Raw genomic sequence first — 129,468 nt, forward strand, 5'->3', positions numbered from 1 at the left:
TTTCTCGCCCTCTGTTTCAGCCCCTCTGTTTCAGCCCCTCTGTTTCAGCCCCTCTGTTTCTCGGCCTCTGTTTCAGCCCCTCTGTTTCAGCCCCTCTGTTTCTCGCCCTCTGTTTCTCGCCCTCTGTTTCTCGACTTCTGTTTCAGCCCCTCTGTTTCAGCGCCTCTGTTTCCCGCCCTCTGTTTCAGCCCCTCTGTTTCTCGTCGTCTGTTTCAGCCCCTCTGTTTCAGCCCCCTGTTTCTCGCCCTCTGTTTCAGCCCCTCTGTTTCAGCCCCTCTGTTTCAGCCACTCTGTTTCTCGCCCTCTGTTTCAGCCCCTCTGTTTCTCGCCCTCTGTTTCAGCCCCTCTGTTTCTCACCCTCTGTTTCAGCCCCTCTGTTTCAGCACCTCTGTTTCAGCCCTCTGTTTCTCGCCCTCTGTTTCAGCCCCTCTGTTTCAGCCCCTCTGTTTCTCGCCCTCTGTTTCAGCCCCTCAGTTTCAGCCCCTCTGTTTCTCGCCCTCTGTTTCAGCCCCTCTGTTTCTCGCCCTCTGTTTCACCCCTCGGTCTCAGCCCCTCTGTTTCAGCACCTCTGTTTCAGCCCCTCTGTTTCTCGCCCTCTGTTTCAGCCCCTCTGTTTCAGCCCCTCTGTTTCAGCCCCACTGTTTCTCGCCCTCTGTTTCAGACCCTCTGTTTCTCGCCCTCTGTTTCAGCCCCTCTGTTTCAGGCCCTCTGTTTCTCGCCCTCTGTTTCAGCCCCTCTGTTTCTCGCCCTCTGTTTCAGCCCCTCTGTTTCTCGCCCACTGTTTCAGCCCCTCGGTTTCTCGCCCTCTGTTTCAGCCCCTCGGTTTCTCGCCCTCTGTTTCAGCCCCTCTGTTTCAGCCCCTCCGATTCTCGCCCTCTGTTTCAGCCCCTCTGATTCAGCTCCTCTGTTTCAGCCCCTCTTTTTCTGACGCACTGTTTCAGCCCCTCTACTTCTCGCCCTCTGTTTCAGCCCCTCTGTTCCAGCCCCTCTGTTTCTCACCCTCTGTTTCTCGCCCTCTGTTTCAGCCCCTCTGTTTCAGCCCCTCTGTTTCTCGCCCTCTGTTTCAGCCCCTCTGTTTCTCGCCCTCTGTTTCTCGCCCTCTGTTTCAGCCCCTCTGTTTCTCGCCCTCTGTTTCAGACCCTCTGTTTCAGCCCCTCTATTTCAGCCCCTCTGTTTTTCGCCCTCTGTTTCAGCCCCTCGGTTTCTCGCCCTCTGTTTCCGCCCCTCTGTTTCTCGCCCTCTGTTTCAGCGCCTCTGTTTCAGCTCCTCTGTTTCAGCCCCTCTTTCTCTCACACACTGTTTCAGCCCCTCTGCTTCTCGCCCTCTGTTTCAGCCCCTCTGTTTCAGCCCCTCTGTTTCTCACCCTCTGTTTCAGCCCCTCTGTTTCAGCCCCTCTGTTTCAGCCCCTCGGTTTCTCGCCCTCTGTTTCAGCCCCTCTGTTTCAGCTCCTCTGTTTCGGCCCCTCTGTTTCTCGCCCTCTAATTCAGCCCCTCTGTTTCTCCCCCTCATTTCAGCCCCACTGTTTGAGCCCCTCTATTTCAGCCCCTCTGTTTCTCGCCCACTGTTTCAGCCCCTCGGTTTCTCGCCCTCTGTTTCAGCCCCTCTGTTTCAGCCCCTCTGTTTCAGCCCCTCTCTTTCTTGCCCTCTGTTTCAGCCCCTCTGTTTCTCGCCCTCTGTTTCAGCCCCTCTGTTTCTCGCCCTCTGTTTCAGCCCCTCTGTTTCAGCCCCTCTGTTTCCCGCCCTCTGTTTCAACCCCTCGGTTTCTCGCCATCTGTTTTAGCCCCTCTGTTTCAGCACCTCTGTTTCAGCCCCTCTGTTTCAGCCCCTCTGTTTCTCACCCTCTGTTTCAGCCCCTCGGTTTCTCGCCCTCTGTTTCAGCCCCTCTGTTTCTCGCCATCTGTTTCTAGCCCTCTGTTTCAGCCCCTCTGTTTCAGCCCCTCTGTTTCTCACCCTCTGTTTCAGCCCCTCTGTTTCAGCCCCTCTGTTTCAGCCCCTCGGTTTCTCGCCCTCTGTTTCAGCCCCTCTGTTTCAGCTCCTCTGTTTCGGCCCCTCTGTTTCTCGCCCTCTAATTCAGCCCCTCTGTTTCTCGCCCTCATTTCAGCCCCTCTGTTTGAGCCCCTCTGTTTCAGCCCCTCTGTTTCTCGCCCTCTGTTTCAGCCCCTCGGTTTCTCGCCCTCTGTTTCAGCCCCTCTGTTTCAGCCCCTCTGTTTCAGCCCCTCTGTTTCTTGCCCTCTGTTTCAGCCCCTCTGTTTCTCGCCCTCTGTTTCAGCCCCTCTGTTTCTCGCCCTCTGTTTCAGCCCCTCTGTTTCAGCCCCTCTGTTTCCCGCCCTCTGTTTCAACCCCTCGGTTTCTCGCCCACTGTTTTAGCCCCTCTGTTTCAGCACCTCTGTTTCAGCCCCTCTGTTTCAGCCCCTCTGTTTCTCACCCTCTGTTTCAGCCCCTCGGTTTCTCGCCCTCTGTTTCAGCCCATCTGTTTCAGCCCCTCTGTTTCAGCCCCTCGGTTTCTCGCCCTCTGTTTCAGCTCCTCTGTTTCAGCCCTTCTGTTTCTCGCCCTCTGTTTCAGCCCCTCTGTTTCAGCCCCTCTGTTTCAGCCCGTCTGTTTCAGCCCCTCTGTTTCTTGCCCCCTGTTTCAGCCCCTCTGTTTCTCCCCTCTGTTTCTCGCCCTCTGTTTCAGCCCCTCTGTTTCAGCCCCTCTGTTTCAGCCCGTCTGTTTCAGCCCCTCTGTTTCTTGCCCCCTGTTTCAGCCCCTCTGTTTCTCGCCCTATGTTTCTTGCCCTCTGTTTCAGCCCCTCTGTTTCTCGCCCTCTGTTTCAGCCCCTCTGTTTCAGCCCCTCTGTTTCTAGCCTTCTGTTTCTCGCCCTCTGTTTCAGCCCCTCTGTTTCAGCCCCTCTGTTTCAGCCCTTCTGTTTCTCGCCCTCTGTTTCAGCCCCTCGGTTTCTCGCCCTCTGTTTCAGCCCCTCTGTTTCGGCCCCTCTGTTTCAGCCCCACTGTTTCTCGCCCTCTGTTTCAGCCCACCTGTTTCTCGCCCTCTGTTTCAGCCCCGCTGTTTCTCGCCCTCTGTTTCTGCCCCTCTGTTTGAGCCCCTCTGTTTCTCGCCCTCTGTTTCAGCCCCTCGGTTTCTCGCCCTCTGTTTCTGCCCCTCTGCTTCTCGCCCTCTGCTTCAGCCCCTCTGTTTCAGCCCCTCTGTTTCAGTTCCTCTGTTTCTCGCCCTCTGTTTCAGCCCCTCGGTTTCTCGCCCTCTGTTTCAGCCCCTCTGTTTCAGCCCCTCTGTTTCAGCCCCTCTGTTTCTCGCCCTCTGTTTCAGCCCCTCTGTTTCTCGCCCTCTGTTTCAGCCCCTCTGTTTCAGCCCCTCTGTTTCAGCCCCTCTGTTTCTCGCCCTCTGTTTCAGCCCCTCTGTTTCAGCCCCTCTGTTTCAGCCCCTCTGTTTCTCGCCCCCTGTTTCAGCCCCTCTGTTTCAGCCCCTTGGTTTCTCGCCCACTGTTTCAGCCCATCTGTTTCAGCCCCTCTGTTTCAGCCCCTCTGTTTCTTGCCCTCTGTTTCAGCCCCTCTGTTTCTCGCCCTCTGTTTCAGCCCCTCTGTTTCAGCCCCTCTGTTTCTAGCCCTCTGTTTCTCGCCCTCTGTTTCAGCCCCTCTGTTTCAGCCCCTCTGTTTCAGCCCCTCTGTTTCAGCCCCTCTGTTTCTCGCCCTCTGTTTCAGCCCCTTGGTTTCTCGCCCTCTGTTTCAGCCCTTCTGTTTCAGCCCCACTGTTTCAGCTCCACTGTTTCTCGCCCTCTGTTTCAGCCCCTCTGTTTCTCGCCCTCTGTTTCAGCCCCTCTATTTCAGCCCCTCTGTTTCTCGCCCTCTGTTTCAGCCCCTCTGTTTCTCGCCCTCTGTTTCAGACCCTCTGTTTCAGCCCCTCTGTTTCTCGCCCTCTGTTTCAGCCCCTCGGTTTCTCGCCCTCTGTTTCCGCCCCTCTGTTTCTCGCCCTCTGTTTCAGCCCCTCTGTTTCAGCTCCTCTGTTTCAGCCCCTCTTTTTCTCACCCACTGTTTCAGCCCCTCTGCTTCTCGCCCTCTGTTTCAGCCCCTCTGTTTCAGCCCCTCTGTTTCTCACCCTCTGTTTCAGCCCCTCTGTTTCAGCCCCTCTGTTTCAGCCCCTCTGTTTCAGCCCCTCGGTTTCTCGCCCTCTGTTTCAGCCCCTCTGTTTCAGCTCCTCTGTTTCAGCCCCTCTGTTTCTCGCCCTCTTATTCCGCCCCTCTGTTTCTCGCCCTCTGTTTTAGCCCCTCTGTTTGAGCCCCTCTGTTTCAGCCCCTCTGTTTCTCGCCCTCTGTTTCAGCCCCTCGGTTTCTCGCCCTCTGTTTCAGCCCCTCTGTTTCAGCCCCTCTGTTTCAGCCCCTCTGTTTCTTGCCCTCTGTTTCAGCCCCTCTGTTTCCCGCCCTCTGTTTCAGCCCCTCTGTTTCTCGCCCTCTGTTTCAGCCCCTCTGTTTCCCGCCCTCTGTTTCAACCCCTCGGTTTCTCGCTCTCTGTTTTAGCCCCTCTGTTTCAGCACCTCTGTTTCAGCCCCGCTGTTTCAGCCCCTCTATTTCTCACCCTCTGTTTCAGCCCCTCGGTTTCTCGCCCTCTGTTTCAGCCCCTCTGATTCAGCCCCTCTGTTTCAGCCCCTCGGTTTCTCGCCCCTCTGTTTCAGCCCCTCTGTTTCAGCCCTTCTGTTTCTCGCCCTCTGTTTCAGCCCCTCTGTTTCAGCCCCTCTGTTTCAGCCCCTCTGTTTCTCGCCCCCTGTTTCAGCCCCTCTGTTTCAGCCCCTCTGTTTCTCGCACTCTGTTTCAGCCCCTCTGTTTCAGCCCCTCTGTTTCTCGCCCTCTGTTTCTTGCCCTCTGTTTCAGCCCCTCTGTTTCTCGCCCTCTGTTTCAGCCCTTCTGTTTCAGCCCCTCTGTTTCTAGCCCTCTGTTTCTCGCCCTCTGTTTCAGCCCCTCTGTTTCAGCCCCTCTGTTTCAGCCCCTCTGTTTCAGCCCCTCTGTTTCTCGCCCTCTGTTTCAGCCCCTCGGTTTCTTGCCCTCTGTTTCAGCCCCTCTGTTTCGGCCCCTCTGTTTCAGCCTCACTGTTTCTCGCCCTCTGTTTCAGCCCCTCGGTTTCTCGCCCTCTGTTTCCGCCCCTCTGCTTCTCGCCCTCTGTTTCAGCCCCTCTGTTTCAGCCCCTCTGTTTCAGCTCCTCTGTTTCTCGCCCTCTGTTTCAGCCCCTCGGTTTCTCGCCCTCTGTTTCAGCCCCTCTGTTTCAGCTCCTCTGTTTCGGCCCCTCTGTTTCTCGCCCTCTAATTCAGCCCCTCTGTTTCTCGCCCTCATTTCAGCCCCTCTGTTTGAGCCCCTCTGTTTCAGCCCCTCTGTTTCTCGCCCTCTGTTTCAGCCCTTCGGTTTCTCGCCCTCTGTTTCAGCCCCTCTGTTTCAGCCCCTCTGTTTCAGCCCCTCTGTTTCTTGCCCTCTGTTTCAGCCCCTCTGTTTCTCGCCCTCTGTTTCAGCCCCTCTGTTTCTCGCCCTCTGTTTCAGCCCCTCTGTTTCAGCCCCTCTGTTTCCCGCCCTCTGTTTCAACCCCTCGGTTTCTCGCCCACTGTTTTAGCCCCTCTGTTTCAGCACCTCTGTTTCAGCCCCTCTGTTTCAGCCCCTCTGTTTCTCACCCTCTGTTTCAGCCCCTCGGTTTCTCGCCCTCTGTTTCAGCCCATCTGTTTCAGCCCCTCTGTTTCAGCCCCTCGGTTTCTCGCCCTCTGTTTCAGCTCCTCTGTTTCAGCCCTTCTTTTTCTCGCTCTCTGTTTCAGCCCCTCTGTTTCAGCCCCTCTGTTTCAGCCCGTCTGTTTCAGCCCCTCTGTTTCTTGCCCGCTGTTTCAGCCCCTCTGTTTCAGCCCCTCCGTTTCTCGCCCTCTGTTTCAGCCCCTCTGTTTCAGCCCCTCTGTTTCTCGCCCTATGTTTCTTGCCCTCTGTTTCAGCCCCTCTGTTTCTCGCCCTCTGTTTCAGCCCCTCTGTTTCAGCCCCTCTGTTTCTAGCCTTCTGTTTCTCGCCCTCTGTTTCAGCCCCTCTGTTTCAGCCCCTCTGTTTCAGCCCTTCTGTTTCTCGCCCTCTGTTTCAGCCCCTCGGTTTCTCGCCCTCTGTTTCAGCCCCTCTGTTTCGGCCCCTCTGTTTCAGCCCCACTGTTTCTCGCCCTCTGTTTCAGCCCACCTGTTTCTCGCCCTCTGTTTCAGCCCCTCTGTTTCTCGCCCTCTGTTTCTGCCCCTCTGTTTGAGCCCCTCTGTTTCTCGCCCTCTGTTTCAGCCCCACGGTTTCTCGCCCTCTGTTTCCGCCCCTCTGCTTCTCGCCCTCTGCTTCAGCCCCTCGGTTTCTCGCCCTCTGTTTCAGCCCCTCTGTTTCAGCCCCTCTGTTTCAGCCCCTCTGTTTCTCGCCCTCTGTTTCAGCCCCTCTGTTTCTCGCCCTCTGTTTCAGCCCCTCTGTTTCAGCCCCTCTGTTTCAGCCCCTCTGTTTCTCGCCCTCTGTTTCAGCCCCTCTGTTTCAGCCCCTCTGTTTCAGCCCCTCTGTTTCTCGCCCCCTGTTTCAGCCCCTCTGTTTCAGCCCCTTGGTTTCTCGCCCACTGTTTCAGCCCATCTGTTTCAGCCCCTCTGTTTCAGCCCCTCTGTTTCTTGCCCTCTGTTTCAGCCCCTCTGTTTCTCGCCCTCTGTTTCAGCCCCTCTGTTTCAGCCCCTCTGTTTCTAGCCCTCTGTTTCTCGCCCTCTGTTTCAGCCCCTCTGTTTCAGCCCCTCTGTTTCAGCCCCTCTGTTTCAGCCCCTCTGTTTCTCGCCCTCTGTTTCAGCCCCTTGGTTTCTCGCCCTCTGTTTCAGCCTTTCTGTTTCAGCCCCACTGTTTCAGCTCCACTGTTTCTCGCCCTCTGTTTCAGCCCCTCTGTTTCTCGCCCTCTGTTTCAGCCCCTCTATTTCAGCCCCTCTGTTTCTCGCCCTCTGTTTCAGCCCCTCTGTTTCTCGCCCTCTGTTTCAGACCCTCTGTTTCAGCCCCTCTGTTTCAGCCCCTCTGTTTCTCGCCCTCTGTTTCAGCCCCTCGGTTTCTCGCCCTCTGTTTCCGCCCCTCTGTTTCTCGCCCTCTGTTTCAGCCCCTCTGTTTCAGCTCCTCTGTTTCGGCCCCTCTTTTTCTCACCCACTGGTTCAGCCCCTCTGCTTCTCGCCCTCTGTTTCAGCCCCTCTGTTTCAGCCCCTCTGTTTCTCACCCTCTGTTTCAGCCCCTCTGTTTCAGCCCCTCTGTTTCAGCCCCTCTGTTTCAGCCCCTCGGTTTCTCGCCCTCTGTTTCAGCCCCTCTGTTTCAGCCCCTCTGTTTCAGCCCCTCTGTTTCTTGCCCTCTGTTTCAGCCCCTCTGTTTCCCGCCCTCTGTTTCAGCCCCTCTGTTTCTCGCCCTCTGTTTCAGCCCCTCTGTTTCAGCCCCTCTGTTTCCCGCCCTCTGTTTCAACCCCTCGGTTTCTCGCTCTCTGTTTTAGCCCCTCTGTTTCAGCACCTCTGTTTCAGCCCCGCTGTTTCAGCCCCTCTATTTCTCACCCTCTGTTTCAGCCCCTCGGTTTCTCGCCCTCTGTTTCAGCCCCTCTGATTCAGCCCCTCTGTTTCAGCCCCTCGGTTTCTCGCCCTCTGTTTCAGCCCCTCTGTTTCAGCCCTTCTGTTTCTCGCCCTCTGTTTCAGCCCCTCTGTTTCAGCCCCTCTGTTTCAGCCCCTCTGTTTCTCGCCCCCTGTTTCAGCCCCTCTGTTTCAGCCCCTCTGTTTCTCGCCCTCTGTTTCAGCCCCTCTGTTTCAGCCCCTCTGTTTCTCACCCTCTGTTTCTTGCCCTCTGTTTCAGCCCCTCTGTTTCTCGCCCTCTGTTTCAGCCCTTCTGTTTCAGCCCCTCTGTTTCTAGCCCTCTATTTCTCGCCCTCTGTTTCAGCCCCTCTGTTTCAGCCCCTCTGTTTCAGCCCCTCTGTTTCAGCCCCTCTGTTTCTCGCCCTCTGTTTCAGCCCCTCGGTTTCTTGCCCTCTGTTTCAGCCCCTCTGTTTCGGCCCCTCTGTTTCAGCCCCACTGTTTCTCGCCCTCTGTTTCAGCCCCTCGGTTTCTCGCCCTCTGTTTCAGCCCCTCTGTTTCGGCCCCTTTGTTTCAGCCCCACTCTTTCTCGCCCTCTGTTTCAGCCCACCTGTTTCTCGCCCTCTGTTTCAGCCCCTCTGTTTCTCGCCCTCTGCTTCTGCCCCTCTGTTTGAGCCCCTCTGTTTCTCGCCCTCTGTTTCAGCCCCTCGGTTTCTCGCCCTCTGTTTCCGCCCCTCTGTTTCTCGCCCTCTGCTTCAGCCCCTCTGTTTCAGCCCCTCTGTTTCAGTTCCTCTGTTTCTCGCCCTCTGTTTCAGCCCCTCGGTTTCTCGCCCTCTGTTTCAGCCCCTCTGTTTCAGCCCCTCTGTTTCAGCCCCTCTGTTTCTCGCCCTCTGTTTCAGCCCCTCTGTTTCTCGCCCTCTGTTTCAGCCCCTCTGTTTCAGCCCCTCTGTTTCAGCCCCTCTGTTTCTCGCCCTCTGTTTCAGCCCCTCTGTTTCAGCCCCTCTGTTTCAGCCCCTCTGTTTCTCGCCCCCTGTTTCAGCCCCTCTGTTTCAGCCCCTTGGTTTCTCGCCCACTGTTTCAGCCCATCTGTTTCAGCCCCTCTGTTTCAGCCCCTCTGTTTCTTGCCCTCTGTTTCAGCCCCTCTGTTTCTCGCCCTCTGTTTCAGCCCCTCTGTTTCAGCCCCTCTGTTTCTAGCCCTCTGTTTCTCGCCCTCTGTTTTAGCCCCTCTGTTTCAGCCCCTCTGTTTCAGCCCCTCTGTTTCTCGCCCTCTGTTTCAGCCGCTTGGTTTCTCGCCCTCTGTTTCAGCCCTTCTGTTTCAGCCCCACTGTTTCAGCTCCACTGTTTCTCGCCCTCTGTTTCAGCCCCTCTGTTTCTCGCCCTCTGTTTCAGCCCCTCTATTTCAGCCCCTCTGTTTCTCGCCCTCTGTTTCAGCCCCTCTGTTTCTCGCCCTCTGTTTCAGCCCCTCTGTTTCAGCCCCTCTGTTTTTCGCCCTCTGTTTCAGCCCCTCGGTTTCTCGCCCTCTGTTTCCGCCCCTCTGTTTCTCGCCCTCTGTTTCAGCCCCTCTGTTTCAGCTCCTCTGTTTCAGCCCCTCTTTTTCTCACCCACTGTTTCAGCCCCTCTGCTTCTCGCCCTCTGTTTCAGCCCCTCTGTTTCAGCCCCTCTGTTTCTCACCCTCTGTTTCAGCCCCTCTGTTTCAGCCCCTCTGTTTCAGCCCCTCTGTTTCAGCCCCTCGGTTTCTCGCCCTCTGTTTCAGCCCCTCTGTTTCAGCTCCTCTGTTTCAGCCCCTCTGTTTCTCGCCCACTTATTCCGCCCCTCTGTTTCTCGCCCTCTGTTTTAGCCCCTCTGTTTGAGCCCCTCTGTTTCAGCCCCTCTGTTTCTCGCCCTCTGTTTCAGCCCCTCGGTTTCTCGCCCTCTGTTTCAGCCCCTCTGTTTCAGCCCCTCTGTTTCAGCCCCTCTGTTTCTTGCCCTCTGTTTCAGCCCCTCTGTTTCCCGCCCTCTGTTTCAGCCCCTCTGTTTCTCGCCCTCTGTTTCAGCCCCTCTGTTTCAGCCCCTCTGTTTCCCGCCCTCTGTTTCAACCCCTCGGTTTCTCGCTCTCTGTTTTAGCCCCTCTGTTTCAGCACCTCTGTTTCAGCCCCGCTGTTTCAGCCCCTCTATTTCTCACCCTCTGTTTCAGCCCCTCGGTTTCTCGCCCTCTGTTTCAGCCCCTCTGATTCAGCCCCTCTGTTTCAGCCCCTCGGTTTCTCGCCCTCTGTTTCAGCCCCTCTGTTTCAGCCCTTCTGTTTCTCGCCCTCTGTTTCAGCCCCTCTGTTTCAGCCCCTCTGTTTCAGCCCCTCTGTTTCTCGCCCCCTGTTTCAGCCCCTCTGTTTCAGCCCCTCTGTTTCTCGCCCTCTGTTTCAGCCCCTCTGTTTCAGCCCCTCTGTTTCTCGCCCTCTGTTTCTTGCCCTCTGTTTCAGCCCCTCTGTTTCTCGCCCTCTGTTTCAGCCCTTCTGTTTCAGCCCCTCTGTTTCTAGCCCTCTGTTTCTCGCCCTCTGTTTCAGCCCCTCTGTTTCAGCCCCTCTGTTTCAGCCCCTCTGTTTCAGCCCCTCTGTTTCTCGCCCTCTGTTTCAGCCCCTCGGTTTCTTGCCCTCTGTTTCAGCCCCTCTGTTTCGGCCCCTCTGTTTCAGCCCCACTGTTTCTCGCCCTCTGTTTCAGCCCCTCGGTTTCTCGCCCTCTGTTTCAGCCCCTCTGTTTCGGCCCCTCTGTTTCAGCCCCACTGTTTCTCGCCCTCTGTTTCAGCCCACCTGTTTCTCGCCCTTTGTTTCAGCCCCTCTGTTTCTCGCCCTCTGTTTCAGCCCCTCTGTATCAGCCCCTTGGTTTCTCGCACACTGTTTCAGCCCATCTGTTTCAGCCCCTCTGTTTCAGCCCCTCTGTTTCTTGCCCTCTGTTTCAGCCCCTCTGTTTCTCGCCCTCTGTTTCAGCCCCTCTGTTTCAGCCCCTCTGTTTCTAGCCCTCTGTTTCTCGCCCTCTGTTTCAGCCCCTCTGTTTCAGCCCCTCTGTTTCAGCCCCTCTGTTTCTCGCCCTCTGTTTCAGCCCCTTGGTTTCTCGCCCTCTGTTTCAGCCCCTCTGTTTCAGCCCCTCTGTTTCAGCTCCACTGTTTCTCGCCCTCTGTTTCAGCCCCTCTGTTTCTCGCCCTCTGTTTCAGCCCCTCTATTTCAGCCCCTCTGTTTCTCGCCCTCTGTTTCAGCCCCTCTGTTTCTCGCCCTCTGTTTCAGACCCTGTGTTTCAGCCCCTCTGTTTCAGCCCCTCTGTTTTTCGCCCTCTGTTTCAGCCCCTCGGTTCTCGCCCTCTGTTTCCGCCCCTCTGTTTCTCGCCCTCTGTTTCAGCCCCTCTGTTTCAGCCCCTCTGTTTCAGCCCCTCTGTTTCTCGCCCCCTGTTTCAGCCCATCTGTTTCAGCCCCTTGGTTTCTCGCCCACTGTTTCAGCCCCTCTGTTTCAGCCCCTCTGTTTCTTGCCCTCTGTTTCAGCCCCTCTGTTTCTCGCCCTCTGTTTCAGCCCCTCTGTTTCAGCCCCTTTATTTCTCGCCCTCTGTTTCAGCCCCTCGGTTTCTCGCCCTCTGTTTCAGCCCCTCTGTTTCAGCCCCTCTGTTTCTCGCCCTCTGTTTCAGCCCCTCTGTTTCTCGCCCTCTGTTTCACACCCTCTGTTTCAGCCCCTCTGTTTCAGCCCCTCTGTTTTTCGCCCTCTGTTTCAGCCCCTCGGTTTCTCGCCCTCTGTTTCCGCCCCTCTGTTTCTCGCCCTCTGTTTCAGGCCCTCTGTTTCAGCTCCTCTGTTTCAGCCCCTCTTTTTCTCACCCACTGTTTCAGCCCCTCTGCTTCTCGCCCTCTGTTTCAGCCCCTCTGTTTCAGCCCCTCTGTTTCTCACCCTCTGTTTCAGCCCCTCTGTTTCAGCCCCTCTGTTTCAGCCCCTCGGTTTCTCGCCCTCTGTTTCAGCCCCTCTGTTTCAGCTCCTCTGTTTCGGCCCCTCTGTTTCTCGCCCTCTAATTCAGCCCCTCTGTTTCTCGCCCTCATTTCAGCCCCTCTGTTTGAGCCCCTCTGTTTCAGCCCCTCTGTTTCTCGCCCTCTGTTTCAGCCCCTCGGTTTCTCGCCCTCTGTTTCAGCCCCTCTGTTTCAGCCCCTCTGTTTCAGCCCCTCTGTTTCTTGCCCTCTGTTTCAGCCCCTCTGTTTCTCGCCCTCTGTTTCAGCCCCTCTGTTTCTCGCCCTCTGTTTCAGCCCCTCTGTTTCAGCCCCTCTGTTTCCCGCCCTCTGTTTCAACCCCTCGGTTTCTCGCCCACTGTTTTAGCCCCTCTGTTTCAGCACCTCTGTTTCAGCCCCTCTGTTTCAGCCCCTCTGTTTCTCACCCTCTGTTTCAGCCCCTCGGTTTCTCGCCCTCTGTTTCAGCCCATCTGTTTCAGCCCCTCTGTTTCAGCCCCTCGGTTTCTCGCCCTCTGTTTCAGCTCCTCTGTTTCAGCCCTTCTGTTTCTCGCCCTCTGTTTCAGCCCCTCTGTTTCAGCCCCTCTGTTTCAGCCCGTCTGTTTCAGCCCCTCTGTTTCTTGCCCCCTGTTTCAGCCCCTCTGTTTCTCCCCTCTGTTTCTCGCCCTCTGTTTCAGCCCCTCTGTTTCAGCCCCTCTGTTTCAGCCCGTCTGTTTCAGCCCCTCTGTTTCTTGCCCCCTGTTTCAGCCCCTCTGTTTCTCGCCCTATGTTTCTTGCCCTCTGTTCCAGCCCCTCTGTTTCTCGCCCTCTGTTTCAGCCCCTCTGTTTCAGCCCCTCTGTTTCTAGCCTTCTGTTTCTCGCCCTCTGTTTCAGCCCCTCTGTTTCAGCCCCTCTGTTTCAGCCCTTCTGTTTCTCGCCCTCTGTTTCAGCCCCTCGGTTTCTCGCCCTCTGTTTCAGCCCCTCTGTTTCGGCCCCTCTGTTTCAGCCCCACTGTTTCTCGCCCTCTGTTTCAGCCCACCTGTTTCTCGCCCTCTGTTTCAGCCCCGCTGTTTCTCGCCCTCTGTTTCTGCCCCTCTGTTTGAGCCCCTCTGTTTCTCGCCCTCTGTTTCAGCCCCTCGGTTTCTCGCCCTCTGTTTCCGCCCCTCTGCTTCTCGCCCTCTGCTTCAGCCCCTCTGTTTCAGCCCCTCTGTTTCAGTTCCTCTGTTTCTCGCCCTCTGTTTCAGCCCCTCGGTTTCTCGCCCTCTGTTTCAGCCCCTCTGTTTCAGCCCCTCTGTTTCAGCCCCTCTGTTTCTCGCCCTCTGTTTCAGCCCCTCTGTTTCTCGCCCTCTGTTTCAGCCCCTCTGTTTCAGCCCCTCTGTTTCAGCCCTTCTGTTTCTCGCCCTCTGTTTCAGCCCCTCTGTTTCAGCCCCTCTGTTTCAGCCCCTCTGTTTCTCGCCCCCTGTTTCAGCCCCTCTGTTTCAGCCCCTTGGTTTCTCGCCCACTGTTTCAGCCCATCTGTTTCAGCCCCTCTGTTTCAGCCCCTCTGTTTCTTGCCCTCTGTTTCAGCCCCTCTGTTTCTCGCCCTCTGTTTCAGCCCCTCTGTTTCAGCCCCTCTGTTTCTAGCCCTCTGTTTCTCGCCCTCTGTTTCAGCCCCTCTGTTTCAGCCCCTCTGTTTCAGCCCCTCTGTTTCAGCCCCTCTGTTTCTCGCCCTCTGTTTCAGCCCCTTGGTTTCTCGCCCTCTGTTTCAGCCCTTCTGTTTCAGCCCCACTGTTTCAGCTCCACTGTTTCTCGCCCTCTGTTTCAGCCCCTCTGTTTCTCGCCCTCTGTTTCAGCCCCTCTATTTCAGCCCCTCTGTTTCTCGCCCTCTGTTTCAGCCCCTCTGTTTCTCGCCCTCTGTTTCAGACCCTCTGTTTCAGCCCCTCTGTTTCTCGCCCTCTGTTTCAGCCCCTCGGTTTCTCGCCCTCTGTTTCCGCCCCTCTGTTTCTCGCCCTCTGTTTCAGCCCCTCTGTTTCAGCTCCTCTGTTTCAGCCCCTCTTTTTCTCACCCACTGTTTCAGCCCCTCTGCTTCTCGCCCTCTGTTTCAGCCCCTCTGTTTCAGCCCCTCTGTTTCTCACCCTCTGTTTCAGCCCCTCTGTTTCAGCCCCTCTGTTTCAGCCCCTCTGTTTCAGCCCCTCGGTTTCTCGCCCTCTGTTTCAGCCCCTCTGTTTCAGCTCCTCTGTTTCAGCCCCTCTGTTTCTCGCCCTCTTATTCCGCCCCTCTGTTTCTCGCCCTCTGTTTTAGCCCCTCTGTTTGAGCCCCTCTGTTTCAGCCCCTCTGTTTCTCGCCCTCTGTTTCAGCCCCTCGGTTTCTCGCCCTCTGTTTCAGCCCCTCTGTTTCAGCCCCTCTGTTTCAGCCCCTCTGTTTCTTGCCCTCTGTTTCAGCCCCTCTGTTTCCCGCCCTCTGTTTCAGCCCCTCTGTTTCTCGCCCTCTGTTTCAGCCCCTCTGTTTCCCGCCCTCTGTTTCAACCCCTCGGTTTCTCGCTCTCTGTTTTAGCCCCTCTGTTTCAGCACCTCTGTTTCAGCCCCGCTGTTTCAGCCCCTCTATTTCTCACCCTCTGTTTCAGCCCCTCGGTTTCTCGCCCTCTGTTTCAGCCCCTCTGATTCAGCCCCTCTGTTTCAGCCCCTCGGTTTCTCGCCCCTCTGTTTCAGCCCCTCTGTTTCAGCCCTTCTGTTTCTCGCCCTCTGTTTCAGCCCCTCTGTTTCAGCCCCTCTGTTTCAGCCCCTCTGTTTCTCGCCCCCTGTTTCAGCCCCTCTGTTTCAGCCCCTCTGTTTCTCGCACTCTGTTTCAGCCCCTCTGTTTCAGCCCCTCTGTTTCTCGCCCTCTGTTTCTTGCCCTCTGTTTCAGCCCCTCTGTTTCTCGCCCTCTGTTTCAGCCCTTCTGTTTCAGCCCCTCTGTTTCTAGCCCTCTGTTTCTCGCCCTCTGTTTCAGCCCCTCTGTTTCAGCCCCTCTGTTTCAGCCCCTCTGTTTCAGCCCCTCTGTTTCTCGCCCTCTGTTTCAGCCCCTCGGTTTCTTGCCCTCTGTTTCAGCCCCTCTGTTTCGGCCCCTCTGTTTCAGCCCCACTGTTTCTCGCCCTCTGTTTCAGCCCCTCGGTTTCTCGCCCTCTGTTTCCGCCCCTCTGCTTCTCGCCCTCTGTTTCAGCCCCTCTGTTTCAGCCCCTCTGTTTCAGCTCCTCTGTTTCTCGCCCTCTGTTTCAGCCCCTCGGTTTCTCGCCCTCTGTTTCAGCCCCTCTGTTTCAGCTCCTCTGTTTCGGCCCCTCTGTTTCTCGCCCTCTAATTCAGCCCCTCTGTTTCTCGCCCTCATTTCAGCCCCTCTGTTTGAGCCCCTCTGTTTCAGCCCCTCTGTTTCTCGCCCTCTGTTTCAGCCCCTCGGTTTCTCGCCCTCTGTTTCAGCCCCTCTGTTTCAGCCCCTCTGTTTCAGCCCCTCTGTTTCTTGCCCTCTGTTTCAGCCCCTCTGTTTCTCGCCCTCTGTTTCAGCCCCTCTGTTTCTCGCCCTCTGTTTCAGCCCCTCTGTTTCAGCCCCTCTGTTTCCCGCCCTCTGTTTCAACCCCTCGGTTTCTCGCCCACTGTTTTAGCCCCTCTGTTTCAGCACCTCTGTTTCAGCCCCTCTGTTTCAGCCCCTCTGTTTCTCACCCTCTGTTTCAGCCCCTCGGTTTCTCGCCCTCTGTTTCAGCCCATCTGTTTCAGCCCCTCTGTTTCAGCCCCTCGGTTTCTCGCCCTCTGTTTCAGCTCCTCTGTTTCAGCCCTTCTTTTTCTCGCCCTCTGTTTCAGCCCCTCTGTTTCAGCCCCTCTGTTTCAGCCCGTCTGTTTCAGCCCCTCTGTTTCTTGCCCGCTGTTTCAGCCCCTCTGTTTCAGCCCCTCTGTTTCTCGCCCTCTGTTTCAGCCCCTCTGTTTCAGCCCCTCTGTTTCTCGCCCTATGTTTCTTGCCCTCTGTTTCAGCCCCTCTGTTTCTCGCCCTCTGTTTCAGCCCCTCTGTTTCAGCCCCTCTGTTTCTAGCCTTCTGTTTCTCGCCCTCTGTTTCAGCCCCTCTGTTTCAGCCCCTCTGTTTCAGCCCTTCTGTTTCTCGCCCTCTGTTTCAGCCCCTCGGTTTCTCGCCCTCTGTTTCAGCCCCTCTGTTTCGGCCCCTCTGTTTCAGCCCCACTGTTTCTCGCCCTCTGTTTCAGCCCACCTGTTTCTCGCCCTCTGTTTCAGCCCCTCTGTTTCTCGCCCTCTGTTTCTGCCCCTCTGTTTGAGCCCCTCTGTTTCTCGCCCTCTGTTTCAGCCCCACGGTTTCTCGCCCTCTGTTTCCGCCCCTCTGCTTCTCGCCCTCTGCTTCAGCCCCTCGGTTTCTCGCCCTCTGTTTCAGCCCCTCTGTTTCAGCCCCTCTGTTTCAGCCCCTCTGTTTCTCGCCCTCTGTTTCAGCCCCTCTGTTTCTCGCCCTCTGTTTCAGCCCCTCTGTTTCAGCCCCTCTGTTTCAGCCCCTCTGTTTCTCGCCCTCTGTTTCAGCCCCTCTGTTTCAGCCCCTCTGTTTCAGCCCCTCTGTTTCTCGCCCCCTGTTTCAGCCCCTCTGTTTCAGCCCCTTGGTTTCTCGCCCACTGTTTCAGCCCATCTGTTTCAGCCCCTCTGTTTCAGCCCCTCTGTTTCTTGCCCTCTGTTTCAGCCCCTCTGTTTCTCGCCCTCTGTTTCAGCCCCTCTGGTTCAGCCCCTCTGTTTCTAGCCCTCTGTTTCTCGCCCTCTGTTTCAGCCCCTCTGTTTCAGCCCCTCTGTTTCAGCCCCTCTGTTTCAGCCCCTCTGTTTCTCGCCCTCTGTTTCAGCCCCTTGGTTTCTCGCCCTCTGTTTCAGCCTTTCTGTTTCAGCCCCACTGTTTCAGCTCCACTGTTTCTCGCCCTCTGTTTCAGCCCCTCTGTTTCTCGCCCTCTGTTTCAGCCCCTCTATTTCAGCCCCTCTGTTTCTCGCCCTCTGTTTCAGCCCCTCTGTTTCTCGCCCTCTGTTTCAGACCCTCTGTTTCAGCCCCTCTGTTTCAGCCCCTCTGTTTCTCGCCCTCTGTTTCAGCCCCTCGGTTTCTCGCCCTCTGTTTCCGCCCCTCTGTTTCTCGCCCTCTGTTTCAGCCCCTCTGTTTCAGCTCCTCTGTTTCGGCCCCTCTTTTTCTCACCCACTGGTTCAGCCCCTCTGCTTCTCGCCCTCTGTTTCAGCCCCTCTGTTTCAGCCCCTCTGTTTCTCACCCTCTGTTTCAGCCCCTCTGTTTCAGCCCCTCTGTTTCAGCCCCTCTGTTTCAGCCCCTCGGTTTCTCGCCCTCTGTTTCAGCCCCTCTGTTTCAGCCCCTCTGTTTCAGCCCCTCTGTTTCTTGCCCTCTGTTTCAGCCCCTCTGTTTCCCGCCCTCTGTTTCAGCCCCTCTGTTTCTCGCCCTCTGTTTCAGCCCCTCTGTTTCAGCCCCTCTGTTTCCCGCCCTCTGTTTCAACCCCTCGGTTTCTCGCTCTCTGTTTTAGCCCCTCTGTTTCAGCACCTCTGTTTCAGCCCCGCTGTTTCAGCCCCTCTATTTCTCACCCTCTGTTTCAGCCCCTCGGTTTCTCGCCCTCTGTTTCAGCCCCTCTGATTCAGCCCCTCTGTTTCAGCCCCTCGGTTTCTCGCCCTCTGTTTCAGCCCCTCTGTTTCAGCCCTTCTGTTTCTCGCCCTCTGTTTCAGCCCCTCTGTTTCAGCCCCTCTGTTTCAGCCCCTCTGTTTCTCGCCCCCTGTTTCAGCCCCTCTGTTTCAGCCCCTCTGTTTCTCGCCCTCTGTTTCAGCCCCTCTGTTTCAGCCCCTCTGTTTCTCGCCCTCTGTTTCTTGCCCTCTGTTTCAGCCCCTCTGTTTCTCGCCCTCTGTTTCAGCCCTTCTGTTTCAGCCCCTCTTTTTCTAGCCCTCTGTTTCTCGCCCTCTGTTTCAGCCCCTCTGTTTCAGCCCCTCTGTTTCAGCCCCTCTGTTTCAGCCCCTCTGTTTCTCGCCCTCTGTTTCAGCCCCTCGGTTTCTTACCCTCTGTTTCAGCCCCTCTGTTTCGGCCCCTCTGTTTCAGCCCCACTGTTTCTCGCCCTCTGTTTCAGCCCCTCGGTTTCTCGCCCTCTGTTTCAGCCCTTCTGTTTCGGCCCCTCTGTTTCAGCCCCACTGTTTCTCGCCCTCTGTTTCAGCCCACCTGTTTCTCGCCCTCTGTTTCAGCCCCTCTGTTTCTCGCCCTCTGCTTCTGCCCCTCTGTTTGAGCCCCTCTGTTTCTCGCCCTCTGTTTCAGCCCCTCGGTTTCTCGCCCTCTGTTTCCGCCCCTCTGCTTCTCGCCCTCTGCTTCAGCCCCTCTGTTTCAGCCCCTCTGTTTCAGTTCCTCTGTTTCTCGCCCTCTGTTTCAGCCCCTCGGTTTCTCGCCCTCTGTTTCAGCCCCTCTGTTTCAGCCCCTCTGTTTCAGCCCCTCTGTTTCTCGCCCTCTGTTTCAGCCCCTCTGTTTCTCGCCCTCTGTTTCAGCCCCTCTGTTTCAGCCCCTCTGTTTCAGCCCCTCTGTTTCTCGCCCTCTGTTTCAGCCCCTCTGTTTCAGCCCCTCTGTTTCAGCCCCTCTGTTTCTCGCCCCCTGTTTCAGCCCCTCTGTTTCAGCCCCTTGGTTTCTCGCCCACTGTTTCAGCCCATCTGTTTCAGCCCCTCTGTTTCAGCCCCTCTGTTTCTTGCCCTCTGTTTCAGCCCCTCTGTTTCTCGCCCTCTGTTTCAGCCCCTCTGTTTCAGCCCCTCTGTTTCTAGCCCTCTGTTTCTCGCCCTCTGTTTCAGCCCCTCTGTTTCAGCCCCTCTGTTTCAGCCCCTCTGTTTCTCGCCCTCTGTTTCAGCCGCTTGGTTTCTCGCCCTCTGTTTCAGCCCTTCTGTTTCAGCCCCACTGTTTCAGCTCCATTGTTTCTCGCCCTCTGTTTCAGCCCCTCTGTTTCTCGCCCTCTGTTTCAGCCCCTCTATTTCAGCCCCTCTGTTTCTCGCCCTCTGTTTCAGCCCCTCTGTTTCTCGCCCTCTGTTTCAGCCCCTCTGTTTCAGCCCCTCTGTTTTTCGCCCTCTGTTTCAGCCCCTCGGTTTCTCGCCCTCTGTTTCCGCCCCTCTGTTTCTCGCCCTCTGTTTCAGCCCCTCTGTTTCAGCTCCTCTGTTTCAGCCCCTCTTTTTCTCACCCACTGTTTCAGCCCCTCTGCTTCTCGCCCTCTGTTTCAGCCCCTCTGTTTCAGCCCCTCTGTTTCTCACCCTCTGTTTCAGCCCCTCTGTTTCAGCCCCTCTGTTTCAGCCCCTCTGTTTCAGCCCCTCGGTTTCTCGCCCTCTGTTTCAGCCCCTCTGTTTCAGCTCCTCTGTTTCAGCACCTCTGTTTCTCGCCCACTTATTCCGCCCCTCTGTTTCTCGCCCTCTGTTTTAGCCCCTCTGTTTGAGCCCCTCTGTTTCAGCCCCTCTGTTTCTCGACCTCTGTTTCAGCCCCTCGGTTTCTCGCCCTCTGTTTCAGCCCCTCTGTTTCAGCCCCTCTGTTTCAGCCCCTCTGTTTCTTGCCCTCTGTTTCAGCCCCTCTGTTTCCCGCCCTCTGTTTCAGCCCCTCTGTTTCTCGCCCTCTGTTTCAGCCCCTCTGTTTCAGCCCCTCTGTTTCCCGCCCTCTGTTTCAACCCCTCGGTTTCTCGCACTCTGTTTTAGCCCCTCTGTTTCAGCACCTCTGTTTCAGCCCCGCTGTTTCAGCCCCTCTATTTCTCACCCTCTGTTTCAGCCCCTCGGTTTCTCGCCCTCTGTTTCAGCCCCTCTGATTCAGCCCCTCTGTTTCAGCCCCTCGGTTTCTCGCCCTCTGTTTCAGCCCCTCTGTTTCAGCCCTTCTGTTTCTCGCCCTCTGTTTCAGCCCCTCTGTTTCAGCCCCTCTGTTTCAGCCCCTCTGTTTCTCGCCCCCTGTTTCAGCCCCTCTGTTTCAGCCCCTCTGTTTCTCGCCCTCTGTTTCAGCCCCTCTGTTTCAGCCCCTCTGTTTCTCGCCCTCTGTTTCTTGCCCTCTGTTTCAGCCCCTCTGTTTCTCGCCCTCTGTTTCAGCCCTTCTGTTTCAGCCCCTCTGTTTCTAGCCCTCTGTTTCTCGCCCTCTGTTTCAGCCCCTCTGTTTCAGCCCCTCTGTTTCAGCCCCTCTGTTTCAGCCCCTCTGTTTCTCGCCCTCTATTTCAGCCCCTCGGTTTCTTGCCCTCTGTTTCAGCCCCTCTGTTTCGGCCCCTCTGTTTCAGCCCCACTGTTTCTCGCCCTCTGTTTCAGCCCCTCGGTTTCTCGCCCTCTGTTTCCGCCCCTCTGCTTCTCGCCCTCTGTTTCAGCACCTCTGTTTCAGCCCCTCTGTTTCAGCTCCTCTGTTTCTCGCCCTCTGTTTCAGCCCCTCGGTTTCTCGCCCTCTGTTTCAGCCCCTCTGTTTCAGCTCCTCTGTTTCGGCCCCTCTGTTTCTCGCCCTCTAATTCAGCCCCTCTGTTTCTCGCCCTCATTTCAGCCCCTCTGTTTAAGCCCCTCTGTTTCAGCCCCTCTGTTTCTCGCCCTCTGTTTCAGCCCCTCGGTTTCTCGCCCTCTGTTTCAGCCCCTCTGTTTCAGCCCCTCTGTTTCAGCCCCTCTGTTTCTTGCCCTCTGTTTCAGCCCCTCTGTTTCTCGCCCTCTGTTTCAGCCCCTCTGTTTCTCGCCCTCTGTTTCAGCCCCTCTGTTTCAGCCCCTCTGTTTCCCGCCCTCTGTTTCAACCCCTCAGTTTCACGCCCACTGTTTTAGCCCCTCTGTTTCAGCACCTCTGTTTCAGCCCCTCTGTTTCAGCCCCTCTGTTTCTCACCCTCTGTTTCAGCCCCTCGGTTTCTCGCCCTCTGTTTCAGCCCATCTGTTTCAGCCCCTCTGTTTCAGCCCCTCGGTTTCTCGCCCTCTGTTTCAGCTCCTCTGTTTCAGCCCTTCTGTTTCTCGCCCTCTGTTTCAGCCCCTCTGTTTCAGCCCCTCTGTTTCAGCCCGTCTGTTTCAGCCCCTCTGTTTCTTGCCCCCTGTTTCAGCCCCTCTGTTTCAGCCCCTCTGTTTCTCGCCCTCTGTTTCAGCCCCTCTGTTTCAGCCCCTCTGTTTCTCGCCCTATGTTTCTTGCCCTCTGTTTCAGCCCCTCTGTTTCTCGCCCTCTGTTTCAGCCCCTCTGTTTCAGCCCCTCTGTTTCTAGCCTTCTGTTTCTCGCCCTCTGTTTCAGCCCCTCTGTTTCAGCCCCTCTGTTTCAGCCCTTCTGTTTCTCGCCCTCTGTTTCAGCCCCTCGGTTTCTCGCCCTCTGTTTCAGCCCCTCTGTTTCGGCCCCTCTGTTTCAGCCCCACTGTTTCTCGCCCTCTGTTTCAGCCCACCTGTTTCTCGCCCTCTGTTTCAGCCCCTCTGTTTCTCGCCCTCTGTTTCTGCCCCTCTGTTTGAGCCCCTCTGTTTCTCGCCCTCTGTTTCAGCCCCTCGGTTTCTCGCCCTCTGTTTCCGCCCCTCTGCTTCTCGCCCTCTGCTTCAGCCCCTCTGTTTCAGCCCCTCTGTTTCAGTTCCTCTGTTTCTCGCCCTCTGTTTCAGCCCCTCGGTTTCTCGCCCTCTGTTTCAGCCCCTCTGTTTCAGCCCCTCTGTTTCAGCCCCTCTGTTTCTCGCCCTCTGTTTCAGCCCCTCTGTTTCTCGCCCTCTGTTTCAGCCCCTCTGTTTCAGCCCCTCTGTTTCAGCCCCTCTGTTTCTCGCCCTCTGTTTCAGCCCCTCTGTTTCAGCCCCTCTGTTTCAGCCCCTCTGTTTCTCGCCCCCTGTTTCAGCCCCTCTGTTTCAGCCCCTTGGTTTCTCGCCCACTGTTTCAGCCCATCTGTTTCAGCCCCTCTGTTTCAGCCCCTCTGTTTCTTGCCCTCTGTTTCAGCCCCTCTGTTTCTCGCCCTCTGTTTCAGCCCCTCTGTTTCAGCCCCTCTGTTTCTAGCCCTCTGTTTCTCGCCCTCTGTTTCAGCCCCTCTGTTTCAGCCCCTCTGTTTCAGCCCCTCTGTTTCAGCCCCTCTGTTTCTCGCCCTCTGTTTCAGCCCCTTGGTTTCTCGCCCTCTGTTTCAGCCTTTCTGTTTCAGCCCCACTGTTTCAGCTCCACTGTTTCTCGCCCTCTGTTTCAGCCCCTCTGTTTCTCGCCCTCTGTTTCAGCCCCTCTATTTCAGCCCCTCTGTTTCTCGCCCTCTGTTTCAGCCCCTCTGTTTCTCGCCCTCTGTTTCAGACCCTCTGTTTCAGCCCCTCTGTTTCAGCCCCTCTGTTTCTCGCCCTCTGTTTCAGCCCCTCGGTTTCTCGCCCTCTGTTTCAGCCCCTCTGTTTCAGCCCCTCTGTTTCTCACCCTCTGTTTCAGCCCCTCTGTTTCAGCCCCTCTGTTTCAGCCCCTCTGTTTCAGCCCCTCGGTTTCTCGCCCTCTGTTTCAGCCCCTCTGTTTCAGCCGCTCTGTTTCAGCCCCTCTGTTTCTTGCCCTCTGTTTCAGCCCCTCTGTTTCCCGCCCTCTGTTTCAGCCCCTCTGTTTCTCGCCCTCTGTTTCAGCCCCTCTGTTTCAGCCCCTCTGTTTCCCGCCCTCTGTTTCAACCCCTCGGTTTCTCGCTCTCTGTTTTAGCCCCTCTGTTTCAGCACCTCTGTTTCAGCCCCGCTGTTTCAGCCCCTCTATTTCTCACCCTCTGTTTCAGCCCCTCGGTTTCTCGCCCTCTGTTTCAGCCCCTCTGATTCAGCCCCTCTGTTTCAGCCCCTCGGTTTCTCGCCCTCTGTTTCAGCCCCTCTGTTTCAGCCCTTCTGTTTCTCGCCCTCTGTTTCAGCCCCTCTGTTTCAGCCCCTCTGTTTCAGCCCCTCTGTTTCTCGCCCCCTGTTTCAGCCCCTCTGTTTCAGCCCCTCTGTTTCTCGCCCTCTGTTTCAGCCCCTCTGTTTCAGCCCCTCTGTGTCTCGCCCTCTGTTTCTTGCCCTCTGTTTCAGCCCCTCTGTTTCTCGCCCTCTGTTTCAGCCCTTCTGTTTCAGCCCCTCTGTTTCAAGCCCTCTGTTTCTCGCCCTCTGTTTCAGCCCCTCTGTTTCAGCCCCTCTGTTTCAGCCCCTCTGTTTCAGCCCCTCTGTTTCTCGCCCTCTGTTTCAGCCCCTCGGTTTCTTGCCCTCTGTTTCAGCCCCTCTGTTTCGGCCCCTCTGTTTCAGCCCCACTGTTTCTCGCCCTCTGTTTCAGCCACTCGGTTTCTCGCCCTCTGTTTCCGCCCCTCTGCTTCTCGCCCTCTGTTTCAGCCCCTCTGTTTCAGCCCCTCTGTTTCAGCTCCTCTGTTTCTCGCCCTCTGTTTCAGCCCCTCGGTTTCTCGCCCTCTGTTTCAGCCCCTCTGTTTCAGCCCCTCTGTTTCAGCCCCACTGTTTCTCGCCCTCTGTTTCAGCCCCTCTGTTTCTCGCCCTCTGTTTCAGCCCCTCTGTTTCAGCCCCTCTGTTTCAGCCCCTCTGTTTCTAGCCCTCTGTTTCAGCCCCTCTGTTTCAGCCCCTCTGTTTCAGCCCCTCTGTTTCTCGCCCCCTGTTTCAGCCCCTCTGTTTCAGCCCCTTGGTTTCTCGCCCACTGTTTCAGCCCATCTGTTTCAGCCCCTCTGTTTCAGCCCCTCTGTTTCTTGCCCTCTGTTTCAGCCCCTCTGTTTCTCGCCCTCTGTTTCAGCCCCTCTGTTTCAGCCCCTCTGTTTCAGCCCCTCTGTATCAGCCCCTCTGTTTCTCGCCCTCTGTTTCAGCCCCTTGGTTTCTCGCCCTCTGTTTCAGCCCCTCTGTTTCAGCCCCACTGTTTCAGCTCCACTGTTTCTCGCCCTCTGTTTCAGCCCCTCTGTTTCTCGCCCTCTGTTTCATCCCCTCTATTTCAGCCCCTCTGTTTCGCGCCCTCTGTTTCAGCCCCTCTGTTTCTCGCCCTCTGTTTCAGACCCTCTGTTTCAGCCCCTCTGTTTCAGCCCCTCTGCTTTTCGCCCTCTGTTTCAGCCCCTCGGTTCTCGCCCTCTGTTTCCGCCCCTCTGTTTCTCGCCCTCTGTTTCAGACCCTCTGTTTCAGCCCCTCTGTTTCAGCCCCTCTGTTTTTCGCCCTCTGTTTCAGCCCCTCGGTTTCTCGCCCTCTGTTTCCGCCCCTCTTTTTCTCGCCCTCTGTTTCAGCCCCTCTGTTTCAGCTCCTCTGTTTCAGCCACTCTTTTTCTCACCCACTGTTTCAGCCCCTCTGCTTCTCGCCCTCTGTTTCAGCCCCTCTGTTTCAGCCCCTCTGTTTCTCACCCTCTGTTTCAGCCCCTCTGTTTCAGCCCCTCTGTTTCAGCCCCTCTGTTTCAGCCCCTCGGTTTCTCGCCCACTGTTTCAGCCCCTCTGTTTCAGCTCCTCTGTTTCGGCCCCTCTGTTTCTCGCCCTCTAATTCAGCCCCTCTGTTTCTCGCCCTCATTTCAGCCCCTCTGTTTGAGCCCCTCTATTTCAGCCCCTCTGTTTCTCGCCCTCTGTTTCAGCCCCTCGGTTTCTCGCCCTCTGTTTCAGCCCCTCTGTTTCAGCCCCTCTGTTTCAGCCCCTCTGTTTCTTGCCCTCTGTTTCAGCCACTCTGTTTCCCGCCCTCTGTTTCAACCCCTCGGTTTCTCGGCCACTGTTTTAGCCCCTCTGTTTCAGCACCTCTGTTTCAGCCCCTCTGTTTCTCACCCTCTGTTTCAGCCCCTCGGTTTCTCGCCCTCTGTTTCAGCCCATCTGTTTCAGCCCCTCTGTTTCAGCCCCTCGGTTTCTCGCCCTCTGTTTCAGCCCCTCTGTTTCAGCCCTTCTGTTTCTCGCCCTCTGTTTCAGCCCCTCTGTTTCAGCCCCTCTGTTTCAGCCCCTCTGTTTCAGCCCCTCTGTTTCTTGCCCCCTGTTTCAGCCCCTCTGTTTCAGCCCCTCTGTTTCTCGCCCTCTGTTTCAGCCCCTCTGTTTCAGCCCCTCTGTTTCTCGCCCTATGTTTCTTGCCCTCTGTTTCAGCCCCTCTGTTTCTCGCCCTCTGTTTCAGCCCCTCTGTTTCAGCCCCTCTGTTTCTAGCCTTCTGTTTCTCGCCCTCTGTTTCAGCCCCTCTGTTTCAGCCCCTCTGTTTCAGCCCTTCTGTTTCTCGCCCTCTGTTTCAGCCCCTCTGTTTCAGCCCCTCTGTTTCAGCCCCTCTGTTTCTCGCCCTCTGTTTCAGCCCCTCGGTTTCTTGCCCTCTGTTTCAGCCCCTCTGTTTCGGCCCCTCTGTTTCAGCCCCTCTGTTTCAGCCCCTCTGTTTCTCGCCCTCTGTTTCAGCCCCTTGGTTTCTCGCCCTCTGTTTCAGCCTTTCTGTTTCAGCCCCACTGTTTCAGCTCCACTGTTTCTCGCCCTCTGTTTCAGCCCCTCTGTTTCTCGCCCTCTGTTTCAGCCCCTCTATTTCAGCCCCTCTGTTTCTCGCCCTCTGTTTCAGCCCCTCTGTTTCTCGCCCTCTGTTTCAGACCCTCTGTTTCAGCCCCTCTGTTTCAGCCCCTCTGTTTCTCGCCCTCTGTTTCAGCCCCTCGGTTTCTCGCCCTCTGTTTCCGCCCCTCTGTTTCTCGCCCTCTGTTTCAGCCCCTCTGTTTCAGCTCCTCTGTTTCAGCCCCTCTTTTTCTCACCCACTGTTTCAGCCCCTCTGCTTCTCGCCCTCTGTTTCAGCCCCTCTGTTTCAGCCCCTCTGTTTCTCACCCTCTGTTTCAGCCCCTCTGTTTCAGCCCCTCTGTTTCAGCCCCTCTGTTTCAGCCCCTCGGTTTCTCGCCCTCTGTTTCAGCCCCTCTGTTTCAGCCCCTCTGTTTCAGCCCCTCTGTTTCTTGCCCTCTGTTTCAGCCCCTCTGTTTCCCGCCCTCTGTTTCAGCCCCTCTGTTTCTCGCCCTCTGTTTCAGCCCCTCTGTTTCAGCCCCTCTGTTTCCCGCCCTCTGTTTCAACCCCTCGGTTTCTCGCTCTCTGTTTTAGCCCCTCTGTTTCAGCACCTCTGTTTCAGCCCCGCTGTTTCAGCCCCTCTATTTCAGCCCCTCTGTTTCAGCCCCTCGGTTTCTCGCCCTCTGTTTCAGCCCCTCTGATTCAGCCCCTCTGTTTCAGCCCCTCGGTTTCTCGCCCTCTGTTTCAGCCCCTCTGTTTCAGCCTTTCTGTTTCTCGCCCTCTGTTTCAGCCCCTCTGTTTCAGCCCCTCTGTTTCAGCCCCTCTGTTTCTCGCCCTCTGTTTCAGCCCCTCTGTTTCAGCTCCTCTGTTTCGGCCCCTCTTTTTCTCACCCACTGTTTCAGCCCCTCTGCTTCTCGCCCTCTCTTTCAGCCCCTCTGTTTCAGCCCCTCTGTTTCTCACCCTCTGTTTCAGCCCCTCTGTTTCAGCCCCTCTGTTTCAGCCCCTCTGTTTCAGCCCCTCGGTTTCTCGCCCTCTGTTTCAGCCCCTCTGTTTCAGCCCCTCTGTTTCAGCCCCTCTGTTTCTTGCCCTCTGTTTCAGCCCCTCTGTTTCCCGCCCTCTGTTTCAGCCCCTCTGTTTCTCGCCCTCTGTTTCAGCCCCTCTGTTTCAGCCCCTCTGTTTCCCGCCCTCTGTTTCAACCCCTCGGTTTCTCGCTCTCTGTTTTAGCCCCTCTGTTTCAGCACCTCTGTTTCAGCCCCGCTGTTTCAGCCCCTCTATTTCTCACCCTCTGTTTCAGCCCCTCGGTTTCTCGCCCTCTGTTTCAGCCCCTCTGATTCAGCCCCTCTGTTTCAGCCCCTCGGTTTCTCGCCCTCTGTTTCAGCCCCTCTGTTTCAGCCCTTCTGTTTCTCGCCCTCTGTTTCAGCCCCTCTGTTTCAGCCCCTCTGTTTCAGCCCCTCTGTTTCTCGCCCCCTGTTTCAGCCCCTCTGTTTCAGCCCCTCTGTTTCTCGCCCTCTGTTTCAGCCCCTCTGTTTCAGCCCCTCTGTTTCTCGCCCTCTGTTTCTTGCCCTCTGTTTCAGCCCCTCTGTTTCTCGCCCTCTGTTTCAGCCCTTCTGTTTCAGCCCCTCTGTTTCTAGCCCTCTGTTTCTCGCCCTCTGTTTCAGCCCCTCTGTTTCAGCCCCTCTGTTTCAGCCCCTCTGTTTCAGCCCCTCTGTTTCTCGCCCTCTGTTTAAGCCCCTCGGTTTCTTGCCCTCTGTTTCAGCCCCTCTGTTTCGGCCCCTCTGTTTCAGCCCCACTGTTTCTCGCCCTCTGTTTCAGCCCCTCGGTTTCTCGCCCTCTGTTTCCGCCCCTCTGCTTCTCGCCCTCTGTTTCAGCCCCTCTGTTTCAGCCCCTCTGTTTCAGCTCCTCTGTTTCTCGCCCTCTGTTTCAGCCCCTCGGTTTCTCGCCCTCTGTTTCAGCCCCTCTGTTTCAGCCCCTCTGTTTCAGCCCCACTGTTTCTCGCCCTCTGTTTCAGCCCCTCTGTTTCTCGCCCTCTGTTTCAGCCCCTCTGTTTCAGCCCCTCTGTTTCAGCCCCTCTGTTTCTAGCCCTCTGTTTCAGCCCCTCTGTTTCAGCCCCTCTGTTTCAGCCCCTCTGTTTCTCGCCCCCTGTTTCAGCCCCTCTGTTTCAGCCCCTTGGTTTCTCGCCCACTGTTTCAGCCCATCTGTTTCAGCCCCTCTGTTTCAGCCCCTCTGTTTCTTGCCCTCTGTTTCAGCCCCTCTGTTTCTCGCCCTCTGTTTCAGCCCCTCTGTTTCAGCCCCTCTGTTTCTAGCCCTCTGTTTCTCGCCCTCTGTTTCAGCCCCTCTGTTTCAGACCCTCTGTTTCAGCCCCTCTGTTTCAGCCCCTCTGTTTCTCGCCCTCTGTTTCAGCCCCTTGGTTTCTCGCCCTCTGTTTCAGCCCCTCTGTTTCAGCCCCACTGTTTCAGCTCCACTGTTTCTCGCCCTCTGTTTCAGCCCCTCTGTTTCTCGCCCTCTGTTTCATCCCCTCTATTTCAGCCCCTCTGTTTCGCGCCCTCTGTTTCAGCCCCTCTGTTTCTCGCCCTCTGTTTCAGACCCTCTGTTTCAGCCCCTCTGTTTCAGCCCCTCTGCTTTTCGCCCTCTGTTTCAGCCCCTCGGTTCTCGCCCTCTGTTTCCGCCCCTCTGTTTCTCGCCCTCTGTTTCAGACCCTCTGTTTCAGCCCCTCTGTTTCAGCCCCTCTGTTTTTCGCCCTCTGTTTCAGCCCCTCGGTTTCTCGCCCTCTGTTTCCGCCCCTCTGTTTCTCGCCCTCTGTTTCAGCCCCTCTGTTTCAGCTCCTCTGTTTCAGCCACTCTTTTTCTCACCCACTGTTTCAGCCCCTCTGCTTCTCGCCCTCTGTTTCAGCCCCTCTGTTTCAGCCCCTCTGTTTCTCACCCTCTGTTTCAGCCCCTCTGTTTCAGCCCCTCTGTTTCAGCCCCTCTGTTTCAGCCCCTCGGTTTCTCGCCCTCTGTTTCAGCCCCTCTGTTTCAGCTCCTCTGTTTCGGCCCCTCTGTTTCTCGCCCTCTAATTCAGCCCCTCTGTTTCTCGCCCTCATTTCAGCCCCTCTGTTTGAGCCCCTCTATTTCAGCCCCTCTGTTTCTCGCCCTCTGTTTCAGCCCCTCGGTTTCTCGCCCTCTGTTTCAGCCCCTCTGTTTCAGCCCCTCTGTTTCAGCCCCTCTGTTTCTTGCCCTCTGTTTCAGCCACTCTGTTTCCCGCCCTCTGTTTCAACCCCTCGGTTTCTCGGCCACTGTTTTAGCCCCTCTGTTTCAGCACCTCTGTTTCAGCCCCTCTGTTTCAGCCCCTCTGTTTCTCACCCTCTGTTTCAGCCCCTCGGTTTCTCGCCCTCTGTTTCAGCCCATCTGTTTCAGCCCCTCTGTTTCAGCCCCTCGATTTCTCGCCCTCTGTTTCAGCCCCTCTGTTTCAGCCCTTCTGTTTCTCGCCCGCTGTTTCAGCCCCTCTGTTTCAGCCCCTCTGTTTCAGCCCCTCTGTTTCAGCCCCTCTGTTTCTTGCCCCCTGTTTCAGCCCCTCTGTTTCAGCCCCTCTGTTTCTCGCCCTCTGTTTCAGCCCCTCTGTTTCAGCCCCTCTGTTTCTCGCCCTATGTTTCTTGCCCTCTGTTTCAGCCCCTCTGTTTCTCGCCCTCTGTTTCAGCCCCTCTGTTTCAGCCCCTCTGTTTCTAGCCTTCTGTTTCTCGCCCTCTGTTTCAGCCCCTCTGTTTCAGCCCCTCTGTTTCAGCCCTTCTGTTTCTCGCCCTCTGTTTCAGCCCCTCTGTTTCAGCCCCTCTGTTTCAGCCCCTCTGTTTCAGCCCCTCTGTTTCTCGCCCTCTGTTTCAGCCCCTCGGTTTCTTGCCCTCTGTTTCAGCCCCTCTGTTTCGGCCCCTCTGTTTCAGCCCCTCTGTTTCAGCCCCTCTGTTTCTCGCCCTCTGTTTCAGCCCCTTGGTTTCTCGCCCTCTGTTTCAGCCTTTCTGTTTCAGCCCCACTGTTTCAGCTCCACTGTTTCTCGCCCTCTGTTTCAGCCCCTCTGTTTCTCGCCCTCTGTTTCAGCCCCTCTATTTCAGCCCCTCTGTTTCTCGCCCTCTGTTTCAGCCCCTCTGTTTCTCGCCCTCTGTTTCAGACCCTCTGTTTCAGCCCCTCTGTTTCAGCCCCTCTGTTTCTCGCCCTCTGTTTCAGCCCCTCGGTTTCTCGCCCTCTGTTTCCGCCCCTCTGTTTCTCGCCCTCTGTTTCAGCCCCTCTGTTTCAGCTCCTCTGTTTCAGCCCCTCTTTTTCTCACCCACTGTTTCAGCCCCTCTGCTTCTCGCCCTCTGTTTCAGCCCCTCTGTTTCAGCCCCTCTGTTTCTCACCCTCTGTTTCAGCCCCTCTGTTTCAGCCCCAGTGTTTCAGCCCCTCTGTTTCAGCCCCTCGGTTTCTCGCCCTCTGTTTCAGCCCCTCTGTTTCAGCCCCTCTGTTTCAGCCCCTCTGTTTCTTGCCCTCTGTTTCAGCCCCTCTGTTTCCCGCCCTCTGTTTCAGCCCCTCTGTTTCTCGCCCTCTGTTTCAGCCCCTCTGTTTCAGCCCCTCTGTTTCCCGCCCTCTGTTTCAACCCCTCGGTTTCTCGCTCTCTGTTTTAGCCCCTCTGTTTCAGCACCTCTGTTTCAGCCCCGCTGTTTCAGCCCCTCTATTTCTCACCCTCTGTTTCAGCCCCTCGGTTTCTCGCCCTCTGTTTCAGCCCCACTGATTCAGCCCCTCTGTTTCAGCCCCTCGGTTTCTCGCCCTCGGTTTCAGCCCCTCTGTTTCAGCCCTTCTGTTTCTCGCCCTCTGTTTCAGCCCCTCTGTTTCTCGCCCCCTGTTTCAGCCCCTCTGTTTCAGCCCCTCTGTTTCTCGCCCTCTGTTTCAGCCCCTCTGTTTCAGCCCCTCTGTTTCTCGCCCTCTGTTTCTTGCCCTCTGTTTCAGCCCCTCTGTTTCTCGCCCTCTGTTTCAGCCCTTCTGTTTCAGCCCCTCTGTTTCTAGCCCTCTGTTTGTCGCCCTCTGTTTCAGCCCCTCTGTTTCAGCCCCTCTGTTTCAGCCCCTCTGTTTCAGCCCCTCTGTTTCTCGCCCTCTGTTTCAGCCCCTCGGTTTCTTGCCCTCTGTTTCAGCCCCTCTGTTTCGGCCCCTCTGTTTCAGCCCCACTGTTTCTCGCCCTCTGTTTCAGCCCCTCGGTTTCTCGCCCTCTGTTTCCGCCCCTCTGCTTCTCGCCCTCTGTTTCAGCCCCTCTGTTTCAGCCCCTCTGTTTCAGCTCCTCTGTTTCTCGCCCTCTGTTTCAGCCCCTCGGTTTCTCGCCCTCTGTTTCAGCCCCTCTGTTTCAGCCCCTCTGTTTCAGCCCCACTGTTTCTCGCCCTCTGTTTCAGCCCCTCTGTTTCTCGCCCTCTGTTTCAGCCCCTCTGTTTCAGCCCCTCTGTTTCAGCCCCTCTGTTTCTAGCCCTCTGTTTCAGCCCCTCTGTTTCAGCCCCTCTGTTTCAGCCCCTCTGTTTCTCGCCCCCTGTTTCAGCCCCTCTGTTTCAGCCCCTTGGTTTCTCGCCCACTGTTTCAGCCCATCTGTTTCAGCCCCTCTGTTTCAGCCCCTCTGTTTCTTGCCCTCTGTTTCAGCCCCTCTGTTTCTCGCCCTCTGTTTCAGCCCCTCTGTTTCAGCCCCTCTGTTTCTAGCCCTCTGTTTCTCGCCCTCTGTTTCAGCCCTTCTGTTTCAGCCCCTCTGTTTCAGCCCCTCTGTTTCAGCCCCTCTGTTTCTCGCCCTCTGTTTCAGCCCCTTGGTTTCTCGCCCTCTGTTTCAGCCTTTCTGTTTCAGCCCCACTGTTTCAGCTCCACTGTTTCTCGCCCTCTGTTTCAGCCCCTCTGTTTCTCGCCCTCTGTTTCATCCCCTCTATTTCAGCCCCTCTGTTTCTCGCCCTCTGTTTCAGCCCCTCGGTTTCTCGCCCTCTGTTTCAGCCCCTCTGTTTCAGCCCCTCTGTTTCAGCCCCACTGTTTCTCGCCCTCTGTTTCAGCCCCTCTGTTTCTCGCCCTCTGTTTCAGCCCCTCTGTTTCAGCCCCTCTGTTTCAGCCCCTCTGTTTCTAGCCCTCTGTTTCAGCCCCTCTGTTTCAGCCCCTCTGTTTCAGCCCCTCTGTTTCTCGCCCCCTGTTTCAGCCCCTCTGTTTCAGCCCCTTGGTTTCTCGCCCACTGTTTCAGCCCATCTGTTTCAGCCCCTCTGTTTCAGCCCCTCTGTTTCTTGCCCTCTGTTTCAGCCCCTCTGTTTCTCGCCCTCTGTTTCAGCCCCTCTGTTTCAGCCCCTCTGTTTCTAGCCCTCTGTTTCTCGCCCTCTGTTTCAGCCCTTCTGTTTCAGCCCCTCTGTTTCAGCCCCTCTGTTTCAGCCCCTCTGTTTCTCGCCCTCTGTTTCAGCCCCTTGGTTTCTCGCCCTCTGTTTCAGCCCCTCTGTTTCAGCCCCACTGTTTCAGCTCCACTGTTTCTCGCCCTCTGTTTCAGCCCCTCTGTTTCTCGCCCTCTGTTTCATCCCCTCTATTTCAGCCCCTCTGTTTCGCGCCCTCTGTTTCAGCCCCTCTGTTTCTCGCCCTCTGTTTCAGACCCTCTGTTTCAGCCCCTCTGTTTCTCGCCCTCTGTTTCAGCCCCTCGGTTTCTTGCCCTCTGTTTCAGCCCCTCTGTTTCGGCCCCTCTGTTTCAGCCCCACTGTTTCTCGCCCTCTGTTTCAGCCCCTCGGTTTCTCGCCCTCTGTTTCCGCCCCTCTGCTTCTCGCCCTCTGTTTCAGCCCCTCTGTTTCAGCCCCTCTGTTTCAGCTCCTCTGTTTCTCGCCCTCTGTTTCAGCCCCTCGGTTTCTCGCCCTCTGTTTCAGCCCCTCTGTTTCAGCCCCTCTGTTTCAGCCCCACTGTTTCTCGCCCTCTGTTTCAGCCCCTCTGTTTCTCGCCCTCTGTTTCAGCCCCTCTGTTTCAGCCCCTCTGTTTCAGCCCCTCTGTTTCTAGCCCTCTGTTTCAGCCCCTCTGTTTCAGCCCCTCTGTTTCAGCCCCTTGGTTTCTCGCCCACTGTTTCAGCCCATCTGTTTCAGCCCCTCTGTTTCAGCCCCTCTGTTTCTTGCCCTCTGTTTCAGCCCCTCTGTTTCTCGCCCTCTGTTTCAGCCCCTCTGTTTCAGCCCCTCTGTTTCTAGCCCTCTGTTTCTCGCCCTCTGTTTCAGCCCTTCTGTTTCAGCCCCTCTGTTTCAGCCCCTCTGTTTCAGCCCCTCTGTTTCTCGCCCTCTGTTTCAGCCCCTTGGTTTCTCGCCCTCTGTTTCAGCCCCTCTGTTTCAGCCCCTCTGTTTCTAGCCCTCTGTTTCTCGCCCTCTGTTTCAGCCCTTCTGTTTCAGCCCCTCTGTTTCAGCCCCTCTGTTTCAGCCCCTCTGTTTCTCGCCCTCTGTTTCAGCCCCTTGGTTTCTCGCCCTCTGTTTCAGCCCCTCTGTTTCAGCCCCTCTGTTTCTCGCCCCTCTGTTTCAGCCCCTCTGTTTCAGCCCCTTGGTTTCTCGCCCACTGTTTCAGCCCATCTGTTTCAGCCCCTCTGTTTCAGCCCCTCTGTTTCTTGCCCTCTGTTTCAGCCCCTCTGTTTCTCGCCCTCTGTTTCAGCCCCTCTGTTTCAGCCCCTCTGTTTCTAGCCCTCTGTTTCTCGCCCTCTGTTTCAGCCCTTCTGTTTCAGCCCCTCTGTTTCAGCCCCTCTGTTTCAGCCCCTCTGTTTCTCGCCCTCTGTTTCAGCCCCTCTGTTTCTCGCCCTCTGTTTCAGACCCTCTGTTTCAGCCCCTCTGTTTCAGCCCCTCTGTTTCTCGCCCTCTGTTTCAGCCCCTCGGTTTCTCGCCCTCTGTTTCCGCCCCTCTGTTTCTCGCCCTCTGTTTCAGCCCCTCTGTTTCAGCTCCTCTGTTTCAGCCCCTCTTTTTCTCACCCACTGTTTCAGCCCCTCTGCTTCTCGCCCTCTGTTTCAGCCCCTCTGTTTCAGCCCCTCTGTTTCTCACCCTCTGTTTCAGCCCCTCTGTTTCAGCCCCAGTGTTTCAGCCCCTCTGTTTCAGCCCCTCGGTTTCTCGCCCTCTGTTTCAGCCCCTCTGTTTCAGCCCCTCTGTTTCAGCCCCTCTGTTTCTTGCCCTCTGTTTCAGCCCCTCTGTTTCCCGCCCTCTGTTTCAGCCCCTCTGTTTCTCGCCCTCTGTTTCAGCCCCTCTGTTTCAGCCCCTCTGTTTCCCGCCCTCTGTTTCAACCCCTCGGTTTCTCGCTCTCTGTTTTAGCCCCTCTGTTTCAGCACCTCTGTTTCAGCCCCGCTGTTTCAGCCCCTCTATTTCTCACCCTCTGTTTCAGCCCCTCGGTTTCTCGCCCTCTGTTTCAGCCCCACTGATTCAGCCCCTCTGTTTCAGCCCCTCGGTTTCTCGCCCTCGGTTTCAGCCCCTCTGTTTCAGCCCTTCTGTTTCTCGCCCTCTGTTTCAGCCCCTCTGTTTCTCGCCCCCTGTTTCAGCCCCTCTGTTTCAGCCCCTCTGTTTCTCGCCCTCTGTTTCAGCCCCTCTGTTTCAGCCCCTCTGTTTCTCGCCCTCTGTTTCTTGCCCTCTGTTTCAGCCCCTCTGTTTCTCGCCCTCTGTTTCAGCCCTTCTGTTTCAGCCCCTCTGTTTCTAGCCCTCTGTTTGTCGCCCTCTGTTTCAGCCCCTCTGTTTCAGCCCCTCTGTTTCAGCCCCTCTGTTTCAGCCCCTCTGTTTCTCGCCCTCTGTTTCAGCCCCTCGGTTTCTTGCCCTCTGTTTCAGCCCCTCTGTTTCGGCCCCTCTGTTTCAGCCCCACTGTTTCTCGCCCTCTGTTTCAGCCCCTCGGTTTCTCGCCCTCTGTTTCCGCCCCTCTGCTTCTCGCCCTCTGTTTCAGCCCCTCTGTTTCAGCCCCTCTGTTTCAGCTCCTCTGTTTCTCGCCCTCTGTTTCAGCCCCTCGGTTTCTCGCCCTCTGTTTCAGCCCCTCTGTTTCAGCCCCTCTGTTTCAGCCCCACTGTTTCTCGCCCTCTGTTTCAGCCCCTCTGTTTCTCGCCCTCTGTTTCAGCCCCTCTGTTTCAGCCCCTCTGTTTCAGCCCCTCTGTTTCTAGCCCTCTGTTTCAGCCCCTCTGTTTCAGCCCCTCTGTTTCAGCCCCTTGGTTTCTCGCCCACTGTTTCAGCCCATCTGTTTCAGCCCCTCTGTTTCAGCCCCTCTGTTTCTTGCCCTCTGTTTCAGCCCCTCTGTTTCTCGCCCTCTGTTTCAGCCCCTCTGTTTCAGCCCCTCTGTTTCTAGCCCTCTGTTTCTCGCCCTCTGTTTCAGCCCTTCTGTTTCAGCCCCTCTGTTTCAGCCCCTCTGTTTCAGCCCCTCTGTTTCTCGCCCTCTGTTTCAGCCCCTTGGTTTCTCGCCCTCTGTTTCAGCCCCTCTGTTTCAGCCCCACTGTTTCAGCTCCACTGTTTCTCGCCCTCTGTTTCAGCCCCTCTGTTTCTCGCCCTCTGTTTCATCCCCTCTATTTCAGCCCCTCTGTTTCGCGCCCTCTGTTTCAGCCCCTCTGTTTCTCGCCCTCTGTTTCAGACCCTCTGTTTCAGCCCCTCTGTTTCAGCCCCTCTGCTTTTCGCCCTCTGTTTCAGCCCCTCGGTTCTCGCCCTCTGTTTCCGCCCCTCTGTTTCTCGCCCTCTGTTTCAGACCCTCTGTTTCAGCCCCTCTGTTTCAGCCCCTCTGTTTTTCGCCCTCTGTTTCAGCCCCTCGGTTTCTCGCCCTCTGTTTCCGCCCCTCTGTTTCTCGCCCTCTGTTTCAGCCCCTCTGTTTCAGCTCCTCTGTTTCAGCCACTCTTTTTCTCACCCACTGTTTCAGCCCCTCTGCTTCTCGCCCTCTGTTTCAGCCCCTCTGTTTCAGCCCCTCTGTTTCTCACCCTCTGTTTCAGCCCCTCTGTTTCAGCCCCTCTGTTTCAGCCCCTCTGTTTCAGCCCCTCGGTTTCTCGCCCTCTGTTTCAGCCCCTCTGTTTCAGCTCCTCTGTTTCGGCCCCTCTGTTTCTCGCCCTCTAATTCAGCCCCTCTGTTTCTCGCCCTCTGTTTCAGCCCATCTGTTTCAGCCCCTCTGTTTCAGCCCCTCGGTTTCTCGCCCTCTGTTTCAGCCCCTCTGTTTCAGCCCTTCTGTTTCTCGCCCTCTGTTTCAGCCCCTCTGTTTCAGCCCCTCTGTTTCAGCCCCTCTGTTTCAGCCCCTCTGTTTCTTGCCCCCTGTTTCAGCCCCTCTGTTTCAGCCCCTCTGTTTCTCGCCCTCTGTTTCAGCCCCTCTGTTTCAGCCCCTCTGTTTCTCGCCCTCTGTTTCTTGCCCTCTGTTTCAGCCCCTCTGTTTCTCGCCCTCTGTTTCAGCCCCTCTGTTTCAGCCCCTCTGTTTCTAGCCTTCTGTTTCTCGCCCTCTGTTTCAGCCCCTCTGTTTCAGCCCCTCTGTTTCAGCCCCTCTGTTTCAGCCCCTCTGTTTCTCGCCCTCTGTTTAAGCCCCTCGGTTTCTTGCCCTCTGTTTCAGCCCCTCTGTTTCGGCCCCTCTGTTTCAGCCCCACTGTTTCTCGCCCTCTGTTTCAGCCCCTCGGTTTCTCGCCCTCTGTTTCCGCCCCTCTGCTTCTCGCCCTCTGTTTCAGCCCCTCTGTTTCAGCCCCTCTGTTTCAGCTCCTCTGTTTCTCGCCCTCTGTTTCAGCCCCTCGGTTTCTCGCCCTCTGTTTCAGCCCCTCTGTTTCAGCCCCTCTGTTTCAGCCCCACTGTTTCTCGCCCTCTGTTTCAGCCCCTCTGTTTCTCGCCCTCTGTTTCAGCCCCTCTGTTTCAGCCCCTCTGTTTCAGCCCCTCTGTTTCTAGCCCTCTGTTTCAGCCCCTCTGTTTCAGCCCCTCTGTTTCAGCCCCTCTGTTTCTCGCCCCCTGTTTCAGCCCCTCTGTTTCAGCCCCTTGGTTTCTCGCCCACTGTTTCAGCCCATCTGTTTCAGCCCCTCTGTTTCAGCCCCTCTGTTTCTTGCCCTCTGTTTCAGCCCCTCTGTTTCTCGCCCTCTGTTTCAGCCCCTCTGTTTCAGCCCCTCTGTTTCTAGCCCTCTGTTTCTCGCCCTCTGTTTCAGCCCCTCTGTTTCAGACCCTCTGTTTCAGCCCCTCTGTTTCAGCCCCTCTGTTTCTCGCCCTCTGTTTCAGCCCCTTGGTTTCTCGCCCTCTGTTTCAGCCCCTCTGTTTCAGCCCCACTGTTTCAGCTCCACTGTTTCTCGCCCTCTGTTTCAGCCCCTCTGTTTCTCGCCCTCTGTTTCATCCCCTCTATTTCAGCCCCTCTGTTTCGCGCCCTCTGTTTCAGCCCCTCTGTTTCTCGCCCTCTGTTTCAGACCCTCTGTTTCAGCCCCTCTGTTTCAGCCCCTCTGCTTTTCGCCCTCTGTTTCAGCCCCTCGGTTCTCGCCCTCTGTTTCCGCCCCTCTGTTTCTCGCCCTCTGTTTCAGACCCTCTGTTTCAGCCCCTCTGTTTCAGCCCCTCTGTTTTTCGCCCTCTGTTTCAGCCCCTCGGTTTCTCGCCCTCTGTTTCCGCCCCTCTGTTTCTCGCCCTCTGTTTCAGCCCCTCTGTTTCTTGCCCTCCGTTTCAGCCACTCTTTTTCTCACCCACTGTTTCAGCCCCTCTGCTTCTCGCCCTCTGTTTCAGCCCCTCTGTTTCAGCCCCTCTGTTTCTCACCCTCTGTTTCAGCCCCTCTGTTTCAGCCCCCCTGTTTCAGCCCTCTGTTTCCGCCCCTCTGTTTCTCGCCCTCTGTTTCAGCCCCTCTGTTTCAGCTCCTCTGTTTCAGCCACTCTTTTTCTCACCCACTGTTTCAGCCCCTCGGTTTCTCGCCCTCTGTTTCAGCCCCTCTGTTTCAGCCCTTCTGTTTCTCGCCCTCTGTTTCAGCCCCTCTGTTTCAGCCCCTCTGTTTCAGCCCCTCTGTTTCAGCCCCTCGGTTTCTCGCCCTCTGTTTCAGCCCCTCTGTTTCAGCTCCTCTGTTTCGGCCCCTCTGTTTCTCGCCCTCTAATTCAGCCCCTCTGTTTCTCGCCCTCATTTCAGCCCCTCTGTTTGAGCCCCTCTGTTTCAGCCCCTCTGTTTCTCGCCCTCTGTTTCAGCCCCTCGGTTTCTCGCCCTCTGTTTCAGCCCCTCTGTTTCAGCCCCTCTGTTTCTTGCCCTCCGTTTCAGCCACTCTGTTTCCCGCCCTCTGTTTCAACCCCTCGGTTTCTCGGCCACTGTTTTAGCCCCTCTGTTTCAGCACCTCTGTTTCAGCCCCTCTGTTTCAGCCCCTCTGTTTCTCACCCTCTGTTTCAGCCCCTCGGTTTCTCGCCCTCTGTTTCAGCCCATCTGTTTCAGCCCCTCTGTTTCAGCCCCTCGGTTTCTCGCCCTCTGTTTCAGCCCCTCTGTTTCAGCCCTTCTGTTTCTCGCCCTCTGTTTCAGCCCCTCTGTTTCAGCCCCTCTGTTTCAGCCCCTCTGTTTCAGCCCCTCTGTTTCTTGCCCCCTGTTTCAGCCCCTCTGTTTCAGCCCCTCTGTTTCTCGCCCTCTGTTTCAGCCCCCCTGTTTCAGCCCCTCTGTTTCTCACCCTATGTTTCTTGCCCTCTGTTTCAGCCCCTCTGTTTCTCGCCCTCTGTTTCAGCCCCTCTGTTTCAGCCCCTCTGTTTCTAGCCTTCTGTTTCTCGCCCTCTGTTTCAGCCCCTCTGTTTCAGCCCCTCTGTTTCAGCCCTTCTGTTTCTCGCCCTCTGTTTCAGCCCCTCTGTTTCAGCCCCTCTGTTTCAGCCCCTCTGTTTCTCGCCCTCTGTTTCAGCCCCTCGGTTTCTTGCCCTCTGTTTCAGCCCCTCTGTTTCGGCCCCTCTGTTTCAGCCCCACTGTTTCTCGCCCTCTGTTTCAGCCCCTCGGTTTCTCGCCCTCTGTTTCCGCCCCTCTGCTTCTCGCCCTCTGTTTCAGCCCCTCTGTTTCAGCCCCTCTGTTTCAGCTCCTCTGTTTCTCGCCCTCTGTTTCAGCCCCTCGGTTTCTCGCCCTCTGTTTCAGCCCCTCTGTTTCAGCCCCTCTGTTTCAGCCCCACTGTTTCTCGCCCTCTGTTTCAGCCCCTCTGTTTCTCGCCCTGTGTTTCAGCCCCTGAGTTTCAGCCCCTCTGTTTCAGCCCCTCTGTTTCTAGCCCTCTGTTTCAGCCCCTCTGTTTCAGCCCCTCTGTTTCAGCCCCTCTGTTTCTCGCCCCCTGTTTCAACCCCTCTGTTTCAGCCCCTTGGTTTCTCACCCACTGTTTCAGCCCATCTGTTTCAGCCCCTCTGTTTCAGCCCCTCTGTTTCTTGCCCTCTGTTTCAGCCCCTCTGTTTCTCGCCCTCTGTTTCAGCCCCTCTGTTTCAGCCCCTCTGTTTCTAGCCCTCTGTTTCTCGCCCTCTGTTTCAGCCCCTCTGTTTCAGCCCCTCTGTTTCAGCCCCTCTGTTTCAGCCCCTCTGTTTCTCGCCCTCTGTTTCAGCCCCTTGGTTTCTCGCCCTCTGTTTCAGCCCCTCTGTTTCAGCCCCACTGTTTCAGCTCCACTGTTTCTCGCCCTCTGTTTCAGCCCCTCTGTTTCTCGCCCTCTGTTTCATCCCCTCTATTTCAGCCCCTCTGTTTCGCGCCCTCTGTTTCAGCCCCTCTGTTTCTCGCCCTCTGTTTCAGACCCTCTGTTTCAGCCCCTCTGTTTCAGCCCCTCTGTTTCAGCCCCTCTGTTTCAGCCCCTCTGTTTCTCGCCCCCTGTTTCAGCCCATCTGTTTCAGCCCCTTGGTTTCTCGCCCACTGTTTCAGCACATCTGTTTCAGCCCCTCTGTTTCAGCCCCTCTGTTTCTCGCCCTCTGTTTCAGCCCCACTGTTTCAGCCCCTCTGTTTCTCGCCCTCTGTTTCTCGCCCTCTGTTTCAGCCTCTCTGTTTCAGCCCCTCTGTTTCAGCCCCTTTGTTTCTCGCCCTCTGTTTCAGCCCCTCGGTTTCTCGCCCTCTGTTTCAGCCCCTCTGATTCAGCCCCTCTGTTTCTCGCCCTCTGTTTCAGCCCCTCTCTTTCTCGCCCTCTGTTTCAGACCCTCTGTTTCAGCCCCTCTGTTTCAGCCCCTCTGTTTTTCGCCCTCTGTTTCAGCCCCTCGGTTTCTCGCCCTCTGTTTCCGCCCCTCTGTTTCTCGCCCTCTGTTTCAGCCCCTCTGTTTCAGCTCCTCTGTTTCAGCCACTCTTTTTCTCACCCACTGTTTCAGCCCCTCTGCTTCTCGCCCTCTGTTTCAGCCCCTCTGTTTCAGCCCCTCTGTTTCTCACCCTCTGTTTCAGCCCCTCTGTTTCAGCCCCTCTGTTTCAGCCCCTCGGTTTCTCGCCTTCTGTTTCAGCCCCTCTGTTTCAGCTCCTCTGTTTCTGCCCCTCTGTTTCTCGCCCTCTAATTCTGCCCCTCTGTTTCTCGCCCTCATTTCAGCCCCTCTGTTTCAGCCCCTCTGTTTCCCGCCCTCTGTTTCAACCCCTCGGTTTCTCGCTCTCTGTTTTAGCCCCTCTGTTTCAGCACCTCTGTTTCAGCCCCGCTGTTTCAGCCCCTCTATTTCTCACCCTCTGTTTCAGCCCCTCGGTTTCTCGCCCTCTGTTTCAGCCCCTCTGATTCAGCCCCTCTGTTTCAGCCCCTCGGTTTCTCGCCCTCTGTTTCAGCCCCTCTGTTTCAGCCCTTCTGTTTCTCGCCCTCTGTTTCAGCCCCTCTGTTTCAGCCCCTCTGTTTCAGCCCCTCTGTTTCTCGCCCCCTGTTTCAGCCCCTCTGTTTCAGCCCCTCTGTTTCTCGCCCTCTGTTTCAGCCCCTCTGTTTCAGCCCCTCTGTGTCTCGCCCTCTGTTTCTTGCCCTCTGTTTCAGCCCCTCTGTTTCTCGCCCTCTGTTTCAGCCCTTCTGTTTCAGCCCCTCTGTTTCAAGCCCTCTGTTTCTCGCCCTCTGTTTCAGCCCCTCTGTTTCAGCCCCTCTGTTTCAGCCCCTCTGTTTCAGCCCCTCTGTTTCTCGCCCTCTGTTTCAGCCCCTCGGTTTCTTGCCCTCTGTTTCAGCCCCTCTGTTTCGGCCCCTCTGTTTCAGCCCCACTGTTTCTCGCCCTCTGTTTCAGCCACTCGGTTTCTCGCCCTCTGTTTCCGCCCCTCTGCTTCTCGCCCTCTGTTTCAGCCCCTCTGTTTCAGCCCCTCTGTTTCAGCTCCTCTGTTTCTCGCCCTCTGTTTCAGCCCCTCGGTTTCTCGCCCTCTGTTTCAGCCCCTCTGTTTCAGCCCCTCTGTTTCAGCCCCACTGTTTCTCGCCCTCTGTTTCAGCCCCTCTGTTTCTCGCCCTCTGTTTCAGCCCCTCTGTTTCAGCCCCTCTGTTTCAGCCCCTCTGTTTCTAGCCCTCTGTTTCAGCCCCTCTGTTTCAGCCCCTCTGTTTCAGCCCCTCTGTTTCTCGCCCCCTGTTTCAGCCCCTCTGTTTCAGCCCCTTGGTTTCTCGCCCACTGTTTCAGCCCATCTGTTTCAGCCCCTCTGTTTCAGCCCCTCTGTTTCTTGCCCTCTGTTTCAGCCCCTCTGTTTCTCGCCCTCTGTTTCAGCCCCTCTGTTTCAGCCCCTCTGTTTCAGCCCCTCTGTATCAGCCCCTCTGTTTCTCGCCCTCTGTTTCAGCCCCTTGGTTTCTCGCCCTCTGTTTCAGCCCCTCTGTTTCAGCCCCACTGTTTCAGCTCCACTGTTTCTCGCCCTCTGTTTCAGCCCCTCTGTTTCTCGCCCTCTGTTTCATCCCCTCTATTTCAGCCCCTCTGTTTCGCGCCCTCTGTTTCAGCCCCTCTGTTTCTCGCCCTCTGTTTCAGACCCTCTGTTTCAGCCCCTCTGTTTCAGCCCCTCTGCTTTTCGCCCTCTGTTTCAGCCCCTCGGTTCTCGCCCTCTGTTTCCGCCCCTCTGTTTCTCGCCCTCTGTTTCAGACCCTCTGTTTCAGCCCCTCTGTTTCAGCCCCTCTGTTTTTCGCCCTCTGTTTCAGCCCCTCGGTTTCTCGCCCTCTGTTTCCGCCCCTCTTTTTCTCGCCCTCTGTTTCAGCCCCTCTGTTTCAGCTCCTCTGTTTCAGCCACTCTTTTTCTCACCCACTGTTTCAGCCCCTCTGCTTCTCGCCCTCTGTTTCAGCCCCTCTGTTTCAGCCCCTCTGTTTCTCACCCTCTGTTTCAGCCCCTCTGTTTCAGCCCCTCTGTTTCAGCCCCTCTGTTTCAGCCCCTCGGTTTCTCGCCCACTGTTTCAGCCCCTCTGTTTCAGCTCCTCTGTTTCGGCCCCTCTGTTTCTCGCCCTCTAATTCAGCCCCTCTGTTTCTCGCCCTCATTTCAGCCCCTCTGTTTGAGCCCCTCTATTTCAGCCCCTCTGTTTCTCGCCCTCTGTTTCAGCCCCTCGGTTTCTCGCCCTCTGTTTCAGCCCCTCTGTTTCAGCCCCTCTGTTTCAGCCCCTCTGTTTCTTGCCCTCTGTTTCAGCCACTCTGTTTCCCGCCCTCTGTTTCAACCCCTCGGTTTCTCGGCCACTGTTTTAGCCCCTCTGTTTCAGCACCTCTGTTTCAGCCCCTCTGTTTCAGCCCCTCTGTTTCTCACCCTCTGTTTCAGCCCCTCGGTTTCTCGCCCTCTGTTTCAGCCCATCTGTTTCAGCCCCTCTGTTTCAGCCCCTCGGTTTCTCGCCCTCTGTTTCAGCCCCTCTGTTTCAGCCCTTCTGTTTCTCGCCCTCTGTTTCAGCCCCTCTGTTTCAGCCCCTCTGTTTCAGCCCCTCTGTTTCAGCCCCTCGGTTTCTCGCCCTCTGTTTCAGCCCCTCTGTTTCAGCTCCTCTGTTTCTCGCCCTCTGTTTCAGCCCCTCTGTTTCAGCCCCTCTGTTTCTCGCCCTATGTTTCTTGCCCTCTGTTTCAGCCCCTCTGTTTCTCGCCCTCTTTTTCTCACCCACTGTTTCAGCCCCTCTGCTTCTCGCCCTCTGTTTCAGCCCCTCTGTTTCAGCCCCTCTGTTTCTCACCCTCTGTTTCAGCCCCTCTGTTTCAGCCCCTCTGTTTCAGCCCCTCTGTTTCAGCCCCTCGGTTTCTCGCCCTCTGTTTCAGCCCCTCTGTTTCAGCCCCTCTGTTTCAGCCCCTCTGTTTCTTGCCCTCTGTTTCAGCCCCTCTGTTTCCCGCCCTCTGTTTCAGCCCCTCTGTTTCTCGCCCTCTGTTTCAGCCCCTCTGTTTCAGCCCCTCTGTTTCCCGCCCTCTGTTTCAACCCCTCGGTTTCTCGCTCTCTGTTTTAGCCCCTCTGTTTCAGCACCTCTGTTTCAGCCCCGCTGTTTCAGCCCCTCTATTTCAGCCCCTCTGTTTCAGCCCCTCGGTTTCTCGCCCCCTGTTTCAGCCCCTCTGTTTCAGCCCCTCTGTTTCTCGCCCTCTGTTTCAGCCCCTCTGTTTCAGCCCCTCTGTTTCTCGCCCTATGTTTCTTGCCCTCTGTTTCAGCCCCTCTGTTTCTCGCCCTCTGTTTCAGCCCCTCTGTTTCAGCCCCTCTGTTTCTAGCCTTCTGTTTCTCGCCCTCTGTTTCAGCCCCTCTGTTTCAGCCCCTCTGTTTCAGCCCTTCTGTTTCTCGCCCTCTGTTTCAGCCCCTCTGTTTCAGCCCCTCTGTTTCAGCCCCTCTGTTTCAGCCCCTCTGTTTCTCGCCCTCTGTTTCAGCCCCTCGGTTTCTTGCCCTCTGTTTCAGCCCCTCTGTTTCTCGCCCTCTGTTTCAGCCCCTTGGTTTCTCGCCCTCTGTTTCAGCCTTTCTGTTTCAGCCCCACTGTTTCAGCTCCACTGTTTCTCGCCCTCTGTTTCAGCCCCTCTGTTTCTCGCCCTCTGTTTCAGCCCCTCTATTTCAGCCCCTCTGTTTCTCGCCCTCTGTTTCAGCCCCTCTGTTTCTCGCCCTCTGTTTCAGACCCTCTGTTTCAGCCCCTCTGTTTCAGCCCCTCTGTTTCTCGCCCTCTGTTTCAGCCCCTCGGTTTCTCGCCCTCTGTTTCCGCCCCTCTGTTTCTCGCCCTCTGTTTCAGCCCCTCTGTTTCAGCTCCTCTGTTTCAGCCCCTCTTTTTCTCACCCACTGTTTCAGCCCCTCTGCTTCTCGCCCTCTGTTTCAGCCCCTCTGTTTCAGCCCCTCTGTTTCTCACCCTCTGTTTCAGCCCCTCTGTTTCAGCCCCAGTGTTTCAGCCCCTCTGTTTCAGCCCCTCGGTTTCTCGCCCTCTGTTTCAGCCCCTCTGTTTCAGCCCCTCTGTTTCAGCCCCTCTGTTTCTCGCCCTCTGTTTCAGCCCCTCTGTTTCAGCCCCTCTGTTTCAGCCCTTCTGTTTCTCGCCCTCTGTTTCAGCCCCTTGGTTTCTCGCCCTCTGTTTCAGCCTTTCTGTTTCAGCCCCACTGTTTCAGCTCCACTGTTTCTCGCCCTCTGTTTCAGCCCCTCTGTTTCTCGCCCTCTGTTTCAGCCCCTCTATTTCAGCCCCTCTGTTTCTCGCCCTCTGTTTCAGCCCCTCTGTTTCTCGCCCTCTGTTTCAGACCCTCTGTTTCAGCCCCTCTGTTTCAGCCCCTCTGTTTCTCGCCCTCTGTTTCAGCCCCTCGGTTTCTCGCCCTCTGTTTCCGCCCCTCTGTTTCTCGCCCTCTGTTTCAGCCCCTCTGTTTCAGCTCCTCTGTTTCAGCCCCTCTTTTTCTCACCCACTGTTTCAGCCCCTCTGCTTCTCGCCCTCTGTTTCTTGCCCTCTGTTTCAGCCCCTCTGTTTCTCGCCCTCTGTTTCAGCCCTTCTGTTTCAGCCCCTCTGTTTCTAGCCCTCTGTTTGTCGCCCTCTGTTTCAGCCCCTCTGTTTCAGCCCCTCTGTTTCAGCCCCTCTGTTTCAGCCCCTCTGTTTCTCGCCCTCTGTTTCAGCCCCTCGGTTTCTTGCCCTCTGTTTCAGCCCCTCTGTTTCGGCCCCTCTGTTTCAGCCCCACTGTTTCTCGCCCTCTGTTTCAGCCCCTCGGTTTCTCGCCCTCTGTTTCCGCCCCTCTGCTTCTCGCCCTCTGTTTCAGCCCCTCTGTTTCAGCCCCTCTGTTTCAGCTCCTCTGTTTCTCGCCCTCTGTTTCAGCCCCTCGGTTTCTCGCCCTCTGTTTCAGCCCCTCTGTTTCAGCCCCTCTGTTTCAGCCCCACTGTTTCTCGCCCTCTGTTTCAGCCCCTCTGTTTCTCGCCCTCTGTTTCAGCCCCTCTGTTTCAGCCCCTCTGTTTCAGCCCCTCTGTTTCTAGCCCTCTGTTTCAGCCCCTCTGTTTCAGCCCCTCTGTTTCAGCCCCTCTGTTTCTCGCCCCCTGTTTCAGCCCCTCTGTTTCAGCCCCTTGGTTTCTCGCCCACTGTTTCAGCCCATCTGTTTCAGCCCCTCTGTTTCAGCCCCTCTGTTTCTTGCCCTCTGTTTCAGCCCCTCTGTTTCTCGCCCTCTGTTTCAGCCCCTCTGTTTCAGCCCCTCTGTTTCTAGCCCTCTGTTTCTCGCCCTCTGTTTCAGCCCTTCTGTTTCAGCCCCTCTGTTTCAGCCCCTCTGTTTCAGCCCCTCTGTTTCTCGCCCTCTGTTTCAGCCCCTTGGTTTCTCGCCCTCTGTTTCAGCCCCTCTGTTTCAGCCCCACTGTTTCAGCTCCACTGTTTCTCGCCCTCTGTTTCAGCCCCTCTGTTTCTCGCCCTCTGTTTCATCCCCTCTATTTCAGCCCCTCTGTTTCGCGCCCTCTGTTTCAGCCCCTCTGTTTCTCGCCCTCTGTTTCAGACCCTCTGTTTCAGCCCCTCTGTTTCAGCCCCTCTGCTTTTCGCCCTCTGTTTCAGCCCCTCGGTTCTCGCCCTCTGTTTCCGCCCCTCTGTTTCTCGCCCTCTGTTTCAGACCCTCTGTTTCAGCCCCTCTGTTTCAGCCCCTCTGTTTTTCGCCCTCTGTTTCAGCCCCTCGGTTTCTCGCCCTCTGTTTCCGCCCCTCTGTTTCTCGCCCTCTGTTTCAGCCCCTCTGTTTCAGCTCCTCTGTTTCAGCCACTCTTTTTCTCACCCACTGTTTCAGCCCCTCTGCTTCTCGCCCTCTGTTTCAGCCCCTCTGTTTCAGCCCCTCTGTTTCTCACCCTCTGTTTCAGCCCCTCTGTTTCAGCCCCTCTGTTTCAGCCCCTCTGTTTCAGCCCCTCGGTTTCTCGCCCTCTGTTTCAGCCCCTCTGTTTCAGCTCCTCTGTTTCGGCCCCTCTGTTTCTCGCCCTCTAATTCAGCCCCTCTGTTTCTCGCCCTCTGTTTCAGCCCATCTGTTTCAGCCCCTCTGTTTCAGCCCCTCGGTTTCTCGCCCTCTGTTTCAGCCCCTCTGTTTCAGCCCTTCTGTTTCTCGCCCTCTGTTTCAGCCCCTCTGTTTCAGCCCCTCTGTTTCAGCCCCTCTGTTTCAGCCCCTCTGTTTCTTGCCCCCTGTTTCAGCCCCTCTGTTTCAGCCCCTCTGTTTCTCGCCCTCTGTTTCAGCCCCCCTGTTTCAGCCCCTCTGTTTCTCGCCCTATGTTTCTTGCCCTCTGTTTCAGCCCCTCTGTTTCTCGCCCTCTGTTTCAGCCCCTCTGTTTCAGCCCCTCTGTTTCTAGCCTTCTGTTTCTCGCCCTCTGTTTCAGCCCCTCTGTTTCAGCCCCTCTGTTTCAGCCCTTCTGTTTCTCGCCCTCTGTTTCAGCCCCTCTGTTTCAGCCCCTCTGTTTCAGCCCCTCTGTTTCTCGCCCTCTGTTTCAGCCCCTCGGTTTCTTGCCCTCTGTTTCAGCCCCTCTGTTTCGGCCCCTCTGTTTCAGCCCCACTGTTTCTCGCCCTCTGTTTCAGCCCCTCGGTTTCTCGCCCTCTGTTTCCGCCCCTCTGCTTCTCGCCCTCTGTTTCAGCCCCTCTGTTTCAGCCCCTCTGTTTCAGCTCCTCTGTTTCTCGCCCTCTGTTTCAGCCCCTCGGTTTCTCGCCCTCTGTTTCAGCCCCTCTGTTTCAGCCCCTCTGTTTCAGCCCCACTGTTTCTCGCCCTCTGTTTCAGCCCCTGTGTTTCTCGCCCTGTGTTTCAGCCCCTCTGTTTCAGCCCCTCTGTTTCAGCCCCTCTGTTTCTAGCCCTCTGTTTCAGCCCCTCTGTTTCAGCCCCTCTGTTTCAGCCCCTCTGTTTCTCGCCCCCTGTTTCAACCCCTCTGTTTCAGCCCCTTGGTTTCTCGCCCACTGTTTCAGCCCATCTGTTTCAGCCCCTCTGTTTCAGCCCCTCTGTTTCTTGCCCTCTGTTTCAGCCCCTCTGTTTCTCGCCCTCTGTTTCAGCCCCTCTGTTTCAGCCCCTCTGTTTCTAGCCCTCTGTTTCTCGCCCTCTGTTTCAGCCCCTCTGTTTCAGCCCCTCTGTTTCAGCCCCTCTGTTTCAGCCCCTCTGTTTCTCGCCCTCTGTTTCAGCCCCTCTGTTTTTCGCCCTCTGTTTCAACCCCTCGGTTTCTCGCCCTCTGTTTCCGCCCCTCTGTTTCTCGCCCTCTGTTTCAGCCCCTCTGTTTCAGCTCCTCTGTTTCAGCCACTCTTTTTCTCACCCACTGTTTCAGCCCCTCTGCTTCTCGCCCTCTGTTTCAGCCCCTCTGTTTCAGCCCCTCTGTTTCTCACCCTCTGTTTCAGCCCCTCTGTTTCAGCCCCTCTGTTTCAGCCCCTCTGTTTCAGCCCCTCGGTTTCTCGCCCTCTGTTTCAGCCCCTCTGTTTCAGCTCCTCTGTTTCGGCCCCTCTGTTTCTCGCCCTCTAATTCAGCCCCTCTGTTTCTCGCCCTCATTTCAGCCCCTCTGTTTGAGCCCCTCTGTTTCAGCCCCTCTGTTTCTCGCCCTCTGTTTCAGCCCCTCGGTTTCTCGCCCTCTGTTTCAGCCCCTCTGTTTCAGCCCCTCTGTTTCTTGCCCTCCGTTTCAGCCACTCTGTTTCCCGCCCTCTGTTTCAACCCCTCGGTTTCTCGGCCACTGTTTTAGCCCCTCTGTTTCAGCACCTCTGTTTCAGCCCCTCTGTTTCAGCCCCTCTGTTTCTCACCCTCTGTTTCAGCCCCTCGGTTTCTCGCCCTCTGTTTCAGCCCATCTGTTTCAGCCCCTCTGTTTCAGCCCCTCGGTTTCTCGCCCTCTGTTTCAGCCCCTCTGTTTCAGCCCTTCTGTTTCTCGCCCTCTGTTTCAGCCCCTCTGTTTCAGCCCCTCTGTTTCAGCCCCTCTGTTTCAGCCCCTCTGTTTCTTGCCCCCTGTTTCAGCCCCTCTGTTTCAGCCCCTCTGTTTCTCGCCCTCTGTTTCAGCCCCCCTGTTTCAGCCCCTCTGTTTCTCACCCTATGTTTCTTGCCCTCTGTTTCAGCCCCTCTGTTTCTCGCCCTCTGTTTCAGCCCCTCTGTTTCAGCCCCTCTGTTTCTAGCCTTCTGTTTCTCGCCCTCTGTTTCAGCCCCTCTGTTTCAGCCCCTCTGTTTCAGCCCTTCTGTTTCTCGCCCTCTGTTTCAGCCCCTCTGTTTCAGCCCCTCTGTTTCAGCCCCTCTGTTTCTCGCCCTCTGTTTCAGCCCCTCGGTTTCTTGCCCTCTGTTTCAGCCCCTCTGTTTCGGCCCCTCTGTTTCAGCCCCACTGTTTCTCGCCCTCTGTTTCAGCCCCTCGGTTTCTCGCCCTCTGTTTCCGCCCCTCTGCTTCTCGCCCTCTGTTTCAGCCCCTCTGTTTCAGCCCCTCTGTTTCAGCTCCTCTGTTTCTCGCCCTCTGTTTCAGCCCCTCGGTTTCTCGCCCTCTGTTTCAGCCCCTCTGTTTCAGCCCCTCTGTTTCAGCCCCACTGTTTCTCGCCCTCTGTTTCAGCCCCTCTGTTTCTCGCCCTGTGTTTCAGCCCCTGAGTTTCAGCCCCTCTGTTTCAGCCCCTCTGTTTCTAGCCCTCTGTTTCAGCCCCTCTGTTTCAGCCCCTCTGTTTCAGCCCCTCTGTTTCTCGCCCCCTGTTTCAACCCCTCTGTTTCAGCCCCTTGGTTTCTCGCCCACTGTTTCAGCCCATCTGTTTCAGCCCCTCTGTTTCAGCCCCTCTGTTTCTTGCCCTCTGTTTCAGCCCCTCTGTTTCTCGCCCTCTGTTTCAGCCCCTCTGTTTCAGCCCCTCTGTTTCTAGCCCTCTGTTTCTCGCCCTCTGTTTCAGCCCCTCTGTTTCAGCCCCTCTGTTTCAGCCCCTCTGTTTCAGCCCCTCTGTTTCTCGCCCTCTGTTTCAGCCCCTTGGTTTCTCGCCCTCTGTTTCAGCCCCTCTGTTTCAGCCCCACTGTTTCAGCTCCACTGTTTCTCGCCCTCTGTTTCAGCCCCTCTGTTTCTCGCCCTCTGTTTCATCCCCTCTATTTCAGCCCCTCTGTTTCGCGCCCTCTGTTTCAGCCCCTCTGTTTCTCGCCCTCTGTTTCAGACCCTCTGTTTCAGCCCCTCTGTTTCAGCCCCTCTGTTTCAGCCCCTCTGTTTCAGCCCCTCTGTTTCTCGCCCCCTGTTTCAGCCCATCTGTTTCAGCCCCTTGGTTTCTCGCCCACTGTTTCAGCACATCTGTTTCAGCCCCTCTGTTTCAGCCCCTCTGTTTCTCGCCCTCTGTTTCAGCCCCACTGTTTCAGCCCCTCTGTTTCTCGCCCTCTGTTTCTCGCCCTCTGTTTCAGCCTCTCTGTTTCAGCCCCTCTGTTTCAGCCCCTTTGTTTCTCGCCCTCTGTTTCAGCCCCTCGGTTTCTCGCCCTCTGTTTCAGCCCCTCTGATTCAGCCCCTCTGTTTCTCGCCCTCTGTTTCAGCCCCTCTCTTTCTCGCCCTCTGTTTCAGACCCTCTGTTTCAGCCCCTCTGTTTCAGCCCCTCTGTTTTTCGCCCTCTGTTTCAGCCCCTCGGTTTCTCGCCCTCTGTTTCCGCCCCTCTGTTTCTCGCCCTCTGTTTCAGCCCCTCTGTTTCAGCTCCTCTGTTTCAGCCACTCTTTTTCTCACCCACTGTTTCAGCCCCTCTGCTTCTCGCCCTCTGTTTCAGCCCCTCTGTTTCAGCCCCTCTGTTTCTCACCCTCTGTTTCAGCCCCTCTGTTTCAGCCCCTCTGTTTCAGCCCCTCGGTTTCTCGCCTTCTGTTTCAGCCCCTCTGTTTCAGCTCCTCTGTTTCTGCCCCTCTGTTTCTCGCCCTCTAATTCTGCCCCTCTGTTTCTCGCCCTCATTTCAGCCCCTCTGTTTGAGCCCTTCTGTTTCAGCCCCTCTGTTTCTCGCCCTCTGTTTCAACCCCTCGGTTTCTCGCCCTCTGTTTCAGCCCCTCTGTTTCAGCCCCTCTGTTTCAGCCCCTCTGTTTCTTGCCCTCTGTTTCAGCCACTCTGTTTCCCGCCCTCTGTTTCAACCCCTCGGTTTCTCGGCCACTGTTTTAGCCCCTCTGTTTCAGCACCTCTGTTTCAGCCCCTCTGTTTCAGCCCCTCTGTTTCTCACCCTCTATTTCAGCCCCTCGGTTTCTCGCCCTCTGTTTCAGCCCATCTGTTTCAGCCCCTCTGTTTCAGCCCCTCGGTTTCTCGCCCTCTGTTTCAGCCCCTCTGTTTCAGCCCTTCTGTTTCTCGCCCTCTGTTTCAGCCCCTCTGTTTCAGCCCCTCTGTTTCAGCCCCTCTGTTTCAGCCCCTCTGTTTCTTGCCCCCTGTTTCAGCCCCTCTGTTTCAGCCCCTCTGTTTCTCGCCCTCTGTTTCAGCCCCTCTGTTTCAGCCCCTCTGTTTCTCGCCCTATGTTTCTTGCCCTCTGTTTCAGCCCCTCTGTTTCTCGCCCTCTGTTTCAGCCCCTCTGTTTCAGCCCCTCTCTTTCTAGCCTTCTGTTTCTCGCCCTCTGTTTCAGCCCCTCTGTTTCAGCCCCTCTGTTTAGGCCCTTCTGTTTCTCGCCCTCTGTTTCAGCCCCTCTGTTTCAGCCCCTCTGTTTCAGCCCCTCTGTTTCAGCCCCTCTGTTTCTTGCCCCCTGTTTCAGCCCCTCTGTTTCAGCCCCTCTGTTTCTCGCCCTCTGTTTCAGCCCCTCTGTTTCAGCCCCTCTGTTTCTCGCCCTATGTTTCTTGCCCTCTGTTTCAGCCCCTCTGTTTCAGCCCCTCTGTTTCTAGCCTTCTGTTTCTCGCCCTCTGTTTCAGCCCCTCTGTTTCAGCCCCTCTGTTTCAGCCCTTCTGTTTCTCGCCCTCTGTTTCAGCCCCTCTGTTTCAGCCCCTCTGTTTCAGCCCCTCTGTTTCAGCCCCTCTGTTTCTTGCCCCCTGTTTCAGCCCCTCTGTTTCAGCCCCTCTGTTTCTCGCCCTCTGTTTCAGCCCCTCTGTTTCAGCCCCTCTGTTTCTCGCCCTATGTTTCTTGCCCTCTGTTTCAGCCCCTCTGTTTCTCGCCCTCTGTTTCAGCCCCTCTGTTTCAGCCCCTCTGTTTCTAGCCTTCTGTTTCTCGCCCTCTGTTTCAGCCCCTCGGTTTCTCGCCCTCTGTTTCAGCCCCTCTGTTTCGGCCCCTCTGTTTCAGCCCCACTGTTTCTCGCCCTCTGTTTCAGCCCACCTGTTTCTCGCCCTCTGTTTCAGCCCCTCTGTTTCTCGCCCTCTGTTTCTGCCCCTCTGTTTGAGCCCCTCTGTTTCTCGCCCTCTGTTTCAGCCCCTCGGTTTCTCGCCCTCTGTTTCCGCCCCTCTGTTTCTCGCCCTCTGTTTCAGCCCCTCTGTTTCAGCTCCTCTGTTTCAGCCCCTCTTTTTCTCACCCACTGTTTCAGCCCCTCTGCTTCTCGCCCTCTGTTTCAGCCCCTCTGTTTCAGCCCCTCTGTTTCTCACCCTCTGTTTCAGCCCCTCTGTTTCAGCCCCTCTGTTTCAGCCCCTCGGTTTCTCGCCCTCTGTTTCAGCCCCTCTGTTTCAGCTCCTCTGTTTCAGCCCCTCTGTTTCTCGCCCTCTTATTCAGCCCCTCTGTTTCTCGCCCTCTGTTTGAGCCCCTCTGTTTGAGCCCCTCTGTTTCAGCCCCTCTGTTTCTCGCCCTCTGTTTCAGCCCCTCGGTTTCTCGCCCTCTGTTTCAGCCCCTCTGTTTCAGCCCCTCTGTTTCTTGCCCTCTGTTTCAGCCCCTCTGTTTCCCGCCCTCTGTTTCAGCCCCTCTGTTTCTCGCCCTCTGTTTCAGCCGCTCTGTTTCAGCCCCTCTGTTTCCCGCCCTCTGTTTCAACCCCTCGGTTTCTCGCCCTCTGTTTTAGCCCCTCTGTTTCAGCACCTCTGTTTCAGCCCCGCTGTTTCAGCCCCTCTATTTCTCACCCTCTGTTTCAGCCCCTCGGATTCTCGCCCTCTGTTTCAGCCCCTCTGATTCAGCCCCTCTGTTTCAGCCCCTCGGTTTCTCGCCCTCTGTTTCAGCCCCTCTGTTTCAGCCCTTCTGTTTCTCGCCCTCTGTTTCAGCCCCTCTGTTTCAGCCCCTCTGTTTCAGCCCCTCTGTTTCTCGCCCTCTGTTTCAGCCCCTCTGTTTCAGCCCCTCTGTTTCTCGCCCTCTGTTTCAGCCCCTCTGTTTCAGCCCCTCTGTTTCTCGCCCTCTGTTTCTTGCCCTCTGTTTCAGCCCCTCTGTTTCTCGCCCTCTGTTTCAGCCCCTCTGTTTCAGCCCCTCCGTTTCTAGCCCTCTGTTTCTCGCCCTCTGTTTCAGCCCCTCTGTTTCAGCCCCTCCGTTTCAGCCCCTCTGTTTCAGCCCCTCTGTTTCTCGCCCTCTGTTTCAGCCCCTCGGTTTCTTGCCCTCTGTTTCAGCCCCTCTGTTTCGGCCCCTCTGTTTCAGCCCCACTGTTTCTCGCCCTCTGTTTCAGCCCCCCTGTTTCTCGCCCTCTGTTTCAGCCCCTCTGTTTCTTGCCCTCTGTTTCAGCCCCTCTGTTTCAGCCCCTCTGTTTCTCGCCCTCTGTTTCAGCCCCTCGGTTTCTCGCCCTCTGTTTCCGCCCCTCTGTTTCTCGCCCTCTGTTTCAGACCCTCTGTTTCAGCTCCTCTGTTTCAGCCCCTCTTTTTCTCACCCACTGTTTCAGCCCCTCTGCTTCTCGCCCTCTGTTTCAGCCCCTCTGTTTCAGACCCTCTGTTTCAGCCCCGCGGTTTCTCGCCCTCTGTTTCAGCCCCTCTGTTTCAGCTCCTCTGTTTCAGCCCCTCTGTTTCTCGCCCTCTTATTCAGCCCCTCTGTTTCTCGCCCTCTGAATCAGCCCCTCTGTTTGAGCCCCTCTGTTTCAGCTCCTCTGTTTCTCGCCCTCTGTTTCAGCCCCTCGGTTTCTCGCACTCTGTTTCAGCACCTCTGTTTCAGCCCCTCTGTTCAGCCCCTCTGTTTCTCGCCCTCTGTTTCAGCCCCTCTGTTTCTCGCCCTCTGTTTCAGCCCCTCTGTTTCAGCCCCTCTGTTTCAGCCCCTCTGTTTCTCGCCCTCTGTTTCAACCCCTCGGTTTCTCGGCCTCTGCTTTAGCCCCTCTGTTTCAGCCCCTCTGTTTCAGCCCCTCTGTTTCAGCCCCTCTGTATCTCACCCTCCTTTTGAGCCCCTCGGTTTCTCGCCCTCTGTTTCAGCCCCTCTGTTTCAGCCCCTCTGTTTCACCCCTCGGTTTCTCACCCTCTGTTTCAGCCCCACTGTTTCAGCCCTTCTGTTTCTCGCCCTCTGTTTCAGCCCCTCTGTTTCAGCCCCGCTGTTTCTCGCCCTCTGTTTCTCGCCCCCTGTTTCAGCCTCTCTGTTTCAGCCCCATTGTTTCAGCCCTTCTGTTTCTCACCCTCTGTTTCAGCCCCTCTGTTTCAGCCCCTCTGTTTCAGCCCCTCTGTTTCTCGCCCCCTGTTTCAGCCCCTCTGTTTCAGCCCCTCTGTTTCAGCCCCTCTGTTTCAGCCCCTCTGTTTCTCGCCCTCTGTTTCAGCCCCTCTGTTTCTCGCCCACTGTTTCAGCCCCTCTGTTTCAGCCCCTCTGTTTCTCGCCCTCTGTTTCAGCCCCTCTGTTTCTCGCCCTCTGTTTCTCGCCCTCAGTTTCAGCCCCTCTGTTTCAGCCCCTCTGTTTCAGCCACTCTGTTTCAGCCCCTCGGTTTCTCGCCCTATGTTTCAGCCCCTCTGTTTCTCGCCCTCTGTTTCAGCCCCTCTGTTTCAGCCCTTCTGTTTCAGCCCCTCTGTTTCAGCCCCTCTGTTTCTCGACTTTGTTTCTCGCCCTCTGTTTCTCGCCTTCTGTTTCAGCCCCTCTGTTTCAGCACCTCTGTTTCAGCCCCTCTGTTTCAGCCCCTCGGTTTCTCGCCCTCTGTTTCAGCCCCTCTGTTTCTCGCCCTCTGTTTCAGCCCCTCGGTTTCTCGCCCTCTGTTTCATGCCCTCTGTTTCAGCCCCTCTGTTTCAGCCCCTCTGTTTCTCGCCCTCTGTTTCAGCCCCTCTGTTTCTCGCCCTCTGTTTCAGCCCCTCTATTTCAGCCCCTCTGTTTCAGCCCCTCTGTTTCAGCCCCCCTGTATCTCGCCCCCTGTTTCTCGCCCCCTGTTTCAGCCCCTCTGTTTCAGCCCCTCTGTTTCTCGCCCCCTGTTTCAGCCCCTCTGTTTCAGCCACTCTGTTTCTCGCCCCCTGTTTCAGCCCCTCTGTTTCAGCCCCTCTGTTTCTCGCCCTCTGTTTCAGCCCCTCTGTTTCTCGCCCTCTGTTTCTCGCCCGCTGTTTCAGCCCCTCTGTTTCAGCCCCTCTGTTTCTCGCCCTCTGTTTCAGCCCCTCTGTTTCTGCCCCTCTGTTTCAGCCCCTCTGTTTCAGCCCCTCTGATTTTCGCCCTCTGTTTCAGCCCCTCTGTTTCAGCCCCTCTGTTTCAGCCCCTCTGTTTCTAGCCCTCTGTTTCTCGCCCTCTGTTTCAGCCCCTCTGTTTCAGCCCCTCTGTTTCAGCCCCTCTGTTTCAGCCCCTCTGTTTCTCGCCCTCTGTTTCAGCCCCTTGGTTTCTCGCCCTCTGTTTCAGCCCCTCTGTTTCAGCCCCACTGTTTCAGCTCCACTGTTTCTCGCCCTCTGTTTCAGCCCCTCTGTTTATCGCCCTCTGTTTCAGCCCCTCTATTTCAGCCCCTCTGTTTCTCGCCCTTTGTTCCAGCCCCTCTGTTTCACGCCCTCTGTTTCAGATCCTCTGTTTCAGCCCCTCTGTTTCAGCCCCTCTGTTTCTCGCCCTCTGTTTCAGCCCCTCGGTTTCTCGCCCTCTGTTTCCGCCCCTCTGTTTCTCGCCCTCTGTTTCAGCCCCTCTGTTTCAGCTCCTCTGTTTCAGCCCCTCTTTTTCTCACCCACTGTTTCAGCCCCTCTGCTTCTCGCCCTCTGTTTCAGCCCCTCTGTTTCAGCCCCTCTGTTTCTCACCCTCTGTTTCAGCCCCTCTGTTTCAGCCCCTCTGTTTCAGCCCCTCTGTTTCAGCCCCTCGGTTTCTCGCCCTCTGTTTCAGCCCCTCTGTTTCAGCTCCTCTGTTTCAGCCCCTCTGTTTCTCGCCCTCTTATTCAGCCCCTCTGTTTCTCGCCCTCTGTTTGAGCCCCTCTGTTTGAGCCCCTCTGTTTCAGCCCCTCTGTTTCTCGCCCTCTGTTTCAGCCCCTCGGTTTCTCGCCCTCTGTTTCAGCCCCTCTGTTTCAGCCCCTCTGTTTCAGCCCCTCTGTTTCTTGCCCTCTGTTTCAGCCCCTCTGTTTCCCGCCCTCTGTTTCAGCCCCTCTGTTTCTCGCCCTCTGTTTCAGCCCCTCTGTTTCAGCCCCTCTGTTTCCCGCCCTCTGTTTCAACCCCTCTGTTTCTCGCCCTCTGTTTTAGCCCCTCTGTTTCAGCACCTCTGTTTCAGCCCCGCTGTTTCAGCCCCTCTATTTCTCACCCTCTGTTTCAGCCCCTCGGTTTCTCGCCCTCTGTTTCAGCCCCTCTGTTTCAGCCCCTCTGTTTCAGCCCCTCGGTTTCTCGCCCTCTGTTTCAGCCCCTCTGTTTCAGCCCTTCTGTTTCTCGCCCTCTGTTTCATCCCCTCTGTTTCAGCCCCTCTGTTTCAGCCCCTCTGTTTCTCGCCCCCTGTTTCAGCCCCTCTGTTTCAGCCCCTCTGTTTCTCGCCCTCTGTTTCAGCCCCTCTGTTTCAGCCCCTCTGTTTCTCGCCCTCTGTTTCTTGCCCTCTGTTTCAGCCCCTCTGTTTCTCGCCCTCTGTTTCAGCCCCTCTGTTTCAGCCCCTCTGTTTCTAGCCCTCTGTTTCTCGCCCTCTGTTTCAGCCCCTCTGTTTCAGCCCCTCTGTTTCAGCCCCTTTGTTTCAGCCCCTCTGTTTCTCGCCCTCTGTTTCAGCCCCTCGGTTTCTTGCCCTCTGTTTCAGCCCCTCTGTTTCAGCCACTCTGTTTCAGCCCCTCGGTTTCTCGCCCTATGTTTCAGCCCCTCTGTTTCTCGCCCTCTGTTTCAGCCCCTCTGTTTCAGCCCTTCTGTTTCAGCACCTCTGTTTCAGCCCCTCTGTTTCTCGACTTTGTTTCTCGCCCTCTGTTTCTCGCCTTCTGTTTCAGCCCCTCTGTTTCAGCACCTCTGTTTCAGCCCCTCTGTTTCAGCCCCTCGGTTTCTCGCCCTCTGTTTCAGCCCCTCTGTTTCTCGCCCTCTGTTTCAGCCCCTCGGTTTCTCGCCCTCTGTTTCATGCCCTCTGTTTCAGCCCCTCTGTTTCAGCCCCTCTGTTTCTCGCCCTCTGTTTCAGCCCCTCTGTTTCTCGCCCTCTGTTTCAGCCCCTCTATTTCAGCCCCTCTGTTTCAGCCCCTCTGTTTCAGCCCCCCTGTATCTCGCCCCCTGTTTCTCGCCCCCTGTTTCAGCCCCTCTGTTTCAGCCCCTCTGTTTCTCGCCCCCTGTTTCAGCCCCTCTGTTTCAGCCACTCTGTTTCTCGCCCCCTGTTTCAGCCCCTCTGTTTCAGCCCCTCTGTTTCTCGCCCTCTGTTTCAGCCCCTCTGTTTCTCGCCCTCTGTTTCTCGCCCGCTGTTTCAGCCCCTCTGTTTCAGCCCCTCTGTTTCTCACCCTCTGTTTCAGCCCCTCTGTTTCTGCCCCTCTGTTTCAGCCCCTCTGTTTCAGCCCCTCTGATTCTCGCCCTCTTTTTCAGCCCCTCTGTTTCAGCCCCTCTGTTTCAGCCCCTCTGTTTCTAGCCCTCTGTTTCTCGCCCTCTGTTTCAGCCCCTCTGTTTCAGCCCCTCTGTTTCAGCCCCTCTGTTTCAGCCCCTCTGTTTCTCGCCCTCTGTTTCAGCCCCTTGGTTTCTCGCCCTCTGTTTCAGCCCCTCTGTTTCAGCCCCACTGTTTCAGCTCCACTGTTTCTCGCCCTCTGTTTCAGCCCCTCTGTTTATCGCCCTCTGTTTCAGCCCCTCTATTTCAGCCCCTCTGTTTCTCGCCCTTTGTTCCAGCCCCTCTGTTTCACGCCCTCTGTTTCAGACCCTCTGTTTCAGCCCCTCTGTTTCAGCCCCTCTGTTTCTCGCCCTCTGTTTCAGCCCCTCGGTTTCTCGCCCTCTGTTTCCGCCCCTCTGTTTCTCGCCCTCTGTTTCAGCCCCTCTGTTTCAGCTCCTCTGTTTCAGCCCCTCTTTTTCTCACCCACTGTTTCAGCCCCTCTGCTTCTCGCCCTCTGTTTCAGCCCCTCTGTTTCAGCCCCTCTGTTTCTCACCCTCTGTTTCAGCCCCTCTGTTTCAGCCCCTCTGTTTCAGCCCCTCTGTTTCAGCCCCTCGGTTTCTCGCCCTCTGTTTCAGCCCCTCTGTTTCAGCTCCTCTGTTTCAGCCCCTCTGTTTCTCGCCCTCTTATTCAGCCCCTCTGTTTCTCGCCCTCTGTTTGAGCCCCTCTGTTTGAGCCCCTCTGTTTCAGCCCCTCTGTTTCTCGCCCTCTGTTTCAGCCCCTCGGTTTCTCGCCCTCTGTTTCAGCCCCTCTGTTTCAGCCCCTCTGTTTCAGCCCCTCTGTTTCTTGCCCTCTGTTTCAGCCCCTCTGTTTCCCGCCCTCTGTTTCAGCCCCTCTGTTTCTCGCCCTCTGTTTCAGCCCCTCTGTTTCAGCCCCTCTGTTTCCCGCCCTCTGTTTCAACCCCTCTGTTTCTCGCCCTCTGTTTTAGCCCCTCTGTTTCAGCACCTCTGTTTCAGCCCCGCTGTTTCAGCCCCTCTATTTCTCACCCTCTGTTTCAGCCCCTCAGTTTCTCGCCCTCTGTTTCAGCCCCTCTGTTTCAGCCCCTCTGTTTCAGCCCCTCGGTTTCTCGCCCTCTGTTTCAGCCCCTCTGTTTCAGCCCTTCTGTTTCTCGCCCTCTGTTTCATCCCCTCTGTTTCAGCCCCTCTGTTTCAGCCCCTCTGTTTCTCGCCCCCTGTTTCAGCCCCTCTGTTTCAGCCCCTCTGTTTCTCGCCCTCTGTTTCAGCCCCTCTGTTTCAGCCCCTCTGTTTCTCGCCCTCTGTTTCTTGCCCTCTGTTTCAGCCCCTCTGTTTCTCGCCCTCTGTTTCAGCCCCTCTGTTTCAGCCCCTCTGTTTCTAGCCCTCTGTTTCTCGCCCTCTGTTTCAGCCCCTCTGTTTCAGCCCCTTTGTTTCAGCCCCTCTGTTTCTCGCCCTCTGTTTCAGCCCCTCGGTTTCTTGCCCTCTGTTTCAGCCCCTCTGTTTCGGTCCCTCTGTTTCAGCCCCACTTTTTCTCGCCCTCTGTTTCAGCCCCTCTGTTTCTCGCCCTCTGTTTCAGTCCCTCTGTTTCAGTCCCCCTGTTTCTCGCCCTCTGTTTCAGCCCCTCTGTTTCTTAACCTCTGTTTCAGCCCCTCTGTTTCAGCCCCTCTGTTTCTCGCGCTCTGTTTGAGCCCCTCGGTTTCTCGCCCTCTGTTTCCGCCCCTCTGTTTCTCACCCTCTGTTTCAGACCCTCTGTTTCAGCTCCTCTGTTTCAGCCCCTCTTTTTCTCACCCACTGTTTCAGCCCCTCTGCTTCTCGCCCTCTGTTTCAGCCCCTCTGTTTCAGACCCTCTGTTTCAGCCCCTCGGTTTCTCGCCCTCTGTTTCAGCCCCTCTGTTTCAGCTCCTCTGTTTCAGCCCCTCTGTTTCTCGCCCTCTTATTCAGCCCCTCTGTTTCTCGCCCTCTGTTTCAGCCCCTCTGTTTGTGCCCCTCTGTTTCAGCTCCTCTGTTTCTCGCCCTCTGTTTCAGCCCCTCGGTTTCTCGCACTCTGTTTCAGCCCCTCTGTTTCAGCCCCTCTGTTTCAGCCCCTCTGTTTCTTGCCCTCTGTTTCAGCCCCTCTGTTTCCCGCCCTCTGTTTCAGCCCCTCTGTTTCTCGCCCTCTGTTTCAGCCGCTCTGTTTCAGCCCCTCTGTTTCCCGCCATCTGTTTCAACCCCTCGGTTTCTCGCCCTCTGTTTTAGCCCCTCTGTTTCAGCACCTCTGTTTCAGCCCCGCTGTTTCAGCCCCTCTATTTCTCACCCTCTGTTTCAGCCCCTCGGATTCTCGCCCTCTGTTTCAGCCCCTCTGATTCAGCCCCTCTGTTTCAGCCCCTCGGTTTCTCGCCCTCTGTTTCAGCCCCTCTGTTTCAGCCCTTCTGTTTCTCGCCCTCTGTTTCAGCCCCTCTGTTTCAGCCCCTCTGTTTCAGCCCCTCTGTTTCTCGCCCTCTGTTTCAGCCCCTCTGTTTCAGCCCCTCTGTTTCTCGCCCTCTGTTTCAGCCCCTCTGTTTCAGCCCCTCTGTTTCTCGCCCTCTGTTTCTTGCCCTCTGTTTCAGCCCCTCTGTTTCTCGCCCTCTGTTTCAGCCCCTCTGTTTCAGCCCCTCCGTTTCTAGCCCTCTGTTTCTCGCCCTCTGTTTCAGCCCCTCTGTTTCAGCCCCTCTGTTTCAGCCCCTCTGTTTCAGCCCCTCTGTTTCTCGCCCTCTGTTTCAGCCCCTCGGTTTCTTGCCCTCTGTTTCAGCCCCTCTGTTTCGGCCCCTCTGTTTCAGCCCCACTGTTTCTCGCCCTCTGTTTCAGCCCCCCTGTTTCTCGCCCTCTGTTTCAGCCCCTCTGTTTCTTGCCCTCTGTTTCAGCCCCTCTGTTTCAGCCCCTCTGTTTCTCGCCCTCTGTTTCAGCCCCTCGGTTTCTCGCCCTCTGTTTCCGCCCCTCTGTTTCTCGCACTCTGTTTCAGACCCTCTGTTTCAGCTCCTCTGTTTCAGCCCCTCTTTTTCTCACCCACTGTTTCAGCCCCTCTGCTTCTCGCCCTCTGTTTCAGCCCCTCTGTTTCAGACCCTCTGTTTCAGCCCCTCGGTTTCTCGCCCTCTGTTTCAGCCCCTCTGTTTCAGCTCCTCTGTTTCAGCCCCTCTGTTTCTCGCCCTCTTATTCAGCCCCTCTGTTTCTCGCCCTCTGTTTCAGCCCCTCTGTTTGAGCCCCTCTGTTTCAGCTCCTCTGTTTCTCGCCCTCTGTTTCAGCCCCTCGGTTTCTCGCACTCTGTTTCAGCACCTCTGTTTCAGCCCCTCTGTTTCAGCCCCTCTGTTTCTCGCCCTCTGTTTCAGCCCCTCTGTTTCTCGCCCTCTGTTTCAGCCCCTCTGTTTAAGCCCCTCTGTTTCAGCCCCTCTGTTTCTCGCCCTCTGTTTCAACCCCTCGGTTTCTCGGCCTCTGCTTTAGCCCCTCTGTTTCAGCCCCTCTGTTTCAGCCCCTCTGTTTCAGCCCCTCTGTATCTCACCCTCCTTTTGAGCCCCTCGGTTTCTCGCCCTCTGTTTCAGCCCCTCTGTTTCAGCCCCTCTGTTTCACCCCTCGGTTTCTCACCCTCTGTTTCAGCCCCACTGTTTCAGCCCTTCTGTTTCTCGCCCTCTGTTTCAGCCCCTCTGTTTCAGCCCCGCTGTTTCTCGCCCTCTGTTTCTCGCCCCCTGTTTCAGCCTCTCTGTTTCAGCCCCATTGTTTCAGCCCTTCTGTTTCTCACCCTCTGTTTCAGCCCCTCTGTTTCAGCCCCTCTGTTTCAGCCCCTCTGTTTCTCGCCCCCTGTTTCAGCCCCTCTGTTTCAGCCCCTCTGTTTCAGCCCCTCTGTTTCAGCCCCTCTGTTTCTCGCCCTCTGTTTCAGCCCCTCTGTTTCTCGCCCACTGTTTCAGCCCCTCTGTTTCAGCCCCTCTGTTTCTCGCCCTCTGTTTCAGCCCCTCTGTTTCTCGCCCTCTGTTTCTCGCCCTCAGTTTCAGCCCCTCTGTTTCAGCCCCTCTGTTTCAGCCACTCTGTTTCAGCCCCTCGGTTTCTCGCCCTATGTTTCAGCCCCTCTGTTTCTCGCCCTCTGTTTCAGCCCCTCTGTTTCAGCCCTTCTGTTTCAGCCCCTCTGTTTCAGCCCCTCTGTTTCTCGACTTTGTTTCTCGCCCTCTGTTTCTCGCCTTCTGTTTCAGCCCCTCTGTTTCAGCACCTCTGTTTCAGCCCCTCTGTTTCAGCCCCTCGGTTTCTCGCCCTCTGTTTCAGCCCCTCTGTTTCTCGCCCTCTGTTTCAGCCCCTCGGTTTCTCGCCCTCTGTTTCATGCCCTCTGTTTCAGCCCCTCTGTTTCAGCCCCTCCTTTTCTCGCCCTCTGTTTCAGCCCCTCTGTTTCTCGCCCTCTGTTTCAGCCCCTCTGTTTCAGCCCCTCTGTTTCTCGCCCTCTGTTTCAGCCCCTCTGTTTCAGCCCCTCTGTTTCTCGCCCTCTGTTTCTTGCCCTCTGTTTCAGCCCCTCTGTTTCTCGCCCTCTGTTTCAGCCCCTCTGTTTCAGCCCCTCTGTTTCTAGCCCTCTGTTTCTCGCCCTCTGTTTCAGCCCCTCTGTTTCAGCCCCTCTGTTTCAGCCCCTTTGTTTCAGCCCCTCTGTTTCTCGCCCTCTGTTTCAGCCCCTCGGTTTCTTGCCCTCTGTTTCAGCCCCTCTGTTTCAGCCACTCTGTTTCAGCCCCTCGGTTTCTCGCCCTATGTTTCAGCCCCTCTGTTTCTCGCCCTCTGTTTCAGCCCCTCTGTTTCAGCCCTTCTGTTTCAGCACCTCTGTTTCAGCCCCTCTGTTTCTCGACTTTGTTTCTCGCCCTCTGTTTCTCGCCTTCTGTTTCAGCCCCTCTGTTTCAGCACCTCTGTTTCAGCCCCTCTGTTTCAGCCCCTCGGTTTCTCGCCCTCTGTTTCAGCCCCTCTGTTTCTCGCCCTCTGTTTCAGCCCCTCGGTTTCTCGCCCTCTGTTTCATGCCCTCTGTTTCAGCCCCTCTGTTTCAGCCCCTCTGTTTCTCGCCCTCTGTTTCAGCCCCTCTGTTTCTCGCCCTCTGTTTCAGCCCCTCTATTTCAGCCCCTCTGTTTCAGCCCCTCTGTTTCAGCCCCCCTGTATCTCGCCCCCTGTTTCTCGCCCCCTGTTTCAGCCCCTCTGTTTCAGCCCCTCTGTTTCTCGCCCCCTGTTTCAGCCCCTCTGTTTCAGCCACTCTGTTTCTCGCCCCCTGTTTCAGCCCCTCTGTTTCAGCCCCTCTGTTTCTCGCCCTCTGTTTCAGCCCCTCTGTTTCTCGCCCTCTGTTTCTCGCCCGCTGTTTCAGCCCCTCTGTTTCAGCCCCTCTGTTTCTCACCCTCTGTTTCAGCCCCTCTGTTTCTGCCCCTCTGTTTCAGCCCCTCTGTTTCAGCCCCTCTGATTCTCGCCCTCTTTTTCAGCCCCTCTGTTTCAGCCCCTCTGTTTCAGCCCCTCTGTTTCTAGCCCTCTGTTTCTCGCCCTCTGTTTCAGCCCCTCTGTTTCAGCCCCTCTGTTTCAGCCCCTCTGTTTCAGCCCCTCTGTTTCTCGCCCTCTGTTTCAGCCCCTTGGTTTCTCGCCCTCTGTTTCAGCCCCTCTGTTTCAGCCCCACTGTTTCAGCTCCACTGTTTCTCGCCCTCTGTTTCAGCCCCTCTGTTTATCGCCCTCTGTTTCAGCCCCTCTATTTCAGCCCCTCTGTTTCTCGCCCTTTGTTCCAGCCCCTCTGTTTCACGCCCTCTGTTTCAGACCCTCTGTTTCAGCCCCTCTGTTTCAGCCCCTCTGTTTCTCGCCCTCTGTTTCAGCCCCTCGGTTTCTCGCCCTCTGTTTCCGCCCCTCTGTTTCTCGCCCTCTGTTTCAGCCCCTCTGTTTCAGCTCCTCTGTTTCAGCCCCTCTTTTTCTCACCCACTGTTTCAGCCCCTCTGCTTCTCGCCCTCTGTTTCAGCCCCTCTGTTTCAGCCCCTCTGTTTCTCACCCTCTGTTTCAGCCCCTCTGTTTCAGCCCCTCTGTTTCAGCCCCTCTGTTTCAGCCCCTCGGTTTCTCGCCCTCTGTTTCAGCCCCTCTGTTTCAGCTCCTCTGTTTCAGCCCCTCTGTTTCTCGCCCTCTTATTCAGCCCCTCTGTTTCTCGCCCTCTGTTTGAGCCCCTCTGTTTGAGCCCCTCTGTTTCAGCCCCTCTGTTTCTCGCCCTCTGTTTCAGCCCCTCGGTTTCTCGCCCTCTGTTTCAGCCCCTCTGTTTCAGCCCCTCTGTTTCAGCCCCTCTGTTTCTTGCCCTCTGTTTCAGCCCCTCTGTTTCCCGCCCTCTGTTTCAGCCCCTCTGTTTCTCGCCCTCTGTTTCAGCCCCTCTGTTTCAGCCCCTCTGTTTCCCGCCCTCTGTTTCAACCCCTCTGTTTCTCGCCCTCTGTTTTAGCCCCTCTGTTTCAGCACCTCTGTTTCAGCCCCGCTGTTTCAGCCCCTCTATTTCTCACCCTCTGTTTCAGCCCCTCAGTTTCTCGCCCTCTGTTTCAGCCCCTCTGTTTCAGCCCCTCTGTTTCAGCCCCTCGGTTTCTCGCCCTCTGTTTCAGCCCCTCTGTTTCAGCCCTTCTGTTTCTCGCCCTCTGTTTCATCCCCTCTGTTTCAGCCCCTCTGTTTCAGCCCCTCTGTTTCTCGCCCCCTGTTTCAGCCCCTCTGTTTCAGCCCCTCTGTTTCTCGCCCTCTGTTTCAGCCCCTCTGTTTCAGCCCCTCTGTTTCTCGCCCTCTGTTTCTTGCCCTCTGTTTCAGCCCCTCTGTTTCTCGCCCTCTGTTTCAGCCCCTCTGTTTCAGCCCCTCTGTTTCTAGCCCTCTGTTTCTCGCCCTCTGTTTCAGCCCCTCTGTTTCAGCCCCTTTGTTTCAGCCCCTCTGTTTCTCGCCCTCTGTTTCAGCCCCTCGGTTTCTTGCCCTCTGTTTCAGCCCCTCTGTTTCGGTCCCTCTGTTTCAGCCCCACTTTTTCTCGCCCTCTGTTTCAGCCCCTCTGTTTCTCGCCCTCTGTTTCAGTCCCTCTGTTTCAGTCCCCCTGTTTCTCGCCCTCTGTTTCAGCCCCTCTGTTTCTTAACCTCTGTTTCAGCCCCTCTGTTTCAGCCCCTCTGTTTCTCGCGCTCTGTTTGAGCCCCTCGGTTTCTCGCCCTCTGTTTCCGCCCCTCTGTTTCTCACCCTCTGTTTCAGACCCTCTGTTTCAGCTCCTCTGTTTCAGCCCCTCTTTTTCTCACCCACTGTTTCAGCCCCTCTGCTTCTCGCCCTCTGTTTCAGCCCCTCTGTTTCAGACCCTCTGTTTCAGCCCCTCGGTTTCTCGCCCTCTGTTTCAGCCCCTCTGTTTCAGCTCCTCTGTTTCAGCCCCTCTGTTTCTCGCCCTCTTATTCAGCCCCTCTGTTTCTCGCCCTCTGTTTCAGCCCCTCTGTTTGTGCCCCTCTGTTTCAGCTCCTCTGTTTCTCGCCCTCTGTTTCAGCCCCTCGGTTTCTCGCACTCTGTTTCAGCCCCTCTGTTTCAGCCCCTCTGTTTCAGCCCCTCTGTTTCTTGCCCTCTGTTTCAGCCCCTCTGTTTCCCGCCCTCTGTTTCAGCCCCTCTGTTTCTCGCCCTCTGTTTCAGCCGCTCTGTTTCAGCCCCTCTGTTTCCCGCCATCTGTTTCAACCCCTCGGTTTCTCGCCCTCTGTTTTAGCCCCTCTGTTTCAGCACCTCTGTTTCAGCCCCGCTGTTTCAGCCCCTCTATTTCTCACCCTCTGTTTCAGCCCCTCGGATTCTCGCCCTCTGTTTCAGCCCCTCTGATTCAGCCCCTCTGTTTCAGCCCCTCGGTTTCTCGCCCTCTGTTTCAGCCCCTCTGTTTCAGCCCTTCTGTTTCTCGCCCTCTGTTTCAGCCCCTCTGTTTCAGCCCCTCTGTTTCAGCCCCTCTGTTTCTCGCCCTCTGTTTCAGCCCCTCTGTTTCAGCCCCTCTGTTTCTCGCCCTCTGTTTCAGCCCCTCTGTTTCAGCCCCTCTGTTTCTCGCCCTCTGTTTCTTGCCCTCTGTTTCAGCCCCTCTGTTTCTCGCCCTCTGTTTCAGCCCCTCTGTTTCAGCCCCTCCGTTTCTAGCCCTCTGTTTCTCGCCCTCTGTTTCAGCCCCTCTGTTTCAGCCCCTCTGTTTCAGCCCCTCTGTTTCAGCCCCTCTGTTTCTCGCCCTCTGTTTCAGCCCCTCGGTTTCTTGCCCTCTGTTTCAGCCCCTCTGTTTCGGCCCCTCTGTTTCAGCCCCACTGTTTCTCGCCCTCTGTTTCAGCCCCCCTGTTTCTCGCCCTCTGTTTCAGCCCCTCTGTTTCTTGCCCTCTGTTTCAGCCCCTCTGTTTCAGCCCCTCTGTTTCTCGCCCTCTGTTTCAGCCCCTCGGTTTCTCGCCCTCTGTTTCCGCCCCTCTGTTTCTCGCACTCTGTTTCAGACCCTCTGTTTCAGCTCCTCTGTTTCAGCCCCTCTTTTTCTCACCCACTGTTTCAGCCCCTCTGCTTCTCGCCCTCTGTTTCAGCCCCTCTGTTTCAGACCCTCTGTTTCAGCCCCTCGGTTTCTCGCCCTCTGTTTCAGCCCCTCTGTTTCAGCTCCTCTGTTTCAGCCCCTCTGTTTCTCGCCCTCTTATTCAGCCCCTCTGTTTCTCGCCCTCTGTTTCAGCCCCTCTGTTTGAGCCCCTCTGTTTCAGCTCCTCTGTTTCTCGCCCTCTGTTTCAGCCCCTCGGTTTCTCGCACTCTGTTTCAGCACCTCTGTTTCAGCCCCTCTGTTTCAGCCCCTCTGTTTCTCGCCCTCTGTTTCAGCCCCTCTGTTTCTCGCCCTCTGTTTCAGCCCCTCTGTTTAAGCCCCTCTGTTTCAGCCCCTCTGTTTCTCGCCCTCTGTTTCAACCCCTCGGTTTCTCGGCCTCTGCTTTAGCCCCTCTGTTTCAGCCCCTCTGTTTCAGCCCCTCTGTTTCAGCCCCTCTGTATCTCACCCTCCTTTTGAGCCCCTCGGTTTCTCGCCCTCTGTTTCAGCCCCTCTGTTTCAGCCCCTCTGTTTCACCCCTCGGTTTCTCACCCTCTGTTTCAGCCCCACTGTTTCAGCCCTTCTGTTTCTCGCCCTCTGTTTCAGCCCCTCTGTTTCAGCCCCGCTGTTTCTCGCCCTCTGTTTCTCGCCCCCTGTTTCAGCCTCTCTGTTTCAGCCCCATTGTTTCAGCCCTTCTGTTTCTCACCCTCTGTTTCAGCCCCTCTGTTTCAGCCCCTCTGTTTCAGCCCCTCTGTTTCTCGCCCCCTGTTTCAGCCCCTCTGTTTCAGCCCCTCTGTTTCAGCCCCTCTGTTTCAGCCCCTCTGTTTCTCGCCCTCTGTTTCAGCCCCTCTGTTTCTCGCCCACTGTTTCAGCCCCTCTGTTTCAGCCCCTCTGTTTCTCGCCCTCTGTTTCAGCCCCTCTGTTTCTCGCCCTCTGTTTCTCGCCCTCAGTTTCAGCCCCTCTGTTTCAGCCCCTCTGTTTCAGCCACTCTGTTTCAGCCCCTCGGTTTCTCGCCCTATGTTTCAGCCCCTCTGTTTCTCGCCCTCTGTTTCAGCCCCTCTGTTTCAGCCCTTCTGTTTCAGCCCCTCTGTTTCAGCCCCTCTGTTTCTCGACTTTGTTTCTCGCCCTCTGTTTCTCGCCTTCTGTTTCAGCCCCTCTGTTTCAGCACCTCTGTTTCAGCCCCTCTGTTTCAGCCCCTCGGTTTCTCGCCCTCTGTTTCAGCCCCTCTGTTTCTCGCCCTCTGTTTCAGCCCCTCGGTTTCTCGCCCTCTGTTTCATGCCCTCTGTTTCAGCCCCTCTGTTTCAGCCCCTCCTTTTCTCGCCCTCTGTTTCAGCCCCTCTGTTTCTCGCCCTCTGTTTCAGCCCCTCTATTTCAGCCCCTCTGTTTCAGCCCCTCTGTTTCAGCCCCCCTGTATCTCGCCCCCTGTTTCTCGCCCCCTGTTTCAGCCCCTCTGTTTCAGCCCCTCTGTTTCTCGCCCCCTGTTTCAGCCCCTCTGTTTCAGCCACTCTGTTTCTCGCCCCCTGTTTCAGCCCCTCTGTTTCAGCCCCTCTGTTTCTCGCCCTCTGTTTCAGCCCCTCTGTTTCTCGCCCTCTGTTTCTCGCCCGCTGTTTCAGCCCCTCTGTTTCAGCCCCTCTGTTTCTCGCCCTCTGTTTCAGCCCCTCTGTTTCAGCCCCTCTGTTTCAGCCCCTCTGTTTCAGCCCCTCTGATTCTCGCCCTCTGTTTCAGCCCCTCTGTTTCAGCCCCTCTGTTTCAGCCCCTCTGTTTCTAGCCCTCTGTTTCTCGCCCTCTGTTTCAGCCCCTCTGTTTCAGCCCCTCTGTTTCAGCCCCTCTATTTCAGCCCCTCTGTTTCTCGCCCTTTGTTCCAGCCCCTCTGTTTCACGCCCTCTGTTTCAGACCCTCTGTTTCAGCCCCTCTGTTTCAGCCCCTCTGTTTCTCGCCCTCTGTTTCAGCCCCTCGGTTTCTCGCCCTCTGTTTCCGCCCCTCTGTTTCTCGCCCTCTGTTTCAGCCCCTCTGTTTCAGCTCCTCTGTTTCAGCCCCGCTTTTTCTCACCCACTGTTTCAGCCCCTCTGCTTCTCGCCCTCTGTTTCAGCCCCTCTGTTTCAGCCCCTCTGTTTCTCACCCTCTGTTTCAGCCCCTCTGTTTCAGCCCCTCTGTTTCTGCCCCTCTGTTTCAGCCCCTCGGTTTCTCGCCCTCTGTTTCAGCCCCTCTGTTTCAGCTCCTCTGTTTCAGCCCCTCTGTTTCTCGCCCTCTTATTCAGCCCCTCTGTTTCTCGCCCTCTGTTTGAGCCCCTCTGTTTGAGCCCCTCTGTTTCAGCCCCTCTGTTTCTCGCCCTCTGTTTCAGCCCCTCGGTTTCTCGCCCTCTGTTTCAGCCCCTCTGTTTCAGCCCCTCTGTTTCAGCCCCTCTGTTTCTTGCCCTCTCTTTCAGCCCCTCTGTTTCCCGCCCTCTGTTTCAGCCCCTCTGTTTCTCGCCCTCTGTTTCAGCCCCTCTGTTTCAGCCCCTCTGTTTCCCGCCCTCTGTTTCAACCCCTCGGTTTCTCGCCCTCTGTTTTAGCCCCTCTGTTTCAGCACCTCTGTTTCAGCCCCGCTGTTTCAGCCCCTCTATTTCTCACCCTCTGTTTCAGCCCCTCGGTTTCTCGCCCTCTGTTTCAGCCCCTCTGTTTCAGCCCCTCTGTTTCAGCCCCTCGGTTTCTCGCCCTCTGTTTCAGCCCCTCTGTTTCAGCCCTTCTGTTTCTCGCCCTCTGTTTCATCCCCTCTGTTTCAGCCCCTCTGTTTCAGCCCCTCTGTTTCTCGCCCCCTGTTTCAGCCCCTCTGTTTCAGCCCCTCTGTTTCTCGCCCTCTGTTTCAGCCCCTCTGTTTCAGCCCCTCTGTTTCTCGCCCTCTGTTTCTTGCCCTCTGTTTCAGCCCCTCTGTTTCTCGCCCTCTGTTTCAGCCCCTCTGTTTCAGCCCCTCTGTTTCTAGCCCTCTGTTTCTCGCCCTCTGTTTCAGCCCCTCTGTTTCAGCCACTCTGTTTCAGCCCCTTTGTTTCAGCCCCTCTGTTTCTCGCCCTCTGTTTCAGCCCCTCGGTTTCTTGCCCTCTGTTTCAGCCCCTCTGTTTCGGTCCCTCTGTTTCAGCCCCACTGTTTCTCGCCCTCTGTTTCAGCCCCTCTGTTTCTCGCCCTCTGTTTCAGTCCCTCTGTTTCAGTCCCCCTGTTTCTCGCCCTCTGTTTCAGCCCCTCTGTTTCTTAACCTCTGTTTCAGCCCCTCTGTTTCAGCCCCTCTGTTTCTCGCGCTCTGTTTCAGCCCCTCGGTTTCTCGCCCTCTGTTTCATGCCCTCTGTTTCAGCCCCTCTGTTTCAGCCCCTCTGTTTCTCGCCCTCTGTTTCAGCCCCTCTGTTTCTCGCCCTCTGTTTCAGCCCCTCTATTTCAGCCCCTCTGTTTCAGCCCCTCTGTTTCAGCCCCCCTGTATCTCGCCCCCTGTTTCTCGCCCCCTGTTTCAGCCCCTCTGTTTCAGCCCCTCTGTTTCTCGCCCCCTGTTTCAGCCCCTCTGTTTCAGCCACTCTGTTTCTCGCCCCCTGTTTCAGCCCCTCTGTTTCAGCCCCTCTGTTTCTCGCCCTCTGTTTCAGCCCCTCTGTTTCTCGCCCTCTGTTTCTCGCCCGCTGTTTCAGCCCCTCTGTTTCAGCCCCTCTGTTTCTCGCCCTCTGTTTCAGCCCCTCTGTTTCAGCCCCTCTGTTTCAGCCCCTCTGTTTCAGCCCCTCTGATTCTCGCCCTCTGTTTCAGCCCCTCTGTTTCAGCCCCTCTGTTTCAGCCCCTCTGTTTCTAGCCCTCTGTTTCTCGCCCTCTGTTTCAGCCCCTCTGTTTCAGCCCCTCTGTTTCAGCCCCTCTGTTTCAGCCCCTCTGTTTCTCGCCCTCTGTTTCAGCCCCTTGGTTTCTCGCCCTCTGTTTCAGCCCCTCTGTTTCAGCCCCACTGTTTCAGCTCCACTGTTTCTCGCCCTCTGTTTCAGCCCCTCTGTTTCTCGCCCTCTGTTTCAGCCCCTCTATTTCAGCCCCTCTGTTTCTCGCCCTTTGTTCCAGCCCCTCTGTTTCACGCCCTCTGTTTCAGACCCTCTGTTTCAGCCCCTCTGTTTCAGCCCCTCTGTTTCTCGCCCTCTGTTTCAGCCCCTCGGTTTCTCGCCCTCTGTTTCCGCCCCTCTGTTTCTCGCCCTCTGTTTCAGCCCCTCTGTTTCAGCTCCTCTGTTTCAGCCCCTCTTTTTCTCACCCACTGTTTCAGCCCCTCTGCTTCTCGCCCTCTGTTTCAGCCCCTCTGTTTCAGCCCCTCTGTTTCTCACCCTCTGTTTCAGCCCCTCTGTTTCAGCCCCTCTGTTTCAGCCCCTCTGTTTCAGCCCCTCGGTTTCTCGCCCTCTGTTTCAGCCCCTCTGTTTCAGCTCCTCTGTTTCAGCCCCTCTGTTTCTCGCCCTCTTATTCAGCCCCTCTGTTTCTCGCCCTCTGTTTGAGCCCCTCTGTTTGAGCCCCTCTGTTTCAGCCCCTCTGTTTCTCGCCCTCTGTTTCAGCCCCTCGGTTTCTCGCCCTCTGTTTCAGCCCCTCTGTTTCAGCCCCTCTGTTTCAGCCCCTCTGTTTCTTGCCCTCTCTTTCAGCCCCTCTGTTTCCCGCCCTCTGTTTCAGCCCCTCTGTTTCTCGCCCTCTGTTTCAGCCCCTCTGTTTCAGCCCCTCTGTTTCCCGCCCTCTGTTTCAACCCCTCGGTTTCTCGCCCTCTGTTTTAGCCCCTCTGTTTCAGCACCTCTGTTTCAGCCCCGCTGTTTCAGCCCCTCTATTTCTCACCCTCTGTTTCAGCCCCTCGGTTTCTCGCCCTCTGTTTCAGCCCCTCTGTTTCAGCCCCTCTGTTTCAGCCCCTCGGTTTCTCGCCCTCTGTTTCAGCCCCTCTGTTTCAGCCCTTCTGTTTCTCGCACTCTGTTTCATCCCCTCTGTTTCAGCCCCTCTGTTTCTCGCCCCCTGTTTCAGCCCCTCTGTTTCAGCCCCTCTGTTTCTCGCCCTCTGTTTCAGCCCCTCTGTTTCAGCCCCTCTGTTTCTCGCCCTCTGTTTCTTGCCCTCTGTTTCAGCCCCTCTGTTTCTCGCCCTCTGTTTCAGCCCCTCTGTTTCAGCCCCTCTGTTTCTAGCCCTCTGTTTCTCGCCCTCTGTTTCAGCCCCTCTGTTTCAGCCCCTCTGTTTCAGCCCCTTTGTTTCAGCCCCTCTGTTTCTCGCCCTCTGTTTCAGCCCCTCGGTTTCTTGCCCTCTGTTTCAGCCCCTCTGTTTCGGTCCCTCTGTTTCAGCCCCACTGTTTCTCGCCCTCTGTTTCAGCCCCTCTGTTTCTCGCCCTCTGTTTCAGTCCCTCTGTTTCAGTCCCCCTGTTTCTCGCCCTCTGTTTCAGCCCCTCTGTTTCTTAACCTCTGTTTCAGCCCCTCTGTTTCAGCCCCTCTGTTTCTCGCGCTCTGTTTCAGCCCCTCGGTTTCTCGCCCTCTGTTTCCGCCCCTCTGTTTCTCACCCTCTGTTTCAGACCCTCTGTTTCAGCTCCTCTGTTTCAGCCCCTCTTTTTCTCACCCACTGTTTCAGCCCCTCTGCTTCTCGCCCTCTGTTTCAGCCCCTCTGTTTCAGACCCTCTGTTTCAGACCCTCGGTTTCTCGCCCTCTGTTTCAGCCCCTCTGTTTCAGCTCCTCTGTTTCAGCCCCTCTGTTTCTCGCCCTCTTATTCAGCCCCTCTGTTTCTCGCCCTCTGTTTCAGCCCCTCTGTTTGTGCCCCTCTGTTTCAGCTCCTCTGTTTCTCGCCCTCTGTTTCAGCCCCTCGGTTTCTCGCACTCTGTTTCAGCCCCTCTGTTTCAGCCCCTCTGTTTCAGCCCCTCTGTTTCTCGCCCTCTGTTTCAGCCCCTCTGTTTCTCGCCCTCTGTTTCAGCCCCTCTGTTTCAGCCCCTCTGTTTCAGCCCCTCTGTTTCTCGCCCTCTGTTTCAACCCCTCGGTTTCTCGGCCTCTGTTTTAGCCCCTCTGTTTCAGCCCCTCTGTTTCAGCCCCTCTGTTTCAGCCCCTCTGTATCTCACCCTCCTTTTGAGCCCCTCGGTTTCTCGCCCTCTGTTTCAGCCCCTCTGTTTCAGCCCCTCTGTTTCACCCCTCGGTTTCAGCCCCTCTGTTTCAGCCCCTCTGTTTCAGCCCCTCTGTTTCTCGCCCTCTGTTTCAGCCCCTCTGTTTCAGCCCCTCTGTTTCAGCCCCTCTGTTTCAGCCCCTCTGTTTCTCGCCCACTGTTTCAGCCCCTCTGTTTCAGCCCCTCTGTTTCAGCCCCTCTGTATCTCACCCTCCTTTTGAGCCCCTCGGTTTCTCGCCCTCTGTTTGAGCCCATCTGTTTCAGCCCCTCTGTTTCACTCCTCGGTTTCTCACCCTCTGTTTCACCCCCACTGTTTCAGCCCTTTTGTTTCTCGCCCTCTGTTTCAGCCCCTCTGTTTCAGTCCCTCTGTTTCTCGCCCTCTGTTTCTCGCCCCCTGTTTCAGCCCCTCTGTCTCAGCCCCATTGTTTCAGCCCTTCTGTTTCTTACCCTCTGTTTCAGCCCCTCTGTTTCAGCCACTCTGTTTCAGCCCCTCTGTTTCAGCCCCTCTGTTTCTCGCCCCCTGTTTCAGCCCCTCTGTTTCAGCCCCTCTGTTTCAGCCCCTCTGTTTCAGACCCTCTGTTTCTCGCCCTCTGTTTCAGCCCCTCTGTTTCTCGCCCACTGTTTCAGCCCCTCTGTTTCAGCCCCTCTGTTTCTCGCCCTCTGTTTCAGCCCCTCTGTTTCAGCCACTCTGTTTCAGTTCCTCGGTTTCTCGCCCTCTGTTTCAGCCCCTCTGTTTCTCGCCCTCTGTTTCAGCCCCTCTGTTTCAGCCCTTCTGTTTCAGCCCCTCTGTTTCAGCCCCTCTGTTTCTCACCCTCTGTTTCTCGCCCTCTGTTTCTCGCCTTCTGTTTCAGCCCCTCTGTTTCAGCACCTCTGTTTCAGCCCCTCTGTTTCAGCCCCTCGGTTTCTCGCCCTCTGTTTCAGCCCCTCTGTTTCTCGCCCTCTGTTTCAACCCCTCGGTTTCTCGCCCTCTGTTTCAGCCCCTCTGTTTCAGCCCCTCTGTTTCTCGCCCTCTGTTTCAGCCCCTCTGTTTCTCGCCCTCTGTTTCAGCCCCTCTATTTCAGCCCCTCTGTTTCAGCCCCTCTGTTTCAGCCCCCCTGTTTCTCGCCCCCTGTTTCTCGCCCCCTGTTTCAGCCCCTCTGTTTCAGCCCCTCTGTTTCTCGCCCCCTGTTTCAGCCCCTCTGTTTCAGCCACTCTGTTTCTCGCCCTCTGTTTCAGCCCCTCTGTTTCAGCCCCTCTGTTTCTCGCCCTCTGTTTCAGCCCCTCTGTTTCTCGCCCTCTGTTTCTCGCCCGCTGTTTCAGCCCCTCTGTTTCAGCCCCTCTGTTTCAGCCCCTCTGTTTCAGCCCCTCTGTTTCTCGCCCTCTGTTTCAGCCCCTCTGTTTCAGCCCCTCTGTTTCAGCCCCTCTGTTTCTAGCCCTCTGTTTCAGCCCCTCTGTTTCAGCCCCTCTGTTTCAGCCCCTCTGCTTCTCGCCCTCTGTTTCAGCCCCTCTGTTTCAGACCCTCTGTTTCAGCCCCTCGGTTTCTCGCCCTCTGTTTCAGCCCCTCTGTTTCAGCTCCTCTGTTTCAGCCCCTCTGTTTCTCGCCCTCTTATTCAGCCCCTCTGTTTCTCGCCCTCTGTTTCAGCCCCTCTGTTTGAGCCCCTCTGTTTCAGCTCCTCTGTTTCTCGCCCTCTGTTTCAGCCCCTCGGTTTCTCGCACTCTGTTTCAGCACCTCTGTTTCAGCCCCTCTGTTTCAGCCCCTCTGTTTCTCGCCCTCTGTTTCAGCCCCTCTGTTTCTCGCCCTCTGTTTCAGCCCCTCTGTTTCAGCCCCTCTGTTTCAGCCCCTCTGTTTCTCGCCCTCTGTTTCAACCCCTCGGTTTCTCGGCCTCTGTTTTAGCCCCTCTGTTTCAGCCCCTCTGTTTCAGCCCCTCTGTTTCAGCCCCTCTGTATCTCACCCTCCTTTTGAGCCCCTCGGTTTCTCGCCCTCTGTTTCAGCCCCTCTGTTTCAGCCCCTCTGTTTCACCCCTCGGTTTCTCACCCTCTGTTTCAGCCCCACTGTTTCAGCCCTTCTGTTTCTCGCCCTCTGTTTCAGCCCCTCTGTTTCAGCCCCGCTGTTTCTCGCCCTCTGTTTCTCGCCCCCTGTTTCAGCCTCTCTGTTTCAGCCCCATTGTTTCAGCCCTTCTGTTTCTCACCCTCTGTTTCAGCCCCTCTGTTTCAGCCCCTCTGTTTCAGCCCCTCTGTTTCTCGCCCCCTGTTTCAGCCCCTCTGTTTCAGCCCCTCTGTTTCAGCCCCTCTGTTTCAGCCCCTCTGTTTCTCGCCCTCTGTTTCAGCCCCTCTGTTTCTCGCCCACTGTTTCAGCCCCTCTGTTTCAGCCCCTCTGTTTCTCGCCCTCTGTTTCAGCCCCTCTGTTTCTCGCCCTCTGTTTCTCGCCCTCAGTTTCAGCCCCTCTGTTTCAGCCCCTCTGTTTCAGCCACTCTGTTTCAGCCCATCGGTTTCTCGCCCTATGTTTCAGCCCCTCTGTTTCTCGCCCTCTGTTTCAGCCCCTCTGTTTCAGCCCTTCTGTTTCAGCCCCTCTGTTTCAGCCCCTCTGTTTCTCGCCCTCTGTTTCTCGCCCTCTGTTTCTCGCCTTCTGTTTCAGCCCCTCTGTTTCAGCACCTCTGTTTCAGCCCCTCTGTTTCAGCCCCTCGGTTTCTCGCCCTCTGTTTCAGCCCCTCTGTTTCTCGCCCTCTGTTTCAGCCCCTTGGTTTCTCGCCCTCTGTTTCAGGCCCTCTGTTTCAGCCCCTCTGTTTCAGCCCCTCTGTTTCTCGCCCTCTGTTTCAGCCCCTCTGTTTCTCGCCCTCTGTTTCAGCCCCTCTATTTCAGCCCCTCTGTTTCAGCCCCTCTGTTTCAGCCCCCCTGTTTCTCGCCCCCTGTTTCTCGCCCCCTGTTTCAGCCCCTCTGTTTCAGCCCCTCTGTTTCTCGCCCCCTGTTTCAGCCCCTCTGTTTCAGCCACTCTGTTTCTCGCCCCCTGTTTCAGCCCCTCTGTTTCAGCCCCTCTGTTTCTCGCCCTCTGTTTCAGCCCCTCTGTTTCTCGCCCTCTGTTTCTCGCCCGCTGTTTCAGCCCCTCTGTTTCAGCCCCCTCTGTTTCAGCCCCTCTGTTTCTCGCCCTCTGTTTCAGCCCCTCTGTTTCAGCCCCTCTGTTTCAGCCCCTCTGTTTCAGCCCCTCTGTTTCTCGCCCTCTGTTTCAGCCCCTCTGTTTCAGCCCCTCTGTTTCAGCCCCTCTGTTTCTAGCCCTCTGTTTCTCGCCCTCTGTTTCAGCCCCTCTGTTTCAGCCCCTCTGTTTCAGCCCCTCTGTTTCAGCCCCTCTGTTTCTCGCCCTCTGTTTCAGCCCCTTGGTTTCTCGCCCTCTGTTTCAGACCCTCTGTTTCAGCCCCTCTGTTTCAGCCCCTCTGTTTCTCGGCCTCTGTTTCAGCCCCTCGGTTTCTCGCCCTCTGTTTCCGCCCCTCTGTTTCTCGCCCTCTGTTTCAGCCCCTCTGTTTCAGCTCCTCTGTTTCAGACCCTCTTTTTCTCACCCACTGTTTCAGCCCCTCTGCTTCTCGCCCTCTGTTTCAGCCCCTCTGTTTCAGCCCCTCTGTTTCTCACCCTCTGTTTCAGCCCCTCTGTTTCAGCCCCTCTGTTTCAGCCCCTCTGTTTCAGCCCCTCGGTTTCTCGCCCTCTGTTTCAGCCCCTCTGTTTCAGCTCCTCTGTTTCAGCCCCTCTGTTTCTCGCCCTCTTATTCAGCCCCTCTGTTTCTCGCCCTCTGTTTGAGCCCCTCTGTTTGAGCCCCTCTGTTTCCGCCCCTCTGTTTCTCGCCCTCTGTTTCAGCCCCTCTGTTTCAGCTCCTCTGTTTCAGACCCTCTTTTTCTCACCCACTGTTTCAGCCCCTCTGCTTCTCGCCCTCTGTTTCAGCCCCTCTGTTTCAGCCCCTCTGTTTCTCACCCTCTGTTTCAGCCCCTCTGTTTCAGCCCCTCTGTTTCAGCCCCTCTGTTTCAGCCCCTCTGTTTCAGCCCCACTGTTTCAGCTCCACTGTTTCTCGCCCTCTGTTTCAGCCCCTCTGTTTCTCGCCCTCTGTTTCAGCCCCTCTATTTCAGTCCCTCTGTTTCTCGCCCTCTGTTCCAGCCCCTCTGTTTCACGCCCTCTGTTTCAGACCCTCTGTTTCAGCCCCTCTGTTTCAGCCCCTCTGTTTCTCGGCCTCTGTTTCAGCCCCTCGGTTTCTCGCCCTCTGTTTCCGCCCCTCTGTTTCTCGCCCTCTGTTTCAGCCCCTCTGTTTCAGCTCCTCTGTTTCAGACCCTCTTTTTCTCACCCACTGTTTCAGCCCCTCTGCTTCTCGCCCTCTGTTTCAGCCCCTCTGTTTCAGCCCCTCTGTTTCTCACCCTCTGTTTCAGCCCCTCTGTTTCAGCCCCTCTGTTTCAGCCCCTCTGTTTCAGCCCCTCGGTTTCTCGCCCTCTGTTTCAGCCCCTCTGTTTCAGCTCCTCTGTTTCAGCCCCTCTGTTTCTCGCCCTCTTATTCAGCCCCTCTGTTTCTCGCCCTCTGTTTGAGCCCCTCTGTTTGAGCCCCTCTGTTTCAGCCCCTCTGTTTCTCGCCCTCTGTTTCAGCCCCTCGGTTTCTCGCCCTCTGTTTCAGCCCCTCTGTTTCCCGCCCTCTGTTTCAGCCCCTCTGTTTCTCGCCCTCTGTTTCAGCCCCTCTGTTTCAGCCCCTCTGTTTCCCGCCCTCTGTTTCAACCCCTCGGTTTCTCGCCCTCTGTTTTAGCCCCTCTGTTTCAGCACCTCTGTTTCAGCCCCGCTGTTTCAGCCCCTCTATTTCTCACCCTCTGTTTCAGCCCCTCGGTTTCTCGCCCTCTGTTTCAGCCCCTCTGTTTCAGCCCCTCTGTTTCAGCCCCTCGGTTTCTCGCCCTCTGTTTCAGCCCCTCTGTTTCAGCCCTTCTGTTTCTCGCCCTCTGTTTCAGCCCCTCTGTTTCAGCCCCTCTGTTTCAGCCCCTCTGTTTCTCGCCCCCTGTTTCAGCCCCTCTGTTTCAGCCCCTCTGTTTCTCGCCCTCTGTTTCAGCCCCTCTGTTTCAGCCCCTCTGTTTCTCGCCCTCTGTTTCTTGCCCTCTGTTTCAGCCCCTCTGTTTCTCGCCCTCTGTTTCAGCCCCTCTGTTTCAGCCCCTCTGTTTCTAGCCCTCTGTTTCTCGCCCTCTGTTTCAGCCCCTCTGTTTCAGCCCCTCTGTTTCAGCCCCTCTGTTTCAGCCCCTCTGTTTCTCGCCCTCTGTTTCAGCCCCTCGGTTTCTTGCCCTCTGTTTCAGCCCCTCTGTTTCGGTCCCTCTGTTTCAGCCCCACTGTTTCTCGCCCTCTGTTTCAGCCCCTCTGTTTCTCGCCCTCTGTTTCAGTCCCTCTGTTTCAGCCCCCCTGTTTCTCGCCCTCTGTTTCAGCCCCTCTGTTTCTTGCCCTCTGTTTCAGCCCCTCTGTTTCAGCCCCTCTGTTTCTCGCCCTCTGTTTCAGCCCCTCGGTTTCTCGCCCTCTGTTTCCGCCCCTCTGTTTCTCGCCCTCTGTTTCAGACCCTCTGTTTCAGCTCCTCTGTTTCAGACCCTCTTTTTCTCACCCACTGTTTCAGCCCCTCTGCTTCTCGCCCTCTGTTTCAGCCCCTCTGTTTCAGACCCTCTGTTTCAGCCCCTCGGTTTCTCGCCCTCTGTTTCAGCCCCTCTGTTTCAGCTCCTCTGTTTCAGCCCCTCTGTTTCTCGCCCTCTTATTCAGCCCCTCTGTTTCTCGCCCTCTGTTTCAGCCCCTCTGTTTGAGCCCCTCTGTTTCAGCTCCTCTGTTTCTCGCCCTCTGTTTCAGCCCCTCGGTTTCTCGCACTCTGTTTCAGCCCCTCTGTTTCAGCCCCTCTGTTTCAGCCCCTCTGTTTCTCGCCCTCTGTTTCAGCCCCCCTGTTTCTCGCCCTCTGTTTCAGCCCCTCTGTTTCAGCCCCTCTGTATCTCACCCTCCTTTTGAGCCCCTCGGTTTCTCGCCCTCTGTTTCAGCCCCTCTGTTTCAGCCCCTCTGTTTCACCCCTCGGTTTCAGCCCCTCTGTTTCAGCCCCTCTGTTTCAGCCCCTCTGTTTCTCGCCCTCTGTTTCAGCCCCTCTGTTTCAGCCCCTCTGTTTCAGCCCCTCTGTTTCAGCCCCTCTGTTTCTCGCCCTCTGTTTCAGCCCCTCTGTTTCAGCCCCTCTGTTTCAGCCCCTCTGTATCTCACCCTCCTTTTGAGCCCCTCGGTTTCTCGCCCTCTGTTTGAGCCCATCTGTTTCAGCCCCTCTGTTTCACTCCTCGGTTTCTCACCCTCTGTTTCACCCCCACTGTTTCAGCCCTTTTGTTTCTCGCCCTCTGTTTCAGCCCCTCTGTTTCAGCCCCTCTGTTTCTCGCCCTCTGTTTCTCGCCCCCTGTTTCAGCCCCTCTGTTTCAGCCCCATTGTTTCAGCCCTTCTGTTTCTCACCCTCTGTTTCAGCCCCTCTGTTTCAGCCACTCTGTTTCAGCCACTCTGTTTCAGCCCCTCTGTTTCTCGCCCCCTGTTTCAGCCCCTCTGTTTCAGCCCCTCTGTTTCAGCCACTCTGTTTCAGTTCCTCGGTTTCTCGCCCTCTGTTTCAGCCCCTCTGTTTCTCGCCCTCTGTTTAAGCCCCTCTGTTTCAGCCCTTCTGTTTCAGCCCCTCTGTTTCAGCCCCTCTGTTTCTCGCCCTCTGTTTCTCGCCCTCTGTTTCTCGCCTTCTGTTTCAGCCCCTCTGTTTCAGCACCTCTGTTTCAGCCCCTCTGTTTCAGCCCCTCGGTTTCTCGCCCTCTGTTTCAGCCCCTCTGTTTCTCGCCCTCTGTTTCAACCCCTCGGTTTCTCGCCCTCTGTTTCAGCCCCTCTGTTTCAGCCCCTCTGTTTCTCGCCCTCTGTTTCAGCCCCTCTGTTTCTCGCCCTCTGTTTCAGCCCATCTATTTCAGCCCCTCTGTTTCAGCCGCTCTGTTTCAGCCCCCCTGTTTCTCGCCCCCTGTTTCTCGCCCCCTGTTTCAGCCCCTCTGTTTCAGTTCCTCGGTTTCTCGCCCTCTGTTTCAGCCCCTCTGTTTCTCGCCCTCTGTTTCAGCCCCTCTGTTTCAGCCCTTCTGTTTCAGCCCCTCTGTTTCAGCCCCTCTGTTTCTCACCCTCTGTTTCTCGCCCTCTGTTTCTCGCCTTCTGTTTCAGCCCCTCTGTTTCAGCACCTCTGTTTCAGCCCCACTGTTTCAGCCCCTCGGTTTCTCGCCCTCTGTTTCAGCCCCTCTGTTTCTCGCCCTCTGTTTCAACCCCTCGGTTTCTCGCCCTCTGTTTCAGCCCCTCTGTTTCAGCCCCTCTTTTTCTCGCCCTCTGTTTCAGCCCCTCTGTTTCTCGCCCTCTGTTTCAGCCCCTCTATTTCAGCCCCTCTGTTTCAGCCCCTCTGTTTCAGCCCCCCTGTTTCTCGCCCCCTGTTTCTCGCCCCCTGTTTCAGCCCCTCTGTTTCAGCCCCTCTGTTTCTCGCCCCCTGTTTCAGCCCCTCTGTTTCAGCCACTCAGTTTCTCGCCCTCTGTTTCAGCCCCTCTGTTTCAGCCCCTCTGTTTCTCGCCCTCTGTTTCAGCCCCTCTGTTTCTCGCCCTCTGTTTCTCGCCCGCTGTTTCAGCCCCTCTGTTTCAGCCCCTCTGTTTCAGCCCCTCTGTTTCAGCCCCTCTGTTTCTCGCCCTCTGTTTCAGCCCCTCTGTTTCAGCCCCTCTGTTTCAGCCCCTCTGTTTCTAGCCCTCTGTTTCAGCCCCTCTGTTTCAGCCCCTCTGTTTCAGCCCCTCTGCTTCTCGCCCTCTGTTTCCGCCCCTCTGTTTCTCGCCCTCTGTTTCAGCCCCTCGGTTTCTCGCCCTCTGTTTCAGCCCCTCTGTTTCAGCTCCTCTGTTTCAGCCCCTCTGTTTCTCGCCCTCTTATTCAGCCCCTCTGTTTCTCGCCCTCTGTTTGAGCCCCTCTGTTTGAGCCCCTCTGTTTCAGCCCCTCTGTTTCTCGCCCTCTGTTTCAGCCCCTCGGTTTCTCGCCCTCTGTTTCAGCCCCTCTGTTTCCCGCCCTCTGTTTCAGCCCCTCTGTTTCTCGCCCTCTGTTTCAGCCCCTCTGTTTCAGCCCCTCTGTTTCCCGCCCTCTGTTTCAACCCCTCGGTTTCTCGCCCTCTGTTTTAGCCCCTCTGTTTCAGCACCTCTGTTTCAGCCCCGCTGTTTCAGCCCCTCTATTTCTCACCCTCTGTTTCAGCCCCTCGGTTTCTCGCCCTCTGTTTCAGCCCCTCTGTTTCAGCCCCTCTGTTTCAGCCCCTCGGTTTCTCGCCCTCTGTTTCAGCCCCTCTGTTTCAGCCCTTCTGTTTCTCGCCCTCTGTTTCAGCCCCTCTGTTTCAGCCCCTCTGTTTCAGCCCCTCTGTTTCTCGCCCCCTGTTTCAGCCCCTCTGTTTCAGCCCCTCTGTTTCTCGCCCTCTGTTTCAGCCCCTCTGTTTCAGCCCCTCTGTTTCTCGCCCTCTGTTTCTTGCCCTCTGTTTCAGCCCCTCTGTTTCTCGCCCTCTGTTTCAGCCCCTCTGTTTCAGCCCCTCTGTTTCTAGCCCTCTGTTTCTCGCCCTCTGTTTCAGCCCCTCTGTTTCAGCCCCTCTGTTTCAGCCCCTCTGTTTCAGCCCCTCTGTTTCTCGCCCTCTGTTTCAGCCCCTCGGTTTCTTGCCCTCTGTTTCAGCCCCTCTGTTTCGGTCCCTCTGTTTCAGCCCCACTGTTTCTCGCCCTCTGTTTCAGCCCCTCTGTTTCTCGCCCTCTGTTTCAGTCCCTCTGTTTCAGCCCCCCTGTTTCTCGCCCTCTGTTTCAGCCCCTCTGTTTCTTGCCCTCTGTTTCAGCCCCTCTGTTTCAGCCCCTCTGTTTCTCGCCCTCTGTTTCAGCCCCTCGGTTTCTCGCCCTCTGTTTCCGCCCCTCTGTTTCTCGCCCTCTGTTTCAGACCCTCTGTTTCAGCTCCTCTGTTTCAGACCCTCTTTTTCTCACCCACTGTTTCAGCCCCTCTGCTTCTCGCCCTCTGTTTCAGCCCCTCTGTTTCAGACCCTCTGTTTCAGCCCCTCGGTTTCTCGCCCTCTGTTTCAGCCCCTCTGTTTCAGCTCCTCTGTTTCAGCCCCTCTGTTTCTCGCCCTCTTATTCAGCCCCTCTGTTTCTCGCCCTCTGTTTCAGCCCCTCTGTTTGAGCCCCTCTGTTTCAGCTCCTCTGTTTCTCGCCCTCTGTTTCAGCCCCTCGGTTTCTCGCACTCTGTTTCAGCCCCTCTGTTTCAGCCCCTCTGTTTCAGCCCCTCTGTTTCTCGCCCTCTGTTTCAGCCCCCCTGTTTCTCGCCCTCTGTTTCAGCCCCTCTGTTTCAGCCCCTCTGTTTCTCGCCCTCTGTTTCAACCCCTCGGTTTCTCGGCCTCTGTTTTAGCCCCTCTGTTTCAGCCCCTCTGTTTCAGCCCCTCTGTTTCAGCCCCTCTGTATCTCACCCTCCTTTTGAGCCCCTCGGTTTCTCGCCCTCTGTTTCAGCCCCTCTGTTTCAGCCCCTCTGTTTCACCCCTCGGTTTCAGCCCCTCTGTTTCAGCCCCTCTGTTTCAGCCCCTCTGTTTCTCGCCCTCTGTTTCAGCCCCTCTGTTTCAGCCCCTCTGTTTCAGCCCCTCTGTTTCAGCCCCTCTGTTTCTCGCCCTCTGTTTCAGCCCCTCTGTTTCAGCCCCTCTGTTTCAGCCCCTCTGTATCTCACCCTCCTTTTGAGCCCCTCGGTTTCTCGCCCTCTGTTTGAGCCCATCTGTTTCAGCCCCTCTGTTTCACTCCTCGGTTTCTCACCCTCTGTTTCACCCCCACTGTTTCAGCCCTTTTGTTTCTCGCCCTCTGTTTCAGCCCCTCTGTTTCAGCCCCTCTGTTTCTCGCCCTCTGTTTCTCGCCCCCTGTTTCAGCCCCTCTGTTTCAGCCCCATTGTTTCAGCCCTTCTGTTTCTCACCCTCTGTTTCAGCCCCTCTGTTTCAGCCACTCTGTTTCAGCCACTCTGTTTCAGCCCCTCTGTTTCTCGCCCCCTGTTTCAGCCCCTCTGTTTCAGCCCCTCTGTTTCAGCCACTCTGTTTCAGTTCCTCGGTTTCTCGCCCTCTGTTTCAGCCCCTCTGTTTCTCGCCCTCTGTTTCAGCCCCTCTGTTTCAGCCCTTCTGTTTCAGCCCCTCTGTTTCAGCCCCTCTGTTTCTCGCCCTCTGTTTCTCGCCCTCTGTTTCTCGCCTTCTGTTTCAGCCCCTCTGTTTCAGCACCTCTGTTTCAGCCCCTCTGTTTCAGCCCCTCGGTTTCTCGCCCTCTGTTTCAGCCCCTCTGTTTCTCGCCCTCTGTTTCAACCCCTCGGTTTCTCGCCCTCTGTTTCAGCCCCTCTGTTTCAGCCCCTCTGTTTCTCGCCCTCTGTTTCAGCCCCTCTGTTTCTCGCCCTCTGTTTCAGCCCATCTATTTCAGCCCCTCTGTTTCAGCCGCTCTGTTTCAGCCCCCCTGTTTCTCGCCCCCTGTTTCTCGCCCCCTGTTTCAGCCCCTCTGTTTCAGTTCCTCGGTTTCTCGCCCTCTGTTTCAGCCCCTCTGTTTCTCGCCCTCTGTTTCAGCCCCTCTGTTTCAGCCCTTCTGTTTCAGCCCCTCTGTTTCAGCCCCTCTGTTTCTCACCCTCTGTTTCTCGCCCTCTGTTTCTCGCCTTCTGTTTCAGCCCCTCTGTTTCAGCACCTCTGTTTCAGCCCCTCTGTTTCAGCCCCTCGGTTTCTCGCCCTCTGTTTCAGCCCCTCTGTTTCTCGCCCTCTGTTTCAACCCCTCGGTTTCTCGCCCTCTGTTTCAGCCCCTCTGTTTCAGCCCCTCTTTTTCTCGCCCTCTGTTTCAGCCCCTCTGTTTCTCGCCCTCTGTTTCAGCCCCTCTATTTCAGCCCCTCTGTTTCAGCCCCTCTGTTTCAGCCCCCCTGTTTCTCGCCCCCTGTTTCTCGCCCCCTGTTTCAGCCCCTCTGTTTCAGCCCCTCTGTTTCTCGCCCCCTGTTTCAGCCCCTCTGTTTCAGCCACTCTGTTTCTCGCCCTCTGTTTCAGCCCCTCTGTTTCAGCCCCTCTGTTTCTCGCCCTCTGTTTCAGCCCCTCTGTTTCTCGCCCTCTGTTTCTCGCCCGCTGTTTCAGCCCCTCTGTTTCAGCCCCTCTGTTTCAGCCCCTCTGTTTCAGCCCCTCTGTTTCTCGCCCTCTGTTTCAGCCCCTCTGTTTCAGCCCCTCTGTTTCAGCCCCTCTGTTTCTAGCCCTCTGTTTCAGCCCCTCTGTTTCAGCCCCTCTGTTTCAGCCCCTCTGCTTCTCGCCCTCTGTTTCCGCCCCTCTGTTTCTCGCCCTCTGTTTCAGCCCCTCGGTTTCTCGCCCTCTGTTTCAGCCCCTCTGTTTCAGCTCCTCTGTTTCAGCCCCTCTGTTTCTCGCCCTCTTATTCAGCCCCTCTGTTTCTCGCCCTCTGTTTCAGCCCCTCTGTTTGAGCCCCTCTGTTTCAGCTCCTCTGTTTCTCGCCCTCTGTTTCAGCCCCTCGGTTTCTCGCACTCTGTTTCAGCACCTCTGTTTCAGCCCCTCTGTTTCAGCCCCTCTGTTTCTCGCCCTCTGTTTCAGCCCCTCTGTTTCTCGCCCTCTGTTTCAGCCCCTCTGTTTCAGCCCCTCTGTTTCAGCCCCTCTGTTTCTCGCCCTCTGTTTCAACCCCTCGGTTTCTCGGCCTCTGTTTTAGCCCCTCTGTTTCAGCCCCTCTGTTTCAGCCCCTCTGTTTCAGCCCCTCTGTATCTCACCCTCCTTTTGAGCCCCTCGGTTTCTCGCCCTCTGTTTCAGCCCCTCTGTTTCAGCCCCTCTGTTTCACCCCTCGGTTTCTCACCCTCTGTTTCAGCCCCACTGTTTCAGCCCTTCTGTTTCTCGCCCTCTGTTTCAGCCCCTCTGTTTCAGCCCCGCTGTTTCTCGCCCTCTGTTTCTCGCCCCCTGTTTCAGCCTCTCTGTTTCAGCCCCATTGTTTCAGCCCTTCTGTTTCTCACCCTCTGTTTCAGCCCCTCTGTTTCAGCCCCTCTGTTTCAGCCCCTCTGTTTCTCGCCCCCTGTTTCAGCCCCTCTGTTTCAGCCCCTCTGTTTCAGCCCCTCTGTTTCAGCCCCTCTGTTTCTCGCCCTCTGTTTCAGCCCCTCTGTTTCTCGCCCACTGTTTCAGCCCCTCTGTTTCAGCCTGTCTGTTTCTCGCCCTCTGTTTCAGCCCCTCTGTTTCTCGCCCTCAGTTTCAGCCCCTCTGTTTCAGCCCCTCTGTTTCAGCCACTCTGTTTCAGCCCCTCGGTTTCTCGCCCTATGTTTCAGCCCCTCTGTTTCTCGCCCTCTGTTTCAGCCCCTCTGTTTCAGCCCTTCTGTTTCAGCCCCTCTGTTTCAGCCCCTCTGTTTCTCGCCCTCTGTTTCTCGCCCTCTGTTTCTCGCCTTCTGTTTCAGCCCGTCTGTTTCAGCACCTCTGTTTCAGCCCCTCTGTTTCAGCCCCTCGGTTTCTCGCCCTCTGTTTCAGCCCCTCTGTTTCTCGCCCTCTGTTTCAGCCCCTTGGTTTCTCGCCCTCTGTTTCAGGCCCTCTGTTTCAGCCCCTCTGTTTCAGCCCCTCTGTTTCTCGCCCTCTGTTTCAGCCCCTCTATTTCAGCCCCTCTGTTTCAGCCCCTCTGTTTCAGCCCCCCTGTTTCTCGCCCCCTGTTTCTCGCCCCCTGTTTCAGCCCCTCTGTTTCAGCCCCTCTGTTTCTCGCCCCCTGTTTCAGCCCCTCTGTTTCAGCCACTCTGTTTCTCGCCCCCTGTTTCAGCCCCTCTGTTTCAGCCCCTCTGTTTCTCGCCCTCTGTTTCAGCCCCTCTGTTTCTCGCCCTCTGTTTCTCGCCCGCTGTTTCAGCCCCTCTGTTTCAGCCCCTCTGTTTCAGCCCCTCTGTTTCTCGCCCTCTGTTTCAGCCCCTCTGTTTCAGCCCCTCTGTTTCAGCCCCTCTGTTTCAGCCCCTCTGTTTCTCGCCCTCTGTTTCAGCCCCTCTGTTTCAGCCCCTCTGTTTCAGCCCCTCTGTTTCTAGCCCTCTGTTTCTCGCCCTCTGTTTCAGCCCCTCTGTTTCAGCCCCTCTGTTTCAGCCCCTCTGTTTCAGCCCCTCTGTTTCTCGCCCTCTGTTTCAGCCCCTTGGTTTCTCGCCCTCTGTTTCAGCCCCTCTGTTTCAGCCCCACTGTTTCAGCTCCACTGTTTCTCGCCCTCTGTTTCAGCCCCTCTGTTTCTCGCCCTCTGTTTCAGCCCCTCTATTTCAGTCCCTCTGTTTCTCGCCCTCTGTTCCAGCCCCTCTGTTTCACGCCCTCTGTTTCAGACCCTCTGTTTCAGCCCCTCTGTTTCAGCCCCTCTGTTTCTCGGCCTCTGTTTCAGCCCCTCGGTTTCTCGCCCTCTGTTTCCGCCCCTCTGTTTCTCGCCCTCTGTTTCAGCCCCTCTGTTTCAGCTCCTCTGTTTCAGCCCCTCTTTTTCTCACAAACTGTTTCAGCCCCTCTGCTTCTCGCCCTCTGTTTCAGCCCCTCTGTTTCAGCCCCTCTGTTTCTCACCCTCTGTTTCAGCCCCTCTGTTTCAGCCCCTCTGTTTCAGCCCCTCTGTTTCAGCCCCTCGGTTTCTCGCCCTCTGTTTCAGCCCCTCTGTTTCAGCTCCTCTGTTTCAGCCCCTCTGTTTCTCGCCCTCTTATTCAGCCCCTCTGTTTCTCGCCCTCTGTTTGAGCCCCTCTGTTTGAGCCCCTCTGTTTCAGCCCCTCTGTTTCTCGCCCTCTGTTTCAGCCCCTCGGTTTCTCGCCCTCTGTTTCAGCCCCTCTGTTTCAGCCCCTCTGTTTCAGCCCCTCTGTTTCTTGCCCTCTGTTTCAGCCCCTCTGTTTCCCGCCCTCTGTTTCAGCCCCTCTGTTTCTCGCCCTCTGTTTCAGCCCCTCTGTTTCAGCCCCTCTGTTTCCCGCCCTCGGTTTCAACCCCTCGGTTTCTCGCCCTCTGTTTTAGCCCCTCTGTTTCAGCACCTCTGTTTCAGCCCCTCTGTTTCAGCCCCTCTGTTTCAGCCCCTCTGTTTCAGCCCCTCTGTTTCTCGCCCTCTGTTTCAGCCCCTTGGTTTCTCGCCCTCTGTTTCAGCCCCTCTGTTTCAGCCCCACTGTTTCAGCTCCACTGTTTCTCGCCCTCTGTTTCAGCCCCTCTGTTTCTCGCCCTCTGTTTCAGCCCCTCTATTTCAGTCCCTCTGTTTCTCGCCCTCTGTTCCAGCCCCTCTGTTTCACGCCCTCTGTTTCAGACCCTCTGTTTCAGCCCCTCTGTTTCAGCCCCTCTGTTTCTCGGCCTCTGTTTCAGCCCCTCGGTTTCTCGCCCTCTGTTTCCGCCCCTCTGTTTCTCGCCCTCTGTTTCAGCCCCTCTGTTTCAGCTCCTCTGTTTCAGCCCCTCTTTTTCTCACAAACTGTTTCAGCCCCTCTGCTTCTCGCCCTCTGTTTCAGCCCCTCTGTTTCAGCCCCTCTGTTTCTCACCCTCTGTTTCAGCCCCTCTGTTTCAGCCCCTCTGTTTCAGCCCCTCTGTTTCAGCCCCTCGGTTTCTCGCCCTCTGTTTCAGCCCCTCTGTTTCAGCTCCTCTGTTTCAGCCCCCCTGTTTCTCTCCCCCTGTTTCTCGCCCCCTGTTTCAGCCCCTCTGTTTCAGTTCCTCGGTTTCTCGCCCTCTTTTTCAGCCCCTCTGTTTCTCGCCCTCTGTTTCAGCCCCTCTGTTTCAGCCCTTCTGTTTCAGCCCCTCTGTTTCAGCCCCTCTGTTTCTCACCCTCTGTTTCTCGCCCTCTGTTTCTCGCCTTCTGTTTCAGCCCCTCTGTTTCAGCACCTCTGTTTCAGCCCCTCTGTTTCAGCCCCTCGGTTTCTCGCCCTCTGTTTCAGCCCCTCTGTTTCTCGCCCTCTGTTTCAACCCCTCGGTTTCTCGCCCTCTGTTTCAGCCCCTCTGTTTCAGCCCCTCTTTTTCTCGCCCTCTGTTTCAGCCCCTCTGTTTCTCGCCCTCTGTTTCAGCCCCTCTATTTCAGCCCCTCTGTTTCAGCCCCTCTGTTTCAGCCCCCCTGTTTCTCGCCCCCTGTTTCTCGCCCCCTGTTTCAGCCCCTCTGTTTCAGCCCCTCTGTTTCTCGCCCCCTGTTTCAGCCCCTCTGTTTCAGCCACTCTGTTTCTGGCCCTCTGTTTCAGCCCCTCTGTTTCAGCCCCTCTGTTTCTCGCCCTCTGTTTCAGCCCCTCTGTTTCTCGCCCTCTGTTTCTCGCCCGCTGTTTCAGCCCCTCTGTTTCAGCCCCTCTGTTTCAGCCCCTCTGTTTCAGCCCCTCTGTTTCTCGCCCTCTGTTTCAGCCCCTCTGTTTCAGCCCCTCTGTTTCAGCCCCTCTGTTTCTAGCCCTCTGTTTCAGCCCCTCTGTTTCAGCCCCTCTGTTTCAGCCCCTCTGCTTCTCGCCCTCTGTTTCCGCCCCTCTGTTTCTCGCCCTCTGTTTCAGCCCCTCGGTTTCTCGCCCTCTGTTTCAGCCCCTCTGTTTCAGCTCCTCTGTTTCAGCCCCTCTGTTTCTCGCCCTCTTATTCAGCCCCTCTGTTTCTCGCCCTCTGTTTCAGCCCCTCTGTTTGAGCCCCTCTGTTTCAGCTCCTCTGTTTCTCGCCCTCTGTTTCAGCCCCTCGGTTTCTCGCACTCTGTTTCAGCACCTCTGTTTCAGCCCCTCTGTTTCAGCCCCTCTGTTTCTCGCCCTCTGTTTCAGCCCCTCTGTTTCTCGCCCTCTGTTTCAGCCCCTCTGTTTCAGCCCCTCTGTTTCAGCCCCTCTGTTTCTCGCCCTCTGTTTCAACCCCTCGGTTTCTCGGCCTCTGTTTTAGCCCCTCTGTTTCAGCCCCTCTGTTTCAGCCCCTCTGTTTCAGCCCCTCTGTATCTCACCCTCCTTTTGAGCCCCTCGGTTTCTCGCCCTCTGTTTCAGCCCCTCTGTTTCAGCCCCTCTGTTTCACCCCTCGGTTTCTCACCCTCTGTTTCAGCCCCACTGTTTCAGCCCTTCTGTTTCTCGCCCTCTGTTTCAGCCCCTCTGTTTCAGCCCCGCTGTTTCTCGCCCTCTGTTTCTCGCCCCCTGTTTCAGCCTCTCTGTTTCAGCCCCATTGTTTCAGCCCTTCTGTTTCTCACCCTCTGTTTCAGCCCCTCTGTTTCAGCCCCTCTGTTTCAGCCCCTCTGTTTCTCGCCCCCTGTTTCAGCCCCTCTGTTTCAGCCCCTCTGTTTCAGCCCCTCTGTTTCAGCCCCTCTGTTTCTCGCCCTCTGTTTCAGCCCCTCTGTTTCTCGCCCACTGTTTCAGCCCCTCTGTTTCAGCCCCTCTGTTTCTCGCCCTCTGTTTCAGCCCCTCTGTTTCTCGCCCTCTGTTTCTCGCCCTCAGTTTCAGCCCCTCTGTTTCAGCCCCTCTGTTTCAGCCACTCTGTTTCAGCCCCTCGGTTTCTCGCCCTATGTTTCAGCCCCTCTGTTTCTCGCCCTCTGTTTCAGCCCCTCTGTTTCAGCCCTTCTGTTTCAGCCCCTCTGTTTCAGCACCTCTGTTTCAGCCCCTCTGTTTCAGCCCCTCGGTTTCTCGCCCTCTGTTTCAGCCCCTCTGTTTCTCGCCCTCTGTTTCAGCCCCTTGGTTTCTCGCCCTCTGTTTCAGGCCCTCTGTTTCAGCCCCTCTGTTTCAGCCCCTCTGTTTCTCGCCCTCTGTTTCAGCCCCTCTATTTCAGCCCCTCTGTTTCAGCCCCTCTGTTTCAGCCCCCCTGTTTCTCGCCCCCTGTTTCTCGCCCCCTGTTTCAGCCCCTCTGTTTCAGCCCCTCTGTTTCTCGCCCCCTGTTTCAGCCCCTCTGTTTCAGCCACTCTGTTTCTCGCCCTCTGTTTCAGCCCCTCTGTTTCAGCCCCTCTGTTTCTCGCCCTCTGTTTCAGCCCCTCTGTTTCTCGCCCTCTGTTTCTCGCCCGCTGTTTCAGCCCCTCTGTTTCAGCCCCTCTGTTTCAGCCCCTCTGTTTCTCGCCCTCTGTTTCAGCCCCTCTGTTTCAGCCCCTCTGTTTCAGCCCCTCTGTTTCAGCCCCTCTGTTTCTCGCCCTCTGTTTCAGCCCCTCTGTTTCAGCCCCTCTGTTTCAGCCCCTCTGTTTCTAGCCCTCTGTTTCTCGCCCTCTGTTTCAGCCCCTCTGTTTCAGCCCCTCTGTTTCAGCCCCTCTGTTTCAGCCCCTCTGTTTCTCGCCCTCTGTTTCAGCCCCTTGGTTTCTCGCCCTCTGTTTCAGCCCCTCTGTTTCAGCCCCACTGTTTCAGCTCCACTGTTTCTCGCCCTCTGTTTCAGCCCCTCTGTTTCTCGCCCTCTGTTTCAGCCCCTCTATTTCAGTCCCTCTGTTTCTCGCCCTCTGTTCCAGCCCCTCTGTTTCACGCTCTCTGTTTCAGACCCTCTGTTTCAGCCCCTCTGTTTCAGCCCCTCTGTTTCTCGGCCTCTGTTTCAGCCCCTCGGTTTCTCGCCCTCTGTTTCCGCCCCTCTGTTTCTCGCCCTCTGTTTCAGCCCCTCTTTTTCTCACAAACTGTTTCAGCCCCTCTGCTTCTCGCCCTCTGTTTCAGCCCCTCTGTTTCAGCCCCTCTGTTTCTCACCCTCTGTTTCAGCCCCTCTGTTTCAGCCCCTCTGTTTCAGCCCCTCTGTTTCAGCCCCTCGGTTTCTCGCCCTCTGTTTCAGCCCCTCTGTTTCAGCTCCTCTGTTTCAGCCCCTCTGTTTCTCGCCCTCTTATTCAGCCCCTCTGTTTCTCGCCCTCTGTTTGAGCCCCTCTGTTTGAGCCCCTCTGTTTCAGCCCCTCTGTTTCTCGCCCTCTGTTTCAGCCCCTCGGTTTCTCGCCCTCTGTTTCAGCCCCTCTGTTTCAGCCCCTCTGTTTCAGCCCCTCTGTTTCTTGCCCTCTGTTTCAGCCCCTCTGTTTCCCGCCCTCTGTTTCAGCCCCTCTGTTTCTCGCCCTCTGTTTCAGCCCCTCTGTTTCAGCCCCTCTGTTTCCCGCCCTCGGTTTCAACCCCTCGGTTTCTCGCCCTCTGTTTTAGCCCCTCTGTTTCAGCACCTCTGTTTCAGCCCCTCTGTTTCAGCCCCTCTGTTTCAGCCCCTCTGTTTCAGCCCCTCTGTTTCTCGCCCTCTGTTTCAGCCCCTTGGTTTCTCGCCCTCTGTTTCAGCCCCTCTGTTTCAGCCCCACTGTTTCAGCTCCACTGTTTCTCGCCCTCTGTTTCAGCCCCTCTGTTTCTCGCCCTCTGTTTCAGCCCCTCTATTTCAGTCCCTCTGTTTCTCGCCCTCTGTTCCAGCCCCTCTGTTTCACGCCCTCTGTTTCAGACCCTCTGTTTCAGCCCATCTGTTTCAGCCCCTCTGTTTCTCGGCCTCTGTTTCAGCCCCTCGGTTTCTCGCCCTCTGTTTCCGCCCCTCTGTTTCTCGCCCTCTGTTTCAGCCCCTCTGTTTCAGCTCCTCTGTTTCAGCCCCTCTTTTTCTCACAAACTGTTTCAGCCCCTCTGCTTCTCGCCCTCTGTTTCAGCCCCTCTGTTTCAGCCCCTCTGTTTCTCACCCTCTGTTTCAGCCCCTCTGTTTCAGCCCCTCTGTTTCAGCCCCTCTGTTTCAGCCCCTCGGTTTCTCGCCCTCTGTTTCAGCCCCTCTGTTTCAGCTCCTCTGTTTCAGCCCCTCTGTTTCTCGCCCTCTTATTCAGCCCCTCTGTTTCTCGCCCTCTGTTTGAGCCCCTCTGTTTGAGCCCCTCTGTTTCAGCCCCTCTGTTTCTCGCCCTCTGTTTCAGCCCCTCGGTTTCTCGCCCTCTGTTTCAGCCCCTCTGTTTCAGCCCCTCTGTTTCAGCCCCTCTGTTTCTTGCCCTCTGTTTCAGCCCCTCTGTTTCCCGCCCTCTGTTTCAGCCCCTCTGTTTCTCGCCCTCTGTTTCAGCCCCTCTGTTTCAGCCCCTCTGTTTCCCGCCCTCGGTTTCAACCACTCGGTTTCTCGCCCTCTGTTTTAGCCCCTCTGTTTCAGCACCTCTGTTTCAGCCCCGCTGTTTCAGCCCCTCTATTTCTCACCCTCTGTTTCAGCCCCTCGGTTTCTCGCCCTCTGTTTCAGCCCCTCTGTTTCAGCCCCTCTGTTTCAGCCCCTCGGTTTCTCGCCCTCTGTTTCAGCCCCTCTGTTTCAGCCCTTCTGTTTCTCGCCCTCTGTTTCAGCCCCTCTGTTTCAGCCCCTCTGTTTCAGCCCCTCTGTTTCTCGCCCCCTGTTTCAGCCCCTCTGTTTCAGCCCCTCTGTTTCTCGCCCTCTGTTTCAGCCCCTCTGTTTCAGCCCCTCTGTTTCTCGCCCTCTGTTTCTTGCCCTCTGTTTCAGCCCCTCTGTTTCTCGCCCTCTGTTTCAGCCCCTCTGTTTCAGCCCCTCTGTTTCTAGCCCTCTGTTTCTCGCCCTCTGTTTCAGCCCCTCTGTTTCAGCCCCTCTGTTTCAGCCCCTCTGTTTCAGCCCCTCTGTTTCTCGCCCTCTGTTTCAGCCCCTCGGTTTCTTGCCCTCTGTTTCAGCCCCTCTGTTTCGGTCCCTCTGTTTCAGCCCCACTGTTTCTCGCCCTCTGTTTCAGCCCCTCTGTTTCTCGCCCTCTGTTTCAGTCCCTCTGTTTCAGCCCCCCTGTTTCTCGCCCTCTGTTTCAGCCCCTCTGTTTCTTGCCCTCTGTTTCAGCCCCTCTGTTTCAGCCCCTCTGTTTCTCGCCCTCTGTTTCAGCCCCTCGGTTTCTCGCCCTCTGTTTCCGCCCCTCTGTTTCTCGCCCTCTGTTTCAGACCCTCTGTTTCAGCTCCTCTGTTTTAGACCCTCTTTTTCTCACCCACTGTTTCAGCCCCTCTGCTTCTCGCCCTCTGTTTCAGCCCCTCTGTTTCAGACCCTCTGTTTCAGCCCCTCGGTTTCTCGCCCTCTGTTTCAGCCCCTCTGTTTCAGCTCCTCTGTTTCAGCCCCTCTGTTTCTCGCCCTCTTATTCAGCCCCTCTGTTTCTCGCCCTCTGTTTCAGCCCCTCTGTTTGAGCCCCTCTGTTTCAGCTCCTCTGTTTCTCGCCCTCTGTTTCAGCCCCTCGGTTTCTCGCACTCTGTTTCAGCCCCTCTGTTTCAGCCCCTCTGTTTCAGCCCCTCTGTTTCTCGCCCTCTGTTTCAGCCCCTCTGTTTCTCGCCCTCTGTTTCAGCCCCTCTGTTTCAGCCCCTCTGTTTCTCGCCCTCTGTTTCAACCCCTCGGTTTCTCGGCCTCTGTTTTAGCCCCTCTGTTTCAGCCCCTCTGTTTCAGCCCCTCTGTTTCAGCCCCTCTGTATCTCACCCTCCTTTTGAGCCCCTCGGTTTCTCGCCCTCTGTTTCAGCCCCTCTGTTTCAGCCCCTCTGTTTCACCCCTCGGTTTCAGCCCCTCTGTTTCAGCCCCTCTGTTTCAGCCCCTCTGTTTCTCGCCCTCTGTTTCAGCCCCTCTGTTTCAGCACCTCTGTTTCAGCCCCTCTGTTTCAGCCCCTCTGTTTCACCCCTCGGTTTCAGCCCCTCTGTTTCAGCCCCTCTGTTTCAGCCCCTCTGTATCTCACCCTCCTTTTGAGCCCCTCGGTTTCTCGCCCTCTGTTTGAGCCCATCTGTTTCAGCCCCTCTGTTTCACTCCTCGGTTTCTCACCCTCTGTTTCACCCCCACTGTTTCAGCCCTTTTGTTTCTCGCCCTCTGTTTCAGCCCCTCTGTTTCAGCCCCTCTGTTTCTCGCCCTCTGTTTCTCGCCCCCTGTTTCAGCCCCTCTGTTTCAGCCCCATTGTTTCAGCCCTTCTGTTTCTCACCCTCTGTTTCAGCCCCTCTGTTTCAGCCACTCTGTTTCAGCCACTCTGTTTCAGCCCCTCTGTTTCTCGCCCCCTGTTTCAGCCCCTCTGTTTCAGCCCCTCTGTTTCAGCCACTCTGTTTCAGTTCCTCGGTTTCTCGCCCTCTGATTCAGCCCCTCTGTTTCTCGCCCTCTGTTTCAGCCCCTCTGTTTCAGCCCGTCTGTTTCAGCCCCTCTGTTTCAGCCCCTCTGTTTCTCGCCCTCTGTTTCTCGCCCTCTGTTTCTCGCCTTCTGTTTCAGCCCCTCTGTTTCAGCACCTCTGTTTCAGCCCCTCTGTTTCAGCCCGTCGGTTTCTCGCCCTCTGTTTCAGCCCCTCTGTTTCTCGCCCTCTGTTTCAACCCCTCGGTTTCTCGCCCTCTGTTTCAGCCCCTCTGTTTCAGCCCCTCTGTTTCTCGCCCTCTGTTTCAGCCCCTCTGTTTCTCGCCCTCTGTTTCAGCCCATCTATTTCAGCCCCTCTGTTTCAGCCGCTCTGTTTCAGCCCCCCTGTTTCTCGCCCCCTGTTTCTCGCCCCCTGTTTCAGCCCCTCTGTTTCAGCCCCTCTGTTTCTCGCCCCCTGTTTCAGCCCCTCTGTTTCAGCCACTCTGTTTCTCGCCCCCTGTTTCAGCCCCTCTGTTTCAGCCCCTCTGTTTCTCGCCCTCTGTTTCAGCCCCTCTGTTTCTCGCCCTCTGTCTCTCGCCCGCTGTTTCAGCCCCTCTGTTTCAGCCCCTCTGTTTCAGCCCCTCTGTTTCAGCCCCTCTGTTTCTCGCCCTCTGTTTCAGCCCCTCTGTTTCAGCCCCTCTGTTTCAGCCCGTCTGTTTCTAGCCCTCTGTTTCAGCCCCTCTGTTTCAGCCCCTCTGTTTCAGCCCCTCTGTTTCTCGCCCTCTGTTTCTCGCCCCCTGTTTCCGCCCCTCTGTTTCAGCCCCTCGGTTTATCGCCCTCTGTTTCAGCCCCTCTGTTTCAGCCCCTCTGTTTCTCGCCCTCTGTTTCAGCCCCTCTGTTTCAGCCACTCTGTTTCAGTTCCTCGGTTTCTCGCCCTCTGTTTCAGCCCCTCTGTTTCTCGCCCTCTGTTTCAGCCCCTCTGTTTCAGCCCTTCTGTTTCAGCCCCTCTGTTTCAGCCCCTCTGTTTCAGCCCCTCTGTTTCTCGCCCTCTGTTTCTCGCCCTCTGTTTCTCGCCTTCTATTTCAGCCCCTCTGTTTCAGCACCTCTGTTTCAGCCCCTCTGTTCCAGCCCCTCGGTTTCTCGCCCTCTGTTTCAGCCCCTCTGTTTCTCGCCCTCTGTTTCAGCCCCTCGGTTTCTCGCCCTCTGTTTCAGCCCCTCTGTTTCAGCCCCTCTGTTTCAGCCCCTCTGTTTCTCGCCCTCTATTTCAGCCCCTCTGTTTCAGCCCCTCTGTTTCAGCCCCCCTGTTTCTCGCCCCCTGTTTCTCGCCCCCTGTTTCAGCCCCTCTGTTTCAGCCCCTCTGTTTCTCGCCCCCTGTTTCAGCCACTCTGTTTCTCGCCCCCTGTTTCAGCCCCTCTGTTTCAGCCCCTCTGTTTTTCGCCCTCTGTTTCAGCCCCTCTGTTTCTCGCCCTCTGTTTCTCGCCCGCTGTTTCAGCCCCTCTGTTTCAGCCCCTCTGTTTCAGCCCCTCTGTTTCAGCCCCTCTGTTTCTCGCCCTCTGTTTCAGCCCCTCTGTTTCAGCCCCTCTGTTTCAGCCCCTCTGTTTCTAGCCCTCTGTTTCAGCCCCTCTGTTTCAGCCCCTCTGTTTCAGCCCCTCTGTTTCTCGCCCTCTGTTTCTCGCCCCCTGTTTCCTCCCCTCTGTTTCAGCCCCTCGGTTTATCGCCCTCTGTTTCAGCCCCTCTGTTTCAGCACCTCTGTTTCTCGCCCTCTGTTTCAGCCCCTCTGTTTCTCGCCCTCTGTTTCAGGCCCTCTGTTTCAGCCCCCCTGTTTCTCGCCCTCTGTTTCAGCCCCTCTGTTTCTTGCCCTCTGTTTCCGCCCCTCTGTTTCTCGCCCTCTGTTTCAGACCCTCTGTTTCAGCTCCTCTGTTTCAGCCCCTCTTTTTCTCACCCACTGTTTCAGCCCCTCTGCTTCTCGCCCTCTGTTTCAGCCCCTCTGTTTCAGACCCTCTGTTTCAGCCCCTCTGTTTCTCGCGCTCTGTTTCAGCCCCTCTGTTTCAGCCCCTCTGTTTCTCGCCCCCTGTTTCAGCCCCTCTGTTTCAGCCCCTCTGTTTCTCGCCCTCTGTTTCAGCCCCTCTGTTTCTCGCCCTCTGTCTCTCGCCCGCTGTTTCAGCCCCTCTGTTTCAGCCCCTCTGTTTCAGCCCCTCTGTTTCAGCCCCTCTGTTTCTCGCCCTCTGTTTCAGCCCCTCTGTTTCAGCCCCTCTGTTTCAGCCCCTCTGTTTCTAGCCCTCTGTTTCAGCCCCTCTGTTTCAGCCCCTCTGTTTCAGCCCCTCTGTTTCTCGCCCTCTGTTTCTCGCCCCCCTGTTTCCGCCCCTCTGTTTCTGCCCCTCGGTTTATCGCCCTCTGTTTCAGCCCCTCTGTTTCAGCCCCTCTGTTTCTCGCCCTCTGTTTCAGCCCCTCTGTTTCAGCCACTCTGTTTCAGTTCCTCGGTTTCTCGCCCTCTGTTTCAGCCCCTCTGTTTCTCGCCCTCTGTTTCAGCCCCTCTGTTTCAGCCCTTCTGTTTCAGCCCCTCTGTTTCAGCCCCTCTGTTTCTCGCCCTCTGTTTCTCGCCCTCTGTTTCTCGCCTTCTGTTTCAGCCCCTCTGTTTCAGCACCTCTGTTTCAGCCCCTCTGTTTCAGCCCCTTGGTTTCTCGCCCTCTGTTTCAGCCCCTCTGTTTCTTGCCCTCTGTTTCAGCCCCTCGGTTTCTCGCCCTCTGTTTCAGCCCCTCTGTTTCAGCCCCTCTGTTTCAGCCCCTCTGTTTCTCGCCCTCTATTTCAGCCCCTCTGTTTCAGCCCCTCTGTTTCAGCCCCCCTGTTTCTCGCCCCCTGTTTCTCGCCCCCTGTTTCAGCCCCTCTGTTTCAGCCCCTCTGTTTCTCGCCCCCTGTTTCAGCCACTCTGTTTCTCGCCCCCTGTTTCAGCCCCTCTGTTTCAGCCCCTCTGTTTCTCGCCCTCTGTTTCAGCCCCTCTGTTTCTCGCCCTCTGTTTCTCGCCCGCTGTTTCAGCCCCTCTGTTTCAGCCCCTCTGTTTCAGCCCCTCTGTTTCAGCCCCTCTGTTTCTCCCCCTCTGTTTCAGCCCCTCTGTTTCAGCCCCTCTGTTTCAGCCCCTCTGTTTCTAGCCCTCTGTTTCAGCCCCTCTGTTTCAGCCCCTCTGTTTCAGCCCCACTGTTTCTCGCCCTCTGTTTCTCGCCCCCTGTTTCCTCCCCTCTGTTTCAGCCCCTCGGTTTATCGCCCTCTGTTTCAGCCCCTCTGTTTCAGCCCCTCTGTTTCTCGCCCACTGTTTCAGCCCCTCTGTTTCTCGCCCTCTGTTTCAGGCCCTCTGTTTCAGCCCCCCTGTTTCTCGCCCTCTGTTTCAGCCCCTCTGTTTCTTGCCCTCTGTTTCAGCCCCTCTGTTTCTCGCCCTCTGTTTCAGCCCCTCGGTTTCTCGCCCTCTGTTTCCGCCCCTCTGTTTCTCGCCCTCTGTTTCAGACCCTCTGTTTCAGCTCCTCTGTTTCAGCCCCTCTTTTTCTCACCCACTGTTTCAGCCCCTCTGCTTCTCGCCCTCTGTTTCAGCCCCTCTGTTTCAGACCCTCTGTTTCAGCCCCTCGGTTTCTCGCCCTCTGTTTCAGCCCCTCTGTTTCAGCTCCTCTGTTTCAGCCCCTCTGTTTCTCGCCCTCTTATTCAGCCCCTCTGTTTCTCGCCCTCTGTTTCAGCCCCTCTGTTTGAGCCCCTCTGTTTCAGCTCCTCTGTTTCTCGCCCTCTGTTTCAGCCCCTCGGTTTCTCGCACTCTGTTTCAGCCCCTCTGTTTCAGCCCCTCTGTTTCAGCCCCTCTGTTTCTCGCCCTCTGTTTCAGCCCCTCGGTTTCTCGCCCTCTGTTTCAGCCCCTCTGTTTCAGCCCCTCTGTTTCAGCCCCTCTGTTTCTCGCCCTCTGTTTCAACCCCTCGGTTTCTCGCCCTCTGTTTTAGCCCCTCTGTTTCAGCCCCTCTGTTTCAGCCCCTCTGTTTCAGCCCCTCTGTATCTCACCCTCCTTTTGAGCCCCTCGGTTTCTCGCCCTCTGTTTCAGCACCTCTGTTTCAGCCCCTCTGTTTCACCCCTCGGTTTCTCACCCTCTGTTTCAGCCCCACTGTTTCAGCCCTTCTGTTTCTCGCCCTCTGTTTCAGCCCCTCTGTTTCAGCCCCTCTGTTTCTCGCCCTCTGTTTCTCGCCCCCTGTTTCAGCCCCTCTGTTTCAGCCCCATTGTTTCAGCCCTTCTGTTTCTCACCCTCTGTTTCAGCCCCTCTGTTTCAGCCACTCTGTTTCAGCCCCTCTGTTTCAGCCCCTCTGTTTCAGCCCCTCTGTTTCAGCCCCTCTGTTTCTCGCCCTCTGTTTCAGCCCCTCTGTTTCTCGCCCACTGTTTCAGCCCCTCTGTTTCAGCCCCTCTGTTTCTCGCCCTCTGTTTCAGCCCCTCTGTTTCTCGCCCTCTGTTTCTCGCCCTCAGTTTGAGCCCCTCTGTTTCAGCCCCTCTGTTTCAGCCACTCTGTTTCAGCCCCTCGGTTTCTCGCCCTCTGTTTCAGCCCCTCTGTTTCTCACCCTCTGTTTCAGCCCCTCTGTTTCAGCCCTTCTGTTTCAGCCCCTCTGCTTCAGCCCCTCTGTTTCTCGCCTTCTGTTTCTCGCCCTCTGTTTCTCGCCTTCTGTTTCAGCCCCTCTGTTTCAGCACCTCTGTTTCAGCCCCTCTGTTTCAGCCCCTCGGTTTCTCGCCCTCTGTTTCAGCCCCTCTGTTTCTCGCCCTCTGTTTCAGCCCCTTGGTTTCTCGCCCTCTGTTTCAGCCCCTCTGTTTCAGCCCCTCTGTTTCTCACCCTCTGTTTCAGCCCCTCTGTTTCTCGCCCTCTGTTTCAGCCCTTCTATTTCAGCCCCTCTGTTTCAGCCCCTCTGTTTCAGCCCCTCTGTTTCAGCCGCTCTGTTTCAGACCCTCTGTTTCTCGCCCTCTGTTTCAGCCCCTCTGTTTCTCGCCCACTGTTTCAGCCCCTCTGTTTCAGCCCCTCTGTTTATCGCCCTCTGTTTCAGCCCCTCTGTTTCAGCCACTCTGTTTCAGTTCCTCGGTTTCTCGCCCTCTGTTTCAGCCCCTCTGTTTCTCGCCCTCTGTTTCTCGCCCTCTGTTTCTCGCCTTCTGTTTCTCGCCCTCTGTTTCAGCCCTTCTGTTTCAGCCCCTCTGTTTCAGCCCCTCTGTTTCTCGCCCTCTGTTTCTCGCCCTCTGTTTCTCGCCTTCTGTTTCAGCCCCTCTGTTTCAGCACCTCTGTTTCAGCCCCTCTGTTTCAGCCCCTCGGTTTCTCGCCCTCTGTTTCAGCCCCTCTGTTTCTCGCCCTCTGTTTCAGCCCCTCGGTTTCTCGCCCTCTGTTTCAGCCCCTCTGTTTCAGCCCCTCAGTTTCAGCCCCTCTGTTTCTCGCCCTCTGTTTCAGCCCCTCTGTTTCTCGCCCTCTGTTTCAGCCCCTCTATTTCAGCCCCTCTGTTTCAGCCCCTCTGTTTCAGCCCCCCTGTTTCTTGCCCCCTGTTTCTCGCCCCCTGTTTCAGCCCCTCTGTTTCAGCCCCTCTGTTTCGCGCCCCCTGTTTCAGCCCCTCTGTTTCAGCCACTCTGTTTCTCGCCCCCTGTTTCAGCCCCTCTGTTTCAGCCCCTCTGTTTCTCGCCCTCTGTTTCAGCCCCTCTGTTTCTCGCCCTCTGTTTCTCGCCCGCTGTTTCAGCCCCTCTGTTTCAGCCCCTCTGTATCAGCCCCTCTGTTTCTCGCCCTCTGATTCAGCCCCTCTGTTTCAGCCCCTCTGTTTCAGACCCTCTGTTTCTAGCCCTCTGTTTCAGCCCCTCTGTTTCAGCCCCTCTGTTTCTCGCCCTCTGTTTCTCGCCCCCTGTTTCCGCCCCTCTGTTTCAGCCCCTCGGTTTATCGCCCTCTGTTTCAGCCCCTCTGTTTCAGCCCATCTGTTTCTCGCCCTCTGTTTCAGCCCCTCTGTTTCTCGCCCTCTGTTTCAGCCCCTCGATTTCTCGCCCTCTGTTTCAGCCCCTCTGTTTCAGCCCCTCTGTTTCAGCCCCTCTGTTTCTCGTCCTCTGTTTCAGCCCCTCTGTTTCTCGCCCTCTGTTTCAGCCCCTCTGTTTCAGCCCCTCTGTTTCAGCCCCTCTGTTTCTCGCCCCCTGTTTCAGCCCCTCTGTTTCAGCCCCTCTGTTTCAGCCCCTCTGTTTCTCGCCCTCTGTATCTCGCCCCCTGTTTCAGCCCCTCTGTTTCAGCCCCATTGTTTCAGCCCTTCTGTTTCTCACCCTCTGTTTCAGCCCCTCTGTTTCAGCCACTCTGTTTCAGCCCCTCTGTTTCAGCCCCTCTGTTTCTCGCCCCCTGTTTCAGCCCCTCTGTTTCAGCCCCTCTGTTTCAGCCCCACTGTTTCAGCCCCTCTGTTTCTCGCCCTCTGTTTCAGCACCTCTGTTTCTCGCCCACTGTTTCAGCCCCTCTGTTTCAGCCCCTCTGTTTCTCGCCCTCTGTTTCAGCCCCCCTGTTTCTCGCCCCCTGTTTCTCGCCCCCTGTTTCAGCCCCTCTGTTTCAGCCCCTCTGTTTCTCGCCCCCTGTTTCAGCCCCTCTGTTTCAGCCACTCTGTTTCTCGCCCCCTGTTTCAGCCCCTCTGTTTCAGCCCCTCTGTTTCTCGCCCTCTGTTTCAGCCCCTCTGTTTCTCGCCCTCTGTTTCTCGCCCGCTGTTTCAGCCCCTCTGTTTCAGCCCCTCTGTTTCAGCCCCTCTGTTTCAGCTCCTCTGTTTCTCGCCCTCTGTTTCAGCCCCTCTGTTTCAGCCCTTCTGTTTCAGCCCCTCTGTTTCTGCCCCTCTGTTTCTCGCCCTCTGTTTCAGCCCCTCTGTTTCTCGGCCTCTGTTTCTCGCCTTCTGTTTCAGCCCCTCTGTTTCAGCACCTCTGTTTCAGCCCCTCTGTTTCAGCCCCTCGGTTTCTCGCCCTCTGTTTCAGCCACTCTGTTTCTCGCCCTCTGTTTCAGCCCCTCGGTTTCTCGCCCTCTGTTTCAGCCCCTCTGTTTCAGCCCCTCAGTTTCAGCCCCTCTGTTTCTCGCCCTCTGTTTCAGCCCCTCTGTTTCTCGCCCTCTGTTTCAGCCCCTCTATTTCAGCCCCTCTGTTTCAGCCCCTCTGTTTCAGCCCCCCTGTTTCTTGCCCCCTGTTTCTCGCCCCCTGTTTCAGCCCCTCTGTTTCAGCCCCTCTGTTTCGCGCCCCCTGTTTCAGCCCCTCTGTTTCAGCCACTCTGTTTCTCGCCCCCTGTTTCAGCCCCTCTGTTTCAGCCCCTCTGTTTCTCGCCCTCTGTTTCAGCCCCTCTGTTTCTCGCCCTCTGTTTCTCGCCCGCTGTTTCAGCCCCTCTGTTTCAGCCCCTCTGTTTCAGCCCCTCTGTTTCAGCCCCTCTGTTTCTCGCCCTCTGTTTCAGCCCCTCTGTTTCAGCCCCTCTGTTTCAGCCCCTCTGTTTCTAGCCCTCTGTTTCAGCCCCTCTGTTTCAGCCCCTCTGTTTCTCGCCCTCTGTTTCTCGCCCCCTGTTTCCGCCCCTCTGTTTCAGCCCCTCGGTTTATCGCCCTCTGTTTCAGCCCCTCTGTTTCAGCCCATCTGTTTCTCGCCCTCTGTTTCAGCCCCTCTGTTTCTCGCCCTCTGTTTCAGCCCCTCGGTTTCACGCCCTCTGTTTCAGCCCCTCTGTTTCAGCCCCTCTGTTTCAGCCCCTCTGTTTCTCGTCCTCTGTTTCAGCCCCTCTGTTTCTCGCCCTCTGTTTCAGCCCCTCTGTTTCAGCCCCTCTGGTTCAGCCCCTCTGTTTCAGCCCCCCTGTTTCTCGCCCCCTGTTTCTCGCCCCCTGTTTCAGCCCCTCTGTTTCAGCCCCTCTGTTTCTCGCCCCCTGTTTCAGCCCCTCTGTTTCAGCCCCTCTGTTTCAGCCCCTCTGTTTCTCACCCTCTGTTTCTCGCCCCCTGTTTCAGCCCCTCTGTTTCAGCCCCATTGTTTCAGCCCTTCTGTTTCTCACCCTCTGTTTCTGCCCCTCTGTTTCAGCCACTCTGTTTCAGCCCCTCTGTTTCAGCCCCTCTGTTTCTCGCCCCCTGTTTCAGCCCCTCTGTTTCAGCCCCTCTGTTTCAGCCCCACTGTTTCAGCCCCTCTGTTTCTCGCCCTCTGTTTCAGCCCCTCTGTTTCTCGCCCACTGTTTCAGCCCCTCTGTTTCAGCCCCTCTGTTTCTCGCCCCCTGTTTCAGCCCCTCTGTTTCAGCCCCTCTGTTTCTCGCCCCCTGTTTCAGCCCCTCTGTTTCAGCCACTCTGTTTCTCGCCCCCTGTTTCAGCCCCTCTGTTTCAGCCCCTCTGTTTCTCGCCCTCTGTTTCAGCCCCTCTGTTTCTCGCCCTCTGTTTCTCGCCCGCTGTTTCAGCCCCTCTGTTTCAGCCCCTCTGTTTCAGCCCCTCTGTTTCAGCTCCTCTGTTTCTCGCCCTCTGTTTCAGCCCCTCTGTTTCAGCCCTTCTGTTTCAGCCCCTCTGTTTCAGCCCCTCTGTTTCTCGCCCTCTGTTTCAGCCCCTCTGTTTCAGCCCCTCTGTATCTCACCCTCCTTTTGAGCCCCTCGGTTTCTCGCCCTCTGTTTGAGCCCATCTGTTTCAGCCCCTCTGTTTCACTCCTCGGTTTCTCACCCTCTGTTTCAGCCCCACTGTTTCAGCCCTTTTGTTTCTCGCCCTCTGTTTCAGCCCCTCTGTTTCAGCCCCTCTGTTTCTCGCCCTCTGTTTCTCGCCCCCTGTTTCAGCCCCTCTGTTTCAGCCACATTGTTTCAGCCCTTCTGTTTCTCACCCTCTGTTTCAGCCCCTCTGTTTCAGCCACTCTGTTTCAGCCCCTCTGTTTCAGCCCCTCTGTTTCTCGCCCCCTGTTTCAGCCCCTCTGTTTCAGCCCCTCTGTTTCAGCCCCTCTGTTTCAGCCCCTCTGTTTCTCGCCCTCTGTTTCAGCCCCTCTGTTTCTCGCCCTCTGCTTCAGCCCCTCTGTTTCAGCCCCTCTGTTTCTCGCCCTCTGTTTCAGCCCCTCTGTTTCAGCCACTCTGTTTCAGTTCCTCGGTTTCTCGCCCTCTGTTTCAGCCCCTCTGTTTCTCGCCCTCTGTTTCAGCCACTCTGTTTCAGCCCTTCTGTTTCAGCCCCTCTGTTTCAGCCCCTCTGTTTCTCGCCTTCTGTTTCAGCCCCTCTGTTTCAGCACCTCTGTTTCAGCCCCTCTGTTTCAGCCCCTCGGTTTCTCGCCCTCTGTTTCAGCCCCACTGTTTCTCGCCCTCTGTTTCTGCCCCTCGGTTTCTCGCCCTCTGTTTCAGCCCCTCTGTTTCAGCCCCTCTGTTTCAGCCCCTCTGTTTCTCGCCCTCTGTTTCAGCCCCTCTGTTTCTCGCCCTCTGTTTCAGCCCCTCTATTTCAGCCCCTCTGTTTCAGCCCCTCTGTTTCAGCCCCCCTGTTTCTCGCCCCCTGTTTCTCGCCCCCTGTTTCAGCCCCTCTGTTTCAGCCCCTCTGTTTCTCGCCCCTGTTTCAGCCCCTCTGTTTCAGCCACTCTGTTTCTCGCCCCCTGTTTCAGCCGCTCTGTTTCAGCCCCTCTGTTTCTCGCCCGCTGTTTCAGCCCCTCTGTTTCTCGCCCTCTGTTTCTCGCCCGCTGCTTCAGCCCCTCTGTTTCAGCCCCTCTGTTTCAGCCCCTCTGTTTCAGCCCCTCTGTTTCTCGCCCTCTGTTTCAGCCCCTCTGTTTCAGCCCCTCTGTTTCAGCCCCTCTGTTTCTAGCCCTCTGTTTCAGCCCCTCTGTTTCAGCCCCTCTGTTTCAGCCCCTCTGTTTCTCGCCCTCTGTTTCTTGCCCCCTGTTTCCGCCCCTCTGTTTCAGCCCCTCGGTTTATCGCCCTCTGTTTCAGCCCCTCTGTTTCAGCCCCTCTGTTTCTCGCCCTCTGTTTCAGCCCCTCTGTTTCTCGCCCTCTGTTTCAGCCCCTCGGTTTCTCGCCCTCTGTTTCAGACCCTCTGTTTCAGCCCCTCTGTTTCAGCCCCTCTGTTTCTCGTCCTCTGTTTCAGCCCCTCTGTTTCTCGCCCTCTGTTTCAGCCCCTCTGTTTCAGCCCCTCTGTTTCAGCCCCTCTGTTTCAGCCCCCCTGTTTCTCGCCCCCTGTTTCTCGCCCCCTGTTTCAGCCCCTCTGTTTCAGCCCCTCTGTTTCTCGCCCCCTGTTTCAGCCCCTCTGTTTCAGCCCCTCTGTTTCAGTCCCTCTGTTTCTCGCCCTCTGTTTCTCGCCCTCTGTTTCAGCCCCTCTGTTTCTCGCCCTCTGTTTCAGCCCCTCTGTTTCAGCCCCTCTGTTTCTCGCCCCCTGTTTCAGCCCCTCTGTTTCAGCCCCTCTGTTTCAGCCCCACTGTTTCAGCCCCTCTGTTTCTCGCCCTCTGTTTCAGCCCCTCTGTTTCTCGCCCACTGTTTCAGCCCCTCTGTTTCAGCCCCTCTGTTTCTCGCCCTCTGTTTCAGCCCCTCTGTTTCTCGCCCTCTGTTTCTCGCCCTCAGTTTCAGCCCCTCTGTTTCAGCCCCTCTGTTTCAGACACTCTGTTTCAGCCCCTCGGTTTCTCGCCCTCTGTTTCAGCCCCTCTGTTTCTCGCCCTCTGTTTCAGCCCCTCTGTTTCAGCCCTTCTGTTTCAGCCCATCTGTTTCAGCCCCTCTGTTTCTCGCCCTCTGTTTCTCGCCTTCTGTTTCAGCCCCTCTGTTTCAGCACCTCTGTTTCAGCCCCTCTGTTTCAGCCCCTCGGTTTCTCGCCATCTGTTTCAGCCCCTCTCTTTCTCGCCCTCTGTTTCAGCCCCTCGGTTTCTCGCCCTCTGTTTCAGCCCCTCTGTTTCAGCCCCTCTGTTTCAGCCCCTCTGTTTCTCGCCCTCTGTTTCAGCCCCTCTGTTTCTCGCCCTCTGTTTCAGCCCCTCTGTTTCAGCCCCTCTGTTTCAGCCCCCCTGTTTCTCGCCCCCTGTTTCTCGCCCCCTGTTTCAGCCCCTCTGTTTCAGCCCCTCTGTTTCTCGCCCCCTGTTTCAGCCCCTCTGTTTCAGCCACTCTTTTTCTCGCCCCCTGTTTCAGCCCCTCTGTTTCAGCCCCTCTGTTTCTCGCCCTCTGTTTCAGCCCCTCTGTTTCTCGCCCTCTGTTTCTCGCCCGCTGTTTCAGCCCCTCTGTTTCAGGCCCTCTGTTTCAGCCCCTCTGTTTCAGCCCCTCTGTTTCTAGCCCTCTGTTTCAGCCCCTCTGTTTCAGCCCCTCTGTTTCAGCCCCTCTGTTTCTCGCCCCCTGTTTCCGCCCCTCTGTTTCAGCCCCTCGGTTTCTCGCCCTCTGTTTCAGCCCCTCTGTTTCAGCCCCTCTGTTTCTCGCCCTCTGTTTCAGCCCCTCTGTTTCTCGCCCTCTGTTTCAGCCACTCGGTTTCTCGCCCTCTGTTTCAGCCACTCGGTTTCAGCCCCACTGTTTCAGCCCCACTGTTTCAGCCCCTCTGTTTCTCGCCCTCTGTTTCAGCCCCTCTGTTTCTCGCCCACTGTTTCAGCCCCTCTGTTTCAGCCCCTCTGTTTCTCGCCCTCTGTTTCAGCCCCCCTGTTTCTCGCCCCCTGTTTCTCGCCCTCTGTTTCAGCCCCTCTGTTTCAGCCCCTCTGTTTCTCGCCCTCTGTTTCAGCCCCTCTGTTTCTCGCCCTCTGTTTCTCGCCCGCTGTTTCAGCCCCTCTGTTTCAGCACCTCTGTTTCAGCCCCTCTGTTTCAGCCCCTCTGTTTCTCGCCCTCTGTTTCAGCCCCTCTGTTTCAGCCCCTCTGTTTCAGCCCCTCTGTTTCAGCCCCTCTGTTTCTCGCCCTCTGTTTCAGCCCCTCTGTTTCAGCCCCTCTGTTTCAGCCCCTCTGTATCTCACCCTCCTTTTGAGCCCCTCGGTTTCTCGCCCTCTGTTTGAGCCCATCTGTTTCAGCCCCTCTGTTTCACTCCTCGGTTTCTCACCCTCTGTTTCAGCCCCACTGTTTCAGCCCTTTTGTTTCTCGCCCTCTGTTTCAGCCCCTCTGTTTCAGCCCCTCTGTTTCTCGCCCTCTGTTTCTCGCCCCCTGTTTCAGCCCCTCTGTTTCAGCCCCATTGTTTCAGCCCTTCTGTTTCTCACCCTCTGTTTCAGCCCCTCTGTTTCAGCCACTCTGTTTCAGCCCCTCTGTTTCAGCCCCTCTGTTTCTCGCCCCCTGTTTCAGCCCCTCTGTTTCAGCCCCTCTGTTTCAGCCCCTCTGTTTCAGCCCCTCTGTTTCTCGCCCTCTGTTTCAGCCCCTCTGTTTCTCGCCCTCTGCTTCAGCCCCTCTGTTTCAGCCCCTCTGTTTCTCGCCCTCTGTTTCAGCCCCTCTGTTTCAGCCACTCTGTTTCAGTTCCTCGGTTTCTCGCCCTCTGTTTCAGCCCCTCTGTTTCTCGCCCTCTGTTTCAGCCACTCTGTTTCAGCCCTTCTGTTTCAGCCCCTCTGTTTCAGCCCCTCTGTTTCTCGCCTTCTGTTTCAGCCCCTCTGTTTCAGCACCTCTGTTTCAGCCCCTCTGTTTCAGCCCCTCGGTTTCTCGCCCTCTGTTTCAGCCCCACTGTTTCTCGCCCTCTGTTTCAGCCCCTCGGTTTCTCGCCCTCTGTTTCAGCCCCTCTGTTTCAGCCCCTCTGTTTCAGCCCCTCTGTTTCTCTCCCTCTGTTTCAGCCCCTCTGTTTCTCGCCCTCTGTTTCAGCCCCTCTATTTCAGCCCCTCTGTTTCAGCCCCTCTGTTTCAGCCCCCCTGTTTCTCGCCCCCTGTTTCTCGCCCCCTGTTTCAGCCCCTCTGTTTCAGCCCCTCTGTTTCTCGCCCCTGTTTCAGCCCCTCTGTTTCAGCCACTCTGTTTCTCGCCCCCTGTTTCAGCCGCTCTGTTTCAGCCCCTCTGTTTCTCGCCCGCTGTTTCAGCCCCTCTGTTTCTCGCCCTCTGTTTCTCGCCCGCTGTTTCAGCCCCTCTGTTTCAGCCCCTCTGTTTCAGCCCCTCTGTTTCAGCCCCTCTGTTTCTCGCCCTCTGTTTCAGCCCCTCTGTTTCAGCCCCTCTGTTTCAGCCCCTCTGTTTCTAGCCCTCTGTTTCAGCCCCTCTGTTTCAGCCCCTCTGTTTCAGCCCCTCTGTTTCTCGCCCTCTGTTTCTCGCCCCCTGTTTCCGCCCCTCTGTTTCAGCCCCTCGGTTTATCGCCCTCTGTTTCAGCCCCTCTGTTTCAGCCCCTCTGTTTCTCGCCCTCTGTTTCAGCCCCTCTGTTTCTCGCCCTCTGTTTCAGCCCCTCGGTTTCTCGCCCTCTGTTTCAGACCCTCTGTTTCAGCCCCTCTGTTTCAGCCCCTCTGTTTCTCGTCCTCTGTTTCAGCCCCTCTGTTTCTCGCCCTCTGTTTCAGCCCCTCTGTTTCAGCCCCTCTGTTTCAGCCCCTCTGTTTCAGCCCCCCTGTTTCTCGCCCCCTGTTACTCGCCCCCTGTTTCAGCCCCTCTGTTTCAGCCCCTCTGTTTCTCGCCCCCTGTTTCAGCCCCTCTGTTTCAGCCCCTCTGTTTCAGCCCCTCTGTTTCAGACCCATTGTTTCAGCCCTTCTGTTTCTCACCCTCTGTTTCAGCCCCTCTGTTTCTCACCCTCTGTTTCAGCCCCTCTGTTTCAGCCCCTCTGTTTCTCGTCCCCTGTTTCAGCCCCTCTGTTTCAGCCCCTCTGTTTCAGCCCCACTGTTTCAGCCCCTCTGTTTCTCGCCCTCTGTTTCAGCCCCTCTGTTTCTCGCCCTCTGTTTCTCGCCCTCAGTTTCAGCCCCTCTGTTTCAGCCCCTCTGTTTCAGCCACTCTGTTTCAGCCCCTCGGTTTCTCGCCCTCTGTTTCAGCCCCTCTGTTTCTCGCCCTCTGTTTCAGCCCCTCTGTTTCAGCCCTTCTGTTTCAGCCCCTCTGTTTCAGCCCCTCTGTTTCTCGCCCTCTGTTTCTCGCCTTCTGTTTCAGCCCCTCTGTTTCAGCACCTCTGTTTCAGCCCCTCTGTTTCAGCCCCTCGGTTTCTCGCCATCTGTTTCAGCCCCTCTCTTTCTCGCCCTCTGTTTCAGCCCCTCGGTTTCTCGCCCTCTGTTTCAGCCCCTCTGTTTCAGCCCCTCTGTTTCTCGCCCTCTGTTTCAGCCCCTCTGTTTCTCGCCCTCTGTTTCAGCCCCTCTGTTTCAGCCCCTCTGTTTCAGCCCCCCTGTTTCTCGCCCCCTGTTTCTCGCCCCCTGTTTCAGCCCCTCTGTTTCAGCCCCTCTGTTTCTCGCCCCCTGTTTCAGCCCCTCTGTTTCAGCCACTCTTTTTCTCGCCCCCTGTTTCAGCCCCTCTGTTTCAGCCCCTCTGTTTCTCGCCCTCTGTTTCAGCCCCTCTGTTTCTCGCCCTCTGTTTCTCGCCCGCTGTTTCAGCCCCTCTGTTTCAGGCCCTCTGTTTCAGCCCCTCTGTTTCAGCCCCTCTGTTTCTAGCCCTCTGTTTCAGCCCCTCTGTTTCAGCCCCTCTGTTTCAGCCCCTCTGTTTCTCGCCCCCTGTTTCCGCCCCTCTGTTTCAGCCCCTCGGTTTCTCGCCCTCTGTTTCAGCCCCTCTGTTTCAGCCCCTCTGTTTCTCGCCCTCTGTTTCAGCCCCTCTGTTTCTCGCCCTCTGTTTCAGCCACTCGGTTTCTCGCCCTCTGTTTCAGCCACTCGGTTTCAGCCCCACTGTTTCAGCCCCACTGTTTCAGCCCCTCTGTTTCTCGCCCTCTGTTTCAGCCCCTCTGTTTCTCGCCCACTGTTTCAGCCCCTCTGTTTCAGCCCCTCTGTTTCTCGCCCTCTGTTTCAGCCCCCCTGTTTCTCGCCCCCTGTTTCTCGCCCTCTGTTTCAGCCCCTCTGTTTCAGCCCCTCTGTTTCTCGCCCTCTGTTTCAGCCCCTCTGTTTCTCGCCCTCTGTTTCAGCCACTTGGTTTCTCGCCCTCTGTTTCAGCCCCTCTGTTTCAGCCCCACTGTTTCAGCCCCTCTGTTTCAGCCCCTCTGTTTCTAGCCCTCTGTTTCAGCCCCTCTGTTTCAGCCCCTCTGTTTCAGCCCCTCTGTTTCTCGCCCCCTGTTTCCGCCCCTCTGTTTCAGCCCCTCGGTTTCTCGCCCTCTGTTTCAGCCCCTCTGTTTCAGCCCCTCTGTTTCTCGCCCTCTGTTTCAGCCCCTCTGTTTCTCGCCCTCTGTTTCAGCCACTCGGTTTCTCGCCCTCTGTTTCAGCCCCTCTGTTTCAGCCCCACTGTTTCAGCCCCACTGTTTCAGCCCCTCTGTTTCTCGCCCTCTGTTTCAGCCCCTCTGTTTCTCGCCCACTGTTTCAGCCCCTCTGTTTCAGCCCCTCTGTTTCTCGCCCTCTGTTTCAGCCCCCCTGTTTCTCGCCCCCTGTTTCTCGCCCCCTGTTTCAGCCCCTCTGTTTCAGCCCCTCTGTTTCTCGCCCCCTGTTTCAGCCCCTCTGTTTCAGCCACTCTGTTTCTCGCCCCCTGTTTCAGCCCCTCTGTTTCAGCCCCTCTGTTTCTCGCCCTCTGTTTCATCCCCTCTGTTTCTCGCCCTCTGTTTCTCGCCCGCTGTTTCAGCCCCTCTGTTTCAGCCCCTCTGTTTCAGCCCCTCTGTTTCAGCCCCTCTGTTTCTCGCCCTCTGTTTCAGCCCCTCTGTTTCAGCCCCTCTGTTTCAGCCCCTCTGTTTCAGCCCCTCTGTTTCTCGCCCTCTGTTTCAGCCCCTCGGTTTCTCCCCCTCTGTTTCAGCCCCTCTGTATCTCACCCTCCTTTTGAGCCCCTCGGTTTCTCGCCCTCTGTTTGAGCCCATCTGTTTCAGCCCCTCTGTTTCACTCCTCGGTTTCTCACCCTCTGTTTCAGCCCCACTGTTTCAGCCCTTTTGTTTCTCGCCCTCTGTTTCAGCCCCTCTGTTTCAGCCCCTCTGTTTCTTGCCCTCTGTTTCTCGCCCTCTGTTTCAGCCCCTCTGTTTCAGCCCCTCTGTTTCAGCCCCTCTGTTTCTCGCCCTCTGCTTCAGCCCCTCTGTTTCAGCCCCTCTGTTTCTCGCCCTCTGTTTCAGCCCCTCTGTTTCAGCCACTCTGTTTCAGTTCCTCGGTTTCTCGCCCTCTGTTTCAGCCCCTCTGTTTCTCGCCCTCTGTTTCAGCCACTCTGTTTCAGCCCTTCTGTTTCAGCCCCTCTGTTTCAGCCCCTCTGTTTCTCGCCTTCTGTTTCAGCCCCTCTGTTTCAGCACCTCTGTTTCAGCCCCTCTGTTTCAGCCCCTCGGTTTCTCGCCCTCTGTTTCAGCCCCACTGTTTCTCGCCCTCTGTTTCAGCCCCTCGGTTTCTCGCCCTCTGTTTCAGCCCCTCTGTTTCTCGCCCTCTGTTTCAGCCCCTCTGTTTCTCGCCCTCTGTTTCAGCCCCGCTATTTCAGCCCCTCTGTTTCAGCCCCTCTGTTTCAGCCCCCCTGTTTCTCGCCCCCTGTTTCTCGCCCCCTGTTTCAGCCCCTCTGTTTCAGCCCCTCTGTTTCTCGCCCCTGTTTCAGCCCCTCTGTTTCAGCCACTCTGTTTCTCGCCCCCTGTTTCAGCCGCTCTGTTTCAGCCCCTCTGTTTCTCGCCCTCTGTTTCAGCCCCTCTGTTTCTCGCCCTCTGTTTCTCGCCCGCTGTTTCAGCCCCTCTGTTTCAGCCCCTCTGTTTCAGCCCCTCTGTTTCAGCCCCTCTGTTTCTCGCCCTCTGTTTCAGCCCCTCTGTTTCAGCCCCTCTGTTTCAGCCCCTCTGTTTCTAGCCCTCTGTTTCAGCCCCTCTGTTTCAGCCCCTCTGTTTCAGCCCCTCTGTTTCTCGCCCTCTGTTTCTCGCCCCCTGTTTCCGCCCCTCTGTTTCAGCCCCTCGGTTTATCGCCCTCTGTTTCAGCCCCTCTGTTTCTGCCCCTCTGTTTCAGCCCCTCTGTTTCAGCCCCTCTGTTTCTCGTCCTCTGTTTCAGCCCCTCTGTTTCTCGCCCTCTGTTTCAGCCCCACTGTTTCAGCCCCTCTGTTTCAGCCCCTCTGTTTCAGCCCCCCTGTTTCTCGCCCCCTGTTTCTCGCCCCCTGTTTCAGCCCCTCTGTTTCAGCCCCTCTGTTTCTCGCCCCCTGTTTCAGCACCTCTGTTTCAGCCCCTCTGTTTCAGCCCCTCTGTTTCTCGCCCTCTGTTTCTCGCCCCCTGTTTCAGCCCCTCTGTTTCAGACCCATTGTTTCAGCCCTTCTGTTTCTCACCCTCTGTTTCAGCCCCTCTGTTTCTCACCCTCTGTTTCAGCCCCTCTGTTTCAGCCCCTCTGTTTCTCGCCCCCTGTTTCAGCCCCTCTGTTTCAGCCCCTCTGTTTCAGCCCCACTGTTTCAGCCCCTCTGTTTCTCGCCCTCTGTTTCAGCCCCTCTGTTTCTCGCCCACTGTTTCAGCCCCTCTGTTTCAGCCCCTCTGTTTCTCGCCCTCTGTTTCAGCCCCTCTGTTTCTCGCCCTCTGTTTCTCGCCCTCAGTTTCAGCCCCTCTGTTTCAGCCCCTCTGTTTCAGCCACTCTGTTTCAGCCCCTCGGTTTCTCGCCCTCTGTTTCAGCCCCTCTGTTTCTCGCCCTCTGTTTCAGCCCCTCTGTTTCAGCCCTTCTGTTTCAGCCCCTCTGTTTCAGCCCCTCTGTTTCTCGCCCTCTGTTTCTCGCCTTCTGTTTCAGCCCCTCTGTTTCAGCACCTCTGTTCCAGCCCCTCTGTTTCAGCCCCTCGGTTTCTCGCCATCTGTTTCAGCCCCTCTGTTTCTCGCCCTCTGTTTCAGCCCCTCGGTTTCTCGCCCTCTGTTTCAGCCCCTCTGTTTCAGCCCCTCTGTTTCAGCCCCTCTGTTTCTCGCCCTCTGTTTCAGCCCCTCTGTTTCAGCCCCTCTGTTTCAGCCCCCCTGTTTCTCGCCCCCTGTTTCTCGCCCCCTGTTTCAGCCCCTCTGTTTCAGCCCCTCTGTTTCTCGCCCCCTGTTTCAGCCCCTCTGTTTCAGCCACTCTTTTTCTCGCCCCCTGTTTCAGCCCCTCTGTTTCAGCCCCTCTGTTTCTCGCCCTCTGTTTCAGCCCCTCTGTTTGTCGCCCTCTGTTTCTCGCCCGCTGTTTCAGCCCCTCTGTTTCAGGCCCTCTGTTTCAGCCCCTCTGTTTCAGCCCCTCTGTTTCTAGCCCTCTGTTTCAGCCCCTCTGTTTCAGCCCCTCTGTTTCAGCCCCTCTGTTTCTCGCCCCCTGTTTCCGCCCCTCTGTTTCAGCCCCTCGGTTTCTCGCCCTCTGTTTCAGCCCCTCTGTTTCAGCCCCTCTGTTTCTCGCCCTCTGTTTCAGCCCCTCTGTTTCTCGCCCTCTGTTTCAGCCACTCGGTTTCTCGCCCTCTGTTTCAGCCCCTCTGTTTCAGCCCCACTGTTTCAGCCCCACTGTTTCAGCCCCTCTGTTTCTCGCCCTCTGTTTCAGCCCCTCTGTTTCTCGCCCACTGTTTCAGCCCCTCTGTTTCAGCCCCTCTGTTTCTCGCCCTCTGTTTCAGCCCCCCTGTTTCTCGCCCCCTGTTTCTCGCCCTCTGTTTCAGCCCCTCTGTTTCAGCCCCTCTGTTTCTCGCCCTCTGTTTCAGCCCCTCTGTTTCTCGCCCTCTGTTTCAGCCACTCGGTTTCTCGCCCTCTGTTTCAGCCCCTCTGTTTCAGCCCCACTGTTTCAGCCCCTCTGTTTCAGCCCCTCTGTTTCTAGCCCTCTGTTTCAGCCCCTCTGTTTCAGCCCCTCTGTTTCAGCCCCTCTGTTTCAGCCCCCCTGTTTCCGCCCCTCTGTTTCAGCCCCTCGGTTTCTCGCCCTCTGTTTCAGCCCCTCTGTTTCAGCCCCTCTGTTTCTCGCCCTCTGTTTCAGCCACTGGGTTTCTCGCCCTCTGTTTCAGCCCCTCTGTTTCAGCCCCACTGTTTCAGCCCCACTGTTTCAGCCCCTCTGTTTCTCGCCCTCTGTTTCAGCCCCTCTGTTTCTCGCCCACTGTTTCAGCCCCTCTGTTTCAGCCCCTCTGTTTCTCGCCCTCTGTTTCAGACCCCCTGTTTCTCGCCCCCTGTTTCTCGCCCCCTGTTTCAGCCCCTCTGTTTCAGCCCCTCTGTTTCTCGCCCCCTGTTTCAGCCCCTCTGTTTCAGCCACTCTGTTTCTCGCCCCCTGTTTCAGCCCCTCTGTTTCAGCCCCTCTGTTTCTCGCCCTCTGTTTCATCCCCTCTGTTTCTCGCCCGCTGTTTCTCGCCCGCTGTTTCAGCCCCTCTGTTTCAGCCCCTCTGTTTCAGCCCCTCTGTTTCAGCCTCTCTGTTTCTCGCCCTCTGTTTCAGCCCCTCTGTTTCAGCCCCTCTGTTTCAGCCCCTCTGTTTCAGCCCCTCTGTTTCTCGCCCTCTGTTTCAGCCCCTCTGTTTCAGCCCCTCTGTTTCAGCCCCTCTGTATCTCACCCTCCTTTTGAGCCCCTCGGTTTCTCGCCCTCTGTTTGAGCCCATCTGTTTCAGCCCCTCTGGTTCACTCCTCGGTTTCTCACCCTCTGTTTCAGCCCCACTGTTTCAGCCCTTTTGTTTCTCGCCCTCTGTTTCAGCCCCTCTGTTTCAGCCCCTCTGTTTCTCGCCCTCTGTTTCTCGCCCCCTGTTTCAGCCCCTCTGTTTCAGCCCCATTGTTTCAGCCCTTCTGTTTCTCACCCTCTGTTTCAGCCCCTCTGTTTCAGCCACTCTGTTTCAGCCCCTCTGTTTCAGCCCCTCTGTTTCTCGCCCCCTGTTTCAGCCCATCTGTTTCAGCCCCTCTGTTTCAGCCCCTCTGTTTCAGCCCCTCTGTTTCTCGCCCTCTGTTTCAGCCCCTCTGTTTCTCGCCCTCTGCTTCAGCCCCTCTGTTTCAGCCCCTCTGTTTCTCGCCCTCTGTTTCAGCCCCTCTGTTTCAGCCACTCTGTTTCAGTTCCTCGGTTTCTCGCCCTCTGTTTCAGCCCCTCTGTTTCTCGCCCTCTGTTTCAGCCACTCTGTTTCAGCCCTTCTGTTTCAGCCCCTCTGTTTCAGCCCCTCTGTTTCTCGCCTTCTGTTTCAGCCCCTCTGTTTCAGCACCTCTGTTTCAGCCCCTCTGTTTCAGCCCCTCGGTTTCTCGCCCTCTGTTTCAGCCCCACTGTTTCTCGCCCTCTGTTTCAGCCCCTCGGTTTCTCGCCCTCTGTTTCAGCCCCTCTGTTTCAGCCCCTCTGTTTCAGCCCCTCTGTTTCTCGCCTCTGTTTCAGCCCCTCTGTTTCTCGCCCTCTGTTTCAGCCCCTCTATTTCAGCCCCTCTGTTTCAGCCCCTCTGTTTCAGCCCCCCTGTTTCTCGCCCCCTGTTTCTCGCCCCCTGTTTCAGCCCCTCTGTTTCAGCCCCTCTGTTTCTCGCCCCTGTTTCAGCCCCTCTGTTTCAGCCACTCTGTTTCTCGCCCCCTGTTTCAGCCCCTCTGTTTCAGCCCCTCTGTTTCTCGCCCTCTGTTTCAGCCCCTCTGTTTCTCGCCCTCTGTTTCTCGCCCGCTGTTTCAGCCCCTCTGTTTCAGCCCCTCTGTTTCAGCCCCTCTGTTTCAGCCCCTCTGTTTCTCGCCCTCTGTTTCTAGCCCTCTGTTTCAGCCCCTCTGTTTCAGCCCCTCTGTTTCAGCCCCTCTGTTTCTCGCCCTCTGTTTCTCGCCCCCTGTTTCCGCCCCTCTGTTTCAGCCCCTCGGTTTATCGCCCTCTGTTTCAGCCCCTCTGTTTCAGCCCCTCTGTTTCTCGCCCTCTGTTTCAGCCCCTCTGTTTCTCGCCCTCTGTTTCAGCCCCTCGGTTTCTCGCCCTCAGTTTCAGCCCCTCTGTTTCAGCCCCTCTGTTTCTCGCCCTCTGTTTCAGCCCCTCTGTTTCAGCCCCTCTGTTTCAGCCCCTCTGTTTCAGCCCCCCTGTTTCTCGCCCCCTGTTTCTCGCCCCCTGTTTCAGCCCCTCTGTTTCAGCCCCTCTGTTTCTCGCCCCCTGTTTCAGCCCCTCTGTTTCAGCCCCTCTGTTTCAGCCCCTCTGTTTCTCGCCCTCTGTTTCTCGCCCCCTGTTTCAGCCCCTCTGTATCAGACCCATTGTTTCAGCCCTTCTGTTTCTCACCCTCTGTTTCAGCCCCTCTGTTTCAGCCCCACTGTTTCAGCCCCTCTGTTTCAGCCCCTCTGTTTCTCGCCCCCTGTTTCAGCCCCTGTGTTTCAGCCCCTCTGTTTCAGCCCCACTGTTTCAGCCCCTCTGTTTCTCGCCCTCTGTTTCAGCCCCTCTGTTTCTCGCCCACTGTTTCAGCCCCTCTGTTTCAGCCCCTCTGTTTCTCGCCCTCTGTTTCAGCCCCTCTGTTTCTCGCCCTCTGTTTCTCGCCCTCAGTTTCAGCCCCTCTGTTTCAGCCCCTCTGTTTCAGCCACTCTGTTTCAGCCCCTCGGTTTCTCGCCCTCTGTTTCAGCCCCTCTGTTTCTCGCCCTCTGTTTCAGCCCCTCTGTTTCAGCCCCTCTGTTTCAGCCCCTCTGTTTCTCGCCCTCTGTTTCAGCCCCTCTGTTTCAGCCCCTCTGTTTCAGCCCCTCTGTTTCAGCCCCTCTGTTTCTCGCCCTCTGTTTCAGCCCCTCGGTTTCTCCCCCTCTGTTTCAGCCCCTCTGTATCTCACCCTCCTTTTGAGCCCCTCGGTTTCTCGCCCTCTGTTTGAGCCCATCTGTTTCAGCCCCTCTGTTTCACTCCTCGGTTTCTCACCCTCTGTTTCAGCCCCACTGTTTCAGCCCTTTTGTTTCTCGCCCTCTGTTTCAGCCCCTCTGTTTCAGCCCCTCTGTTTCTTGCCCTCTGTTTCTCGCCCTCTGTTTCAGCCCCTCTGTTTCAGCCCCTCTGTTTCAGCCCCTCTGTTTCTCGCCCTCTGCTTCAGCCCCTCTGTTTCAGCCCCTCTGTTTCTCGCCCTCTGTTTCAGCCCCTCTGTTTCAGCCACTCTGTTTCAGTTCCTCGGTTTCTCGCCCTCTGTTTCAGCCCCTCTGTTTCTCGCCCTCTGTTTCAGCCACTCTGTTTCAGCCCTTCTGTTTCAGCCCCTCTGTTTCAGCCCCTCTGTTTCTCGCCTTCTGTTTCAGCCCCTCTGTTTCAGCACCTCTGTTTCAGCCCCTCTGTTTCAGCCCCTCGGTTTCTCGCCCTCTGTTTCAGCCCCACTGTTTCTCGCCCTCTGTTTCAGCCCCTCGGTTTCTCGCCCTCTGTTTCAGCCCCTCTGTTTCTCGCCCTCTGTTTCAGCCCCTCTGTTTCTCGCCCTCTGTTTCAGCCCCTCTGTTTCTCTCCCTCTGTTTCAGCCCCTCTATTTCAGCCCCTCTGTTTCAGCCCCTCTGTTTCAGCCCCCCTGTTTCTCGCCCCCTGTTTCTCGCCCCCTGTTTCAGCCCCTCTGTTTCAGCCCCTCTGTTTCTCGCCCCTGTTTCAGCCCCTCTGTTTCAGCCACTCTGTTTCTCGACCCCTGTTTCAGCCGCTCTGTTTCAGCCTCTCTGTTTCTCGCCCTCTGTTTCAGCCCCTCTGTTTCTCGCCCTCTGTTTCTCGCCCGCTGTTTCAGCCCCTCTGTTTCAGCCCCTCTGTTTCAGCCCCTCTGTTTCAGCCCCTCTGTTTCTCGCCCTCTGTTTCAGCCCCTCTGTTTCAGCCCCTCTGTTTCAGCCCCTCTGTTTCTAGCCCTCTGTTTCAGCCCCTCTGTTTCAGCCCCTCTGTTTCAGCCCCTCTGTTTCTCGCCCTCTGTTTCTCGCCCCCTGTTTCCGCCCCTCTGTTTCAGCCCCTCGGTTTATCGCCCTCTGTTTCAGCCCCTCTGTTTCTGCCCCTCTGTTTCAGCCCCTCTGTTTCAGCCCCTCTGTTTCTCGTCCTCTGTTTCAGCCCCTCTGTTTCTCGCCCTCTGTTTCAGCCCCTCTGTTTCAGCCCCTCTGTTTCAGCCCCTCTGTTTCAGCCCCCCTGTTTCTCGCCCCCTGTTTCTCGCCCCCTGTTTCAGCCCCTCTGTTTCAGCCCCTCTGTTTCTCGCCCCCTGTTTCAGCCCCTCTGTTTCAGCCCCTCTGTTTCAGCCCCTCTGTTTCTCGCCCTCTGTTTCTCGCCCCCTGTTTCAGCCCCTCTGTTTCAGACACATTGTTTCAGCCCTTCTGTTTCTCACCCTCTGTTTCAGCCCCTCTGTTTCTCACCCTCTGTTTCAGCCCCTCTGTTTCAGCCCCTCTGTTTCTCGCCCCCTGTTTCAGCCCCTCTGTTTCAGCCCCTCTGTTTCAGCCCCACTGTTTCAGCCCCTCTGTTTCTCGCCCTCTGTTTCAGCCCCTCTGTTTCTCGCCCACTGTTTCAGCCCCTCTGTTTCAGCCCCTCTGTTTCTCGCCCTCTGTTTCAGCCCCTCTGTTTCTCGCCCTCTGTTTCTCGCCCTCAGTTTCAGCCCCTCTGTTTCAGCCACTCTGTTTCAGCCCCTCGGTTTCTCGCCCTCTGTTTCAGCCCCTCTGTTTCTCGCCCTCTGTTTCAGCCCCTCTGTTTCAGCCCTTCTGTTTCAGCCCCTCTGTTTCAGCCCCTCTGTTTCTCGCCCTCTGTTTCTCGCCTTCTGTTTCAGCCCCTCTGTTTCAGCACCTCTGTTTCAGCCCCTCTGTTTCAGCCCCTCGGTTTCTCGCCATCTGTTTCAGCCCCTCTCTTTCTCGCCATCTGTTTCAGCCCCTCTCTTTCTCGCCCTCTGTTTCAGCCCCTCGGTTTCTCGCCCTCTGTTTCAGCCCCTCTGTTTCAGCCCCTCTGTTTCAGCCCCTCTGTTTCTCGCCCTCTGTTTCAGCCCCTCTGTTTCTCGCCCTCTGTTTCAGCCCCTCTGTTTCAGCCCCTCTGTTTCAGCCCCTCTGTTTCAGCCCCCCTGTTTCTCGCCCCCTGTTTCTCGCCCCCTGTTTCAGCCCCTCTGTTTCAGCCCCTCTGTTTCTCGCCCCCTGTTTCAGCCCCTCTGTTTCAGCCACTCTTTTTCTCGCCCCCTGTTTCAGCCCCTCTGTTTCAGCCCCTCTGTTTCTCGCCCTCTGTTTCAGCCCCTCTGTTTGTCGCCCTCTGTTTCTCGCCCGCTGTTTCAGCCCCTCTGTTTCAGGCCCTCTGTTTCAGCCCCTCTGTTTCAGCCCCTCTGTTTCTAGCCCTCTGTTTCAGCCCCTCTGTTTCAGCCCCTCTGTTTCAGCCCCTCTGTTTCTCGCCCCCTGTTTCCGCCCCTCTGTTTCAGCCCCTCGGTTTCTCGCCCTCTGTTTCAGCCCCTCTGTTTCAGCCCCTCTGTTTCTCGCCCTCTGTTTCAGCCCCTCTGTTTCTCGCCCTCTGTTTCAGCCACTCGGTTTCTCGCCCTCTGTTTCAGCCCCTCTGTTTCAGCCCCACTGTTTCAGCCCCACTGTTTCAGCCCCTCTGTTTCTCGCCCTCTGTTTCAGTCCCTCTGTTTCTCGCCCACTGTTTCAGCCCCTCTGTTTCAGCCCCTCTGTTTCTCGCCCTCTGTTTCAGCCCCCCTGTTTCTCGCCCCCTGTTTCTCGCCCTCTGTTTCAGCCCCTCTGTTTCAGCCCCTCTGTTTCTCGCCCTCTGTTTCAGCCCCTCTGTTTCTCGCCCTCTGTTTCAGCCACTCGGTTTCTCGCCCTCTGTTTCAGCCCCTCTGTTTCAGCCCCACTGTTTCAGCCCCTCTGTTTCAGCCCCTCTGTTTCTAGCCCTCTGTTTCAGCCCCTCTGTTTCAGCCCCTCTGTTTCAGCCCCTCTGTTTCAGCCCCCCTGTTTCCGCCCCTCTGTTTCAGCCCCTCGGTTTCTCGCCCTCTGTTTCAGCCCCTCTGTTTCAGCCCCTCTGTTTCTCGCCCTCTGTTTCAGCCACTCGGTTTCTCGCCCTCTGTTTCAGCCCCTCTGTTTCAGCCCCACTGTTTCAGCCCCACTGTTTCAGCCCCTCTGTTTCTCGCCCTCTGTTTCAGCCCCTCTGTTTCTCGCCCACTGTTTCAGCCCCTCTGTTTCAGCCCCTCTGTTTCTCGCCCTCTGTTTCAGACCCCCTGTTTCTCGCCCCCTGTTTCTCGCCCCCTGTTTCAGCCCCTCTGTTTCAGCCCCTCTGTTTCTCGCCCCCTGTTTCAGCCCCTCTGTTTCAGCCACTCTGTTTCTCGCCCCCTGTTTCAGCCCCTCTGTTTCAGCCCCTCTGTTTCTCGCCCTCTGTTTCATCCCCTCTGTTTCTCGCCCGCTGTTTCTCGCCCGCTGTTTCAGCCCCTCTGTTTCAGCCCCTCTGTTTCAGCCCCTCTGTTTCAGCCCCTCTGTTTCTCGCCCTCTGTTTCAGCCCCTCTGTTTCAGCCCCTCTGTTTCAGCCCCTCTGTTTCAGCCCCTCTGTTTCTCGCCCTCTGTTTCAGCCCCTCTGTTTCAGCCCCTCTGTTTCAGCCCCTCTGTATCTCACCCTCCTTTTGAGCCCCTCGGTTTCTCGCCCTCTGTTTGAGCCCATCTGTTTCAGCCCCTCTGTTTCACTCCTCGGTTTCTCACCCTCTGTTTCAGCCCCACTGTTTCAGCCCTTTTGTTTCTCGCCCTCTGTTTCAGCCCCTCTGTTTCAGCCCCTCTGTTTCTCGCCCTCTGTTTCTCGCCCCCTGTTTCAGCCCCTCTGTTTCAGCCCCATTGTTTCAGCCCTTCTGTTTCTCACCCTCTGTTTCAGCCCCTCTGTTTCAGCCACTCTGTTTCAGCCCCTCTGTTTCAGCCCCTCTGTTTCTCGCCCCCTGTTTCAGCCCCTCTGTTTCAGCCCCTCTGTTTCAGCCCCTCTGTTTCAGCCCCTCTGTTTCTCGCCCTCTGTTTCAGCCCCTCTGTTTCTCGCCCTCTGCTTCAGCCCCTCTGTTTCAGCCCCTCTGTTTCTCGCCCTCTGTTTCAGCCCCTCTGTTTCAGCCACTCTGTTTCAGTTCCTCGGTTTCTCGCCCTCTGTTTCAGCCCCTCTGTTTCTCGCCCTCTGTTTCAGCCACTCTGTTTCAGCCCTTCTGTTTCAGCCCCTCTGTTTCAGCCCCTCTGTTTCTCGCCTTCTGTTTCAGCCCCTCTGTTTCAGCACCTCTGTTTCAGCCCCTCTGTTTCAGCCCCTCGGTTTCTCGCCCTCTGTTTCAGCCCCACTGTTTCTCGCCCTCTGTTTCAGCCCCTCGGTTTCTCGCCCTCTGTTTCAGCCCCTCTGTTTCAGCCCCTCTGTTTCAGCCCCTCTGTTTCTCGCCTCTGTTTCAGCCCCTCTGTTTCTCGCCCTCTGTTTCAGCCCCTCTATTTCAGCCCCTCTGTTTCAGCCCCTCTGTTTCAGCCCCCCTGTTTCTCGCCCCCTGTTTCTCGCCCCCTGTTTCAGCCCCTCTGTTTCAGCCCCTCTGTTTCTCGCCCCTGTTTCAGCCCCTCTGTTTCAGCCACTCTGTTTCTCGCCCCCTGTTTCAGCCCCTCTGTTTCAGCCCCTCTGTTTCTCGCCCTCTGTTTCAGCCCCTCTGTTTCTCGCCCTCTGTTTCTCGCCCGCTGTTTCAGCCCCTCTGTTTCAGCCCCTCTGTTTCAGCCCCTCTGTTTCAGCCCCTCTGTTTCTCGCCCTCTGTTTCTAGCCCTCTGTTTCAGCCCCTCTGTTTCAGCCCCTCTGTTTCAGCCCCTCTGTTTCTCGCCCTCTGTTTCTCGCCCCCTGTTTCCGCCCCTCTGTTTCAGCCCCTCGGTTTATCGCCCTCTGTTTCAGCCCCTCTGTTTCAGCCCCTCTGTTTCTCGCCCTCTGTTTCAGCCCCTCTGTTTCTCGCCCTCTGTTTCAGCCCCTCGGTTTCTCGCCCTCAGTTTCAGCCCCTCTGTTTCAGCCCCTCTGTTTCAGCCCCTCTGTTTCTCGTCCTCTGTTTCAGCCCCTCTGTTTCTCGCCCTCTGTTTCAGCCCCTCTGTTTCAGCCCCTCTGTTTCAGCCCCTCTGTTTCAGCCCCCCTGTTTCTCGCCCCCTGTTTCTCGCCCCCTGTTTCAGCCCCTCTGTTTCAGCCCCTCTGTTTCTCGCCCCCTGTTTCAGCCCCTCTGTTTCAGCCCCTCTGTTTCAGCCACTCTGTTTCTCGCCCCCTGTTTCAGCCGCTCTGTTTCAGCCCCTCTGTTTCTCGCCCTCTGTTTCAGCCCCTCTGTTTCTCGCCCTCTGTTTCTCGCCCCTGTTTCAGCCCCTCTGTTTCAGCCACTCTGTTTCTCGCCCCCTGTTTCAGCCGCTCTGTTTCAGCCCCTCTGTTTCTCGCCCTCTGTTTCAGCCCCTCTGTTTCTCGCCCTCTGTTTCTCGCCCGCTGTTTCAGCCCCTCTGTTTCAGCCCCTCTGTTTCAGCCCCTCTGTTTCAGCCCCTCTGTTTCTCGCCCTCTGTTTCTAGCCCTCTGTTTCAGCCCCTCTGTTTCAGCCCCTCTGTTTCAGCCCCTCTGTTTCTCGCCCTCTGTTTCTCGCCCCCTGTTTCCGCCCCTCTGTTTCAGCCCCTCGGTTTATCGCCCTCTGTTTCAGCCCCTCTGTTTCAGCCCCTCTGTTTCTCGCCCTCTGTTTCAGCCCCTCTGTTTCTCGCCCTCTGTTTCAGCCCCTCGGTTTCTCGCCCTCAGTTTCAGCCCCTCTGTTTCAGCCCCTCTGTTTCAGCCCCTCTGTTTCTCGTCCTCTGTTTCAGCCCCTCTGTTTCTCGCCCTCTGTTTCAGCCCCTCTGTTTCAGCCCCTCTGTTTCAGCCCCTCTGTTTCAGCCCCCCTGTTTCTCGCCCCCTGTTTCTCGCCCCCTGTTTCAGCCCCTCTGTTTCAGCCCCTCTGTTTCTCGCCCCCTGTTTCAGCCCCTCTGTTTCAGCCCCTCTGTTTCAGCCCCTCTGTTTCTCGCCCTCTGTTTCTCGCCCCCTGTTTCAGCCCCTCTGTATCAGACCCATTGTTTCAGCCCTTCTGTTTCTCACCCTCTGTTTCAGCCCCTCTGTTTCAGCCACTCTGTTTCAGCCCCTCTGTTTCAGCCCCTCTGTTTCTCGCCCCCTGTTTCAGCCCCTGTGTTTCAGCCCCTCTGTTTCAGCCCCACTGTTTCAGCCCCTCTGTTTCTCGCCCTCTGTTTCAGCCCCTCTGTTTCTCGCCCACTGTTTCAGCCCCTCTGTTTCAGCCCCTCTGTTTCTAGCCCTCTGTTTCAGCCCCTCTGTTTCTCGCCCTCTGTTTCTCGCCCTCAGTTTCAGCCCCTCTGTTTCAGCCCCTCTGTTTCAGCCACTCTGTTTCAGCCCCTCGGTTTCTCGCCCTCTGTTTCAGCCCCTCTGTTTCTCGCCCTCTGTTTCAGCCCCTCTGTTTCAGCCCCTCTGTTTCAGCCCCTCTGTTTCTCGCCCTCTGTTTCAGCCCCTCTGTTTCAGCCCCTCTGTTTCAGCCCCTCTGTTTCAGCCCCTCTGTTTCTCGCCCTCTGTTTCAGCCCCTCGGTTTCTCCCCCTCTGTTTCAGCCCCTCTGTATCTCACCCTCCTTTTGAGCCCCTCGGTTTCTCGCCCTCTGTTTGAGCCCATCTGTTTCAGCCCCTCTGTTTCACTCCTCGGTTTCTCACCCTCTGTTTCAGCCCCACTGTTTCAGCCCTTTTGTTTCTCGCCCTCTGTTTCAGCCCCTCTGTTTCAGCCCCTCTGTTTCTTGCCCTCTGTTTCTCGCCCTCTGTTTCAGCCCCTCTGTTTCAGCCCCTCTGTTTCAGCCCCTCTGTTTCTCGCCCTCTGCTTCAGCCCCTCTGTTTCAGCCCCTCTGTTTCTCGCCCTCTGTTTCAGCCCCTCTGTTTCAGCCACTCTGTTTCAGTTCCTCGGTTTCTCGCCCTCTGTTTCAGCCCCTCTGTTTCTCGCCCTCTGTTTCAGCCACTCTGTTTCAGCCCTTCTGTTTCAGCCCCTCTGTTTCAGCCCCTCTGTTTCTCGCCTTCTGTTTCAGCCCCTCTGTTTCAGCACCTCTGTTTCAGCCCCTCTGTTTCAGCCCCTCGGTTTCTCGCCCTCTGTTTCAGCCCCACTGTTTCTCGCCCTCTGTTTCAGCCCCTCGGTTTCTCGCCCTCTGTTTCAGCCCCTCTGTTTCTCGCCCTCTGTTTCAGCCCCTCTGTTTCTCGCCCTCTGTTTCAGCCCCTCTGTTTCTCGCCCTCTGTTTCAGCCCCTCTATTTCAGCCCCTCTGTTTCAGCCCCTCTGTTTCAGCCCCCCTGTTTCTCGCCCCCTGTTTCTCGCCCCCTGTTTCAGCCCCTCTGTTTCAGCCCCTCTGTTTCTCGCCCCTGTTTCAGCCCCTCTGTTTCAGCCACTCTGTTTCTCGCCCCCTGTTTCAGCCCCTCTGTTTCAGCCCCTCTGTTTCAGCCCCTCTGTTTCAGCCCCTCTGTTTCTCGCCCTCTGTTTCTCGCCCCCTGTTTCCGCCCCTCTGTTTCAGCCCCTCGGTTTATCGCCCTCTGTTTCAGCCCCTCTGTTTCTGCCCCTCTGTTTCAGCCCCTCTGTTTCAGCCCCTCTGTTTCTCGCCCTCTGTTTCAGCCCCTCTGTTTCAGCCCCTCTGTTTCAGCCCCTCTGTTTCAGCCCCCCTGTTTCTCGCCCCCTGTTTCTCGCCCCCTGTTTCAGCCCCTCTGTTTCAGCCCCTCTGTTTCTTGCCCCCTGTTTCAGCCCCTCTGTTTCAGCCCCTCTGTTTCAGCCCCTCTGTTTCTCGCCCTCTGTTTCTCGCCCCCTGTTTCAGCCCCTCTGTTTCAGACCCATTGTTTCAGCCCTTCTGTTTCTCACCCTCTGTTTCAGCCCCTCTGTTTCTCACCCTCTGTTTCAGCCCCTCTGTTTCAGCCCCTCTGTTTCTCGCCCCCTGTTTCAGCCCCTCTGTTTCAGCCCCTCTGTTTCAGCCCCACTGTTTCAGCCCCTCTGTTTCTCGCCCTCTGTTTCAGCCCCTCTGTTTCTCGCCCACTGTTTCAGCCCCTCTGTTTCAGCCCCTCTGTTTCTCGCCCTCTGTTTCAGCCCCTCTGTTTCTCGCCCTCTGTTTCTCGCCCTCAGTTTCAGCCCCTCTGTTTCAGCCCCTCTGTTTCAGCCACTCTGTTTCAGCCCCTCGGTTTCTCGCCCTCTGTTTCAGCCCCTCTGTTTCTCGCCCTCTGTTTCAGCCCCTCTGTTTCAGCCCTTCTGTTTCAGCCCCTCTGTTTCAGCCCCTCTGTTTCTCGCCCTCTGTTTCTCGCCTTCTGTTTCAGCCCCTCTGTTTCAGCACCTCTGTTTCAGCCCCTCTGTTTCAGCCCCTCGGTTTCTCGCCATCTGTTTCAGCCCCTCTCTTTCTCGCCATCTGTTTCAGCCCCTCTCTTTCTCGCCCTCTGTTTCAGCCCCTCGGTTTCTCGCCCTCTGTTTCAGCCCCTCTGTTTCAGCCCCTCTGTTTCAGCCCCTCTGTTTCTCGCCCTCTGTTTCAGCCCCTCTGTTTCTCGCCCTCTGTTTCAGCCCCTCTGTTTCAGCCCCTCTGTTTCAGCCCCTCTGTTTCAGCCCCCCTGTTTCTCGCCCCCTGTTTCTCGCCCCCTGTTTCAGCCCCTCTGTTTCAGCCCCTCTGTTTCTCGCCCCCTGTTTCAGCCCCTCTGTTTCAGCCACTCTTTTTCTCGCCCCCTGTTTCAGCCCCTCTGTTTCAGCCCCTCTGTTTCTCGCCCTCTAATTCAGCCCCTCTGTTTCTCGCCCTCATTTCAGCCCCTCTGTTTGAGCCCCTCTGTTTCAGCCCCTCTGTTTCTCGCCCTCTGTTTCAGCCCCTCGGTTTCTCGCCCTCTGTTTCAGCCCCTCTGTTTCAGCCCCTCTGTTTCTCGCCCTCTGTTTCAGCCCCTCTGTTTCTCGCCCTCTGTTTCAGCCACTCGGTTTCTCGCCCTCTGTTTCAGCCCCTCTGTTTCAGCCCCACTGTTTCAGCCCCACTGTTTCAGCCCCTCTGTTTCTCGCCCTCTGTTTCAGTCCCTCTGTTTCTCGCCCACTGTTTCAGCCCCTCTGTTTCAGCCCCTCTGTTTCTCGCCCTCTGTTTCAGCCCCCCTGTTTCTCGCCCCCTGTTTCTCGCCCTCTGTTTCAGCCCCTCTGTTTCAGCCCCTCTGTTTCTCGCCCTCTGTTTCAGCCCCTCTGTTTCTCGCCCTCTGTTTCAGCCACTCGGTTTCTCGCCCTCTGTTTCAGCCCCTCTGTTTCAGCCCCACTGTTTCAGCCCCTCTGTTTCAGCCCCTCTGTTTCTAGCCCTCTGTTTCAGCCCCTCTGTTTCAGCCCCTCTGTTTCAGCCCCTCTGTTTCAGCCCCCCTGTTTCCGCCCCTCTGTTTCAGCCCCTCGGTTTCTCGCCCTCTGTTTCAGCCCCTCTGTTTCAGCCCCTCTGTTTCTCGCCCTCTGTTTCAGCCACTCGGTTTCTCGCCCTCTGTTTCAGCCCCTCTGTTTCAGCCCCACTGTTTCAGCCCCACTGTTTCAGCCCCTCTGTTTCTCGCCCTCTGTTTCAGCCCCTCTGTTTCTCGCCCACTGTTTCAGCCCCTCTGTTTCAGCCCCTCTGTTTCTCGCCCTCTGTTTCAGACCCCCTGTTTCTCGCCCCCTGTTTCTCGCCCCCTGTTTCAGCCCCTCTGTTTCAGCCCCTCTGTTTCTCGCCCCCTGTTTCAGCCCCTCTGTTTCAGCCACTCTGTTTCTCACCCCCTGTTTCAGCCCCTCTGTTTCAGCCCCTCTGTTTCTCGCCCTCTGTTTCATCCCCTCTGTTTCTCGCCCGCTGTTTCTCGCCCGCTGTTTCAGCCCCTCTGTTTCAGCCCCTCTGTTTCAGCCCCTCTGTTTCAGCCCCTCTGTTTCTCGCCCTCTGTTTCAGCCCCTCTGTTTCAGCCCCTCTGTTTCAGCCCCTCTGTTTCAGCCCCTCTGTTTCTCGCCCTCTGTTTCAGCCCCTCTGTTTCAGCCCCTCTGTTTCAGCCCCTCTGTATCTCACCCTCCTTTTGAGCCCCTCGGTTTCTTGCCCTCTGTTTGAGCCCATCTGTTTCAGCCCCTCTGTTTCACTCCTCGGTTTCTCACCCTCTGTTTCAGCCCCACTGTTTCAGCCCTTTTGTTTCTCGCCCTCTGTTTCAGCCCCTCTGTTTCAGCCCCTCTGTTTCTCGCCCTCTGTTTCTCGCCCCCTGTTTCAGCCCCTCTGTTTCAGCCCCATTGTTTCAGCCCTTCTGTTTCTCACCCTCTGTTTCAGCCCCTCTGTTTCAGCCACTCTGTTTCAGCCCCTCTGTTTCAGCCCCTCTGTTTCTCGCCCCCTGTTTCAGCCCCTCTGTTTCAGCCCCTCTGTTTCAACCCCTCTGTTTCAGCCCCTCTGTTTCTCGCCCTCTGTTTCAGCCCCTCTGTTTCTCGCCCTCTGCTTCAGCCCCTCTGTTTCAGCCCCTCTGTTTCTCGCCCTCTGTTTCAGCCCCTCTGTTTCAGCCACTCTGTTTCAGTTCCTCGGTTTCTCGCCCTCTGTTTCAGCCCCTCTGTTTCTCGCCCTCTGTTTCAGCCACTCTGTTTCAGCCCTTCTGTTTCAGCCCCTCTGTTTCAGCCCCTCTGTTTCTCGCCTTCTGTTTCAGCCCCTCTGTTTCAGCACCTCTGTTTCAGCCCCTCTGTTTCAGCCCCTCGGTTTCTCGCCCTCTGTTTCAGCCCCACTGTTTCTCGCCCTCTGTTTCAGCCCCTCGGTTTCTCGCCCTCTGTTTCAGCCCCTCTGTTTCAGCCCCTCTGTTTCAGCCCCTCTGTTTCTCGCCTCTGTTTCAGCCCCTCTGTTTCTCGCCCTCTGTTTCAGCCCCTCTATTTCAGCCCCTCTGTTTCAGCCCCTCTGTTTCAGCCCCCCTGTTTCTCGCCCCCTGTTTCTCGCCCCCTGTTTCAGCCCCTCTGTTTCAGCCCCTCTGTTTCTCGCCCCTGTTTCAGCCCCTCTGTTTCAGCCACTCTGTTTCTCGCCCCCTGTTTCAGCCCCTCTGTTTCAGCCCCTCTGTTTCTCGCCCTCTGTTTCAGCCCCTCTGTTTCTCGCCCTCTGTTTCTCGCCCGCTGTTTCAGCCCCTCTGTTTCAGCCCCTCTGTTTCAGCCCCTCTGTTTCAGCCCCTCTGTTTCTCGCCCTCTGTTTCTAGCCCTCTGTTTCAGCCCCTCTGTTTCAGCCCCTCTGTTTCAGCCCCTCTGTTTCTCGCCCTCTGTTTCTCGCCCCCTGTTTCCGCCCCTCTGTTTCAGCCCCTCGGTTTATCGCCCTCTGTTTCAGCCCCTCTGTTTCAGCCCCTCTGTTTCTCGCCCTCTGTTTCAGCCCCTCTGTTTCTCGCCCTCTGTTTCAGCCCCTCGGTTTCTCGCCCTCAGTTTCAGCCCCTCTGTTTCAGCCCCTCTGTTTCAGCCCCTCTGTTTCTCGTCCTCTGTTTCAGCCCCTCTGTTTCTCGCCCTCTGTTTCAGCCCCTCTGTTTCAGCCCCTCTGTTTCAGCCCCTCTGTTTCAGCCCCCTGTTTCTCGCCCCCTGTTTCTCGCCCCCTGTTTCAGCCCCTCTGTTTCAGCCCCTCTGTTTCTCGCCCCCTGTTTCAGCCCCTCTGTTTCAGCCCCTCTGTTTCAGCCCCTCTGTTTCTCGCCCTCTGTTTCTCGCCCCCTGTTTCAGCCCCTCTGTATCCGACCCATTGTTTCAGCCCTTCTGTTTCTCACCCTCTGTTTCAGCCCCTCTGTTTCAGCCACTCTGTTTCAGCCCCTCTGTTTCAGCCCCTCTGTTTCTCGCCCCCTGTTTCAGCCCCTGTGTTTCAGCCCCTCTGTTTCAGCCCCACTGTTTCAGCCCCTCTGTTTCTCGCCCTCTGTTTCAGCCCCTCTGTTTCTCGTCCACTGTTTCAGCCCCTCTGTTTCAGCCCCTCTGTTTCTCGCCCTCTGTTTCAGCCCCTCTGTTTCTCGCCCTCTGTTTCTCGCCCTCAGTTTCAGCCCCTCTGTTTCAGCCCCTCTGTTTCAGCCACTCTGTTTCAGCCCCTCGGTTTCTCGCCCTCTGTTTAAGCCCCTCTGTTTCTCGCCCTCTGTTTCAGCCCCTCTGTTTCAGCCCTTCTGTTTCAGCCCCTCTGTTTCAGCCCCTCTGTTTCTCGCCCTCTGTTTCTCGCCCTCTGTTTCTCGCCTTCTGTTTCAGCCCCTCTGTTTCAGCACCTCTGTTTCAGCCCCTCTGTTTCAGCCCCTCGGTTTCTCGCCATCTGTTTCAGCCCCTCTGTTTCTCGCCCTCTGTTTCAGCCCCTCGGTTTCTCGCCCTCTGTTTCAGCCCCTCTGTTTCAGCCCCTCTGTTTCTCGCCCTCTGTTTCAGCCCCTCTGTTTCTCGCCCTCTGTTTCAGCCCCTCTGTTTCAGCCCCTCTGTTTCAGCCCCTCTGTTTCAGCCCCCCTGTTTCTCGCCCCCTGTTTCTCGCCCCCTGTTTCAGCCCCTCTGTTTCAGCCCCTCTGTTTCACGCCCCCTGTTTCAGCCCCTCTGTTTCAGCCACTCTTTTTCTCGCCTCCTGTTTCAGCCCCTCTGTTTCAGCCCCTCTGTTTCTCGCCCTCTGTTTCAGCCCCTCTGTTTCTCGCCCTCTGTTTCTCGCCCGCTGTTTCAGCCCCTCTGTTTCAGCCCCTCTGTTTCAGCCCCTCTGTTTCAGCCCCTCTGTTTCTAGCCCTCTGTTTCAGCCCCTCTGTTTCAGCCCCTCTGTTTCAGCCCCTCTGTTTCTCGCCCCCTGTTTCCGCCCCTCTGTTTCAGCCCCTCGGTTTCTCGCCCTCTGTTTCAGCCCCTCTGTTTCAGCCCCTCTGTTTCTCGCCCTCTGTTTCAGCCCCTCTGTTTCTCGCCCTCTGTTTCAGCCACTAGGTTTCTCGCCCTCTGTTTCAGCCCCTCTGTTTCAGCCCCTCTGTTTCAGCCCCTCTGTTTCTCGTCCTCTGTTTCAGCCCCTCTGTTTCTCGCCCTCTGTTTCAGCCCCTCTGTTTCAGCCCCTCTGTATCAGGCCCTCTGTTTCAGCCCCTCTGTTTCAGCCCCTCTGTTTCTAGCCCTCTGTTTCAGCCCCTCTGTTTCAGCCCCTCTGTTTCAGCCCCTCTGTTTCTCGCCCCCTGTTTCCGCCCCTCTGTTTCAGCCCCTCGGTTTCTCGCCCTCTGTTTCAGCCCCTCTGTTTCAGCCCCTCTGTTTCTCGCCCTCTGTTTCAGCCCCTCTGTTTCTCGCCCTCTGTTTCAGCCCCTCTGTTTCTCGCCCACTGTTTCAGCCCCTCTGTTTCAGCCCCTCTGTTTCTCGCCCTCTGTTTCAGCCCCCCTGTTTCTCGCCCCCTGTTTCTCGCCCTCTGTTTCAGCCCCTCTGTTTCAGCCCCTCTGTTTCTCGCCCTCTGTTTCAGCCCCTCTGTTTCTCGCCCTCTGTTTCAGCCACTCGGTTTCTCGCCCTCTGTTTCAGCCCCTCTGTTTCAGCCCCACTGTTTCAGCCCCTCTGTTTCAGCCCCTCTGTTTCTAGCCCTCTGTTTCAGCCCCTCTGTTTCAGCCCCTCTGTTTCAGCCCCTCTGTTTCAGCCCCCCTGTTTCCGCCCCTCTGTTTCAGCCCCTCGGTTTCTCGCCCTCTGTTTCAGCCCCTCTGTTTCAGCCCCTCTGTTTCTCGCCCTCTGTTTCAGCCACTCGGTTTCTCGCCCTCTGTTTCAGCCCCTCTGTTTCAGCCCCACTGTTTCAGCCCCACTGTTTCAGCCCCTCTGTTTCTCGCCCTCTGTTTCAGCCCCTCTGTTTCTCGCCCACTGTTTCAGCCCCTCTGTTTCAGCCCCTCTGTTTCTCGCCCTCTGTTTCAGACCCCCTGTTTCTCGCCCCCTGTTTCTCGCCCCCTGTTTCAGCCCCTCTGTTTCAGCCCCTCTGTTTCTCGCCCCCTGTTTCAGCCCCTCTGTTTCAGCCACTCTGTTTCTCGCCCCCTGTTTCAGCCCCTCTGTTTCAGCCCCTCTGTTTCTCGCCCTCTGTTTCATCCCCTCTGTTTCTCGCCCGCTGTTTCTCGCCCGCTGTTTCAGCCCCTCTGTTTCAGCCCCTCTGTTTCAGCCCCTCTGTTTCAGCCCCTCTGTTTCTCGCCCTCTGTTTCAGCCCCTCTGTTTCAGCCCCTCTGTTTCAGCCCCTCTGTTTCAGCCCCTCTGTTTCTCGCCCTCTGTTTCAGCCCCTCTGTTTCAGCCCCTCTGTTTCAGCCCCTCTGTATCTCACCCTCCTTTTGAGCCCCTCGGTTTCTCGCCCTCTGTTTGAGCCCATCTGTTTCAGCCCCTCTGTTTCACTCCTCGGTTTCTCACCCTCTGTTTCAGCCACTCTGTTTCAGCCCTTTTGTTTCTCGCCCTCTGTTTCAGCCCCTCTGTTTCAGCCCCTCTGTTTCAGCCCCTCTGTTTCTCGCCCCCTGTTTCAGCCCCTCTGTTTCAGCCCCATTGTTTCAGCCCTTCTGTTTCTCACCCTCTGTTTCAGCCCCTCTGTTTCAGCCACTCTGTTTCAGCCCCTCTGTTTCAGCCCCTCTGTTTCTCGCCCCCTGTTTCAGCCCCTCTGTTTCAGCCCCTCTGTTTCAGCCCCTCTGTTTCAGCCCCTCTGTTTCTCGCCCTCTGTTTCAGCCCCTCTGTTTCTCGCCCTCTGCTTCAGCCCCTCTGTTTCAGCCCCTCTGTTTCTCGCCCTCTGTTTCAGCCCCTCTGTTTCAGCCACTCTGTTTCAGTTCCTCGGTTTCTCGCCCTCTGTTTCAGCCCCTCTGTTTCTCGCCCTCTGTTTCAGCCACTCTGTTTCAGTCCTTCTGTTTCAGCCCCTCTGTTTCAGCCCCTCTGTTTCTCGCCTTCTGTTTCAGCCCCTCTGTTTCAGCACCTCTGTTTCAGCCCCTCTGTTTCAGCCCCTCGGTTTCTCGCCCTCTGTTTCAGCCCCACTGTTTCTCGCCCTCTGTTTCAGCCCCTCGGTTTCTCGCCCTCTGTTTCAGCCCCTCTGTTTCAGCCCCTCTGTTTCTCGCCCTCTGTTTCTCGCCTCTGTTTCAGCCCCTCTGTTTCTCGCCCTCTGTTTCAGCCCCTCTATTACAGCCCCTCTGTTTCAGCCCCTCTGTTTCAGCCCCCCTGTTTCTCGCCCCCTGTTTCTCGCCCCCTGTTTCAGCCCCTCTGTTTCAGCCCCTCTGTTTCTCGCCCCTGTTTCAGCCCCTCTGTTTCAGCCACTCTGTTTCTCGCCCCCTGTTTCAGCCCCTCTGTTTCAGCCCCTCTGTTTCTCGCCCTCTGTTTCAGCCCCTCTGTTTCTCGCCCTCTGTTTCTCGCCCGCTGTTTCAGCCCCTCTGTTTCAGCCCCTCTGTTTCAGCCGCTCTGTTTCAGCCCCTCTGTTTCTCGCCCTCTGTTTCTAGCCCTCTGTTTCAGCCCCTCTGTTTCAGCCCCTCTGTTTCAGCCCCTCTGTTTCTCGCCCTCTGTTTCTCGCCCCCTGTTTCCGCCCCTCTGTTTCAGCCCCTCGGTTTATCGCCCTCTGTTTCAGCCCCTCTGTTTCAGCCCCTCTGTTTCTCGCCCTCTGTTTCAGCCCCTCTGTTTCTCGCCCTCTGTTTCAGCCCCTCGGTTTCTCGCCCTCTGTTTCAGCCCCTCTGTTTCAGCCCCTCTGTTTCAGCCCCTCTGTTTCTCGTCCTCTGTTTCAGCCCCTCTGTTTCTCGCCCTCTGTTTCAGCCCCTCTGTTTCAGCATCTCTGTTTCAGCCCCTCTGTTTCAGCCCCCCTGTTTCTCGCCCCCTGTTTCTCGCCCCCTGTTTCAGCCCCTCTGTTTCAGCCCCTCTGTTTCTCGCCCCCTGTTTCAGCCCCTCTGTTTCAGCCCCTCTGTTTCAGCCCCTCTGTTTCTCGCCCTCTGTTTCTCGCCCCCTGTTTCAGCCCCTCTGTATCAGACCCATTGTTTCAGCCCTTCTGTTTCTCACCCTCTGTTTCAGCCCCTCTGTTTCAGCCACTCTGTTTCAGCCCCTCTGTTTCAGCCCCTCTGTTTCTCGCCCCCTGTTTCAGCCCCTGTGTTTCAGCCCCTCTGTTTCAGCCCCACTGTTTCAGCCCCTCTGTTTCTCGCCCTCTGTTTCAGCCCCTCTGTTTCTCGCCCACTGTTTCAGCCCCTCTGTTTCAGCCCCTCTGTTTCTCGCCCTCTGTTTCAGCCCCTCTGTTTCTCGCCCTCTGTTTCTCGCCCTCAGTTTCAGCCCCTCTCTTTCAGCCCCTCTGTTTCAGCCACTCTGTTTCAGCCCCTCGGTTTCTCGCCCTCTGTTTCAGCCCCTCTGTTTCTCGCCCTCTGTTTCAGCCCCTCTGTTTCAGCCCTTCTGTTTCAGCCCCTCTGTTTCAGCCCCTCTGTTTCTCGCCCTCTGTTTCTCGCCCTCTGTTTCTCGCCTTCTGTTTCAGCCCCTCTGTTTCAGCACCTCTGTTTCAGCCCCTCTGTTTCAGCCCCTCGGTTTCTCGCCATCTGTTTCAGCCCCTCTGTTTCTCGCCCTCTGTTTCAGCCCCTCGGTTTCTCGCCCTCTGTTTCAGCCCCTCTGTTTCAGCCCCTCTGTTTCTCGCCCTCTGTTTCAGCCCCTCTGTTTCTCGCCCTCTGTTTCAGCCCCTCTGTTTCAGCCCCTCTGTTTCAGCCCCTCTGTTTCAGCCCCCCTGTTTCTCGCCCCCTGTTTCTCGCCCCCTGTTTCAGCCCCTCTGTTTCAGCCCCTCTGTTTCACGCCCCCTGTTTCAGCCCCTCTGTTTCAGCCACTCTTTTTCTCGCCCCCTGTTTCAGCCCCTCTGTTTCAGCCCCTCTGTTTCTCGCCCTCTGTTTCAGCCCCTCTGTTTCTCGCCCTCTGTTTCTCGCCCGCTGTTTCAGCCCCTCTGTTTCAGCCCCTCTGTTTCAGCCCCTCTGTTTCAGCCCCTCTGTTTCTAGCCCTCTGTTTCAGCCCCTCTGTTTCAGCC

This window comes from Chiloscyllium punctatum, chromosome 10 (genome assembly GCF_047496795.1).
Source record: "Chiloscyllium punctatum isolate Juve2018m chromosome 10, sChiPun1.3, whole genome shotgun sequence".
NCBI lineage: Eukaryota > Metazoa > Chordata > Chondrichthyes > Orectolobiformes > Hemiscylliidae > Chiloscyllium > Chiloscyllium punctatum.